The sequence below is a fragment of the Numenius arquata genome, chromosome 26 (assembly GCF_964106895.1).
Source record: "Numenius arquata chromosome 26, bNumArq3.hap1.1, whole genome shotgun sequence".
NCBI classification, from domain to species: Eukaryota; Metazoa; Chordata; class Aves; order Charadriiformes; family Scolopacidae; genus Numenius; species Numenius arquata.
In genome coordinates this window covers 6016847-6151675 of record NC_133601.1, presented here as the reverse complement: position 1 = coordinate 6151675, position 134829 = coordinate 6016847, and the positions used below count along the sequence as shown (strand labels likewise).

At 60.1% G+C, this 134829-nt stretch overlaps 9 protein-coding genes across 16 annotated transcripts; 5 read left to right on the top strand and 4 right to left on the bottom strand.

The window, feature by feature from the left end:
- The first annotated feature begins 17812 nt into the window (after nucleotides 1–17812).
- NUDCD3 (NudC domain containing 3) lies at nucleotides 17813–48318 on the top strand. 2 transcript variants are annotated; one of them, XM_074164236.1, is made up of 7 exons: nucleotides 17847–18044; nucleotides 20384–20676; nucleotides 29782–29805; nucleotides 35948–36077; nucleotides 40652–40795; nucleotides 46784–46972; nucleotides 47467–48318. In XM_074164236.1, exons 1-7 carry the CDS (start codon nucleotides 17847–17849, stop codon nucleotides 47575–47577), a joined length of 1089 nt encoding a protein of 362 aa, XP_074020337.1. In that variant the 3' UTR covers nucleotides 47578–48318. The 2 variants fall into 2 exon arrangements, with proteins under 2 accessions (XP_074020338.1, XP_074020337.1); XM_074164237.1 differs by lacking the exon at nucleotides 29782–29805 and having other exon boundaries at nucleotides 17813–18044; nucleotides 35945–36077.
- A 1460-nt stretch (nucleotides 48319–49778) lies between these two features.
- CAMK2B (calcium/calmodulin dependent protein kinase II beta) lies at nucleotides 49779–66976 on the top strand. Of its 3 annotated transcripts, none has more exons than XM_074164329.1 (21): nucleotides 49779–49904; nucleotides 52412–52506; nucleotides 54191–54250; nucleotides 54787–54841; nucleotides 54927–54992; nucleotides 56970–57042; nucleotides 57513–57615; nucleotides 58054–58137; nucleotides 58682–58776; nucleotides 59012–59134; nucleotides 59231–59314; nucleotides 59691–59733; nucleotides 60250–60324; nucleotides 62195–62235; nucleotides 62326–62397; nucleotides 63402–63446; nucleotides 63774–63822; nucleotides 65917–65992; nucleotides 66117–66211; nucleotides 66508–66742; nucleotides 66818–66976. In XM_074164329.1, the coding sequence occupies exons 1-20, from the start codon at nucleotides 49840–49842 to the stop codon at nucleotides 66738–66740; spliced, it is 1632 nt and encodes a 543-aa protein (XP_074020430.1). In that variant the 5' UTR covers nucleotides 49779–49839; the 3' UTR covers nucleotides 66741–66742; nucleotides 66818–66976. The 3 variants fall into 3 exon arrangements, with proteins under 3 accessions (XP_074020430.1, XP_074020431.1, XP_074020433.1); XM_074164330.1 differs by having other exon boundaries at nucleotides 49789–49904; nucleotides 62198–62235; XM_074164332.1 differs by lacking the exon at nucleotides 63402–63446 and having other exon boundaries at nucleotides 49789–49904; nucleotides 62198–62235.
- A 1397-nt stretch (nucleotides 66977–68373) lies between these two features.
- YKT6 (YKT6 v-SNARE homolog) lies at nucleotides 68374–74923 on the bottom strand. 2 transcript variants are annotated; one of them, XM_074164230.1, is made up of 7 exons: nucleotides 74808–74923; nucleotides 71945–72027; nucleotides 70998–71098; nucleotides 70305–70409; nucleotides 70120–70185; nucleotides 69823–69924; nucleotides 68374–69387 (listed from the first exon to the last, which is right to left on the bottom strand). In XM_074164230.1, exons 1-7 carry the CDS (start codon nucleotides 74909–74911, stop codon nucleotides 69352–69354), a joined length of 597 nt encoding a protein of 198 aa, XP_074020331.1. In that variant the 5' UTR covers nucleotides 74912–74923; the 3' UTR covers nucleotides 68374–69351. The 2 variants fall into 2 exon arrangements, with proteins under 2 accessions (XP_074020331.1, XP_074020332.1); XM_074164231.1 differs by lacking the exon at nucleotides 69823–69924 and having other exon boundaries at nucleotides 69352–69387; nucleotides 74808–74911.
- A 2135-nt stretch (nucleotides 74924–77058) lies between these two features.
- On the top strand, nucleotides 77059–83221 carry GCK (glucokinase). The gene is made up of 10 exons (XM_074164298.1): nucleotides 77059–77103; nucleotides 79707–79869; nucleotides 80013–80167; nucleotides 80412–80531; nucleotides 80623–80718; nucleotides 80957–81056; nucleotides 81852–82035; nucleotides 82339–82494; nucleotides 82748–82981; nucleotides 83077–83221. The coding sequence occupies exons 1-10, from the start codon at nucleotides 77059–77061 to the stop codon at nucleotides 83219–83221; spliced, it is 1398 nt and encodes a 465-aa protein (XP_074020399.1).
- Nucleotides 83222–88194: 4973 nt separating this feature from the next.
- GNLY (granulysin) lies at nucleotides 88195–89570 on the bottom strand. The gene is made up of 4 exons (XM_074164317.1): nucleotides 89531–89570; nucleotides 88676–88800; nucleotides 88454–88579; nucleotides 88195–88362 (listed from the first exon to the last, which is right to left on the bottom strand). Exons 1-4 carry the CDS (start codon nucleotides 89568–89570, stop codon nucleotides 88195–88197), a joined length of 459 nt encoding a protein of 152 aa, XP_074020418.1.
- A 924-nt stretch (nucleotides 89571–90494) lies between these two features.
- Nucleotides 90495–98008, top strand: POLD2 (DNA polymerase delta 2, accessory subunit). Its single transcript, XM_074164297.1, has 11 exons — nucleotides 90495–90603; nucleotides 91730–92009; nucleotides 94107–94228; nucleotides 95068–95191; nucleotides 95271–95385; nucleotides 96203–96401; nucleotides 96535–96615; nucleotides 96999–97156; nucleotides 97273–97400; nucleotides 97491–97592; nucleotides 97687–98008. The coding sequence occupies exons 2-11, from the start codon at nucleotides 91790–91792 to the stop codon at nucleotides 97842–97844; spliced, it is 1407 nt and encodes a 468-aa protein (XP_074020398.1). The 5' UTR covers nucleotides 90495–90603; nucleotides 91730–91789; the 3' UTR covers nucleotides 97845–98008.
- Nucleotides 97983–104691, bottom strand: AEBP1 (AE binding protein 1). The gene is made up of 21 exons (XM_074164282.1): nucleotides 104442–104691; nucleotides 103869–104255; nucleotides 103534–103605; nucleotides 103191–103262; nucleotides 102958–103059; nucleotides 102403–102501; nucleotides 102159–102248; nucleotides 101872–101949; nucleotides 101719–101793; nucleotides 101522–101631; nucleotides 101306–101445; nucleotides 101124–101208; nucleotides 100885–101029; nucleotides 100717–100805; nucleotides 100498–100621; nucleotides 100207–100403; nucleotides 99940–100119; nucleotides 99522–99861; nucleotides 99276–99415; nucleotides 99094–99193; nucleotides 97983–99005 (listed from the first exon to the last, which is right to left on the bottom strand). Exons 1-21 carry the CDS (start codon nucleotides 104689–104691, stop codon nucleotides 98455–98457), a joined length of 3426 nt encoding a protein of 1141 aa, XP_074020383.1. The 3' UTR covers nucleotides 97983–98454.
- Nucleotides 104692–107541: 2850 nt separating this feature from the next.
- On the top strand, nucleotides 107542–111000 carry CAPG (capping actin protein, gelsolin like). Of its 3 annotated transcripts, none has more exons than XM_074164304.1 (9): nucleotides 107542–107603; nucleotides 107675–107847; nucleotides 107926–108080; nucleotides 108499–108660; nucleotides 109339–109488; nucleotides 109584–109676; nucleotides 109808–109940; nucleotides 110018–110106; nucleotides 110198–111000. In XM_074164304.1, the coding sequence occupies exons 1-9, from the start codon at nucleotides 107581–107583 to the stop codon at nucleotides 110261–110263; spliced, it is 1044 nt and encodes a 347-aa protein (XP_074020405.1). In that variant the 5' UTR covers nucleotides 107542–107580; the 3' UTR covers nucleotides 110264–111000. The 3 variants fall into 3 exon arrangements, with proteins under 3 accessions (XP_074020405.1, XP_074020406.1, XP_074020407.1); XM_074164305.1 differs by having other exon boundaries at nucleotides 107581–107603; nucleotides 109339–109452; XM_074164306.1 differs by lacking the exon at nucleotides 109584–109676 and having other exon boundaries at nucleotides 107581–107603.
- Nucleotides 111001–111922: 922 nt separating this feature from the next.
- On the bottom strand, nucleotides 111923–130607 carry DBNL (drebrin like). 2 transcript variants are annotated; one of them, XM_074164295.1, is made up of 14 exons: nucleotides 130510–130607; nucleotides 129379–129434; nucleotides 127867–127979; nucleotides 126712–126786; nucleotides 125506–125652; nucleotides 123302–123379; nucleotides 122627–122778; nucleotides 121846–121900; nucleotides 121134–121208; nucleotides 120943–121045; nucleotides 118471–118620; nucleotides 115968–116074; nucleotides 114074–114179; nucleotides 111923–112998 (listed from the first exon to the last, which is right to left on the bottom strand). In XM_074164295.1, the coding sequence occupies exons 1-14, from the start codon at nucleotides 130590–130592 to the stop codon at nucleotides 112859–112861; spliced, it is 1440 nt and encodes a 479-aa protein (XP_074020396.1). In that variant the 5' UTR covers nucleotides 130593–130607; the 3' UTR covers nucleotides 111923–112858. The 2 variants fall into 2 exon arrangements, with proteins under 2 accessions (XP_074020396.1, XP_074020397.1); XM_074164296.1 differs by lacking the exon at nucleotides 118471–118620.
- Nucleotides 130608–134829: the final 4222 nt, after the last annotated feature.

Genomic DNA, 134829 nt, shown 5'->3' with positions numbered 1-134829 from the left:
AGCACATGGAGACACACAGGGCAGGAGGGGTCTGTCCCATGTCACCTGCACCATGAAGAGGTGGTTCATCCTCCCCATCACGGCACTCATAGGCTTCTCCTGGAGAGACTCTGAGCCGGTTCATCCCTTCGCCCTGTCTGGTACCTTCAATGGGCCCTGTGACCCCACACCCTGCTCAGACACCTGCTGGTGAGGGCATGGCCAGCGCTGTGGCCACCCTCAGCTCCAGGCTCATCCTCCCCTGTAGGGCAGCCCCACACTTGCTGCTCCTTGCATTGACCCACTTGGTTTGGAAAACCCATGTCCTGGAAGCATCACTCATCCCATGAGAACAAGCTGGAGTGACTAAGGAGACAGTGTTGGCTTCACAAGGCCTGCAGATGCTGGCGACAGGAGATCCATGTTTGGGTGCTCCTTGAGGAGCAGCGTGCACGGGGGTGAGAAGCTCCCTGCTCTTCCTATCCAGGAGTAGTGGGTCCAACAGAAGGGTTTGCCAATCCTTGCAAGCTTTGACTTGCCTGTTGCCTGTGGCCACTACAGTTAGGGTGACACTGCCAACGCCTGCACTTGGACACGTGTCCCATGAGCTGTTCCCACTCTGGGACCATCAAGGGGATCTCACTCACCCAGGGCTATCTCCAGGGTCACCTTCTCCAGCTTCCCTAGCTATGCTAGGGGGTCCAACAGGCACGTGAACAGCAAGAAATGCCCGATCATTTCCAGGTCTGTCCTCTGGGATGGGGTGACTCTGTTCCAGCAGGGCATGGGTCTTCTTAGGGCAGACCTACCAAGCCCAAAGTAGGGCTTGGTACATCTCCAAGGTGTTCCAGAGCTCTCATTCCAGAACGCTGAGGTTCAGGACTGACCACCTTCCCTTCGACTGGTCTCTCCCGTGAGCTGAAGAGCCGGCTTCCCATGCGGGCTTTCATTCAGACGTCTGCACTCAGGTATCTCAGTACTGTTGTGACCGGGTGATTCAGATCACTTGAAGAACATCTGCCAAAGGTGTTAGCAAAGCCATTTTAATGGGATGTTGTCAAAGTGCAGCTTAACGAAGTTCGATGGCAAGGTTCACTCTATTAAATACTGCACGGAAAACATACAAAGGAAAATTGACTTACGCTGGATTTGGAATGATTCACAGAGAGATGGGGGACACAGAGAGGAAGGGAGGCCCTCCCCTTGAGTCACAGGGTTCAAAGGGTTCAAAGGGTTCAAAACAGACCCCCTTGGTTTTCTAAACTCCTTCTCAGAGAGGAGTCCCAGTGCGGCTGGGTCCAGACTTAGTCCTGGACTTGGCCAATGGTTTATGTCCAAAGCATTGTATATGTTCCATTAGCATCGGTTCAGCATGCAATCAAATTACCAAGGCAAAATCAAAGTTATCATACTACGGGGTTATGGGCGATATCAGTCACTTACCAAAGATCTGCCACTAGTGAAAGGTCTCTCTGCCTCAAGAAGTACCCTTGAGAGGCAGCCGAGCTGGAGGGGAGATCAGTGCTGTGCAGCCAGGCTGCCCGGCAGGGAGAGCTCAAAGACGGCTCACTTCAGCTGTCAGATTTATGGGATAAAGCTCATAGTCAAATCACGTGAGATGGAAAGATAGGCATGAGACTCTTCATACCCAGACCTTTCCTGGTTCCTTGATAAATGAGTCTTGAAAAGCCACCTTCTATACCAATGTAGCAGGAGAATAATTTGATAACACAGATTGTTTATGTTGTTGCTAAATGACATTTACATTAGTCAAGGACTTTTTCAGCTTCCCACAGAAGCTGAGCGGGAGCACAGACAGGACAAGCTGCCATAGGAATATTCCATACCATAGACACACGCTCAGTGTATAAACGAGGGCTGGCCAGGCCAGGGATCTGTGATCGCTGCTCAGGATGGGCTGGGCCACCAATCATTGGGTGGTGAGAGCGACTTGCATTGTATATTATTATTATTGTATATTCTTCTACCATTATTATTAATATTATTGTTATTTTTTCTCGTCTGTTACTGTTCTATTAGACTGTCTTTATCTCAACCCACAGGGTTTTTTTTTCCCTTTTGCCTCCTTTTCTCCCTCTTCTTCCTCCCCAGCAAGAGTGAGCGAGTGGCTGCGTGGTCCTAGTTGCTGGCTGGGGTTAAACTACAATGGGGCTGGGTACAGAGGGAACGGGCTGGCTTTGAATGCTGATAATACCTGCACTAAACCAGAGCGGTGGGTCCCGAGTCCTTTAGGTAACACAGAGAGGGGACAGACCCACCAGCCGGTCTCCTCTTGTGCTTCTGCACAGACACTGTTTAGATGGGAAGAACAGAGAGCATGGGGGCCCTGGAGGAGGAAGGTGAACATCTGGGCTGGAGGGAGGTCTTGAAAATGGGAGTTTCCAAGACTCATTTATAAAGTGGACAAGTGCCAGGGGATGATGATCAAATACCTTGGCAGGTCTGACTCCAGACGATGAGCAGCCACGCAGTACAAAAAATGACCATAACTGTCTGCCCAGTCCCAGGAGCAGTTGGTGCCAGGACCCTGCCCCTACAAAGCTGGGATCACACTGGGGGTTTGCAGCAGCACCTCCCTTTGTGATCAGAGCAGATAAATCCGTTCCAGGTACAGGCTGGTTGCTCCCACCGCGAACAGCCATGGCCAGGCTCTGAGGTGCCGTGTGTCCTTTGGGGCTGCCCCAGCTGTTGGGGCTGGCGGTCCCCCACACCATGGAGGTGTCATTCTCGTCTCCTCCAGGCAGCAGCAGCTCCTGCACCTTCCCAGCCAGTGCCTGAGGTGAATCTTGTCCCTGTGCCTGGCTGAGGAGAGCAGGTTAGCCAGAAGGTCACAGACCAGCCCTGCTCAGAAAGGCGTTCCTAAAGAACCTGATATGCTCTTGCCACCAGCCCTGCAGGGGCTTTGCTCTTCCCCCATCCTTCTGCTCTTCTTGCTGGGCTCCGTCTACCTCTAACACCTTGTCTGGACTGCTGGCAGGGCTGTGTGGCTGCAACAGTGTGGACAAAGTTGCTCTCATGACCCGAGACCCATCCTGCCCCAGCCCCACACACCCGTGGTCCCATCCCTGTCCTCAGCTCAGGAGAAGCCCTAAGCAGTCACTTGGAGCTGTGGAGAGGTACCTAGAGGCAGAGGCTGACCAAGGACATTCCCAGGCCAGAAGAAATTGGAGGATGCTGTACTCAGTCCCATGGCTCAGCCTCAGGATCCTTGACCCATTGCCGACTCACTGCCGAGAAACCATGCCAGGATACGGCAGGAACTGTGCACACTTACCACTGCAGATCTTCACGGGCAGGTACTTTGGTTCCACCTCCACGCCTCCCATCTCTCCTGGAGCTCAATGTAATAGTCCTATCTCCTGAGGCAGGCTGGAGGAGTGGGGCAATAGGATTTCTGAAAAGCAGGAAAGGCTCCTCAAACAGCAGGCAAACGCAGGGCTCTGTTGCCCAAAAGCACTAGCCCCAGAGGGGGCTGCAGCAGGGACACTGCAGACGTAGCGGAGGCATTAGAAGAATCACTGCCCCAAGTCCCCATGGGGATGCAGGGGCTTGACCAGGGCCTCACCGCTCCTCCCAAGTGGCACAGCTGAGACGCAGCAGGCACCTGCTGGGGAACTCTGGGTTTCCTTTTTTATTAACTTCTTAACAGGTAACCACGGCTCTCTTCCAGATCCTCCTTTGTCTCCCTTTTGTCAGTTGCCAACTTCAAGACAACACATGCTCTCCTCTGTCATGCGAGTGGGAAAAGAGAGTGCATTTTGGCTTGAGAGGCCACCAGAGGAAATGTCCCTGCACAGCCCAGCCCAGCCCATTGCCCCATGGAATCACGGAATTGTCAGAGTTGGAAGGGACCTCTAGAGATCATCTAGTCCAGCTCCCCTGCTAAAGCAGGATTTCCTATAGCACATTACTCCGGACTGCATCAAGGCGGGTCTTGAAAATCTCCAGAGAAGGGGACTCCACGACCTCCCTGGGCAGCCTGTTCCAGGGCTCTGTCACCCTCACCGGAAAGAAGTTTCTCCTCAAATTTGAATGGAACTTCCCATGTTCCAGCTTGTGCCCGTTGCCCCTCGTCCTATCGCTAGGAACCACTGAAAAGAGTCCAGCTCCATCATCCTTCAACCCACCTTTTAGGTAATTGTAAGCATAGACAAGGTCTCCCCTCAGCCTTCTCTTCTCCAGGCTAAAGAGCCCCAGCTCTCTCAGCCTTTCCTCATAAGGGAGATGCTCCAATCCCTTAATCATCTTTGTTGCCCTACGTTGGACTCTCTCCAGTAGTCCCCTGTCTCTCTTGAACTGGGGAGCCCAGAACTGGACGCAGTATTCCAGTTGTGGCCTCACCAGTGCAGAGTAGAGGGGGAGAATGACCTCCCTCGACCTACTGGCCACACTCTTCCCTATGCAGCCCAGGATCCCGTTGGCCCTCTTGGCAACAAGGGCACATTGCTGGCTCATGGAAAGTTTGCTATCCACCAGGACTCCCAGATCCCTCTCCTCAGTAGTGCTTTCCAGAAGATCCACCCCTAACCTATATTGGTGCCTGGGGTTCTTCCTCCCCAGGTGCAGGACCCTACACTTGCCCCCGCAATTTGGGGGAAACAACACAGCCGTGCTGTGCAGACCTCCACACCCCCAGCCCTGCCTGGGGGAGAGAAACGCTGTTCCTCTGCCTGGCTGAAAGAGTTGCCAGTACCTGGCAATCCAGGGCAACAGCGCTGGCTGGCCAGGCCTGCTGTTCTGCTCGCTCGGCCCTTGATTGCTTCTCCTTCTCTTCCAGCAAGACTGCCTGGAGATTTTATTCCTCTTGCTGCATGCATAGGAAGCGTACCTCCTGCAAGGAGCACAGACACACATGCAGAGAGGGTTGTTATCGGGAATTGGGGGGTTTCTGTGCCTTGTCCTGAGTCATCCTGGCTGAAGCATCCTGCCCCTACTGCTCTAACAGCACTTCTCCACTGTTCACTACAGCATGGTGGTGACATGTGGCAAGATCATGGGTCAGCAAGCCTTGGGAGTCAGGCCCACAGAAAGGTGAACAACTTGGAGAAACACACCAGGGCAGGGCTATGCTTTTGTCCTTTTGGGAGCAAGATATCTGTGGTGGACACATGGCCTTTATCAGCTCTGGAAGGCTCTTTGGTTGGGTCCTCAGGGTGGGTATTTTCTTGCTGGAGGACAAGCATGCAGTGGGGTTTGGTGAGACTCTCGTGTTGACTTCTTAGTTCCAGGACTTTAGGATCTTCTTATTCCCTTTAGATGGAAGTGAACCCATCCCTGGTTTTGGGAGGCAAAATAGTCTTCTGGGAAAAGGAGATGGAGGTTTTCCTGCAGGTGATAACTTTTCTTCTTACATCCCTGTCTCCTTTTTTTGCACTGTGCCCCAGCAACAAAGCCCCCTGCAGCCCCAAGCCCAGCAAAGTGACCAGCAGACAGTCCTTTGAGTCATTGTCAGCTGGGGGCTCTGCAGGGTCCTTTCAGGTGATGCAAAGAGGGCCCAGTCCTGAGCACCCCGAGTGCCTCTTTCCCTTCTAGGAGAAGGCAAGGAGCCAGTGACGCAGTTCTGCTGCACAATCTCCTTCTGCTGCAGAGGCAGGTGCCCAACTCAACAGCCTGTGCCCACCAAGGAGATGCCAGTATCTCTGGTGGGGTCCAAACTCTGCCCGCTCTGTATCTCTGGTGTGGTACCAGCGACTGGGGGGAGCTCCGTGCAGGAGAGCAAGAGCAAAAGGACTTGTCAAGGCAGATGGAAAACTGAAATCCCTGCTTGCACAGGCCATCAAAGAGCAGGACAGGCACATGATCTTGCCCCGTGTCACCACCGTGTTGTAGTGAACAGCCAAAGGAGATGACAGAGATGGAGATGTGGCAGAGAAAAGACTGCGGATGATTCAGACCGGGCTGTGGTGCAGCCAGAGTCAGGCACAGCTCAGTGCTGCTTACACGAGGACTGAAGGCCCCAGCCCAGGAGTCAATGAAAACTCCTGAGCCTGTGTGGGGCTGGGGGGTGGCCGTAGGCAAGGCTGGCCAGGGCCATCAAGGCCTGTGGGCACCCTCTGGGCCTTGACAGGGAGGATGAACCACCTCTTCGTGGTGCAGGTGACGTGAGACAGACCCTTCCTGCCCCATGTGTCTCCACAGGGATTCAGAGGCCTCTTCAAGGCTCCACACGTGTTCCTGGGCATGTCCACAAAGATGAGTCCCTTAACACTGCCAGTGATGGGGAGGGACGGCCATCAGTAGGAGGTGACATGGGTGACGTGTTTCCTGCAGTCTGGCCCTGATGGACCACAATGCTCACTCCAGCTGTAGTATCTCCCAGAGACAACTCTGCACGTGGAGCCCAGAGAGGCAGGTGCTGCAGGTGCAACTTGTCCAAGCATCCCCCTCAACCTCAAGAAAGAATCCGAAATACCAGGCTGCTGACAAGGCAAGCCCTTTCTCCAAAGAGCTTCAGCCCATGGGACCGCACGTTCTCCCTGCTGTTTGCCTCCCAACTTTCAATAAACTCAACCCAGGCAGATTTTTTCTGGATGAACCCTTTGCACCTCCTCTTTGGAGGTTTCTGCAGAAATACAGTTGTTTCTCAGGTCACTGCATGAACTTTCTTCCACACCAGACACGCAGGTGAACGCCGCTCCAGAACAGAAACAGGTCTCCATCCCCGCATACCCAAGCCGTGGGGTGCCAGCGGTGGGCCAAGCCCCCCAAGGGGAACCTGAGGCAGGATGCTGTGAGGGTGATGCAGCCCCTCGAGAGCTTCCCTGACACCAGGATGTCAAGGCGAGGGGAGCGACACCCAGTGCCCAGACACCGAGGGGGAAAGGGAGAACCTGGACACAGGTTCCTGAGGTATCCTGAGGTCTTTGTGTACTGAGACCTCTGCGCGGGCAGGAGACACAGCATGGGCACAGTCCCTCTCACTGGCAGAGAGGAGCAGGCAGAAGCTGCCCCGGCAGCAGAAAGCAGAGCAGACCCGGCCTGCCATGGCTGTCCCCGTCGCAGCTCTCAGGGATGCTGAGGCCTCCCTTCACCTCCCCGGTGCAAGGCTGAGGGCCAGGAGTGGGGGCAGGAGTGCGATCCCCGGTGCTGAGGGGTTCAGCACTCACTCATCCCGGCGGGCGGAAGAAAGACCAACGAGCGCCCCAACACCACGGTGAAGGCCCCTCGCAGCAGCCTCCGCCCGACATGGCGCCAGCCCGAGCCGGCCCCGCGCTGCTTCTGCCTCCGCCGCGGGGATCCTGCGCCCCTGCCGGACCCGGTCCCTGCGCGGCGCCACCTGGCGGCTGGGAGAAGGCACTGCCGCCCTTGCACCACAATTGCGCAGGGATGGGGGGCACTGAACGCAAGGAGAGACCCACAGAGGGGGGAACGGACCCAAAAATGTCATCGGGGGCGGGAAGACGGGAGAAGGAAAACGTTGCGATGGAAAATGGAGGTGGGGAATAATCACTGGGATAGGAAACCGTTGGAAATAGAAACCATCACTGGGATGAGAAACCATCATGAGGATGGGAAAACCATCACTGGGATAAGAAACCATTATGGGGACGAGGAACCATCACTGGGATGGGAATAACTCACGGGGATTAGGAACCATCAAAGGGATGGAAAGCTATCATGGGGATAGGAAACCATCACTGGGATGGGAAAACATCAGGCGGACAGGAAAACATCACTGGTATGGGAAAGCATCATGGGGATGGGAAACTATCATGGGCAAAATGAACATCACTGGTATGGGAAAGCATCATGGGGATGGGAAACTATCATGGGCAAAATGAACATCACTGGGATGGGAAGCCAACACAGGAAGGGGAAACCATCACTGGGATGGGAAACCTTTGGGATGGGAAACAATCATTGGATGGGAAACCATCATGAAGAAGGGAAAATATCACTGGGCTCAGAAGCCATCACTGGAATGGTAAACCATAATTGGGATGGGAAACCATGATGGCGACGGGAAACCATCATCAGATGGAAACCATCACTGCAAAGGCAAACCATCATGGGGAGGTGAAACCATCACTGGGATGGGAAACCATTTGGACTGGAAAACATCACTGGGATGGGAAACCATGATGGGGACGGGAAACCATCACTGGGATGGGAAGCCATCATGGGGATGGGAAACCATCACTGGGATGGGAAAAAATCATGCGGCCGAGGAACCATCACTGGGAGAGGAAACCAACACGGGCACGGGAAACCATCACTTGGATGAGAAAGCTTAGGAACAGAAAACAATCATTGGATGGGAAGCGATCATGAGGAAGGGAAACTATGACTGGGATCAGAAGCCATCACTGGGATGAGAAACCATCATTGAGAAGGTAAACCATCATGGGGATGGGAAACCATCACGGGGACAAGGAACCATCACTGGGGTGGGAAGCCATCATGGGGATACGAAACCATCACTGGGATGGGAAGCCATCACTGGGACTGGAAACCATCACTGGGATGGGAAAGCGTCTGGACTGGAAACCATCACTGGGATGGGAAACCATGATGGGGACGAGGAACCATCACTGGGATGGGAAGCCATCATGGGGATGGGAAACCATTACTGGGATGAGAAAGCGTCTGGACTGGAAACCATCACTGGGGTGGGGAAACATCACAGGGACTGGAAACCATTACTGGGATGGGAAACCATCATGGGGATGGGAAACCATCATTGGATGGGCAACCATCATTGGTTGGAAACCACTACTGCAAAGGGAAACCATCATGTGGAGATGAAAACATCACTGGGATGGGAAACCATGATGGGGACAGGCAACCATCACTGGTATGGGAAGCCATCATGGGGATGGGAAACCATCACTGGGATGGGAAACCATCACTGGTATGGGAAGCCATCACGGGGACTGGAAACCATCACTGGGATGGGAAAGCGTCTGGACTGGAAACAATTGCTGGGATGGGAAACCATCACTGGGATGGGAAGCCATCATGGGGATACAAAACAATCACTGGGATGGGAAGACCTCACTGGGACTGGAAAACATCACTGGGATGGAAAAGCGTCTGGACTGGAAAACATCACTGGGATGGGAAACAATGGCAACTGGAAACCATCACTGAGATGAATAAACATCATGGGGATAGGAAACCATCACTGGGATGGGAAAGCTTTGGGACAGGAAACCATCACTTGCCTGGGAAACCATCATGAGGACGGGAAACCATCATTGGATGGAAAACAATCATTGGATGGAAACCATCACTGGGATGGGAAGCCATCATGGGGATAGGAAACCATCACTGGGATGGGAAGCCATCACGGGGACTGGAAACCATCACTGGGATGGGAAAGCGTCTGGACTGGAAACAATCACTGGGATGGGAAACCATCACTGGGATGGGAAAACATCATGGGGACTGGAAACCATCACTGGGATGGGAAGCCATCACTGGGATGGGAAACCATCACTGGGATGGGAAAACATCATGGGGACTGGAAACCATCACTGGGATGGGAAGCCATCACGGGGACTAGAAACCATCACTGGGATGGGAAAGCGTCTGGACTGGAAACAATCACTGGGATGGGAAACCATCACTGGGATGGGAAAACATCATGGGGACTGGAAACCATCCCTGGAATGGGAAACCATTATGGGGATGAGTAACCATAGCTGGGATGGGAAACCATCATGGGGACGGGAAACCATCATTGGATGGGCAACCATCATTGGTTGGAAACCACTACTGCGAAGGGAAACCATCATGGGGAGATGAAACCATCACTGGGATGGGAAACCATGATGGGGACAGGAAACCATAACTGAGATGGGAAACCATCATGGGGATGGGAAACCATTACTGGGATGGGAAGCCATCATGGGGATAGGAAACCATCACTGGGAAGGGAAACCATTGGGACTGGAAACCACTGGGATGGGAAGCCATTATGGAGACAGGAAACAATCACTGGGATGGGAATCCGTCATGGAGACAGGAAACAATCACTGGGATGGGAAGCCATCATGGAGACAGGAAACAATCACTGGGGTGGGAAAGCGTCTGGACTGGAAACAATCGCTGGGATGGGAAACCATCACTGGGATGGGAAGCCATCATGGGGATACAAAACAATCACTGGGATGGGAAGACCTCACTGGGACTGGAAAACATCACTGGGATGGAAAAGCATCTGGACTGGAAAAAATCACTGGCATGGGAAACAATGGCAACTGGAAACCATCACTGAGATGAATAAACATCATGGGGACAGGAAGCCATCACAGAGATGGGAAATGTTTGGGACAGGAAACCATCACTTGCCTGGGAAATCATCATGAGGACGGGAAGCCATCACTGGGATGAGAAACCACCATTGAGATGGTAAACCATTATGGGGACTGGGAAACCATTATGGGGACTGGGAAACCATCATTGGATGGGAAAGAATCATTGGATGGAAACCATCACTGGGATGGGAAACCATCACGGGAACTGGAAACCATCACTGGGATGGGAAAGCGTCTGGACTGGAAACCATCACTGGGATGGGAAACCATCATGGGGATGAGGAACCATAGCTGGGATGGGAAACCATCACGGGGAATGGAAACCGTTACTGGGATGGGAAGCCATCATGGGGATAGGAAACGATCACTGGGATAGGCAACCATCATTGGTTGTAAACCATAACTGGGATGGGAAACCATCATGGGGAGATGAAACCATCACTAGGATGGGAAACCGTTTGGACTGGACACCATCAGTGGTATGGGAAGCCATCATGGGGATGGTAAACCATCACTGGGAAGGGAAAGCATTGGGACTGGAAACCATGACTGAGATGGGAAACCATCATGGGGATGGGAAACCATCACTGGTATGGGAAACATTCATGGGGATAAGGAACCATCACTGGGATGGGAAACCATTGGGACTGGAAACCACTGGGATGGGAAGCCATTATGGAGACAGGAAACAATCACTGGGATGGGAATCCGTCATGGAGACAGGAAACAATCACTGAGATGGGAAACCATCATGGAGACAGGAAACCCTCCCTGGAATGGGAAACTGTCATGGGGATGGTAAGCCATCACTGGGATGGGAAACCATTGGGACTGGAAACCATCACTGGGATGGGAAACCATCATTTGGAATAGGAAGCCATCTCTGGTATGGGAAACAATCATGGGGACATGGAACCATCACTGGGACGGGAAACCATCGGGCCTGGAAACGATCAGTGGGATGGGAAGCCATCATGGAGATTGGAAACCACCACTGGGATTGGAAACCATCATGGGAATAATGAACCATCACTGGGATGGGAAAAAATCATGCGGCCGAGGAACCATCACTGGGATAGGAAACCAAAACGGGGACAGGAAACAATCACTGAGATGGGAAACCATGGCGACTGGAAACCATCACTGAGATGAATAAACATCATGGGGACAGGAAACCATCACTGGGATGGGAAACTGTTATGGGCACAATTAACCATCACTGGGATGGGAAAAAATCATGCGGCCGAGGAACCATCACTGGGAGAGGAAACCAACACTGGGACGGGAAACCATCACTTGGATGAGAAAGCTTTGGGATAGAAAACGATCATTGGATGGGAAAAGATCATGAGGAAGGGAAACTATGACTGGGATCAGAAGCCATCACTGGGATGAGAAACCATCATTGAGAAGGGAAACCATCATTGGATGGGAAAGAATCATTGGATGGAAACCATCACTGGGATGGGAAGGCCTCATGGGACTGGGAAAACATCGCTGGGATGGGAGCTGGAGGCCATTGTACATCAGGAAAACTATGATATAGGTGCCATCACAGAAACGTGGTGGGAAGACTTACACAACTGGAGCACTGCAATCGATGGCTACCAAGTCTTCAGAAGGTATAGACAAGGAAGGAGAGGTGGCGGGGTGGCCCTATATGTTAAAGACACATTTGAATGCCTAGAACTTAATAATGGGAATGACAGTGTAGAGTGTTTATGGGTTAGAATCAAGGGGAAAGTCAACAAGGCAGATATCGTGGTGGGAGTTTATTACAGACCCCCAAACCAGGATGTAGAAATCGATCAAATATTCTATCAGCAACTGGCAGAGCTCTCGCAATCACCCACCCTTGCTCTCATGGGGGATTTCAACTTGCCAGATATCTCCTGGGAATACAACACGGCAGAGAGGGAACAATGCAGGAGGTTCCTAGAGTGTGTGGAGGATAACTTCCTCACGCAGCTGTTAAGTGGGCCGATCAGGGGAAGTGCCCTCCTGGACCTGCTCCTTGAGAACAGGGAAGAACTTGTGGGGGAAGTAAAGGCTGGAGGCTGTCTAGGGCACAGTGATCATGAGATGATTGAGTTCTCGATCCTTGGAGAAGCAAGGAGAGGGGTTACTAAAACTGCCACCATAGACTTCCAGAGGGCAAACTTTGACCTGTTCAGAAGACTGCTAGACAAAGTCCCTTGGGAGGCTGCCCTGAAGGATATAGGAGTCCAGGAAGGATGGACATACTTCAAGAAAGAAGTCTTAAAGGCACAGGAGCAGGCTGTCCCCGTGTGCCGAAAAACAAGTAGGCGGGGTAGGAGGCCAGCCTGGCTAAATAGGGATCTTTTGCTGGATCTCAGAAACAAAAGGAGAGTCTACAACCTTTGGAAGAGGGGACAGGCCTCTCATGAAAACTATAAACAGGTAGTGACTCTATGCAGGGAGAAAATTAGGAGAGCCAAAGCGCAGCTAGAGCTCAACCTAGCTACAGCTGTTAAGGATAATAAAAAATGTTTCTATAAATTCATTAACAACAAAAGGAGGATTAGGGAAAATCTCCCTCCTTTATCGGATACAGAGGGAAACATAATCACCAAGGACGAGGAAAAGGCTGAGGTGTTCAACGCCTACTTTGCCTCAGTCTTCAGCAGTGGAACTAGCTGTTCCCTGGACACCCAGCCTCATGAGCTAGGAGACAGGGAGGGGAAGCAGAACGAGGGCATCACAATTAAAGAGGAAGAGATCAGTGACCTGCTACGCCGTTTGGATGCACACAAGTCTATGGGACCGGATGGGCTACACCCAAGAGTGCTGAAAGAGTTGGCAGACGTGCTCGCCAAACCACTTTCCATTATTTATATGAAGTCATGGCTAACTGGGGAGGTCCCAATGGACTCGAGGGTGGTAAATGTAACACCCATCTACAAGAAAGGCAAAAAGGAGGATCCAGGAAACTATAGACCTGTCAGCCTGACCTCAATACCAGGGAAGGTCATGGAGCAGGTCATCTTGAGTGCCGTCACAAACCATATAATGGGCAACCAGTGGATCAGGCCTAGTCAGCATGGGTTTATGAAAGGCAGGTCCTGCCAGATGAACTTGATCTCCTTCTATGACAAGATGACCCGATTATTGGATGAAGGAAAGGCTGTGGATATTATCTACCTGGACTTTCAAAAAGCATTTGACACTGTTCCCCATAGAATTCTAGTGGAAAAACTAGCTGCACATGGCCTGGGCGAGCATATTATCTGCTGGATCAAGCATTGGCTGTCTGGACAGTCCCAAAGAGTGGTGCTCAATGGAGTTAAATCCAGCTGGCGACCGTTCACAAGTGGTGTTCCCCAGGGCTCAGTGTTGGGACTGTTTCTGTTTAACATCTTTATCGATGATCTTGATAATGATGTAGAGTGCATCTGCAAGTTCGCAGATGACACCAAGTTAAGCGGGAGCATTGATCTGCACATGGACAGGGAGGCTCTACAGAGAGACCTAGATAGGTTGGATTGATGGGCAAACCTTAATGGTATGAAATTGAACAAGACCAAGTGCCAGGTCCTGCACTTGGGCCACAACAACCCCATGCATCGGTACAGGCTTGGGGAAGTGTGGCTGGGAAGCTGCCTGGCAGAAAAGGACTTGAGGGTTCTAATTGACAAGTGGCTGCATATGAGCCGGCAGTGTGCCCAGGTGGCCAAGAAAGCCAATGGCATCCTGGCTTGTATTAGAAATAGTGTGACCAGCAGAAGTAGGGAGGTGATTGTGCCCCTGTACTCAGCACTGGTGAGGCCACACCTGGAGTATTGTGTCCAGTTTTGGGCACCTCAATACAAGAGAGATATCGAGGTGCTGGAGCGAGTGCAGAGGAGGGCAACGAAGCTGGTGAAGGGCCTGGAGCATAAATCATATGAAAAACGATTGAGGGAGCTGGGACTGTTTAGTTTGAGGAAGAGGAGACTGAGGGCTGACCTCATCACTCTCTATAACTACTTGAAAGGACATTGTAGAGAGGTTGGTGCTGGTCTCTTTTCACAAGCAAATAGCGATAGAACAAGAGGGAATGGCTTCAAGTTGCAACAAGGTAGGTTTAGACTGGACATTAGGAAGAAGTTCTTCACAGTAAGAGTGATCAGACACTGGAACAGACTGCCCAGGGAGGTGGTTGAGTCACCATCCCTAAATGTGTTTAAGAGTTGTTTAGATGTGGCATTGGGGGATATGGTGTAGGGAAAAACTTTGTAGAGTAGGGAAGATGGTTGGACTCGATGATCCCAAGGGTCTTTTCCAACCTGAATGATTCTATGATTCTATGGGAAAAGATCATGGGGACGAGGAACCACCACTGGGATGGGAAACCATCATGAGGACAAGGAACCATCAGTGGGAATGGAAAACATCATGGGGATGGGAAAGCATAACCGGGATGGGAAACCATCATGGGGACTGGAAACCATCACTGGGATGGGAAACCATCATGGGGACAAGGAACCATCTCTGGGATGGGAAATCATCATGGGGATGGTAAGCATCACTTGGATGGGAAACCATCATGGGGATGGGGAACCATCACTGGGATGGGAAACCATCATGGGGATGGTAAGCATCACTTGGATGGGAAACCACATGGGGACGGGAAACTGTCACTGGGATGGGAAATCATTGGGACTGGAAAGCATCACTGGGATGGGAAACCATCATGGGGATGGGGAACCATCACTTGGATGTAAACCATCACTGAGGTGCTAAACCATCACGGGGATGGGAAACAACTACTGGGATGGGAAACCACCATTGGGATGGGAAACCAGTACCTTGCTGGGAAACCTCCGTTGGCCTGGGAAACCATTGGGATGTGTCCTGGTTTGAGTGGACTAATTTCTCTTCTTTTTCTTGGGAAAACTGCATTTTTAGAAAACTCTGGTGTCTGAATTGGTGAAAATATTTACTTTACTGTGTGTGTTTCAAGGTCTCAGTGTTTTCGAGTTCAGCCAGGTGCCGCAATGAGGAGGAGCAAGACCTGGGCACTTGACCCAGGCTGCCAATAGGATTATTTCATACCACAAACATCACATTCAACAGAAATTGAATGTTTTCTGCAAAGCTCTCTCTTCTATGGTGGCTGCCATCCTGAGAACTCCTTGCCCCCGTGCCGGAGCCCTGAGCCCTTCCCTTCCTCCTGGAGCCGCAGCACTCGCAGGAGCCCATGTTGGCTGTGGGAATGCACGGCTTCTGCTGGGGAATGGGCTGGGGACAGTCCTGCTGTATTTTATGTTGGCATCAGGATCAATACTGGTTCCTTAGTGTTATTAATGTTAATTATCTCATTTTATTCTATTAAATCTGCTTATATTACAGCCTTCGGGTTTCCTTGTTTTTTCCCAATTCCCCTTCCCGGGTGGGAAGAGATCATCAGGTGATGGAATAATTGTCTAGACAACAATAAATTGCCAGGGGTTCCTCAAACCATGACAAATGGGGAACCATCATGGGGACGGGAAATCATAGTTGGGGAGGGGAAACCATTCCTTGGATGGGAAATTGTGGAGACAGGAACTCATTGTGGGATGAAAAATCCAGCCATCGTGGTGGCCACAGGGATGGACCCCCTGCGTGCTGTTTGTCCCCAACAGACTCTCCCCTGCCCCCCACCATGGCAGGAGCAGCAGCAGCTCCCGCTCCTCCTGGTGCTCCTGTCCCCCCAGCCACCCCACGCCAGCTCTGCCCCCCATGATCTCACCAGACACCCCCTTTCACTCACCCCAACAGGGAGGGCCCCTCTCTAGCTGCCGATGGCCTCAGAGGTGCGCGGCAGGGACCCCCGTGCCCCACACCCTGCCCGGCAGCACCCAGAGCCCAGTGGAGCTGATCCTGAGCCAGCAGGGGACGACCTGCCAGTGCAGGACCAGACGTTGTTCACCAGGGACATCAGCGACATCCAAAGTATGCTCGCTTTTGTGGACATTGCAGACGGCCAGGACACTGTCCCCAACATCCCTCATGTCCCCAACAGCCCTGTCTTCCTCAACCAGGTCCCCAAATTCTCAGAGCATGGGGTGGAAGGTGACTGCTTTGAGGAGTGAGTGGCGGCAGTGATGCTGGAGGATGCCAACCACTCCTGGGGGTAGTGTCATCCCCCTTGCTGGACCCAAGAGGACACAGGGCAGGGTGGTGGCAGTCCTCCCCACTGGGCTGCCAGAGAGTCCCAGGGAGCCTCAGGTTTTGGAGGAGAGTCCCCCACAGAGTCCCCTGAAGGACTGCCCAGAGGGTCCTCTGAAGGGTCCTCCAGGGAGTCCCACAGGGAGTTAATAGAAGACTCCAAGAGAGACCCCAAAGAGAGTCTCCCGAAGAGTCCCCTGAAGGGTCACCTGAAGGTTGTCCAGAGGGTCCCCTGAAGGGTCACATAGAGGGTCCCCTGAAGGGTCCTCAGCAGAGACCCTGAGGCTCCCCTGAAGCTCTCCCGCAGCCAGCGTCCTTCCAGCCGACTGTCTAGCAGGTTCTGCAGGCCTCACACTCTCTGGGCAGCTCCGAGACTGACCATCCAAGCTGGACGGTGTGAGCATGTCAGCTCAGCCCAAAAGCCTTGGAAGGGGCTCCAGCAGCAGCCGGATGGCTGAGCTCTCCTACTTCCCGGGGTCACACAGGAGACTGGTGCTGGTGGAGGAGGAGGAAGAGGAGGAGGAGGAGGAGGAAGAGGAGGAAGAGAAGGAGAAGGAGGGATGGGTGCTCTCAACCTCTCCCACCTCATCTGAGGAGGAGCTACAAGTTGCAAGTTATGAAGTAGAGAACTTGCAGGTGAGAAACTCATGACACAAGTGATGGATGGGTGAGTTCAGGAGTTGGACGAGTCTGTGCAGAGGGGATGGAGCCCTTCATTCGTTTCCTAACGAGCTCGGAAATTAAAGTTTAATTTACAGAGTATGTTGTCCTGTAAATTGGAGAGATGCAAATGGACCATGAAAAGGGACGTGGGGGCACGGGAGCGGGGAGGGGGTCGCCAGGGACACGGGGGAAAGAGGAGGAGGTGGCTGGGGACATGGGGCGCACAAGGACACGGGAGTGGGGCCACAGGGAGTGGGGGGCCGGGCAGGGACAGGGCGGTGACAGGGGGCCGACGTCGGGGCGGGGACTCCCACCGGGGGAGCTGCCCCACGCGAGGCCTGAAGGCCCCGTTGCCCCCAGGCCGGGGGGAAGCTGGGGGTGCTGCCACCCCCGCGGCCACCTCCTCCCCCGGGGCAGGACCCCAGCCCAACTCACGGTGACCCGCCCTCCCCGGGACCCGGGGCCGGGGCAGCCCGGGGCCAGGCCGAGAGGGACCCCGTGTCTCCGCGGGGGCCCGGGGCTGCGCTGGGAGCCGCGGCGGGGCAGATTCCCCCCGCCACTGCTAGGGGGGAGATGGGGTGTCCTCGGGGCGCTGGGGGAGGTCGGAGGGTCCCCGGGGAGCCTGCGTGGGGCGGGGGGCCCGTCGGGCAGTCGGAACGTGGCGGCGCGGGGCGGGTTCCGGGCAGGCCGGAAGAGCAGCGGACCGGAAGCGCGCGGCGGACCGGAAGCGCGGTCGGGCGGCGTTGCCGTAAGAGCGGGCCCGGAACTGCCATGGAGGCCGCGGCCGCGCTCACCGACATGTATGACCAGGCGCTGCTGGGGATCCTGCAGCACGTCGGGAACGTGGAGGAGTTCCTGCGCATCCTCTTCGGCTTCCTCTACCGCAAGACGGATTTCTACCGTCTCCTGTTGCGGCCCGGGGATCGGCTGGGCTTCCCGCCCGGCGCCGCGCAGGCCATGGCCCTCCAGGTACCGGCAGGCGCCCGCGGCTGCCGCGCGCTCCGGCCTTGAGGGCGTCCCGGGGCCGGTGGGCCGCGGCGGGCGGGGCCGAGTGTGGCCGTGGGGCGAGAGGCCCTAGCAGCCGGCATTGTCGCCGTGGACGGGCCGTGTTGGTCCCCTCCGGGCCGGGCGTGGGTCCGGTGGAGATGCGGGCGGGGAGGCAGGAGCTGTCACCCGTATCACAGGACGGGGAGCCCCGAGGGTGCTGAGGCCCGCGAGAGCCGGTCGGGAAGAGCTGGGGGCAATTCCGCTCCGGGAGCTCGGCCCCGGCGAAGGTGGCTGGGGCGGGGTCGTGGTGAGGCTGGCGGGGAGCTGCCGGGGGGGCCGTGCAGGAGTTGGGCTGGGCTCTGCTCAGCAGGGGCTCAGGGCGAGCATTGGGCTCTCCACCATCATGGGGAAGAGACGGTGAAAGCCTACTGCTGTCACCACCTGTCTGGGCTGGGCTCGGTGCTGGATGTCTCTGCCTCAGGGCTGTTGCAGGCTGTTATTAATCTTTATTAACAGGGAGGAAATGAGCTCATAAAACTTGGAGTCAGGCTGGATTTGGGGTGTTCATCTGCTCAGCCCGGGCAAGTTTTCTGTCACAGGCCTGGCAGGCTGATGGGAGGTCCCTGCCCCTCTCCCTGCTGGGGCCTGCAGCATGAGGGGGTCCTCGTCAACCCTGTCCCCAGGTTAGCCCCTGCAGTGGGAGTACCCTGAGCTCTGGGACTGAGCAAGGAGCCCATGGGGGTCTTAGGCTGCAGAGGGGAGAGCGCAGAGCCCAAACTACTCTTCAGCGGGGCAGTGGTGGTGGGAGACCTCTCTCGTGTGCCTCCCAGGGACTGTTTTGGGCCTGGGCACAAGGAGGGGGGGACATAGCTGTGGCTGCAGCATTCATTCCCCAGAAAGGTATTGGCCAGGGTGGCCTCATGGCTGCAGCCATAGGGACCCGGAATGTGGGGGATAGTTTGGAAGGGACCTGTCCTGGCTTGGCCATAGCCCAGGGGAAGGAGATGGTTTCAAGGTGTCACTCCACATGATCTGCAGGAGGCTGGCTTGAGCTCAGGCTTTGGCTGGAGAGAAGGAGCCAGGGATGGGCACTGTGGGTTTGTGTGGGGTAAAAGCGATTGTAAAGAAAGAAGCAAACAGAGCAGGGATGATGCCCAGCACTCATCTCTCCCATGTGCTTGTCCCATGGGCTGGTCCTCGTGTGGGGAAGAAGCCTGGGGTGCGGGGCATGAGCACGCACCACAATAAAGCTGCTCCTCTCTTGCTGTGGCTGCACCGGTGGGAGCCCTCCCGGTGCTGCGTCCTTTTGCCTTACACGTCCTGTGCCCAGAGAAAGACTTGGTGCGAGTGGTGCCACAGGCCAGTGTGTGGCTTAAGGTCGGTCACTTTCCGGAGCTGGCTCTGAAATATTCCTGGGAAGCGAGGGAGGGCACCCCTCACTTTTGAGGGTCGCCCACCTTCTGGCATGTGTTTACAGTGACAAATGGCCTGGCAGTTGGCTGGGAGAAGCTTCAGCTCCTTTGAGGTACCAGTACAGGTCCTGGAAGGCCGTGCCTCCCTCATCTGTGTCAAACAGTTGTGGCTTTAACTTTTAACCTCCAGCCTGCGCTAGATGGGCACAGCTGGACACAAACTGCAGGGTGGGATTATGCTGCTGTTGCCAGTGGTTGGGCAATGACCTTCTCACCTGCCGCAGCTCTGGGAGTGGGGAGGGATGGCTTTTCTTTGAACATGTTTTTGGCCTGAACCAGTCAGTTCTGGCTCAAAATCCCACATAAGGTCACTCTGCTCCTTCTCCTGTGCCAGCAAAGAGAGCTCTGAGTCCATTCAGGCTCAGCCAGCACCAGGTAAGCCGTCCTCCAGCTTCTTTTGAGGCAACTCATCCCGTTTGCACCTCAGAGGTTTGGTCTGAGCTCCAGGCTCAAACGGCCCCTGGGTGAGCACTGGAACACAGGGCAAGGGGCGGCTGGAGGGGCGAGGGCTCCTTCAGAGCCCCTTCCCAGCCAGGAGTTGGAGCTCATTGCTTTTCTCTGGAGTAGCCAGCCGTTTTCCCTTTGGAGGGATTTCAGTGATTTCAAAGTGGCTCCCAGGAGCTCAGGCTTTCTTCTGAGGTGTGTTTAACATGGGCATGTGAGTTTTGAAATAGCTGGCAGCTGTTTTTGTCGGCAATTGAAGCAACTTGGTGTAGGGAGTGGGGGGCATGGAGCATCCAGAGAGGGAGGGACAGTAATAAGTGCCCTAATTGTGCAATGCTTCTTCTCTCCTTCTCCCCCAGCTTCTTGGCAGTTTGACTGCCACTTGGTTTGCTTTTTGTCTTTCAGGCATTCAAAGTCTTTGAGCGGATGGCCCGGCAGGATGATGAGAAGAGGCACCGAGAGCTGGAGGCGAAGCTAAGGAAGAAGGAGGAGGAGGAGGCGGCTGCCGAGAGGGTGCAACTGTCCCCTGCAGCTCAGGAGGTTGAGGTTGAGACAACAACAGAGCACATCCCAGATGTTGGGGAAGCTGCGGGGACACAGGAGTCGACCATAGCCCAGGACGCAGCCCCCAGCCCTGTGTCGGCGGAGCCCCCGGGGGCCGCTGCCCCAGCAGAGCCCCAGCCAGCAGAACTGCCCACGTAAGGGTCTCTTACTTTCTTCATGCTCCTGGCAGGGGGGAGGCAAAAACACAGAGGTGGTGTTTGCTGTCCTGCCCTACAGCCCTTTCGGGGGGGGCGGCCCACTTCTGCAGGCACTCAGCCTGTTGGGAGGCTGTGAGGATTTCCCTTGTGGGCTCCTGTGGCCAGAGATACTGTGTAGTTCCCCACTGGAGGGCTGGGGTTTGTTCTCCTGCAGATGGTTTGGTGTCTCCCCCTCTGCTCTGAGCAGGGAAGATGGCAGGTCACTGTACACAGCCCTGCAGCGCTGGGCTGGTCCCTGCGGCTTCTCCTTGCACTGGCTCTAGTGCCCTTTTCCAGCACTTACTGTAGCACAGCTGGGCTGATGGTCTTGTCTGTTGCAGCGCTGGGAAACCCTGGCACCATCCTGTAACCATTTTCTCATGGAAATTCAGTGTTGGGCTCCCCTGGTGTGCTGTGAGAGGTCCTGGCAGCCAGCTTGGAGCTTGCACAGATACCCGCAGTACCTGCTATCCTGCACAGATGCCTGCAGGCCTGGCTGCATAGCAGGCAGTGGGGCCAGCTGCGGAACCAGATACATGTGGCCAAAAATGGATTCAGAGACCTCCAGAGGTCTCTGGCCTAGGCCTTTGCTCAGATCAGGGCCAACTTTGAAGATCAGTCAAGCATTGCAGAGAGTTTTCCCTTTAGTGTGTTCTTTCACCAGAGTCTATCGCTTTCAAGCAGGGCTAAGCAGCCTTGGTTCTTCCAAAAATGTCCTTGTTTCAAAGTCCTTCCAGTGTGTCTGTGACTCTTCCAGCTCGACTCTGTCCGCGGAGCAGTGGGAGGCAAGCTCCAGCGGGCCAGCTTGTTTTTTAAGAAATGCTCACCTGAGCGTGGGGTCCTGTGCAGGTTCCACTTGTCCTTCCCTGGGCGCCACCTTGACCCCGAGCCCAGGCAAGGGGCTCACCGTCACTGGGGGCCTCATGCTCCATTAAGTTTTGAGCTCCTGTGTCTACTCGCTGCCTGAGTCAGAGCTTAGCCTCGCCTTGGGGAGGGATGCTGCGAGCAGACTGTGGCAGATCCCCGTCTCCTCCTTCCTTCCCTGCTGTCTCTCATGGTCAGAGCCCCATGTGATGGCCATGCCACCCCCCACCCGCTCACTGTTGCTCTCCTGGTTGTACACGGGGCTTTGCTGTGGTCTGTCCCTGCTGTCCCAGTGGTGCTTGGGGAAGAGGACAGCTTGGGCCAGTGATCCCTGTCCTCTGGGTCAGCTTTAGACACATTGACAGTGGGAGCAAGCTGCTGGAGGGAAGTGGCTTTGCTGGGAGAGCCCCAAGACCTGGAAGCAATGGGGTGGCTGATGCCCCGAGGGGCAGAGAGACTTCAGAGCCCAGACTTTGGGGGCTGTCAGCCCCCAACGTGTGGAAGAGATGATCTGAGGACCAAAATCTTGGGGGCAGAGGAATGATAAGTGGCAGGATGTGGTGGAGTGTGAGCCTGCGGCCTGGCTCCGGGCTGCGGTAGAGAGGGGCCCCAAGTGTGGCAGCCATCAGGGCAAAGGGGAAGGGTGCGCCCGGGAAACATCCCTGCCGAGTGACTTGATCCGGTGGGGAGGAGGAAAGGACTCGTACTTGGCTTGACCGGTCTGACACACATCCCGCAGGATAAAAATAAGCCAGAAGCCAAAAATGAACTTGCCTGAAAAGCCACATTCTGCTGCCTGTGCCAGAGCTGTCCTGCAAAAGAGATTGTCCCCAGGGCTGTCAGTCTGACACCTCTCCCAGCACAAAATTAATGAGCCAAAAAAAGTCCTGTTAGAACTGGCAGGACTGGCAGGTCTCCGCGGCTGGGCTGCATGGCCACAGTGCTGATCCATGTGTTTGCAGCCTGGCTTTATCCTAAAGGGAAAGGGGGAGAGTTGCAAGGCCATGAGCAGGAAGGAGCTGGGGCCACCTGAGTGCAGGTTGCTTGGGCTCCTTTGAGTCCATGGTCATTGTGTTCTGCCACATGAAATTTTGACTCGGGCCTTTTGTTGTGGGGGCAGCAGCTGTTGCCAGTGGTATTTAGCTGCCTGAAAACAGATGTCAAGGCTGCGGGAAGGAAGCTGAGGGCCGGTGCAAGGGCGGGATGTGTCTGACAGGGACAGCTTCTGCTGCGGGTGGGGAGAGCCCACCCCTTGAGTGTCCGTCCTGGGGCACTAGAGAGCAGCCCCTGACAGACTTCAGACACGTGGATGCTTCTTTGCAGCCTGCAAATGTGGCATCAAGCACAAATCCCTGTGTGGCAGCTCTTGTGCTGGTCTATCTGTGAAAAGAAGGTGCTTTCAGCTGAACGCAGGTGCCCCTGTGGCTTCTGCCCTGCCTGACAGGCTTCTCTGCGTTTCCTCTTCTGCATGTGCCTGCTCCCGCTGCCCCAGGCACGCTGGTGGGGTGAAACACTTGCGGCCCCCTTGGCGCTGCCCAGTCTGGGTGTGTGTGGGGTGAAACCAGCACAGGAGGGACGTCCAGTGGGGCTTTGCAGCCTGGTAGTTTCCAGGCCAGGAGACCAGGGTGTCTGCGGGCTCCAAGTAGGGCAGAGCAGCCACCAGGTTTTTCAAAGGGCTGTAGTTGGTTTCTGTGCCTCTGGGGGGCACTGGAGCCCCCCAAAAGGCGGTGGGGACTGGGAGCAGGCATCCTGGGCACCCCCAAGAGACTGTTAATAATTTAACCGGCTGCTTAATTCTGCACAGCCCCTTCTGAGCAAAACTGAGAGCCACCAGCCTGGTTACGAGGGGCGCATGAATAATGTGTGACTCTGGCGGCAAGAATGCAGAAAAGAGCTTAAACAAAAATATTCTCCATCTCCCTCCCCCCCCCCCCCCCCCCTTCCATCCACCACCAGTGAAGAAAACCGCTGCCACCAAAATCTATATAAAAACTCGCTCATTCTGTCAACCTGCCTGCTCGGTAAATGTAGGGCAGGTACCATCCCAGATCTGCCAGCTCCCATCAGAGCCTTGCTGTGCGCCTGGCTGCTGGGCGCTGCCGCTGAGCATCTCGCAAAGCGCAGCGAGATGGCGGCAGCTTTTTTGGGGTCGATCCAGAAGGGGAGAGTGGAATGGAGGGTGCAGAGGATTGCCTGTGGGTGAGGAGGGCAGCAGGGCTTGGTTCCTCGCTCTGCCAGGGGCTTGGCCAGGTCTCCCTGCATCCCTCGCAATTCCTCTTGGCTAGAAGGGCTGCCCCATAAACACTGAGGACTGGAGTGTCTTTGGGGTGACCCATGTGCTAGGAGCTGTGCCAAGGGGAACTAGAGGTCTCCTCTGTGCCACTGAGGAAGCTGGCTCCTCAGCCTGGCTTGCAGCTGCCCTGGGTGTCCTTGCCATCCTTCTCCGGCCATTGTGGCTTGTGTGCTCTCCCCATCTCGCTGGGAGGGTGGAGGGGAGCGTGTCCCCCTTGTACCCCCACCATGGGGCTGCTCGCCCCCGGGGCTGGTGTTGCAGCTGCACATCTCACACAGGCCCCGGCTCTTCCCCCATCTGCTCCCAGAAGCCATCCTCGCCTGAGCTCAGCTCCTAATTTTGAACACCTCCGCCGCCCAGCACCCTCCCCTTCCCCCAGCTTGGATTTCATCCTGCATATATTTGCCACACAGCATTTAAAATAGAGCCCGGCAGCCCACGTGTGGCACTGCACAGCACGGCCTGGGTGCTTGGCTTGTGCTTTCCAACTCCAGTCCTGCCTCTCCTCTGCTCCTTTCTCTTTCTGAGTATGAGCCGGGTCCATGCTCTCCTCCCTCTGTCCTGTGAGCCCCATCCTGGGGTTATTCTGTGCAAGAGGTGGTGGCTGGAGGTCAGGAGCTGCAGCTCTGGAAGCCTGTGCATGATGGTGAATGTCTCACCTTCATATATTTCTCTCTCCAGCCTTTGCGTCTTGCCCTTGCATCTCCCCTGGGTGCTCTGGCCAGGCATGCTCAGGACAGGCCAGCTCTGGGCTGTATCTTAGAGACCATTTTGGACCTTGGGAGAACGACCCAGCAGGGCCTTGGATTGTCGGGCAGGGGAGGTCTCCCAGAGCAGGATCTTTAGGGGTGGAGAGATGTTGAAGGGTTCCCCCAAAAGATGATGGGTTGACTCCAGGTGACTCCAGCCTGGCCCCTGCCTCCCCCTGGGCAGCAGGGAGTTGAGGGAGGTGCTGGTCCCCCCTGGTCCTGGGCTGGCATGGAGCCGTGGCACCCACACACCCAGGGCAGGCGTGCACAGTGTGCCCAGGGCTGGGAACGGCACCAATGGGACACGGAGCACCCGTGAGCACCTCATCTCTGGGGAAGGTCTGTGGCTGCTGCCCGGGACCTGGCACAATGGTCACACTGCTGAGCCAGAGCAGAATGAAACTCTGGAACCTCCGTCAGTCAACTGTTCACCTCCTTCAGCGTGGAGAGGGAAGACGGGGCAGTGGGAAGGGAGTGTGGTGAAAAGGGGGCTGTTGGCTGCTCCACCACTACCTTGCTTGGGCCTTGAAGGAGACCCTGCAGGTCTTTTGCTATGCATGAGCTGGGAAAGGGACTGCCCCCAGTGCGTGCAGTGCAGTTGTGCCAGGGAAGGGGGCACAGACAGACAGGCAGCAGCAGCCAGCAGAGCCCCAGCCACCCTGACCACCCTGTACAGGGGAGCTCTGCGGCAGGGCCGGCCACCCACTGCTCTGCCATCCCCAAAAGTGGGTGGCAGGGCTCGGCAGCGACCTACAAAAATCACTTGTGTACTTTCCAGCTTGCTGTCCCTAGCGAGAGGCAGAGAAAAATTGAACTGAAATGTGTTAATCTGGTGAGCTGATGCTCCAGCTCTCTCCTCTCCCCAGAGCGGCCACTTCCATTCCCAAAGACCCTGTGACCTGGGGTTAACCCTTTGCAGGGCTCACTGGGGAGCATCCCCAAGATGACACAGCAGCGCTCTGGGAAATTTCCATGAGGCTCCTGTGTGAATCTAATTTGACTTAGTAACGGCTTGGCTTTGCCGGAAGCCTTGATGGATTTTTTTTCATTGCGAGGTGCTTGCAGGATCGGCTTTCTGGCGTGGCTTCATTCTCCTCGGGGTGCAGGGGAGGGGAATTTTGCTGCTGATTGCCCTCAACAGAGGAGCAGGGCTGTGGAGAGGAGACATCACTGCATGTTGCCAGCTTTGAGGCCAGATTTGTTTTACTTGGAGGCAGCATTATCCCAAGCTTTCTTCTCTTAAGCCTTTTCCTGGAGAACAGGCAGGGGAAGGGAGTGGAGCCCGTGATACTCGACTCTGTCTGGGACGATCCACACCAGAAGCCAGTTAAACTGGTTTCCTTCCCTGATGTCCCTGTGGGCTTTCCTGGTGAGCTCACCATTGAGTCCGTGCTGTTCTTCCAGCCTGACCCAGAAAGACGGGGCTGATCCTGATCCATATTTAAGGGAGAGTCTGTCCTGGTTCCGATTCCTTCCGCATGCACGAGCTGCGCAGAGGTGCCACAAGGCACCCGGGACTGCGCCCAGGGAATTCCCCCGGCGCAGCCAGGGCCCGTCGTGAGCAGGAGCCAGACAGACCTCCAGAGAACGGCCTGACCTGGTACAGCCGAGCTCCATCTGGCCCCGTATCCTGTCTCCAACATCGGCAGACGCTTGGGGAAGAGGAGAAGAACAGAATGAGTGTGCGGTGATACTTCCTCTGTCTTTTCCCCCTGCCACTGGCAAATTGCAGCTCAGCAGCTTTCTGAGCCAGAGCGAGTGCTTGGTCTTTTGTGTCTCTTGGTGGATTGTTTCCTTTTGTCTCTGAATTTCAGCCTTGGAGTGCTTGGGGTGTCCGTGGCAGCGTCCTGCAGCAGGTCCCTCACTGTGCAGCAGCTCCATGCCACTGTGTGTGGCTTTTGAACCCCTTTGTGCAGGAAAGGCAGCAAGTGCTTCCCCATTTCCCTTCCCCAGCCTGTGTGGGGTTTTCCCATCATGTTCTGGTTTTAGGCTGAAGACTCCTCATTTGCTCAGTTGTTTCTCACAAGCATACTCGTGCTTCTCGTGGTCCGACATGATCCTCCGTTGTTCCTTGCCAGTGATGGGGTGGCAAGGGCCGTCCCTGTACTCTGCGTGTGTCTGAACCCATCAGGGTTCTCCACTTCCTACACCATTTCTTTGCTCCTGGACCGTCCTGCTGTCCCAATGAGGCCAAGAAGCCTTCTTCCACCCACTTGGTTCCCCGCCTCAGTCAAAGGGCATCACTTAAACCTTTTTCCTTCCCTCCCAGAGCCCCCCAGCGCTGGTGACCAGATTTCCTGGTGGGAGCTGCAGCCCATGCCGGCTGGAAACACGAGCCTCACGAAAGCCTCACCACTCAAAAGCCCCGTGTTGGCCAGACCTCCCTCCTCCGACGTGCCCAGCAGAGGAAAGGCAGTGCATCCTCCCCTCGTCCTGCAACACAGAGGCTGTTTTGCTCTTGGGAGCTGCAGTGCTGGCCTTGTGGTGCCATCAAGTTTGGTTTCTAGGAGGGATGTGTCCAGGTTATACTGGGGGAAGTGGGGAAACTTCTCTTTAAGTTAAGTCCTCCCTGCCAAGTGGAATCTTTCTTCTTGCAATGGAGGGAGGCCATGGCATCCTGCTGGGAGAATTATTTTAATACATAAGCCTTCTCCCATAGCAGTGGAAACTCAACTGTTCAGGAAGCATCTTTTCAAAAGGCTGAAGTGCTTGAGCCAAGGATGAGATCTTCCAGCCCTCTGTCTGGTGCAGCCCTCGACTGTAACGAGCCTTTTGCACCTTTTGCAACTGATGAGGAATCAGTTGGGGCCCAATTTTCCAGCGCTTTCATGGGGAATCGGACTCCTCCAGTCGGGTTGCTGAGATCAGCAGTGGAGTGCCAGTTCCCCTGTCACGCACTGAATTGCTCAGGGCTTTAGTTGCCCTACCAAGGTACTGAGCTCCAAAATTAGGTCCTGGGACCAAAAATAACTAAATTAAAACCTATAAATTTTTCTCTTAACAAGCAGAAAATCCCAGGGCTGGAGGCCGAGGGACAGCGTGTGCCTGATTCTTATTTAAAAAAGCAATGTGTGTTTGCTTGTTTTAATATCGCATTGTTCACCGAAGGAAGCAGCGTAACGTGGAAAATTACCCCAAGTGTGCGGGTCTGGCATGTCCCTGTTGTGTCGTCAGGTGTCAGGAGAGATTGGGCCGCGTGGTGTCGGTGGCGCGGGGGACTGAGAGGCTGCCTTGTCCTGCCCTTCCACAGTTCAATCCTGTTGGATTTCTTTGGCCTTATCCCCTTTTTCCAGGGGAGCTATAATTGAATCCAGCCCCGTTTGGCTGCACATAGGACTCTCGGAGGAGACCTCTGAAATCCAAGGTTGTATAAGCTCTGTGCAAACAATAAAGATCCCGGGGGACTTCTCCGAACAGAAGTGTGTCCTGCTGTCCTTGACCTAAATATCCCAGCAGTAGTGAAATCTAGCCCTCTGGTGCCGACGCTCTGAAGCTCTCCTGCGAGCTGGCGGTGGCATTTAAACTTGCCTAATGTCAGTAAGTTGGCTCTGTCTAACGGCTCCGTAAATAACTCGGAAACTGAAAGGAAAGGCTAAAAGCTCCCCTGAAGAGTGCGAGCTTGGAAAAGAGCAAGGCTCTCACCGGGCAGGGAGAGGGGCAGAGCCTTGGTCCTGCATGGTGGGACTGGTGGGACTCCAGCTGCTGTGGGTTGGGTGGATTTGCTGTTCGGCTGCTGGGTCGGGCATCGTCTCATGGGTGGTTTATTGGGCAGCTCTCCCCACAGCGTCGTTCGGACTTGACACGATGCAATACAGGGGGAAAGTGTCTTGATGCGCTCTATTTTTGGTTATTGGTCCCATCCTGGTGATGAGTTGAAGCTCTGAGGCTTCCTGAAGGTGAGGAGACCTTTATGGAGAGCTGATGGTGGGTACCACAGGCCTGAGCCTGGACTGCACGGCCCAGCTCGGATGTGCCTGAATTTTAGGGGTGCAGGGGAAGGCATTAGCTTCCATTTTTCAGAGGTTATTTTTTGAGAGCAGGACCACTGAGGCTGCACAGCCGTGGAGGTGTGTGCTCAGGAGCCCTGAGGCTGGTGTAGCAGGCCATTGGGGAACCACCGAGGAACTTCTGTTCTCAGTGGTGAAGGAGACCTTCCAAAACTGGATTTGCAGTGTTCTCCTCCAGCAACCCAAACATGCCTGGGCTGGAAGAAACCCTGAGGGTTGGGAGGGCTCCGGGACCCCCTGGGCCACTGCCATGCTTGGGGCTGAAGCTCGCTGACAGCCGGCGGAGCGGATGGGAGTGGGTCCTGAGGCTTGTTGAGGGTGGGTGTGAATTGAGCTGTAAGAGGGAAGGGTTTGGTATTCAGCTTGCTTAACGCTTTGCTGGAGACCTAATTAACTGAAGTGTTCTGTACAAAGGGAGCCCTTGTGAAATACTGGGTGCCTCCAGGACCTCAGCGAAGGTGCCAAGAGCCTGCAGGAAGCGCTCCTCCTGCCTCGGCGCTTCTCGGACAAAAGCAGGAGAGACAAAGTGCAATGGTCCTGATGTTTTGATGCCAAAAGATGTTAAATCTGGAGGTGGGGGGGAGGCTCCTTTGCTGCTTGCTTGCAGAAGGAGCCCAAACCTGGTATTTTCCATGAACACAATCCTGGAAATGCAGCTTTCCAAAGAGATTAAACTTTTGGCTTCTCTACCTGTTGCTCAGCTGCTCCGCCACCCGCATTGGGACCTCAAGGAGCAAGTTTGACCCTCTTCAGATTCATCTTAAAAGCTGTTTTTTTTCCCTCTGGCTGTAGTCCAGCTTGAGCTGGGGCTGGTGCAGCTTGAGCTGTACAGGGTGCACAGACCTTCCCGTGGCTCAAGGTGGCTTTGAGTTTTCATCTGGACACACTGGCAAGCAGGGGGCTGGGAGCCCGGAGTTCTGGAAATCTGTGTTCTGCTGAGCGTGCTGGTGCCGTCAGGCGAAGGTGGCCTTTGCATCGCGATGTGGACAGGGCTCTGCCATCTGGCCACTGCCAGCTCAGCTTGGGCGGCCCTCGAACCACCCCGCTTCTCCTGCAGTGGTTTCCAGCCCCGTTAGCACTGGGAAGGCTGGATGCAGGTGTGGTCCAGGGGTCTTCCCCAGCAGGGAGAGGGGATTTAAGATCGCGTGAGGGGACCACCAGGGCTCCCGCGAGAGCTGGAGCCTGGGTGGGTGACCCCACTGTTGCCAGGGCACAAGGATGGTGGCTGCTGACACAGCACTGGGTCCCAGCAGCCCTGTGCTACCTGCAGCAGCAGAGCTGAGCCTATTGCAGTGGTTTTGGGGGACAGACTGCAAACGCTCCTCTCACGCTCCTCTACATCGTCCTCCCTGCTTGCTGGGAAGCCCATCAAGACACTTTGGGCCAAGCAATGCCAGCTGTGAGTTACAGGAAGATCTGGACACTGCCACCTTGGTCAGGGCAGGGGTGGCGGGGCCACGGTGTGCAGGAGGTAGGGCCCTTCTTCCACCTCCCCTCACATCCTATGGCGCTGGCACTAGGAGCTGCAGCGGAGGCATCTGGCTCATCTGAAACCCACCACAGGGCAGGCATTTCCAACACAGTCAGAGGGGAAAAGCCCTCACCTACAGCCCCACTGCGGTGCTGGGTGTCTTGCAGCATGGCAGCCTGCCCCAGGCGCTTGCGTGTCAGCAGCAGCTTCTCTTCCTGAATTTGCCGGTGCCTCCTTGAGTCATCACAGTGCCGGGGATGAGGGATTAATTATGTTGATGGACGTCACTCGCTCTAGGCTGCTGTCATGGAGCAACAGCCTTGATCCAAACATCTGATCATTGCAATAAATGCTGGCTGGATTGATGGCGTGCGGTGCATCTCCCTGGAATGCCCCGCTCGCTGCATGCTTATTTGGGTTAGGCACGCGAACGCGTTGTGCCTGATTTTCTCTTTTCCTACTTGCTCGGAACTTCATTATTACTTAATGAGATCTTTCCATTCTTGGCAACCTCTGGAGCTTGAAGGAAGGTTTCATGCATCGCACAGGGTTTCTGTTAGTGGTTAAAACACAGAGCTGGGATGTTTTTTCTCTGCTGTTTGCTGGCAGGGTGACTCCATACAACAGCAATCCGCTCTCTTTTCACCACTTTAAACACAGGAAGGTCCCGCAGAGGGGAGAGGCTTGCTTTTGCGGATGGGCCTGTGGGACCTGGAGAGGTGTGTTGTTGATGGCAGAGCACAGGAAGGGTCAGACTGTTATAAATACCTTCTTTGGGAGCAGTTTGCGGAAGGGAGTGGGTCTAGGTCTCCCTTTTCTGAATGCTCTGGGGTGGTTGTCACGCAGCACCAGCCCGGCTTTCTCCCCACATCATCCTTCTCGGCCTCGGCCAGTCCTGCTTGCCCACCTTCAGCTATTGAGGTTGTTTCTCTTCTCCACCCACCTCCACATCTGCATCGCTTAACTGGCTTGACACATTTTCCTTAAAGCTGCCTAAATAATTCACCTTGACTAAGAGCAGACAGCAGTGCCGGCCCCAGAGGAAGCTTTCTGTGAATGCCAAGTGATTGAGGGTACTTGCCGTACCAGCCCACAGTGGGGTGCAGACCCCCACCCTCGGCTCAGTGTCTGCTCAGCCCAAGAGCCAGCACCAGCTGAGGCGGGCCCCAGTCCCAGCAGCAGTGGACGTGGAGCCATTGGGATGGCATCCCTGACTCCTCAAAACCCAGGTGTCCTGCGCTTCCATCGTCCTGCGTCCTGAGCGAGAGAGATCCTGGGCCGGAAAGCTGAGGTGCTCCAGGCTAAGAGGATCGGTTTTCTTGAGTAGTTCTGAAAAAGGCATTTTTTTCTTCTTTTTATGGAGAAAACGAGTCCATTGGGATTAGGCCCATATTAGCTCCTTCCCATGAAGCTCGCCCACCTCTGCTCCCCCCTCAGCCTGCAGCATCAGGCTGAAGGACGGCTGCTCCCATGCTGCTGTTTCTGTTCCTTAACTTTTGCGTTCTTGCACCAAAAATCCCCAGTAAAGAGGAACTCGGTGAGCTGCCCTACTTCTCCTCGTATAAAACATTAAATCAAATCCTTCGGCGTTTGGTTCCTGCTCTTGGTTTGTGTCTGGCGGTGCTTTTACAGAGCTGGTGCTGGAGCCATTGTGCTCTGAGGATGGAAATGGGGTCAGCCGAGTGTCCGCTCTGTCGCCATTTCCACATCGCTTGGCTCATCGTGCATCACCAGCCCATGAAACTGGAAATCCCGGAATAAGAAATGCTCAGAAATCTGTATAGGGGGCCCGGCATGTGGCTCAGCCCTTGGGCATCCAGACTGCACGCCGGGGCCAGCCTCACTCGAGCGGCACCTCCTGGTGACACCACCACTGCCCCTTGGGTCCCAGCCACCTCTCGCTGCCGCTGGGGTCTGACCCGGCGCGAGGGGAATGGCTCCAGTCCCGGCGACAGCGCAGTCGTGCGGTGCCACTCCTAGGAACGGAAAACAGATCGGCTGCTTCTTGACGGTGCATTGTTAAAGGTTTCACCTCCCCCAAAATGACACATTGTGAGCAAAAATAGAACAAGACAGAACACACAGACCCACCCACACCATCCCCACCACCCGGCAGCCAAGTGCACGCGATGCCAAACCCTTGGGTTTAAAAGCTGATGCTTTTTCACCTTCCCTCTCCTCTGCACTGCCACCACCTGCCTGGGCCCAGTGAGTGGCTTGGCACCCGGCAAGCATGGCACCGCCAGGCTCTCGCAGGGCTGCTGGCAGGATCGCCGCCTGACCCGCACTGCACTCTGCACCCAGCCTCCATCTTCACCGGGTGGGTCTGGGGACAAGGATGTCTCCTGGCCATAGTGTTCCTCTAGGAAATTCTCTCGCCTGGTGCACGGTGGTGCTGTTGAAGCAGCTTGAAGGATGGTGTTGGCCAGGAGAGCCAGCTCCGGCACGGCACAGCTCGGCCCAGCTCACCAGGAGCTGGGGCTGTCCCCTGCAGACGGCAAGGGAAGCTGCCTCCAACCAAGGAGCTGGGTCCAATTTCTTGAGTGCCGCCGGCATGAAGGGTGGCATGTGCTAAGCACAGTTGGACCAGGCAAGGATCTGGCTGGAAAACCTCCAGGAAAGGAAGAGTTGCTCCAGGAGATGGTAGAGCTGTCAGCTGTTTGTCAGAGATGCCTAACAAGGCTGAGGCCTGTGTTCGTCACCCCGAATCCTCATTTGCTCAAGAGCAGGCAGTTAAACTTGCAGGGGAATTACCGAGGCCTTCATGAGTTCCCTTTGTAATCCAGTTTTGGGGCACAAAGTCACCCCATTAGTTTCACATCCGAGGATTTTGAGCGCCAGGAGCAGAGCTGGTGACTTGCAGGAAGGGCTGGAGGGATGGAGCTGGCTGTTGGGGGAAGGAGAGGAGGGAGAAGTGACGGCATCAGTCCCCATGGCCCTGGGAGGGCTGGAGGCAGGTTTAGGCACAAGGGGAAACTTCTCGCCACTGAAGTTGGCTGAGGATGGGGATGGTTTGTCTGGGGCACATGTTGTCCAGCCAGCCCAAGAGGGCGGTGAGGATGAGGCAGCTGTGCAGGGCAGCAGAGGCGGCTGTGAAACGTCCCCCTGTCCCCCGGTGCACTGCTTTCCTTATGACGCAGAGGGAGCGAGGACAGAGCTGTCCTGCAGGGGATGGTCAGGGCTGGAAGGAAGACTGCTCTCCCTCGTTCAGTAGTGATGCCATGCAAAGAGAAGCTCGGCAGAGTCATTGCAGAGCAAGTTCTGCCTCACTTCCCTGTGGAAGTAACCCAATTAACAGTCATGTCTCCTGTGGCTGCCATGAAGCCACTCGTGCCCTCACGGGACAATGAAGTCATGCTCAGTGACCTCTTGGGAGGGCTAAAATGTCCAGGATGCGCTTGGCCAGGGTCTGCTCAGCCCCAGCCTTTTCCTCCCAAGGAAGAGACACAAGGACAGGCATGGTGGCTTTGTGGCAGTGAGCAGCTGCTCCAGGACCATATTTGTCTGCTGTGGCTGTTAGGCGTTTGCAGCTGGTGTCACCCACACTTGCCTTTGCGCTGATGGGTTTTCTCCCATTTCTGATGCTCTGCATCTGCTCTAACCTCCGTGGCCTGGGCACGGGCTTGCTGCCTCCCCCTTCAAGCTTTTCCCGGGAAAGGCCGAGGGGGAGGACGACCTGGAAGTAAATAGCCATTTCCTGATTCTTGTCTGGTTCTTCACTTGCTCTGAGGGAGATGACAATGCTTGGGATGGTGACTGCCACCCAACATGCCTTCCCTATGGTGTCTTGCTGGCAAGGAGCATGGTGAGCTCTGCCACACAGCTCAGGTCCACACTGATTAGAAGGAAATGCTCTCTTAGGAAGGAAAAACCCAGCAGTTTTTAAACCCTGCTCAGGTTTGTGCTCCGGTCCACTGTGCGGCCACGTACACTTTTGCTACAGCCCGAGGGCAGGAGCCTCATAGACCTGTGCTGTGCCCAGGCAGACCCCGACACATCCTGCGAGGGCACTTAACCAGTCAGAGCATGGATCCTCACCCGGGAGAGAAATGTCCCTCCTCTCTGGCAGGGCTTGTGCAGGATAGGCACTGGAATGATCCTGCCCAGCTGCCACCGCTGGGCCGGCTCTGGGGGAGGACCTGGGGACACACACAAGACGATGCTCGGGGATACGCCACCTTGTTTCAACCCCTTTGCTTCCCTCGGGGCGTGAGAGGGGCCCCGCAGACCGCGGTTGCCTGCACCATTCCCCCTCTCGCCCTCCAGCCTGTTCGACTCCTTCAGACCGAGGGCGGTTGGGAAACCGACAGCTGGAGCCAACCCGCGCCAGCACCAGTTCGGTGCTGCCATGCCAACCCTGTTTCCATGGCAATGGGCACCCAATGGGCGACCGCCAGGCAAGGCCAAGATGCCCAAAAAAAGTGATGCAGTGCCCCCTGAAATCGCTGGCCCAAGTCTGGGAGCCCACGGCTGCTGCCAGCCGCTGGTGCTGCCTGTGCTGCCCAGGAAACCGGATCAAAACTGCCCCAGGGTGCGGGTGGTTGCAACAGGGCAGGAAAACCCCCATGAAACCATCAAGAAAAAAAAAAGTGGGGGGAGGATATACACACAGCCCCTTCCACAACACCCAATGTTCGTCTTAGAGCTTAATTTAATTAAAATCAATGGATCTTACATAATTCTCAGGGCACGGCACGGCAGGGAGCCACCCCTGCCCGGCACTGGTGAGGGCCCCTCGGTGTGGGGGTGTCGGGAAGGCAGCAGGGCACAAGGGGACGTGGTACCCAGGGCTGGCTGCCCTCCGGGGCCACTCTCACTGGCCCCCCCTTTATGTAACTCGCTGCAGCCTGATGTTTATACAGCTCCAGATTGAGGACTAGGTGCGTATCAAAACATTTTAAAATAACTCTGCCTTTTGTTAGCACCACAGCTATCTTTAGAAAGAGATTTTATTTAATTTGAAAGGCCTCTCTGGGAGGTTTCGATGGAATAGATCCTCCACCTGCCAGCACTTTAAAGGGACACGGGTGTGGTGGAGATCTCCTTTCTTGGCTGGAAATGCTGTATTGATTATTGCTTATCGTTCTGATAAATCCTATCACAACCACCTCCTCATCCTTCTGAGATTTCTGCAGCTGGAAGTGGTTGTGTTTTGCTTAAGGTGTTGCTTGTGACCCACTTGTCCAGTTGCCCCCTTCCAGTGCCGTGCTGAGCTGGCTCTGCAGCTCCATCACCTCTGTGTCAGCAGCTGCCCTGGTCATCACGGCTGGTGGTTTTCCCAAACATGCTAAAATCAGGAGGACGACCAGTTCTGTTTTTTCTTGGTGAACCCAGATCACAGTGATGGGCCACCACCTCTGCAGCCACAGCAGTGACCCAGGAGACAGCACACACCCTCTGGTGAGCGGTGATGTCCCCTGCTCCAGCTGCGACAGGAGGTGGAGGGGAAGAGGAGCTCTGCACTCGAGCGGAGTTAGCCTGAAAGGTGCCCCAAGCCAGCCAGGGGCCAGCTCTGCACCTTTTGGGCAGCCAAATTATCATGTGTCTCACTGGTTGTCCCACTAGCAGCCTGACTTCCCTTGCGGCACACTGGGAGAGGGGTGTGCAGGTCACCCACAAGAGGCAGGGTGGCTGGGGTCGCTCTGAGGCTGCCACCCTCAGCCTTAGCCCTTCCTCGAGAGGGCCAGCAGCAAGGGAAAGACCGGGCATCCAGCCTGAAGGGTGGCTGAGCAGAGGCTCTGCCCTCCCTTTCTGCTTCTTACGCCCTGCTCTCAAGTTTCCTTCTCTCTCCAGACTCTGATCTCGCTGACACTGAGCATGTCACCGCTTTCTTCTCCCCCAGGAGACAGGAGCAGTTCCAGACAAACCCCGACAGCTACAATGGGGCTGTGCGAGAGAATTACGCCTGGTCCCAAGACTTCAGTGACCTGGAGATTAAAGTGCCTGTGCCCAAGCACATCGTAAAAGGCAAACAGGTAAAGTGGTGTTAATGGTGTGTCTTTTAGCGTTTCCCTTTCCCTCGGGGTGCTTAGCTTTCCTGGGAAGCTCTGTTTGAAGCAGGAAGGCTCCTTGTCTTTTGTACTCAAGGAGCAGGATGCAAATGTGCTTTTTTCTCCGGTGTTGGGTGTGTGGCTGGTGGGGACCGATGGTCCCAGCCTGGCCACGTTCCCATTGTGACTGCAGTGTCCTGTTGCTCCAGCCCTAGCGGGGTTCCCTGGCACCGCATGGCACTTTCTGCACTTTTTCTCTCCAATTCCACTGACTGCAAACTCGCATGCGGGTTTCTGAGCCTGCCTGGGAATGGATGCTCCTTCCTTGTTGCTCCCTCTGGCTTGGAGTGTCTCCTGCAAGCGGGAGCTGCTGGAACGACTCCTTTGGCACTCGGGAACTGGAGCAGGCACAGCCTGCATGAGACCTGACCTGCTCTGCGGGCAAGGGAGCTGGTGCTGGGGTGCAGGTGAGCGGCTCCCTCTCCCTGACTGCCTGTGTGGGCAGGGGGCGGTCTCACCTCCCTCCTTGGCTCAGGGAGGAACTTTTCTTCTCTGCTCTTGGCCACAAGCGGTCATGTCGTTTTTCCTTCGGCACTTCCGTTCCCTCCCGGTGAGGGACTTGAGAGGAGTGTGCCCATGGCTGGCATTAGTTGGACCCAGAAGTGTGAGTTCTCCTGGCTTTCCCAAGTGCTGCCCTCCCCACGGCTGGTTCTGTATTTTTCCATTTGGGAAGTCTGCGCTCCCCCACCTCCCGTTCTCCTCTGCTTCCAGGGTGGCTGAAATGAGCACGCTTGGGTTTGTTCACTGGCTCCAGCCTACACAGCTCCTGATCATGCCAGAAGAGTGTAATTGGCAGCAGCAACCCAAACCGGAGGGGTGAGGGAGCAAATGGCTGCCACAGGGACAGCAGGAGGACCAGGAGATGAATCTCTCCCAGTGGGTCTCTGAAACAAACCCAGGCTGTTTCTTGGAATGATTCGGGGGCATCCAGACGGATGTTCCATCCCTCTGCATCATATTGCGGTCACGATGCCTCTCCCTGCCCAGGGAAGTGCCCTTTGTGCCAGTGGAGTTGTGTCCTTGCCAAAAAAGAAAAGAGCATCAGGCTTTGTCCACCCCAACTTTGCCACCCAGAGGTGTGGGGGTCTTGCAGGTGCCTGTAGGAGCTGGGACGGGACCTTTCCTCGACTCAAGACCGTGCTGTCGCTGGCAGAGGAGCCCCTGCCTGGCTGTGGGGTGATTATTGGGGTGATTATCAGGGCAGCTCCTTCCCGCGCTGTTGCCTGTGGTGTGGCTCTCCCTGCCCTAGACCCAGTTCCCGCCTGCGCTGCCCTCTCGGGGCAATCGATTGTTGAGATGTTGGACTTATCCTTATCCTTGTGAGACGTCTCCTGGTATTTGGTTCGTACATCCCTCCTGGGGCTACTCTTGGCAGCCGAGTGCTCACTTTGAAGTGATTCTTTAAATCCCTTCCAGCCTTGGGGGGTTAGAAGCAGATAGGCTGGGTGACAGGCCAAAGCAGGATGGTTCAGAGCCGTTTTAAAGCTTGATGGACTTTGGATGCGTTGTTGATGGGTTCCTGCAAAAGAGCAGCGTTCTCCTACATTCACCATACAGCTTCATCTTTTTGAAAAATGATCAGGTTTTTGGCTTCTGCCTGCCAAGGTGAGATTAAAAATCTCCCCCGTTTGGTCCCCGGGCTCAGCGCGCACCCAGCTCTAATGCTGCTCAAAATCTTCCTTATGACACTTTTTTGGATTCAAGCTGTTGCTATGGCACATTTTCACTCAGGCGAGCTTAAGGTTTCCTTGTATGGAGCTCCAAAAAAGTGTCCGTGGAGCAGGGATGGGCGATGGGGTAGGTGGGAGCATCTTCCTCTGCGGTCTCCACCTCTCTGATCTACTTACAGGCGCAACAGGGGCCCATGGATCCGAGCGCTTCCCAAGCACTTAAATAGAGATAATGACAAGAAGCCTCTCTTTTTGCCTGGCTCAGAGGAGATGAGCTAGATTCCTTCATAGGTTTGTGTTTGCTTGTTTGATTTGCGTGGGCGGGCGTGGGTGTTTTAGTGTGCACAGAAATTACTGTGGTGGAAAGCCACGGCAGAGAGCTGAGATCTGGGTTTCCCTGGGAGTGCTGGCAAAGCCAGGTGTTCTGGGGAGCAGAGGTGCTCGTGGGGCGCACGTGGTGGGGGACAAGCAGCCTCGGAGCCTCCAGCGTGCCCCTGCTGGTGGCTGCGCTGCCAGGACAGCATGTTTCCCAGGGGATCACTCGGCTCCCCCGAGCTGCTCTCCGTGCCCGGTTCTGTCAAACCCCAGTTGTGCCGGCGCTGTGTGCCCCGAGTGCAGCGTGGTGGGAGAGGGTGGGTGGCAGGGGGTGGGGGGACGAAGGGCAGCTCCCTGGAGAGCCTGGCTGCCCTCCCTGGCGGAGTGGGGGTGCCAAGTGGAGGCGGTTTTTCCACCAAGGCCCAAGAAGAAGCTGCTGCCCACATGCACCAAACCCTGTGTTTTCCGGGCACCATCACACGCATAGATGAGTCCTCCTGGACATTTCTCTCCATGCAAGGGGCATCAGGGCTCTCCGGCAGGCATGCTTTGCTCCTGTCCCCTGTCACCGCTCCCGGTGGGATGCCATGCCAAGAGGGGCCTTTTTGTTGGCTGGAGGTAGAAGCTTGTGTTGTGATGGCCTCTTGTGCTGGCTGGTTGCGCAGCGAAGTGGCTGGGATAAGGCTGCCAGGTTTGGATCTCTTCTTCCATTTGGGTTTCTCCACTCCCTCTCCTAATGCTCTCCTGGTCCCAGAGCCACCTTGAGCACGTCCCTCAGCCACCTTGGAATAAAAGCCCTCTCACATTTGACTGCGGATCCTACAGCCGTGATGCTGCGTCTGTGCCTTCCATATGTCCAACCTTCCTGTCCTTCCGTGCCCCAAAGAGGCCGCCCCAGAAGATGACTTGGGGGTCACCTTGCTTTCTTCCCTTTGACCCTTTCTGGGCAGGCCCTGTGCCACACTGGGAGCATGGCACTAGCAGCCCTGTCCTTGCGCTCGGGGACTAGGGCAGTCGGTGGTGGTGGAGAGGCCTCAGCCCAGGCTGGAGGAAGCTGCTCCGTGCTCAGCCTCTCTGGAGATGTTTCCCATCCAGGAGGAGCTGCTTTCGCAGAGGCTGCCCGCAGCCACATGCCGGGTGAAAGCCAGGCATCCTCTCCCGTCCAGCAGAGCCAGAGCTCACGTCCCTTTCCTGATCCCCTGTGACCATGGTTCTGCTGCCAGCCAGAGCATTGGAACTCGGTCCCAGTGTCCCCTGTGCTGTGTCTGCTGGGCCTCTGCTCCTGTCAAAGCCCTGGCAGCTCCATATCACGCCCAGCAGGTCTGGGGGCTTTATCTGGGTGGCACTGATCAGACACAGCCGCGGTGCCCTCCCCGGCTGGAGCAGCTTTGCCTGTCTCTTGCCTGCGTGGAGCTAGTGAGCCACTGGAAATCTCCTAGGTAATGGATAATGTAATAACATTTCAAATGAGATCTGCAGAGCGGGAGGAAGATCTGGGGGAACTCTGGGAGAGAATGCAGGCAAATCTCACCGCAGTCTCCTCCTCTCGGGCCAGAGACGGGGCTGCACAGGGGCCACAAACCTGCCCCTTCCTGTCCAGGTCCTCCCTTAGTCCCCTGGCCTGACTCGTGCTCTGCTGGCAGCAGCTCGGGGCCGAAGGGGAAAGCAGAGAGCATATGGTCTCTCCGGAGACTGAGGTACTGCATGCAGCGCAGCGAAGTCGCAGTCTGCCTCTGTCTCCCCAGGGGAGAGCCATGTCACCTCCGCGGCAGGTCGGAACAGGGTTTCCCATATGGCTGCTGTGGGCGGGAGCTGGCCCCGTTCCTGGGGACGGAGCTGCATCGTCCCCTGTCCCCATGGCGGGGAGCAGGGCAGCCGTGCTGCAGTGGCCCTCCCGCACGCGGCCCCTCCTCGCACAGGCGACGAGAGGTCTGGGCTGGGCCCAACGCTGGCTCTGGCGGCAGAAGTGAAGCCAAGGAATGTGCTTTTGGTGCGGTACAAACCGGGGACAAGCTGCTGCAGCCCTTCCTGGCGTAGAAATCCCCGAATCACTCCTGCTCAGTAGGGGAGCACTCAGCTCCCAAGAACAGCCCCCCATTCCCAACTCATCACAGTGATGGCCAGTTCGCTGTGCTCCGAACAGCTTGGTCACAGCAAGTGGGCGTCCAGCCTTTGAGCACTGTATGGAGGAGAATTGTGGCGTTGCTGGTTTTCTCTGTGGGGAAACTGAGGCACGGGGCAGTCATAGTGGCAGAACCAGCTGCCTCAAATCTTTCCTAGGGCTCCGTCTGCTGGGCCCTGCTGCCTTCTCTTCCCCAGAGAGGTTTCCCTTCTCCTCTGAGCTGTTGCTGTTTGCTCTGAAATGACAGTGGGATTCCCACCCTCCTGCTACATGCAAGTCTGAAAGCTCTTCTCTCATCCCCAGCGAGTGCACTTGACCCCACACCTCAACTAACACAGCAAGAGGGCAAGCAGGAACTTCCCTGATTATTTTCTCTCTCTCTGTGTTTCCAGGTGTCTGTGGATATCAGCAACAGCACAATTCGTGTGGCTGTGCTGGAGGGGAGCAGCCAACGTGTCCTCATGGAAGGGAAACTCACCCACAAAATCAACACTGAGAGTTCCCTCTGGAGCCTGGAGCCAGGGAAGTGTGTTTTGGTAAGGGTGATCCGCACTGGCCATGTCTCCGCACCTTGGCTTGCAGCTCCACTGGGCTTGACCTGGAAAACTGGAGCAGCTGGGAGTTTGAGCCAGATCTGGACATGTCCAGCTTTTCCCATCCAGCATCCAGCTTACTCTGCCCTTGCCCGTGTGCCATGCCCTGCCTTCAGCTCCTGCTGCCTCTCTGAGGTGCTAGCAAAGCAACACATCCATCGGGTTGGGCAAGAAGGGTCCGTGTGTTACTGGGAGGTTTCCAGCCTCGTGACTGGTTTCTGGTGTGCTCCAGATGTCCAGGCTGAGGGTGCGAGTTGTGCTCTCTCGGGGCTGTGTCCACAGCTGGAGCTGTCCTGGGGGTTGTGTTGCTGCCTGTCAGCCTGGGCTCTCGAGTGTCAAACAGTTGCCAAACTCCCGTGCAAATTTTGAGGCCAGGATTGTGCTGGGAATGGGGTTTTGCCACATGTGGCCATCTTTGCCCTCTACTTCTCCAGCCACGGGCTTTCCCAGAAGGTTCATGGTCAGTCGAGGCTGCCGTGAGCCCTGGGAGGGGATGCCGGCTGCCCAGCTCTGGTGGCGGTTCCTGACCCTGGGCAGGCAGCACTGTCCCTGCAAGGGCTTCGAGCCTTGTGCCCGTGTCACGAGAGTGGCAGCAGAACGGCACCCGAAGCCAAGCCCCCACAGCGGGAAATCAAGTGGGAATGTGCTGCCAGAGGCAGAAGTGCTGGAGGTGGTGCGTGGGGAGGCTGCACGGGCACTGCCTGGCCACTGCAGATCCCTGTGGATGTGCCCTGGGATGACAGACCCAAAAGGGTGAGGTCCCTGCAAGAGAGAGGAGCTTCTCTGACTCCATTAGGCTGTTGCAAGGATGTGAAAAAGGAGGTGGAGGCATCATTAACCTGCATTTTTTAAACGTTCTTAAGCTTCTTGAAAATGAGCTGATCTGGGAAGAGAAACAATCCTGGGAAGGAGTAAACCCATTCAAGAGGAGCTGGCCCAACGGGTGGCTACTCCACGGCGTGGATGGGAGTCCCTGGTGGGTGTTCCCAGGATCAGCAAGGGAGGCAATGTCTGTTAAATACCTGGCGCCGGAGGAGGATGGGAACAGCGCGCGGGTGGAGCGAGACTCAGGGCCTCTGGAGCGTTCGCGGGCAGTGCAGGGAGTGGTCCCATTGCCTCCAACCCAGAGCTGGGTCTTGCCTTGAGTTAGCAGGAGCACAGGGTTGTGAGGATCTCCAGCTGGCTGCCGACATATTGATGGTGGGATGAAATTTCGCTTGAAGAATGAATTGTAAGGTAACTGGAGCAGAGTGAGTAATTCTCGCCCGAGAGCATCTCCTTTTTCCATGCGCAGAGTAGCCAAAAGTGGTTTGCGATTCCTCCCGATTCATTCATCAGGAGACACCCAGTGTGTGATAATGAATTGCTTCATTCAGCACCTGGGAGGGGACAGGACAGGAGCCGTTTGGGCTGGGTTGGAGAGCTGATGGGGCACACGGACCCTTTCTGTACCTGAGTTTGCACAGCTCTGAGTGAACTCCGAATGCGGCAGTCAGGAGTGTCTTCATCCCATGAGATGCCGCAAGGCGCCACCTGGCTCCCCTCCTTGGCACCCGCGTGGGGATGAGGATGCAGCTGAAACCCCACTCACCCAGTGCCAGTGGTGGAGTCGTTGAGGAGATCCTGGCTGCCTCGGTTGCTGCTTGGGGCACCTTGGTGGCTCTGTCCAGAGGAAAACCTGTGCGTGCTCATGTTTTCGTGCTCTGTGAATTGAATCCCTGTGGGCAGAGCTTGATCCCTGCGCCGGGGAGGTGAAATCTCTTCTGCTTGGTCTTGTACATCTGGGAGAGTCTTAGTTCTGTGCAGAGAGGCTGTTGAGTCCTGTGCGCTCTTGCAGGACAAGTCAAGGATTGTCGAGATCCCTGCACTACCCAGGCTGCTGTTACAGCCACCTCTCATGTCCTCGGCTTCCCCTGCTCCCTGCTTGGCTCCTGTCTGGGACGGCCATTCATAGGCTTTCACTGACTGACTGCCTTCTCCCCCCAGCTCCTATCATAAGAAGGTTAATTTGCCTTATAACCCCTCCCAGCTCTGCCTTCCCCATCTTATCTGGTGTTCTTATGAACAGATATGGTGTTCTTATCATCATCACACATCTGGTCACTCTCCAGCAGCCTCAGAGACCGCTCTGCCTTTCCCCTCCTGCTCTGCGAGGTTCTCCTTGCCGGAGCCTGGGCTGAGCACTGATGTGTTTCCCATCCCGTCCTTTGGCACACCAGGGTTTGCACCATGGCCTGACCACAGCAGGAACCCCGCAGGCTTCATTTCGAAGGGCAGCACTCTGGCGATGCCCACGGTGCATGGTGAGGGCTCTCTCCACACCTCCTCCTGCTCAGGATCGTGTCCCGGGATCGTGCTGCTGCCTGCGGCGCCGCACCAAGGCCCCAGTCCCGGGTATAATCCCTGTGCGCTCCCTTCTCTGTCACACCCGCTCACTTGTCAAAAGTGAGATTAAAATAACTTTGCACAAGCTGTTTTTAGAAATCTCCACTGGGTGTTGTGCACAACACGTTTTGGGATTATTTTTGTTGTTGAGAATTTTTTCCCCCTGTTCCTTCTCTTTTTCTCCTCCTCTCCGGCATTTGTTATCCACGCTTGGGCTTTTGTCACCAAGTCCTGCCTTGAACAGCTATTACAGTCTTCAGCTTGTCATCTCGTGAGCCGTGAGGCCAAGTTAATAATAATCTGTGGTGCTCTCCCTCCGCCCTGCCCTCCACACACTGCTGGAAATGTCGCCTGCTGCCTCCTCTGTACCCCCTAAACGTCTCACGCTGACTTTGGGGGCGACGACTACCTATTGTCCCAGAAGGAAAGCAGGTAGCAAGAGGTTGTTTTTCCAAGACCTACTTATATCCCTTGGCAGCATCTCTCCAGCTCCGACAAGGTATTTAGGATTAGGGAAGAAACCTCAATGATGAAGGCCAGCACTGGCAACAAAGGGTTCTGACCTTCCCGGCAGGGCATGAAGATGTGATGTGACACCGTGTCCGTGCCGATGATGCCTGTCACCCTCTTCACACACCACAGGAGGACCTTCCTGGCCACAGCTGTGCCTGCCGAGTGTCCCATCTCTCCCATGCCCATCTCCGCCTGCAGCAATGCTCCTTGCCATCCATCCTTGCCTGGCCCCTGTGCTTTGCCCGGCGACCAGCATGGGAACAGCCCCTTTCCCATGAGCTGATAGCTCATGTCACTGGCTTTGGGGACACAGGCGCTACAGCACAAGGATGCTGCCAGCTTTGGATACAGCAGGAGGGGTGTCCCCCTGCAAGCCTCCCTCTCCTGTGGCTGCTGTTGCAGAGGCTGTTCCTGCCTCCCCTCAGCCTCAAAAGACTCAGCTGGGCTTTTACCCCTCTCGGCCATGGGCGAAGGCTGTCCCTACAGCCCAGGAGGCACTTTGGGACCCACCAGCCTAAAAAGCAGAGCCAAAGTCTGACTGAGAGCCCGGGCACACTGCAGGGACCCCATCCTTCCTCCAGCAAACAGCCATTGTCATTTCTAGGACCCTGGAGGGTTTGGCTGGGGAACTTGTAATGGCAACTTCAAGTGCAGGCAAAGCTTTTGCCGTGTCTCAAAGTGAGTAGTGTAACCAGGTCGCAATTTGTCCTTGCAGAAAAAATCCCTGCTCCCCCCTGGAGCTCCCCCTGGTCCCGAGGGAGCATGGTGCTGTCAGTCGAGTGCCAGATCCTTCTTCCGTGGGTGGGTGAGGGATGGTGCTCGCAGGGCATCACCCTGCCCTGGCTGAGCCCAGAGATCTGCCATGGCCTCTCGGCTCTCCTTTCCCTTCCCCTTCTTGCGCCCGAGTGCTCGGTGAGGCTCCAGCTGCCTCTCCATCACCACAGGCTCTCATAGCCCAGTTGCCCAGCCGAGCTCTGGGCTGAATGAACAGAGACCGTTGGCAGAAGCGTGTCCGAGGACCAACCTGAGCCTGTGCTCCCCATCCTGGAGGTCGGGCCTGTCCGCAGCGAGCTCTTAGAACACTGAGCACCGCTTCGAACCGCGAAACCCCAAGCTCAAGGTGATAGAGATAGCTGAGCCCTGGCCCATGGGCATTTCGGAGGCTCACATTGGAAAGCGGGGCTACCACCTCAGAGCGAGTCCCATTTTAGCATCTCTCCCCCTGGAATGAAGGGGATGAGCAAATTCCCCTGAGCGCACAAAGTGGGCTGCGGAGGTTAATTATTGTTTGCAAAGCACTCAGTGCTGTGGTGATGTGCACCGCAGAAAAGCTGGTGAGGAAATGAATAATTCTGTCTTCCCAACAGGGTGGGAAACAGTATGCGGTAAATAAAACACGGGCCACGCATGGGGCGGGGAGGAGGAGAGGATCCCCGGGCTGGCGCTCACGGTGGCAGCTCCCTTGGCTTTCACCAGGGTGGTCTGTGGATGAGGGGCATTTGGATCTTGTGGGGGTTCCCCACCTGCTCTGGTGCTCCATGGGGGTCCCCTGGGGTCTGCTGGTGGGGGGGGACAGCGGTAGAGTGCCAGGGGAGGAGGGGGATTTGGTAGGGAAGGGAGAAGGGATGGCTTTTCCTTCCCCTGGTGCTCTGGGATGGAGGTGAGGGGATGCCACGCAGTCCTCCATCATCTGTCCGTCCTTCTGCTGCCGGCCCGGCACCAAGCAGGGCCTCGCCGTGCCGTGAGAGCATGGCTCACACCGAAGCCATCACCGGGGAAGCTCCCACTGCACCAGTGGCACCATGGGGACATTCTTCTTGTTTCAAACCCAGAGGAGCAGCAGCGAGCCGGGAGGGTGCTCCGGCATGGCACAGGCTTGGGCTGGCTGGGCCAGCTGGCCTGCAGCTCGTCTTGCCTGCTTGAAGGGCTGACGTTCCCGGGGGAGCTTGCTGTTTCTGCCCTGCCCACCCAGGGCTGGGAAGCCCCTGAGAAAACCCTCAGTGTCTCTTCCTCCCCTGGAAAATGGAACTGTGCAATTAAGAGGAGAACAAGCACACCTGTCTAGCTGGAAAAACTAACGCCTTCCCTGAGCTGGAATATTTTACTGACTCTGCTCTCCCAGAAGGATTAAGCCCCAGCCGCCCCCTCCCATATTAATTGGTTCCTTTTCTTTGCACCGCAGAGAGGCACCCGGCTCTGTAACTTTAATGGCTGCCGGTGTTTTCCCCTCCAGAGCTGTTGAGCTTCCAGGGAGGTTTGAGTAAATTGTATTGTCTGCCTTTATTGATGATTTTGCGGAGAGGCCGATGAACACCATAAATCTTTCTTGCTGCTGGGATTATTGCTAAAATAATACAGGAGAAAGGAGCCCACCCCTCCAGCCAAAAAAAGCAAAAGTGAGTTGGGGTTCCCGGTGTGGGATACCCCACGGACACGCAGGCACCCAGCACAGCCCCTGCAGCCGCCTGGCTCCACGGAAGGAGCTGGCTCCATGCCTGGCTGGCGGGCTTTGCTGGTGAGGATGGCGGTGGGAGGCAAGAGGATGTCCCCCCTCCTGGGGCCACTCCTCCGTGGCCGCCCCACAAGCCACAGTGCCACGGGAGGCAGGTGCCACTGGTGAGCAGGGGCGTCACAGAGCAGCGGGTGACATTTTCACCTCCTTTGTCACCCACGCTGCCACCTGTGGAGCGAGCCCCATGGGGAGCCAAGGGGAGGGCTCCTTCTGGGTTAGCGAAACGCGAAATCGCAGCAGGGCCGTGCTGGGAGCCCTGGCCCCATGCTCTGTGGGACGGGGCCCCTGCATCTGACAGGTCCCAGGGCTCTCGGCTCTGGGGTGGCCACAGATGAGCCATCTCAGCTCCCCGGGCCTGGTACCATGTTGCTGCCACAGCATTGGCCGTGTGCCCCTGGGGTGGCATGGCTGAGCTCACAGCATTGCTGCCTGGAAGGTGTGGGGCAGGCGGGGGGTAACATCCCAGGGGCAGGATGGGGGCTCCTCTCCCCACTCTCCTCTCACCCGCACCTTGTCCCCAGATCAACCTGAACAAAGGGGATGAGTACTGGTGGAACGCCATCCTGGAGGGCGAAGAGCAGATTGACATAGACAAGATCAACAAGGAGCGCTCCATGGCCACGGTGGATGAGGAGGAGCACGCCATGCTGGACCGCCTTACCTTCGACTACCACCAGAAGCTGCAGGGCAAGCCCCAGAGCCACGAGCTGGTAGGTACTGGCCATCCGGAGCCCACAGCCCAGCTATGTGCCCTCCGTCTCCTCCCTGGGTCCCATCTCCAGTAAAAGGGTGCAGTGTGGGGCAGCTCCATGTCTCTGCTCCATCTCCAAGCTCCACCTCACACAGCATCCCCCCACATCTCCATCCTGGGGGCACGAGGTTCTGCTGGTCCCTGGCTTTTGCCCACATGCTCCCATCTTCCCCTTCCCGGAACCTCAGGAAAGGCCTGTGAGCCGATTCCCTGGCACGACCCCACTGTCCCCCAGCTCCCTCCGCGCTGGGACGAGCCCACGTGGGTCCAGATTCAGGCCCAGCGTGGAGCCGCCGTTCGCTGCCCGTGGCTGCTTCCCGGCCCCGTGCGCCTCCCGCCCTCTCCCACATGTGGGGGGGCTGCGTGCCCTTGGGAACAGGCGCTGCCCTTGCCCAGGGCAGGCGAAGGTGTGGGGTTGGCCCCAGCCTGACAGGAGCATGTGGCCTCTTGCAGAAGGTGCACGAGATGCTGAAGAAGGGCTGGGACACCGAGGGCTCCCCCTTCCGTGGCCAGAAGTTCGACCCCTCCATGTTCAACATCTCCCCTGGCGCTGTGCAGTTTTGACGGCGGCGAAAAACCACCAGAAACGAAGTGGGGAGAGGAGAAACCCACCCGGGCGCCCACTCGGGACCCTCGCACCCAGCACCTGGCGCCCGTAACCCTCTCGCCAATGGGATGCGGTGCCGGCATCCTTCACTGCCCTCACCACCCGGCACCGGCACCGCAGCGGGCTTGGCGGTTTGATGTACGTGTGGGGAAACCTGGCGAATGCAGATTTACGTCCCATCACCAAGGCAACCCGAGCGGCTGGGACCCTTCTCCTCTCCTTGCCTCGCGCTGGTGACGGCGCGGTTGTTTTTCAGGAACAGACGGAGATCGTTGGGTGACATAATTGTTATTTCTGGTGGCTGAGGATGCTTCTTTGCAGGCTTCTGGGGGTGCACATCCCTCCCCGCCCTGGCACCGGGCAGCTTTGCCCCTCGCAGGTGGCAGGGAGCAGAGGGGCTGTTACCCACCACACCGCGGCAGGGGGCGGGGGGGTCCCTAGGCAGGGGGTTATGGGCCCAGCCCTCATGGCCACCTGCCCCCCAGTTGCCCCAGAAATGTCTGGGCTTCTGTGGCACAGCACCTCGGGGTCTGGGAGGGAGGACGTATGAGCCCTGCCTCCCTCCCAGGCCCAGCCCGGCCTTTGCAGCTTCCCAGCAGCCCCCACCCTGGGGCAGTGGGCTGGGGGTCCCCGGCCATCACCACTTGCCCCCCCGCCCCCGCCTTTATCTTGGTTTGCAATAAACATGTTTCTGGAGCACAGGGCCTGCGAGTGATTCAGTGCCACTGCCCATGGAGGGGGGGGGGACACGTGCACCCGGATCCCCGCCCCCCAACATCACCCCGATTGACGGTCGGGGATGGGGACATGTGTGGGTGGCCCCCATGTCCCCCACCGCGGGCCCCTGGAGACAGGGTCCCACCCATGTGGTGGTGGGGGCTGGATTTTGGGGCCCTTGGGGGCATGGGTATGGGATCCTGGGGTGGGGCTGGGTTTGGTGGGGTGGGCACTGGGTTCCTGACGGCTTTGGGGGTGCCGACCTTGGGGGTCTCACCCCACTGCTCTCCACCTCCCTGTCCTTGTGTCGTGTGTGTGTCCCCCCATCTCCCCCATGCCAGGCACCGAAATCTCTCTGGTGGCGATGCACAAATATAAAACCGGGCTCGGCGCAGTCCCCCACGACCGCCCACGGTCCCCATGGCAACGGCAGCGCCAGCCGCCAGCCGCCCACCCGCTCGCCCCGCGCCCCGGGGTGGCACCCGCACCCCACGCCGCCCACCCAGCCGCTCGCCCCCGCAGGCTACTGGGGTGGGGGGGGACCCCGGTGTCCCCACAGAGCAGCCAGGCCTTGGGGCTGCTGGTGGCCTCTTGTGCCCCCCCCCCATAAAAATTGTCCCCCCACAAGCGTTGGGGGGCTTCAAGGTGCCTTTAGGGGAGGTGGGGGGAGATTTTTGCCCCCCCCGATTCCTCCTGGGGTTTTGCTTAGGGGGGAGGTTGGAGCCTGGAGGGGTTGTTTGGGGTGACATGAGGGGGGGGCATAGGGACATGTCCGGGGGGCGGATGCAGGGGGAGGGTGGAGGGGGTGGATGTGGGTTCCTCGAGGGGGGTGTCTGAATACTGGGGTCTTTGGGGGGCAGAAGGGGGATGCTGCGGGGAGGGCAGTAGATTTGGGGTCCTTTGGGGAGGATGTGAGATCCCAGGGAGGGGGTCTGGGTCTGGGGCCTTTTGTGGGGATGGATGTGGGTCCTCAGGGTGGGGTGTCGGGGGGATGGATTTGAGGTCCTTTGTGGGGGGACATGTGGGATACGAGGGAGGGGGCCTGGATACGGGGATATTTGGGGAGGGGAATCCCGGGGGGGAGGTGTCTGGATATGGGGCCTTTTGGGGGGATGGATGTGGGTCCCCCCCAACCTGGGGGGCTTTGGGATAAAGGTGTCCCGGGCGGATGGAATCTTGGGGAGACCCGGGGGCGGGGAAATGGGGATCCCCGCGGGGTCCGGGGAGGGTCCAGCCCCGGGCGGGGGTGGAATGCGGCTGGGGACCGGCGTGCGGGGGCGATCCGGGGGGTGCCCCGGGGTGGGTGTGGAGGGGTGGGATCCCATCTCGGGGCGGGGGGGGGTGCGGGGGGGCGGCGGGGGCTGTCCCGGGCTGGTGCCTCCCCCGGCCGGTGCCTCCCCCGGCCCGGCAGCGCCTCCTCCCGCCCCCCCGCGCCAGGCGGAGCCGGAGCCGGAGCGGAGCGGAGCCGGTGGCGGCTCATTGCGGCGCGGCGCGGCGGCAGCATGGCCACCACCGTGCCCTGCACCCGCTTCACCGACGAGTACCAGCTCTACGAGGAGATCGGCAAGTAAGAGCCGCCGGCACCGGGCACCGGGCACCGGGCGGGGGGCGGCGGGGGATTGGACTCCGGCCGCCGCTCGGTGCAGACGTGACGCATCTTCCCCCCCCCCCCCCCCCCCCATCGCGGGACGGGGCAACCGGGACTGGCCCCCCACCCCCACCCCCCCCAGGGACCGGCCCTGCCCAGGCCCCCCCCCACCCCCCCTACTGCCCTCCCCCCGGTACTGGCCCTGCCCAGCATCCCCCCCTCATACCGCCCCCCATCTCCGGGCCGGTACCTGCCCCCCCAGCATCCCCCCCTCCCCCCCCCCCCGGCCCCGGACGCGGGACCCCCGGGCTTTACAGCCCCCTCTGGGCCTTACAGCCCCCCTCCCCCCGGCGGCTCGGACCCCCCTGGTTCCTCCGGGTCCCCACCCGTCCCCATAGACCCCCCCAGTCCCTGCAGCCCCCTTGTTCCCCAAGGACCCCCCCCATCCTTACAGACCCCCCTCATCTTTCCTGACCCCCCCGATCCCCCTGGATCCCCCACACTCCCCAATCACCCAGCCCTATAGGCCCCTCCCAGCCCTTATAGCCGCCCTTGACCCTATGGACCCCCCATCCTTATAGACCACCCCCCCACCCCGTCTCTCCAGATCCTCTGGTCCTTAGAACTGCCCTGGTTCCTATAGACCCCCATCGCCCAGACCCCCCCAAGCCCTTAGAGCCACAGGGGTCCTTATAGACCTCCCAAACCCCCTCAGTCCCGATAGACACCCCACCCCGCCAGAGTCCTTATAGCCCCCCCTGTCCCTATAGGCATCCCTCATCCTCCAGCCCTTCCTGAGTCCTTATGGGCATCCTTTTAGACCCACCCCCATCCTCCAGACTGCCCTTGCCCCCCTCCCCTATAGTTTCCCCAATCTCTCCAGACCCGCCCCCCTCCCCCCGTCTCTATAGACACCCCCCATCCCTATCTCTCCTCTGGTCCTTATAGACCCTCCTTGTCCTCCACCCCCCCCACCCCCATTAAACCCCTTTGGACCTTATATAACTCCCCAAATCCACTGTCGTCCCCCCACTCTGGTCCATATAGATGCCCCAGCCCTTCTGGACCCCTTGAGTCCTTAAAGACCCCCATCTCCCCCCGACCCCCCCCCAGGGTCCTTCCACTCCCCCAGCGCCCCCCACGTCCATTACACCCCCCAGCAGGTGGTAGGGGGAGCTGAGGAGGACCTTGGGTTTGGGGGGGCTCATTTGCCCTGAAGGCCATGGTGCGTGCAGATTTTACCCCCCCCAACCCACGTGCAGGGTTGGGGGAGGTAAAACTAGGGGGGGGTGTTAGGTGGGGGCAGACCTCATTGGGGGAGGGGGGACAGCACCCTCCCCCATACTGGAGGAACATTTTGCAGGGGTAGACATGGTCCCTTTGGGGGCTACCGGGGCGGGAGACGTGGTGCCATCGGGGGCTATTCTCTCGCTTTCCCCAAAATCCAGCCCATCCTGGTTGCCATGGCAACGTGGTTCCCCCCCTCATCTCTCCATGTCACCCACCAGCCACTGCATGTGTCCCCCCCCATCCTGGGATTTCTGGGGACATCTGCCCCTGGCCAGTGGGGAAACTGAGGCACAGCTCCACGCCTCCCACTCCCACAGGGGGGGATCCATGACAGCCGTCCCTCCCGCAGGAGCTGGCATCCACCGTGTCCCCTCTCCCTCGGGCCACGTGGGGAGGGGATGGGGGGTGCCAGGCGCTGGAGGCGTTTCCCCTTGTCCCCCGGTGGTGGCAGGGTCCCCACCATCCCGGTCAGTGCGGGGCTCTCAGTGTCCCGGGATGTGGGGACCCAGCCTGGCCACCACCCTCCCGGGCCCACGTGTCCCCCATGGGACATGGCGTGGTGGGGCCAGGGTGCTGCCAGGCTCTGCCGAGTCCCCAACCCAGCTTGGGGGTCCCCCCTGCACTCCCCCAGGCAGAGCAGGGGCACCCGCTGCCCCTGGGGACCCTCCAGGCAGGGGATGGGCAGGGACGTCTGTCCTGGCAAGGGGACAGGTGGTGGTGGCATTTGGAGGGGCTGCGGGTGAGCGGGTGCCACTGCCCAGCATGGGCATGGCTACCCTGTCCCTGTCCCTGGGGGTGCTGTGTCCCCCCGTGCCTGCAGCCATCACCGTTGCCACCATGGCCACAGCCGCCACCATCACCACTGCCGCCATCCGGGCCACCCGCCATCCCCATGGCAACGGGCTGCCAGTGCCGGATTCTTCCCGCGACCCCCCCCCCCCCCCCCCCCCGTGATGCTGCCCCCTCCCACCGTGACACTTACCCTACCGACACCCCCTCCCAGCTCGGCACCCCTCACCCCCCCCCGACTCCGGCACCATCGGAGCCCCCCCAGTGTTGGGGTTCACCCCCCATTGCTGAGTCACTGCCAGCGGCAGGCACTGAGTCACAGGTGGGACCCCCCATTTGGGGGAGGGGGGGGGAGGCAGGGCTGAGACAGGCGGGGGGCACTGAGCCTGTCCCCCTCCCCTCCCCAGGGGGGCTTTCTCAGTGGTCCGGCGCTGCGTCAAGCTCTGCACTGGCCATGAGTACGCCGCCAAGATCATCAACACCAAAAAGCTCTCGGCCAGAGGTAGGACCCCCCTGGGACCTCCCCCCGGGGCCACCCCAGCCCAGCCAACCCCTGCCCACGGTGACACCCTGGTGCCCATGACGCCCATGCAACTGCGACACCCGTGGTGCCTATGATGCCCGTGGCAATGGGTGACAGGTCAGGTGGGGGGTGCTCGGTGGGGGCTGGACCTGGCCCGTCCCGCTGCCCCGCGGGGTCTCACCCCTGGGGTGCCCCTCAGTGCTCCACAGTGTCCCCCGTGGTGTCCCCTGGGGGGTGTGCACATGTTTGAGCAGGCTGTGTGTGCGTGTGTGTGTACACGCATGCATGTGTATGTGCATATGCTCTGTGCAAAGGTGCGTGTGCAAAGATGTGTGCAGTGTGTGTGTGCTTGGTGTGTGTGTGCATGCACACGTGTGTGTTCATAGAGGAGGTGTGCGTGTGTGTCATGAGTGTGTGCGCGCACACGTGAGCGGTGGGAGGTGTGTGCATGCACAGGAGTGTGCGTGTGCTTTTGTCTGGGTTTGTGGCACGCAGCAGTGTGTACACAGGGTGTGTGTGCTTGCACATGTGTGAGCAGGGCATGTGTGTGTCACTGGGTGTGCGCACACCCCAGCAATGTTTGTGTACAGTGTGTGGGGGGGTAGGGGGTGCACACCTGAGTAGTTTGTGCAGAGTGTGTGCGGGTGTAGGTGTGGGGGGTGAGCAGGCAGAGCTTGCACTGAGCACGTGGGGTGCCCTGGGTGTGTAAATGCATGTGTGTACCTTGGCCATGGATGTGTGTGTATGAACACAGGTGTGAGCAGCATGTGTTTGCTCTGTGTGAATCCAATGTGAGGGGGGGGTGCACACACGTGTGCACATTGTGCCTGTGCTGTACATGGGTGTGTGTACACACATGTGCAGGCCAGGTATGTGTGTGTGTGTACTGTGTGTGAGCTGTCTGTGTGTGATCGTGACTATACATGTGTGTACACACGTGTGCAGGGGTGCCTGCCACAGGTACAGCCACACATTCCTAGAGTGGCACACCTGTATTGGCACACACAGGTACAGCCACACACCTGCAGGTGCAGCCACATGAATGTGCAGCCGTACACATGTGCACAGGTGTCCAGCCACACACAGGTACACCAACACACACAGGTACATGTGTGCACATATGTGCAGCTGCACACAGGTACAGTCACACTTGCACACATGTGCACAACTATGGGCACATGTACCACCATATGTACATGATTGAACACACATGCATCCACACCCACACACCTTGCAACACGTACACAACCACACACACGTGCACAGCCACACACACGTACAGCCACACATGCTTGCACACCCCCACACATACATCAATACCTGTACAACCACACACGTGTACATGCACACGTATAAACATGCACACCCACACATGTGTGCGTACACGTGCACACTTGTACACCTGCACATGTACACACCCATATGCACACACATGCACACCCCCACCCATGTGCACACCTGCACACACATGCACACCTACACACACATGTGTGCACACTCACCCAGAGCCATGTGTGCTCACATGTGGGCACCTGTGGGCTCCTCCGGACAGGGTCGGGGCCAGGGTCAGGGTCAGGGACAGGGACGGGTGATCCCCATGGGGTGAGGTGCGCCCCCTCAGGGTGGGGACGGGGGTGGCCCTGGCTGAGCTCTGTCCCCCCAGACCACCAGAAGCTGGAGCGGGAGGCCCGCATCTGCCGGCTGCTGAAGCACTCCAACATCGGTGAGTGGCACCTGGCACGGGACAGGCTGGGGACACGACACCACGGGGGAGTGTGGGGTGCCCCCATCGTGGGGACAGGCTGGGTGCTATCCTGGGATATGCTGGGTGCCCACCTGGGGACATGTGGGGTCTCATCCCTGGTTTCCTGCTGAGTGCCACCCCAGGGACGTGCTGGATGCCACCTTGGGGACGCACTGGGTGCCACCATGGGGATATGCCACCCTGGGAACAGGTGGGGTCCTGCTGGGTGCCATCCCAGCGACATGCTGGGTATCAGCCCTGGGACACACTGGGTGCCACCTGGAGATGTGCTGGGTGCCCTGCTGGGGACGTAGAGGGTCCCACCCTTAGGGTCCTGCTTGGTGCTGCCATTGGGATGTGCTAGGTGCCCCCCGGGGACAGCCTGGGCGCAGGTGTGAGGGCTGTGTGTGACACAGACGTGTGTGCCACACGTGGCTGCCTGGGGGCCATGGGCTCCCAGGGCTGAGGCTGTCCCCTGTCCATCCCTGTCCCCGTCCTTCACCCTGTCCCCGCAGTGCGGCTCCACGACAGCATCTCGGAGGAGGGTTTCCATTACCTCGTCTTCGACCTGTGAGTCGGGGGGGGGGGGGGGGCGGGGGATCAGGGGTGTCCGGACGGGGTCCCAGGGTGACACGGTGCCCTGGCTGCGTTGCAGGGTGACCGGCGGGGAGCTCTTCGAGGACATTGTGGCACGGGAGTACTACAGTGAAGCTGATGCCAGGTGAGCCCCCGTGCCCCCCCCAAGCCCTCCTGGACCCCTCCAGTGCCCCCTATCCCCCCCAGGGGCTGCAGGGATGGGGCAGTTCCAACAAGGCAGGCGGGGGGCACCCAGTGGGTGGGGGGTGCCCCCCCACTACTGTGACCCCCCTCCCACCGGCTCCATCCTGCTGCCGGGTGCTCGGTGGGTCACCCTCTTGTCCCATCCTCCCCACCCCATACTCCCCCCCCCCACCGCTGAGGCCTGGTGCTGTCATGACATGTGCTGGAGGGGGGGTGCTGGTGGCCGGTGGGGGGCCCCCAGGGCCCCCCCTGTGCCGGTGCCAAGCCCCCAGTGCCTTGTGTGCCCACCGTGTGCCCGTCCCTGTGGTCTCTGGGCTTTCACAACATTGTTTCTCCCCCTCTCTCGTTCCCCCCAACTCTGCCCCCCACCCCGGTCCCTCCCCTCCGTGCTCCCCCACCTCCCCCTCCGTCTGTCCCCATCCCCCACCCTGTCCCTCCCTGTCTCCCATTACGCGTCGCTTGGGCTCTGTGCGTGTCCGTGTGTCCATCCGTCTGTCCATCTGTCCCACCGCTGCCCCTCTGCTCGCTGTCCCCCCCGGCATCCCCTTCCCTGTGTTTTGCCTCCTGCCCCCCTTACCTGCCTTCCTGCCCCCCCCCTCCCATTCTGCCTCCCACCTGCCCCTCTGTCCTGCCCCCTCCTGCCCCTGTACCCTCCCACTCCCTCTCCTGCCCCCCCATCCCATTCCTCTCCCTCCTGCCCCCTCTCTACCCCCATCCTGCCCCCCACTCCCACCCCTTTCCCACCAACCAATCCCCCATCCCTCCATTGTGCCCCTGCACCCCTTTACCCCCAACCTGCCCCTGCATCCTGCCCCCACTCCCAATCCTTTACTCCCATCCTGCCCCCCCTCCCCTCCATCTTGCCCCCCCATCCTTTTATCCCCACCCTTCCCCCTTCTCACCCCCTGCCTCCCCATTCTGCCCCCACTCCCACCTCCTCTGCCCATCCTGCCCACCCATCCTGCCCCCCTCCCAACCCTCGCCCCTCCATCCTGCCCCCCCACCTCTCCACATCCTGCTCCCCTCCCTCCCCCTTTACCCCATCCTGACCCCCCCACCCCCTGCCCCCCGCCCCCGCCCCCCGTTTTGTTTTGCAGTCACTGTGTCCATGAGCTATTAGCACGCGTTTCTCCCACCCATCACTTTGCCCCTGTGCAGAGGGAGCCGCAGGTCAGTATAATGGGGGGGGGGGCCGGGGGGGCCGTGCCCCATGCACTGCCCCACCTGCCAGAGCATCCCGCTTCCTGGCCCCCCACTCCCCTTGATGTGACCCCGCTTTGGGGCTCTCTCTTCCCTCCTTTTTCTGCCCCCCACCTCACATTTTTTGCCCCCCCCACCTTGCAGGGAGGTTGTCCCCCCCACCCCCGCCATGCCCCAGCACCCCCAGCCAGGCGGGAGCCCCCCCTTCACCTCCATTTCAGCCTCTCATCCCCCCTGCTCCTTCCCTCTTTCTTTCTTGTCTCGTCTCCATCCGCCCTCCCCGCACCCCCGTCCCTCCCCTGTGAGTCCTGTCTGGGGGACCCCGGTGTCTGGGCAGCAGCAGAGCTGGAGGGGGGGGCACAGCAGCACCATTAGGGTGACACCCCCCCCACCATGGCTCCGTGCGAAGATGGGAGCACCTCCTGATGGGCACCCAGGGGTGACCCCCAAGGCAGTGACACCCCCCCAGGGGTGACTCCCCCCAGAGGTGACACCCCCCCCCCCAGGCAGGGCCACAGGGGGGTGCCAGGCTTAGCACCTCCCCCCCCAGTACGAGGTCATCCCTTGTTTTTGCAGGGCCCCCCCAGGGGTGCCGGCAGAGGGGCGGGGGGCTCGTTCTGGGGGGCGCAGGTCCTGGGTGCCCCCGGGTGGAGGGGTGCGAGTGGGGGGGGGGGGCAGAGTGCCCCTGACCCTGCCCCCCCCCAACGTTTGCATGCAGCCACTGCATCCAGCAGATCCTGGAGGCTGTCCTCCACTGCCACCAAATGGGGGTTGTCCACAGGGACCTCAAGGTGAGTGTCCCTTCTGTCCGTCTGTCCGTCCCTCTGCACAGGGTGTTCCCCCCCTCCCCAGGTCTGGGGGTCCCTGGGCCCCGCAGCTTGGAGTGGGGGGGGAGGGGGCTGGCTCAGTGGGTCCCCAAGCACCAGGGTCCTGGTGGGGGGGTCATTCTCTTCCCCTGACTGGTGTTCCTCTCTGCTCTGAGGACCCCCAACTGCCACCTCTCCTTTCTGGGGATGCGTGTGACGCACACCCCCCCAGTCACAGCACCCTCCTGTGCCACATTGGGTGTTCACTGTCCCCCCCCCAGCCCCATCGCCCCCATGTCCCCCCATGGGGCCGGAGGGGACGCGGGGGGACGCTGAGCTGGGGCTGGACATGGGGCTGTGCCACGGGGCGCACGCAGACCTTGCGGCGGGACCCCCTGGGTGGCATCCCCTCTGTGTCACACTGCCCCGGTCCCCCCTGTCCCTGCCCGCACCAGCCCGAGAACCTGCTCCTGGCCAGCAAGTGCAAGGGGGCAGCAGTGAAACTGGCCGACTTCGGCCTCGCCATCGAGGTGCAGGGGGACCAGCAGGCCTGGTTCGGTGAGTGCCACCACCTCCCGGCGCCCCTCACATCACTGTCCCCTGCCCACCGGGGTCTGCCCCCTCCCCACCACCACCCTGCTCCGTGCCCACAGCATCCTGCCCATCGCGTCCCCCTCCGCCCACCGCGTCCCACTCCGCCCACCGCGTCCCTACCCTGTGCCCACCGTGTCCCTGCCCACCATGTCCCTACCCTGTCCCTGTCCCATGCCCGCCGCGTCCTTGCAGTATGTCCACGCTGTTGTCCCATGCCCACCGTGTCCCAGCCCTGTGCCTACCCTGTCCCGTGCCCACCAGGTCCCTGCCCGATGCCCAGCACACCCGTGTCCCGTCCCTGTGCCCCAGTCCCACGCCCACCGCGTTGTGTCCCCTGCCTGTCCTGTCCCTCTCCCTGCCCCGTGCCCACGCTCAGCCGGCTCCTGCCCATCTCGGTCGCAGGCTTCGCAGGCACACCCGGCTACCTCTCCCCCGAAGTCCTGCGCAAAGAGGCCTATGGCAAACCCGTGGACATCTGGGCATGTGGTGAGTCCAGCCCACTTGGTCCCCTTAGTCCCTTCCTGATCCCCGTCCCAGTCCCTTCCGGTCCCATCCTGGTCCCCATCCCACTCCCATCTGTCCCCTTCCTGGGCTCCATCCTAGTCCCATCCCATTCCCATCCTGAATCCCCACCACAGTTCCATGTCAGTCCCATCCCAGTTCCTGTCCCAGTCCTATCCCAGTCCTCACCTGGGTCCCATCCCTGTCCCCATCCTGGTCCTGTCCACTTCATCCTGGTTTCATCCCTGTCCCCATCCCGGTCCCATCCTGGTCCCACCCTGTCTCTATCCTGTCCCCACCCTGTCCCCATCCCGTGGCCATCCCAGGCTTCCTGCCCAGGTCCTGCCACGCTCTCCCAGGTGGGAGGGTGCTGCCGTGGGGGACAGTGCCATCTGGCAGCACTGGGGAGGCTGGAGCGGGGACAGGCCATCTTGGGGACCCTGCTGTCCCTGGGCAGGGCTGGAGGGAGCCACGGGGAGGCCGGGTGTCCCTGTCCCCCCTGACCCTGACCTGGCTCTCCCTCGCCCAGGCGTCATCCTGTACATCTTGCTGGTGGGCTACCCGCCGTTTTGGGATGAGGACCAGCACAAACTCTACCAACAGATCAAGGCCGGTGCCTACGATGTAAGTCCCTGGCACTAAGCACCCCACCCCGTGCTGCGGCTGGCCGGTCTGTTCACTCTGGAACCTACTGAGGGACACCACAGCTAATCACCACCAGGCAAAGCCTGGGGTGTGGCTTTGGGCCACATCTGTGGTGGCTGGCTGGGGACACGTGGGGAAGTGGAAGGACATAGGCTCCACGGGGGCTGCCCCAGCCATCACCCTGCCGTGTCCCCGTGTGTGTCTCCCCCCGCAGTTCCCTTCGCCCGAGTGGGACACAGTCACCCCCGAAGCAAAAAACCTCATCAACCAGATGTTGACCATCAACCCCGCCAAGCGCATCACAGCCCACGAAGCCCTTAAGCACCCGTGGGTCTGCGTAAGTGCTATCCCCCCCACCCCACTGTGTCCCCAGTGTGTCTCCCCCGGGCTCGGTGGCCACTGGCGCCTGTGCTGACCCTCCTGTCCCCCGCAGCAACGCTCCACCGTAGCCTCCATGATGCACAGGCAGGAGACGGTAGAGTGTCTGAAAAAGTTCAACGCCCGGAGGAAGCTCAAGGTGAGATCTGCTCGAGGTGGGGTGTGGGCTGGGTCCGGCCCTGGCCATGCCCGGTGTCTCCCCCTGGGCTCAGCACCACCCTGCCCGCCCCCAGGGCTCTCCCCGGGGCATAGTCCCGTGTTGGCCATGCCCAGCGTGACACGGTGTTATCCTGGCAGCGCCAGTGCTTTGCCATGGCCCACGGTCCCATCCCAGTGGTACCCAGGGCAACACGGTCCCATCCTGCCCCTCCCCGGAGGGTTACCGTGTGCCACAGCCCCATCCTGCACCCCCTCCGCCCCATCCCAGGGCCCGATCCTGCACCCCCTGTCCCACTTCCCACCCCATCCTACCCTCCCTGCCCCAGGACCTCACCCTGCCCCCCCCTCCCTTGCAGGGCGCCATCCTCACCACCATGTTGGCCACCAGGAACTTCTCAGGTAAGGGGGGGCTCCTGCTGGCTGGGGGGGGCCGGGGGCCACAGCCCCCCCGCCCACAGCCCCCGCCGAGGCCAGTGCCCCCTTTGCCCTCTCTCTGTCGCTGTCTTTCTCTCTTTCTCCCCCCCACCCCCCCATCTCCCTTAAACAACCGCCCCTGTTTTTTCCCTGTCGGCGAGGACGGGGGCGTGCATTAGCCAAGAGGGGGGCAGGACCCGGCCCCCCCTGCCCCACGCACACAGCAGCAGGTAGCGCCCGGTCCCTGTGTCCATTCCCCCCCCAGCCCCACTCTGGTGGGGGGGGAGGCACGGGGGTGGGGGGGACGACAACGGAGCAGCGCCAGCCCCCTCCAGGCCTGAGGCCAGCGATGGGCACTCCAGGATTTGTTGGGGGGGGGACTCGAGAGGGGGTGGGAAGGTGGGGGTCCCGGCTGCAGCACCCCCCCCACACCTGCCCCCCCCCTCCCCTAACAGGAGCTCTGCTCCCTCTCTCTCCTCTCTCTCTCTCTCCTGCCCGCAGTGGGCAGACAGACCACCGCTCCTCCGACCATGTCGGCGGCCGCCGCCGGGGCCCCCCTGGGGCTGGTGGAACAAGGTAGACGCGTCCGCAAAGGGCCCCCCCCGGGGCCTCCCCTCCCCTGGCCCCGCTTGGTTTCTGTGTGTCCCCCCCCCCACCCCCCACCTCCAGTCCCCATGTTCCCCGTTCCCCCCAACCATCGTCTTCCTCCCCCCAACGGGTTTCGGGTGCCCTCCTCGGAAATCGGAGCACATGCATGGCCCCCCCGCATTGCCTCCCACCCACCCTGCCTCTCCCCCTCCCCACGGGGACTGAGAGATGCCACTGTCCACCCCCTTCACGGCTGACCCCGGGGGGTGTCTGTGTTCCCCCCCACTGCCTCCCACAGCGCTTGTCCCCCCCGATCCCGGGGAGGGGGGGGCGCTGCTTGGGTGCTTGTGCCCTGCTCTGGGCTTGTGGTCCCTGGGGAGGGACACACAGTGGTGGCACCCTGAGGGGACCCCCGCCTGGGTCAGCAATGGGGAGCTGGGGGGAGGCAGTGATAATTTCAAGGTGGACCCCCCCCCCCCTCCCCATTGCTCCCACCCCACAGTACTGCCCCCCCCGCACACAGGGGGGACACACCAGTGCATGCAGGGGGGCAAACTGGCTGCATGCCCCACGTCCCCTCCGTGTCCCCCCCTGTGTGCCCCCCCCATGCACGCCCCCTCCCCCCCCCCAGCATGTGCCCTGCTCCCACGCATGTGCCCCCCTGCCCCTGCATGGCTTCCAGAGAGCTGCAGCCGGTGTTCGTGGCGCCGCGAAACACTCGGCGGGTCTTAAACCATGCCCCCCTGCCAAAGGGCTACAGCTGCCCCCCCGCTCACACCGGGGGCCCTCCCTCTGCTCCCCCCCCCCCAAATTCGGCTCTGGTTTAAACCCCCACCTCTCAGCACCCGCCTGCTTTCAGAGGAGGGACCGGGACCCTTGGGGACACCTTGTCAGGGACCCCCATGGGGACATGGGTCTGCTGGGGGGGGGGGCAGGGGTGTCCCCTCCCCCCCCCCCGCCTCCACCCTCCCCTCCATCCCCTATTGGGTGCTGCTCCATGCCACCCTGCTGTCACTGGACTTGTCACCACACAGATACCCCCCTGCCCTGTGATGCTGGTGGGGGGGGGTCCTCAATCTCGTAGGATGTTCGAAGTGACACTCCCTCAACTCCCCCCCCCAGCCACTTGCCCCTCCATGTTCCTGGCCCCCCTGCCCCTGCCCCCACCCCAACTTGCCAGAAATCTCAATAGCAGTGACAGATTTCCCCCGTCCTCGTCCCCCTGCAGGGTGACACTGGGGGGGCACAGGGGCCCATCCCCCCCACCCCCGACTCAACTCATCTTCTTTATGTTTTTTTTTTTTTTTATGTTTTCCCCTTTTTCCTCCTTTTTTGCCTGTTTCTCTCTCGCCCCCCCTCCTTTCTCTCTCGCTTTCCTCTCTGCATTTCTCCAAGGTAAGCCAGCCCTGCCCCCACCTTGTGGGGGCCACCAGGATGGGGACCCCCGTCAGCTCATGTGTGTGTGTCTTGGGATGGGGACACCCCCCCCAGGATGGGAACATCCCCAGGTTGGGGACATCCCTCCCAGGCTGGGGACCCAGGATGGGGCCCCCTCCCCTTTCAGGATGGGGACAGCCACCAGGATGGGGACACCCCCAGCTTGGGAATAACTCCCCCCCCCAGGACGGGGACACCCCCCTAGGATGGGGACACCCTCCTTCCAGTGCGTGTCTCTCCCCGACACCGGGGTGGCAGGTGCTGCCAGCACCCGGGGGGGGGGGGGTCATCAGTGTTGCGGGGCTGGGGCTGGGCGTTGGGCGGCGACACAACACCTGGTGTCCCTTGTCCCCAGGGGAGGGGACAGCTGCTGACACTCTCTCTCTCTCCCCCTCTCCCCCCCCCCCACCCCGCCCTGCAGCAGCTAAGAGCTTACTGAACAAGAAGGCGGATGGTGTGAAGGTGAGGGGCTGTGGGGGGTGCTGCTGGGGGGCCACCCCCCCCCCACCCTCCTTCCGTGTCGCTGAGCCCCCCCTCCTCTGTCCTCCCCAGCCTCAGACCAACAGCACCAAAGGCAGCGCCGGCGTCACCAGCCCCAAGGGGACGCTCCCACCCGCTGCACTGGTAGGTGTGTCCCCCGCCCCTACCCTGCACCTCCCCTGCACACACAACCCACCCCCCACCCCCCCCGCCGGATCCATCCCACCAGCCCATCCCATCCATTGCCATGCACCACCCCCCCCCCGCATCCAGCTGTCTGTCCGTCCCTCGGTCCCTGGTGTTGCTGGGCATGGAGGGGGTGTCACGGGGACAGGGATGGGAGGGGTGCAGAACACGGGCACAGAGATGCTCCTGTCATGGGGACAGCGAGGCGGGTGCAGGATACGACCATGGGGTGCCCCCCACCACGGGGACAGTGAGGTGGGTGCAGGACACGGGCACAGGGACAGGGATGCTGAGCGTGACCCTGCGGGTGAGGTGAGTGCAGGACGCAGGCAGGGGGCTACAGGGGCACCGCCAGCACACAATGTGGGGACGCCGCAGCAATGCAGACAGCAAGGTGGGTGCAGGATGCAGGCACGAGCATGTCCAGCATCCCACGAGTGCGGGATACAGGCACAGGGATGCCCGGCCAGCACGGCGAGGGCAGGAGATGGCTGTGGGGACTCCTCGCCGGTGCGGTAAGTGCAGGGCGCGGGCAGGATGGTGCACAGCCAGCGCAGGAGACGGCCGTGGGGACGCCCGGCTGGTACCGTGAGTGCAGGATACGGGCATGAGGATGCCCGGCCGGTACAATCAGTGCAGGATACGGGCACTGGTCTGCCCTCTGCAACCCAGCTGGCTTTTCCTCGGCCGTCTTGCTGCGTCTCTCCCCCAACACCCCCCCGCTCTCTCCCTTCTTTCCCCTCCTCACCTCTGTCTTTCTGTGAATTAAACCATTTGGCTTTCGCTGGACTAATGACTCTCTGCTTCTCTCCTCCCTCTGCCCCTCCCCGAATCCGGTCTGGGTCTCTCTTCGCCCCTGTCCGCGTGCCGCTCGCTCCGTCATCCCCCCACTCCGTTGTCGTGTCCCCCCCGGGCTCTCGCTTTCTCCCCCCCCGCCTCTGTCTCTCTCCCTTCTCCTGTAGGAGCCTCAAACTACTGTAATTCATAACCCCGCGGACGGCATAAAGGTATTGCTGCCTCTCTTCCCTTCTCGCCTCGCCCGCGTTCGTTAGCCCCCGGGGTCGTTTGGGGCCCCGCTTTCCACCTCCATCCTCCCCCCAGCATCAGCCATGGCACGGGGTGGGGAGGGGGCTGACGTGGCGCTGGAGCGGATGAGGAGCGCGCACGGGGCACGGTGACGGCGGGAGGTCCCGTCCCCCCACCACGGCATCCAACATCGCCGCGGTCCTGCCGAGCCCCAGACGGGCTCTTTCCCCCCCCATTCCCAGCTGGGCCAGATTCTGACCCCCTCTGTTTGTGTCTCTCCCCCTGCACCACCGCCATCCCACTGGCAGGAGTCGTCCGATAGCACCAACACCACCATCGAGGACGAGGACACAAAAGGTGATGGGGGTGCAGGAGGGCTGTGGGGCGGGGTGGCACTGGGATGCACTGGGAGGGTGCTGGAATGCACTAGGATGGCGCTGGGGTGCACTGGGATGACGCTGGGATGCAATTTGACAGCACTGGGATGCACTGGGGTGGTATCAGGATGCATTGGGCTGCACTGGGATGCACTGAGGTGGCATTGGGATGCAATTTGACAGCACTGGGATGCACTGGAGTGGTATCAGGATGCATTGGGCTGCACTGGGATGCACTGGGGTGGAGCTGGGATGCAATTTGAAGGCACTGGGAGGATGATGGAATGCACTGGGATGAAGCTGGGATGCCGCGGGGATAGCACGGGGATGGCATCAGGGTGCATTGCAGTGCACTGGGATGGAGCTGGGGTGCACTGGGGTGGCATAAGGAAGTATCGGGTTGCACTGGAATGCACTGGGGTGGAGCTGGGATGCACTGGGATGGAGGCAGAATGGCATCAGGATGCATTGGGGTGCACTGAGATGGCACTGGGATGCACTAAGGTGTAGGATGGAGTTGGAATGCACTGGGAGGGCGCTGGGATGCTGTTAGGATGGCACTGGGATGCACTGAGATGGCACTGGAATGCACTGGCATGGAGCTGGGATGTGCTGAGGTGGAGCTGGGATGCGCTGAGGTGGAGCTGGGATGCACTGGGAGGGTGCTGGAATGCACTGGGATGTATTGACATGCCCTGTGTCACACTGGGATGCAGTAAGATGGTACTGGGATGCACTGGAATGACACTGAGACACACTGGGATGGCAGCAAGATGAATTGGGATGTACTGGAACGGCAGTGGGATGCACTGGGTAGAACTAGGCTGTACTGACATGTATGTATTGGGATACACTGGAATGACACTGGGACAAAGCAGGATGGCATTGAGACGCAGTGAGATGTCACTGGGATGCACCGGGACAAACTGAAGTGTAATGATATGGTCTGGAATAGCACTGGGACATACTGGGATGGAACTGGGCTGTATTGGAATGTGCTGGGGTGGCATCAGTATGAAATGAAGCATTGGGATATAGTGGAGTGGGCCCATTGGAATGGCACTGGAACACACTGGGATTGCACTGAGGTTCACTGGGACACACTGGAATTCAACAGCATGACAGTGGGATGGAACTGGGGTGAACTGGAATGCTTGGAATAGCATTGGGACAGAGTAGGCTGCCACTGGGTTGCACTGAAATGCACTGGGATGGCACTGAGATATACTGGTGTAAACTGAGGTGTAGTGGGATGCACTGGAATGGTACTGGAATGTACTGAGGTGTCACTGGGATGCAGTGGGATTGCACTGGAATGGCACTGGAATGTACTGAGGTGTCACTGGGATGCAGTGGGATTGCACTGGAATGGCACTGGAATGTACTGGGATGTCCCTGGGACACAGTAGGATTGCAGTGGGATGGAACTGGGATGCATCAGAGTGCACTGGAGAGCACTGGGATGCAATAGGATCATACTGGGATGTGTTGTGATGCACTTGCATGGAACTGGGATCTGTTGTGATATGCTGGGATGCAGTCGAATGGCACTGAGCCACAGTGGGATGGCACTGGTAGACACAGTATGGAACTGGATGCATTGGGATGCACTGGAATGGCACTGGGATGTACTAGGACATGCTGGGGTAACATTGAGATGCACTGGCCAGCAGTAGGCCATGCTGAGCTGTCACTGGGATGTCACTGGGTAGCACTGGGATGTGCTGGGAGGGCACAGGACCCCTGGGACGTAGGGATGCTGATAGTGGTGTGGCAGAGTCCCTGTGTCTGTCCCCAAGGTCTGTGTGTCTGTCCCCATGGTCTGCCTGTCCCCATGGGCCACGTGTCTGGGCCCCTCCTCCCACGTGTCCCTTCTCCATGTCCCCACATCCATCCCAACAGCCCGTCCACCCGTCCCCCCGGCATGTATCCATCCCTCTCTCACCTGCCCGCCGCCACCACCACCACCTCCAGCGTGTCCCCCGCACCCCCTCCTTCTGTCCCAGGGACCCTGGCGTGGGGATGGGGATGGGGACAGGACGGTGACGCTGGCCTTTCCCCCCCGCACCCCCAGCCCGCAAGCAGGAGATCATCAAGATCACGGAGCAGCTCATCGAGGCCGTCAACAATGGGGACTTCGAGGCTTATGCGTGAGTGGGGCCTGGAGGGGCGGGGCCGGGCCTGGAGGGGCGGGGCCGGGGGCGGGGTCTGGAGGGGCGGGGCCGGGGGCGGGGCCTGGAGGGGCGGGGCCGGTGCTGACCCACTGCCCTGCAGGAAGATCTGCGACCCGGGACTTACCTCCTTCGAGCCTGAGGCCCTGGGCAACCTGGTGGAGGGCATGGACTTCCACCGCTTCTACTTCGAGAACTGTGAGTGCCCACCCCCGCCCGCCCTCTCCCGCCGTCCCACCGGCCTCCCTGCCTGTCTGTGCCCCCTCTCTGCCCCTGCTTGATCCCTCTGTCTGTCCATCCTCCGTCCTGCCTGCCCCCATCCTGCCTTCCCCTCCACGCCTCCCTGCCTGCATCCCTTCCCCGCCTGCATCCCTTCCCCGCCTGCATCCCTTCCCTGCCTGCATCCCTTCCCTGCCTGCATCCCTTCCCCGCCTGCCCGTCGTGGTCCCCGCTGGGCTGCCCACCCCACCCCGCTGACAGCCACCCCCCTGCAGTGCTCTCCAAGAACAACAAGCCGATCCACACGACCATCCTGAACCCCCACGTTCATGTCATTGGGGAGGACGCCGCCTGCATCGCCTACATCCGCCTCACCCAGTACATCGACGCCCAGGGCCGGCCCCGCACCAGCCAGTCCGAGGAGACCCGCGTCTGGCACCGCCGCGATGGCAAGTGGCAGAACGTCCACTTCCACGGCTCGGGGGCTCCCGTCGCCCCGCTCCAGTGAAGGTGAGGGTGGAATGGGGGTGCCGGGGGTGGTGGGGTGCCCCGGTTCTGCCTCACCGGCATCCCCCGTCCCCGCAGAGCTCGCGGTGGCTGTCCTGGTTCCAGCCCGACGGAGACAGCGATGGGAGCCGAGCCGGCAGCCGGAGCTGCGGCCCCAAAGCACGAGTCCGCATGCCTGTCCCCCCCCCTTCCGCCCCGGCCCCTGCTCCTCCCCCCCTCCAGTGCCTGTGTTTGCAGAAAACAAAAAGACAAAAAAAAAAACCCAACAAAAAAGCCAAAACTATGACAGGAAAAAAAAAAAAAAAAAAAGAAAAAAACCCACCCAAAACACAACCCAACCCACAACCCAAAACCAACTCAGCCGCTCAGCCACAGGCAGGGGGGCCCCTGCGGCCAGACCCCCCCCACCCATCTCTGCCTGAGGGGGGGGGGGGGGGGGGTGTGTCTCCCGGCTGGCAGGGGGGGTCCCGTCCCCCCTCCCCGGCTGTGCTTGTGGCGTTTCGCTGTTGCTGGTGGTGGATATTGTTCTTTGGACTCCGCTTTCGCTCTTTCCCTCCCCGGGCCCTGTACATAGAGAGAGCTCTTTATTTTTGAATTCCCACGAGGGGTCCCCAGCCACGGGGCGCTCCAAGCTGGGGGGCTGGCAGCTGGGAAGCAAGGTCAGGGAGCAGACACACAAACAGTGGGGTTCATTAGGGAGGGTCCCCTAGCAGGCACCCCCATGTCCCCGTGCCGGTGACACAGACCGGGCACCCAGCACCTCCGATTCCCCCTCCCTGGGCAGGGGTGGGGCTGGGTGCCAGTGGGTTTGGGCTGGGGACAGGGAATGGGGACAACACAGGGTGGGGGGTGGCCGGAGGGGGGGCGGCTGTGGGCCAGGTGGTGGGGCTCGGGGCGGGGGGCGATCCAGCCAGCACTGACGCAGCATCGAAAGCACTTTAGACTAAGAGAACGGGTCTCTTAGGGGGCACAGGCTGCTCCGCCAGGTGCCGGGGTCCCTCACCCCCCCATCTGCTCCCCCCCCGACTCCCCTTCCCCAGGGGAGGCACCTCACCGCTCCAGGTGCTCTCCAGCTCGGCCACGCGTGTTCCCCGGGGTTTCCCTTCCTCCATCTCCATGTCTGGAGGCGTCGTGTGTTGCTGGGGGCTGGTTTTGGCTGGGGGTGGGAGGGTGCGGGGCGGGAGGACGGGGGGATAGTTTTTGGTTTTTTAATTATTATTAATTTTTTTTCTGCATGCCCTTTGCGCGGGAGCAAACCTCGGGCGCTAACGCTGTATGTCGAGGAGCTGAGCTGAGCTGTTACTGTCCCATGAATGCTGGTGGATTGTTGCCAAATTTTTCTCTTCTCCTCCCCTTTTCTCTCATTCTTTTTCCGTACCCCCCCCCCCGGCATATCCCCCCTCACCCCCTCCGTCTTTTCTTTCTGAGCCTTGTAAGTGTAAAAGATGACTCTGATTTCGTTTTTGTCTCGGGAAAACTGCAAATAAATTATGAGGAAAAACAATTGACCAAAAAAAACCAAATAGCTGGAGGGAGAAGGCTGAGTGAATCTGGGCCACTGGGTGCCCACTGGGTTGCCCCGTGGCCATGCCCAGGCCACCCCAGGAAGCCACAGAGAGAGTCAGAGCCAGGCTACAACCGCCAAAGACAACTTTATCCTCCCCAGGCTGGTGCAGCCAGCAGCAGGAAAACGATAGGCAACACCAATCACAATACAACCTCAAGCAACAGTTTTTTCCCCTTCTGAAGGAGGACGAGGAGGTAGCAAGGGCTGCTGAGCCCCCGCCCAGCTGACAGGAGCAGGGGAGGGGGTCTCTGTACCCACGCCCCCGGCCCTGCTCCCCTCCCAGCACAGAGACCCGAGCACTGGGGCTGGTTTCCAGCTGGCCCTGTGCTGCCCCAGCTTCCCTCTCCCCCCTTGGCAAAGTGGGTGGTGCTCAGACACGGCCCCAGCCAGCACAACGGAGCATAGACCCCCCCCGAGCCAGCCATGGGGACAGCATGGCCACAGGGGGCAAGGGCTGCCTGAGCCCCCCCCATCCCAGCTCTCCCCCACACCCCACCACCCAAGGAAGGGAAAGGGCCCAGAGGTGACCCCCTCCCTGGGGCACTGGGGGCTACCACTTTCAGTTCACTGCCCAGGGAGGCAACAACCCAGCAGCAAGCACCCCCACCAGAGGAACGCACCTCTTCCTCCCTCCCCACCCCTCTCCCACCCCTGCCCAGGCTCACTCTTAGAACACAAATACATAAACCCCCACCCCGCCTCCCCCCAGGCAGCCCCAGCTCCTCTCCCCGGGGGTCACAGTGCCGGGACGCCACAGTGCTGGCTGGTGTCATGGGTGTGAAGGCAGGGGAGGGCGCATGGCTGGGCGCCCCATGGTCCGAGCTGCCCTCGGGAAAAGCGAGGGCAGGGGGGCTCCGGCGCTCCCCCCACCCCGTGGGTTGCTGGCCTGATGCCGGCCTTGGCAGCCCCTCCAGATGAAAAAGAGAGTCACATAAGCCCACGGGGCTGAGAACGCCCAGCCCTGGGCTTCTGCTTTCTGTCTGGGGCGAGGGCAGAAGGAGAGCAAAGGCCTGGTGGTCCAGAGCAGGAGCCCCCGGGCTCCGCGTCACATGATTTCACAGCAGGAATTCTGTTTTCGGGCCTGGGAAGAGGAGGAAAAGCAGGACTGATCCTGGCTGCAGCTCCCCAAGGGCCACGGAGACCCAGAGCTGCCTGCTCAGCCCTCCTCCCGCCAGCACCATCCCAGCCCTCACGGTTCCCCACGAAGCCCCCATGCCAATGGCTCGTGGCACAAATCTGACCCCCTCAGCCATTGCCTCCGCCGGTGCCAGGAGCTGGTATCGGCATCACCCTCCACCAGCCACAGGGCCTGAGGGAGGGCTTGGGGAGCTTCACAGCCAGAGTCTGGGCAACCGAGCTCCCTCCAGGCTGAAAGCAGCCGGGCCAAGGGATAGTGGTCCTTGCCCGGCACCCACATCCACTGCCCCAGGGGGGTCACTCCGCCCTTCCCCAGCCCCAGGCCAGCCCTGGCTCCTCCGGGAGGGGTGACCCTCCCTCAGATGACCTCTGCACTCACAGTTTTGTAGAAGGCTTTGGACTGCGCCCCAAGCACCTCCGATTTGGAGACCAAGTCATCCAGCTTCTCCCCTCGCTCCAACAGGGACTCCATGGTGTTGTGCTGACAAAAGAAACCAGCGCTGACCCACAGCCCTGGCACCCCATGCCCCCCCCAGCTCCCTCCCCAGCCCTAAGCAGAAGACGGAGGTGCCACCATGTCCCATCTGGGGAAAAGCCTTCAGGCCCCCCTACACCCCAGCCCCCAGCAGACATGCCCACTGGAGCGTCCCGGCCGTGGGCACAGCGTCCTCCTCACCAGGATGATTTTGGTCTCATCCAGCTCCGCCTGCACTCTGGTCATCGGGTCAGCGTCACGGGGGTTCTTGGAGAAACAACATGGTGTCAGCACCGCAGCCACAGGGACACCAGTGTCACCCAGGCCACAGTCCCAACAGCACCACTGTCCCGGCAGGCACTGGGTGTCACCCGCAGGGGCCATACCTGGTATTTACTGAGGTACCCGTCCAAGGCGGTGTAGCTGATGGTGGCCGGGGAGCCCGAAGGCCAGTCCATTTTGCTGACTTGCCTGGAGAATTCATCCAGCACCTGCAGTGCAGGGAGCAGGCAGTTACTGCCGGGCGGTTCTGCCTGCAGGGCCGCGGCTGGCAGAAGGGATTTTCCCCTCAAAAAAAGGAGACTTTTCTCCTCCTCCTTGTTCCCTTGTGAACCAGTCAAGGGAAGAGACAGAAACCAACTTCCTCGGCAAACAAATGACAGAGCGGTGCCCATGTAGGGGTGGCCATATCCAACTGTACCCAAAGCCCTGTGCCTGGCCAGGGCAGCCAGACACATTAACACCGGTTTTTGGCAAGGCCAGGAGTGCGGCTGCGCTGTGTTTTCCCCACATAAAACCCAAGGCAGACAGGGAGGATGGGGTGTTTGCGAGGCCAACACCTGGGCTGGCAGCAGAACAGAGCTGGGACTAAGTCCTGGCCGGCAAAGCCAAGTCACCGCACGGCTTGGAAGTCTTTGGGCTGGCCGGATCCTGCTCGGCTCAGCTCTGATGTCCCCCAGCTGATGAGCAGGAGAGTCATTTCCTTGCCAGAATGTGAAAGGGAGATTTGGAGAAGCTCCTGGGATCAGCCTCACCGAAGACTGTCACCTCCAGAGCCGTTCCCAGCCCCGTGCACTCACCTTGTCCAGCAAGGTGAAGCAAACCCGCTGGGGATACTCGTTATCTGCGATCACCACACCTGCCAGCCCATCGTTCCGGACGTACACATGGCAGAGGTACTCTGGGCAGAGAATTCATGTCAGAGAGGCATCGGGAAGATCCAGAGCCTCCCTCAGCACCCGCTGCCTCCAACCCAGTCCCAGCAGCTCTTCCACGACCCATGAATTGCCCTGGAAAGTTTCATTCAGCGACCACACCTCACATGATTTCATTAGGAGAGCGGGAAGGGCTCAAGGGAGGATCAAAATCAGCCCCAAATTGTGCTTCAGCGGGTTACTGCAGCCTGGCCACATGGTGTGGGACACGATGCTGCCTTTCCAGGGCAGCAGGTACTGCCAGAGTTAAACAAAAACCAGAGGGGAAGTGCTCAGCCTGATTTTAATAAATAACAACTTGTCACAAGCCTGGAGTGTCATTAAAGAGGCTGTGGTGGCCAGCTCCAGGCCGCACCCCGCGTGTCTCAGGAGGCACGTGGAGCGGCGCAGGGAGGCTGCAGAGGAGGCCAGAGATTGGGGTGCAGAGCCTGGACTTGCACGGCAGAGCTCAAGGGAGAGGGGACGGAGGCTGTGCTGGCACAGCCACCCCGTGGGGGACAGGGACCACGGCTGCCACACGGGCCGGGAATGGGACAAACCAGACAAGCTGTAGGGCAGCAGGAGGACAGCTCAGAGCGTCCCAAGGGCAGCAAGGAGGGTAATGAAGCTGGAAGGTGGCAGCCAGCTGCCAGGCAGGTCCCTGCTCCTCCCGTAACCTCTCAGAGGCAGGCTGGGCTCTCGCCTGGCTCTGCAGCCTCATGCCTTTAGTGTTACTTGCCCAGGTGCTGCTGTGAGCTCTCATTTTTTATCATAAATGGATAAGGAGCGAAACACTTGAGGCTGCGTGTGCTGACCCCAGGTTATCCTCCTACCTTGTTCCTTGACGGAGGCTCTGCTGCCCAGCTCTGAGCGCTCCACGATCAGCTGGCTTGTGAAGGTCATGAATTCCTGCACACTGCAAACACAAAGCGTCGGCACTCGAGCCTGCGAGGGGACCCAGGTCTGCGGGAGGGGCGCTGGCACTGTGACCGCTGGGGAGATCATCTGTCCCAGAGGTCTCTGGCGTTTTAGGTGGACTGAGACCCTTCCCCACGACCCCACCACCACAAGTGGGCAGCAGGGACGTGGCTGAGCCATGGGTTTTCCTCAGGGAAGAGGCCGGACCCTACACAGAGCTGCAAACACCCAAACACCTTTGCCGGGCCCAGGGGAGCGCCCACACCTCTCCAGTCACAGTGAGGGACTCACATCCTCAGACGGAACTTGCTTTTTGGAGATTTAGCAGAAAGTAAAGTGCTGCTGAACCATGGATCCCCCATGACGAGCGCCTGCACACTCACAGCAAGGGGCTGCAGGAGCACTCCGGCCCCTTCCCTCCCCTCAACTTTTATCCCATCCTTGGGGACTTTACCTAAATCCCATGCAAGGCACCTGCATCCCAGGGAGGCCGCTCAACCTGCAAACACCCCTCAGCTGCCTACCACTTTGGGTCAAAATTAAGGAACAGCCTTCAGCCAGACTCGCTCTAAGTCTGGGAAACATTCCTGAGCCCAGAGGTGAGTCCTGCCAAACAGGCTACTTGTGTAAACCCTCCTCTTCACCCCACAGGACAAGAGAGGCCAAGTGCAAAATAAATCCGTTCCCAACACACACCATCCTGGGCACACCGGGATTAAGGAAGACGAGGCAAGAGATTCCCCACTTCAGCTGGGAAGTCCCAGGAACGGAAACCTGTCAAAGCTCAGACGGCAGTTTGCTCGAACACCCCCACACCAACAGCTCCCACTCTGGAGCTTCACATGACACAGCACTGACAAAACATCAGCGGACACCGGTGCAGCAACAACCCCAGTTCCCTCACTGCCTTCCACCACTGGACACAGCTCCAGATGGGGATTTGCCCCTCACAGTTTAACATATTCCTTCGGAGTCTTGCATTTCTCCCAGCCCAGACACCACGCGATCAGACACCGGCTCCACCACGACTCTGAACTGTTTCCAGGCGCTGCAGAGGAAAGACTGGCCCAAAGATTTCTTAACATCCATCGGCAGAAACAGAGGACTGACATATTCCTCCTGGTTTGGGGATCTGCTGGCAGCCATCGTAGTTCCAGTTTTTCACAGTATTCCCAGGAGAATCTCTCACTGAAGACTTCATTTCCTCACACTGCATTCCCGACCCTCCCAAATGACCTGGCGGAGGTTGGAGGGCAGACACCGGCCCTGTCCTCCTGCCCAGCAGCTTCTCACAGCTCCCCGGAGACACAACTGTCTTTATCCCAGATTCAAACCCCAAACCCAACTCTCCAGTAACTCCACAGCCTCAGAAAATGTACGTGTTGCACTTTTAACACAAACTTAAATTAATCACATCTTAAATATCACACATAGGCTGCACTCTCACAGGCGCTGAGGTACAAGAAGCCGTTCTAAGCACAACCAGGCAATCAGCTCGGGACAAGAATTAGCCACCAGAAAAAAAGCTGCGAGACTAATGAGCACAGTCATCCCCTTGCCCTCCGCAAAAGGCATTGCTGTTCCTAAAAACCCAAGACTTTTTTCAAGCAAAGAAATAACCAGCTGCCGGGAAGTGGCTCTTTTAGCCATAGCTGATGGCAAAACCAGGCAGGGAACGTTCTCGTCATTTGGAAAACTGAACACCATAACTACAAAGCGATTTGGGTTTTTAGGAGATTACTTCACTCGTCGCAATCCATCTTCAAGCACATGTGTTGGCAGCACTGGCACAGCTCTTCTATCCCTCTCACATATTTGGCTAAAAGAGTATTTTTTAAGACAATCTTACTTCAATATTTTCCCTTTATCACTGGAACTGCAGAACCAAATGTGCTTGAGGCTCTGTAGAATCTTGGCAGGGACGAGGCATGGAAAATTTGAGTCCTGTAGGTGAGTATTTCCTAAAGTCTTTATCATCTGGAGCCAGGGGATGGGAAACAAGCCGTTTCACAACAGGCACCCACTTTATTTTACTGCTTTTAGAGGCTTTTGGGAGCTCCTCTCAGCTGCAAGTGCAAGGGCAGCTGCTGAGAGCTTGGTGACCCCTCCGTGTCCATGGAGCAGGACGCCCGGGAGCCCAGATGGATTTTCAGGGCTAAACCGGTCACCCAAAGCTATCAGAATAACCCAAGCAGAGGTTTGTGGACTGGGAAAAGTTTAAGATTAGACCAAACACCTAAATAAAAAGATACCAGAGGTGTCAGGTGAGCCTTGTTGGCCTGACACAAAGACAAGCCTCCTCCCACTCACCTCTCACACCCCAGGAGCTGCCGTGACTACTGAGTTGAGGCACTCGCCAGAGGGAGAAGAGCTGACCCGAGCACTTGGGATGTTTCCCCCACACCCAGATTTTATCCTTCAGTGGCCAATTTACTGAGTCGAACCCAACCTCCTGCTGCTGGGCCTGGGTGGCTCATGGGGAAAAATGGGTTTTTGCTCTGTTCCTGAGGCTGAAGGATGGCTCAAAGTGGATTTTGCAGTGCTGAACTGCACACACAGGGTCCCAGCTCCCCAGGAGAGCACCTCTCAGAGGGAGGGGGTTATCCCTTAGGAGAATCCTGTTACCGTCACCACTGCATCCCTGGGGGCACAGGAGCAGAATAAGGAGGAAACCCCCCCAAAAAACAGGGGGTGGTTCTACTCTGCAAGGTCCTGCCTGAGCCATGTGCCAGCCCTGCAGCACCCAGGGGAGATCTCCCCATCCCCCCAGACACCCACCTGGACCTCTGGAAGAAGTTGAAGGTGGACACATCATAGGCGGCTTTCAGTAAATGCACTTTGGGGTCTCCTTTGTAAAGGACACTTAGGCTATAGAGCCTCATCGCGGTGGCTCGGCTGCCCTAGGTCGGGGAAAGAACGTCGAGGGTGAGACAGGGCCCGAGAGCCACCGGCCAGACCCCCCTGCACCTGGGGCCTCGCCAGTAACCCTCCTCCCCACACTGCCCCCAGCACTACCCAGTCCCTCACCCCAGTACAACCCAGCTAACCCAACTTCCATCCCAGTACAACCCAGCTAACCCAATCCCTTCCTCTCCAGCGTAAGCCAGCCAGTACAACCCAGTTAACCCAGTCCCCGGCACCCAGTATAAGCCAGCTAACCTCTCTCCAGCCAGCTAACCCTCCTCTCCAGTATAACCCAGACCCCTCCCCCAGTACAACCCAGTCACCCTCAGTCCCACTCAGCCCTCCATCCCGCGCCCCGCCTCGCCTCGCCCCGTCCCGGCGGTACCGGGGCTCCGGCACCGGCTGTGAGGAGGCGGCGGCCGACGGGGAAATGAACTCAACCCGGAAGCAGAACCGCGGCAGCCGGAAGTGACACCGCCCCCTGGCAATTGCCACGGCGCCTCACTCACCCTGCGCACGCGCCAAGACCGCCCCCTCCCCCCCAGCCTCTTGACCAATAAGCGCCTGGTCCTCCCTCTGGTCTCTCCCACTGCCACTGAGCGACCAATCAGCGCTGCTTCTGGCGCTATGGGGCGGGGCTTCTCCCGCAGGACCTCCAGCAGGGGGCGCTCTGTCCCGGCGTCCTTTGCGCGGCGCGGGGCCATAGGGTCGGGAGCGGCTGTGGTGTCTTGGTGGGGTGGGCCCGGCCCCGTGGGGCGGGCACGGCCGTGCGGCTGGTCTCCCCCGTCGCGTGGGGACTCACCTGTGGGGCGGGGACCTCTCTGTGGGGTGAGGACCCCTCTGTGGGGCTGTTCTGCCCGTGGGTGGGGACCCCTCTGTGGGGCTGTTCTGCCTATGGGTTGCTCTGTGGGGCGGGGACCCCTCCATGGGGCTGGCTCCCCCCCTCAGGATGGGCAACCGTTGCTGAGGCAGGGACACTTGAGCCATCAGGGTGGGGATGAGGTGCTGTGGGGTGACCCAAAACCCTTTGCCCTCCCCACAGCCTCCTCATCCACCCATGAGGCTCACAGCACCCCCCACCCTGGCCCCCATCCAGCCTGCCTGGGGGACCCATCCTGCTCCCTCCCCGGCTCCGTCGCCGAGAGGATGCGACCACTGACTGACACTAGGAAGTTTGGGGTCTTCCCATGGCCAGGAGCCACTGGGGTCCCCCACGCCTTGGGGTCTTCCCCTTTGCCCATCGGGGACCCCCATGAGCCGGTGTTTCCCCAACACTTGGCTGATGGCAGCCATAAGGGGTCACGGCTGTGTCCCCATCCCCCAAAACCAGCCCCAAATCTGCCATCGGTCCCGCCATCACCAGAGTGTTTCCCATCCTGGGGACACAGAGCACTTCCCAGTCACCCTCGCCCCCAGCCGGGTGGCCGTCACCTTTGTCATGGAGCCACTGGCTGCTCCGGCCACCGCCGTCGCCATGGGAGCGTGCCGGGTTGCTAAGCCGTCCGGTGGAGTGCTTGCCACCACCGCCAGCACATCGAGCCGTTGATATGACAACTGGAGCAGGGACACGGATGGCCCGGGGCGTGGTGCTTCGCATGACGGGGCCAGCGGCCCCCGGCGGGGAGGGGTCCCAGCCAAGCCTTGCCACCACACTGGGACTTCCCCGCCGGCTGTGGAAACCCACCGGGGTGGGCTTGCCACCCCTCGCCCCCCTGAAAATAATCCTGCAGCCCGGTAAATAGATTTACCGCTGGTAGGAAGCGAGTGGGGAGAACGTGACCCGCATCCCCCCCGGCGCGAAGGATGTGGGGCGAGAGGGCTGAGCCTGCCGGGGCACCAGGCCCCTCTCCCTGCCCCTCCGCTTGAGGGTCTGGAGGCCTGGGGGGAGAGGGGGTAGAAGATCGGGACCCCCCCTCTCAGCAGGTGCTGAAGAGGAGGCAGCCGCCGTTGGCTGAGAAAAAGCAGCGAAAGTGGAGCATCCTCTGGCAGAGCGAGAGACGGAGCAGCCCAGCGCCAGGACGGGGAAGGGGGCTCAGTGCCCCGGGCAGGCACGGCAGCGGGGAGCCCAGGGTCTGCGGGGGGGACGGCTCGGCCCGCAGCCCACCCCGCCCCGACGGCTGCCCCCATGCTGGATCACCGAGCCAGGATGGAGAGTGGCAGGAAGGAGAAGGTGAGGCTGCTGCCAGGGCGATCCCAGGGGGGTGGCGGGGAGACGTGGTGGGGGGCACCCGGTGGGTGTGGGGAGCAGCATGGATCCTCCCCGAGCTGCCCGCCATCCCTGTGGCGAGCTGCTGGGCACTGCGGGCATCTCCCGCTGGGATGGAGGTCGCTGGAAGGGGAGGACGGCTGGCAGGGGGAACAGCAGCTCCCAGGGCAAAGCCGTGCAGCCTGGGGTCAGCCCCGATGTGCCCAGGGGGGTCCCTGTCCCTGAGGTCACCCCTCGGCACGCTCCATGGAGGGGGCCCAGCGCCGTAAGCCCAGGGTGCTGTGTTTTGGTGCACCGGCTGTCGGCATGGCACAGGCCATGCCCCGTCCCCAGGGTGCCGAGGACTTGGATGGAGCTGGGACCACCTACAGGACCACACCACCTGGCTGGGGGGCTCCGCCACCTGGGCATCACCATTGGCATTGTGCTGCCAGCCAAGCGGCTGCCAGCCCCGGGATGAGATGGGGCCCATCACCTCCTTTGGCTGGTCGTCATTGTTGTCACCGAGGCACCCAGGAGAATGGCACCTGGCTCGTGCCCAGCCAAACATCGGTTGGGGGCAGCTGTTCCCGTCTCCTCTTCCAGATGGGTTGAGCTCATGGGGCCAGGCCATGGGGGAGGACACACGGGCTTCCCCACTGCGGACTGGGACATCCAAGGGAACGCTGAGGGGACACAACATGTGCCAGGGGCAGGAGCATGTGGCTGGCAGAATTGGGCATCACTAGCCACGGCAGCCTTCAGCCACGCGGTCTCCAGCTTTGTCCCCTCTGTGGGATATGTCAGAGGAAGCAGTTTCCTCGGGAAGCCAAGAGCCGGTTTCCGTCGCATGGGAAGAGCTGAATCCCACTGAGGAAGAGCCAAACCATCATTTTGGAGGCGAAATGAGGGGATGAGTCAGGGCACGCAGTGCCTGAGATGGAAAAACTGCCGGAGGAATAAAACTCAGACCTTCTGCTGCCATCCTCGGGTGCCAGCCCCAGGGACGGGGACCCTCCAGCTGCAGCAAATTTGGCGTTGATGTGCCAAACGGCGCCGCAGGCTGGCTTCTGCGTTGTGGAGCACCGGATGCCTTCAGCCACCAGCTCCAGCAAGACGGTCGAATCCAGCCCCACTCTTTTCCTGTCAGGATTTTTCTAGCCATCCCAGCCTGAACACCCTCGGTGTCATGGCCAACCTTACTGCGGTGCTGCCTTGGGCTACCCCGCCCCCTTTCCGTGATGCCGGTGGCCTGCCCCGATACAGTGGTGTCCCCCATGATGCAGCCGCGTCTTGTCTAATGGGTTAATGGAGCCCCTGGGCTTTGGCATTGGGACAGAGTGGGGACAATTGCTGGAGAGGTGCCGGGGTGCAGGGATGGGAATAGGGGCTGAGGCCCCCCCCCGGACACGAGGGCTCTGCGGGGCAGGTGCTTTGGGGGCAAGGAGATGTTTGGGATGAGCCCCTGCTTGGGGACTGGAGGCTGAGGGATGGTGTTTGGGGCTGGGTGATTTATCAGGACGGTCTTGGGGAGCGGCCGAGCGGGCGCAGGTTTGGCTGAGCTGAGGCAGCGGGTGCTCTCCCTGTGCCGGGATGCTCCAAACCACATCCCAAAGCCCTACCCCGAAACACAGCGGGAAGCAGCAGCAGCCTTGAGGAAAACATCCATCCACCGGCGAAAGTGCCAGCGGGAGCATTTTAAGCTTGCCCGGATCCCGGTGACTAATGAGCCCTCTAATGCCGCCGGCTGCATCTGGCCAAGCAGCGAGCGCTCGCTCCCCCCGGCTCCATCTGACAGCCCAGGGCTGCCTGCCCCCGATTACGTGCCGTGGCTAATGGAGGCTGCGCCGGCGGCGGAGCCCCGGGTTGCTACGTAAAGGGTAAATACAGGTCCTGCCTGCCAGGCGCTTCCCTCGAGTGGGCCCTGCGATTCTCCCTGGTAGCGAGGCAAGGGAGCATTTCCCGATAATACTTTCTATATCCTGCCCACAGTCCTGCCTGCCCTTGGCCCCCACTCACGCCAAGTTTGATGGGCCAAAAATGGTATCTGTGGCTCTTGGGGGGATACAGGGAGAGGGATGCTCCCGGGGGACCGAGGAGGACGCAGCATCGTCATTGCAGACACAGAGGGGTCCCGTGTCCTCAGTAGGAGCTGCTGAGCCCCTAAATGGCATCACTGGAAGTGCTTCTCACTGGGAAAGACCCTGGGATTTGGCAGAATGGGATGTCCCAGGTCACCGGTCCAAGCCCTGCTGGAACAGCACCAGCTTCAAAGCAACCATCCGAGCTCGTGGAATATGAACTGGCTAAAGGTGATGGCACAGGGACCCCTGTGCCAACCGCAGATGTCTTGCAGGTAGAGCCAGGAGAGGATTTGGGGCCAGCAGTGGGTCGTGCTGGCCCTGCAGATTCACCAGCATGTCCAATAAGTTGGAGGCAGGATAGTGGAGAGTTGGGATAAGGTGGTCCGGGGTGTCTGTGTGCTTATGAGGAAAACCAGGGTGAAGAGAAGGAAAATTTGGATTATTTATAGCAGTTCAGGCCACCCGGGTCCCCGTCCCCAGCTGATGCTGTCCATCCCGCCGCAGGTGGAGCAGATCCTGTCGGAGTTTCGGCTGAAGGAGGAGGATCTGAAGAAGGTGATGTACCGGATGCAAAAGGAGATGGACAGAGGGCTAAAGCTGGAGACGCACGAGGAAGCCTCTGTCAAAATGCTGCCCACCTACGTCCGCTCCACACCCGAGGGCTCAGGTACAGCGCTGCTGGGCTGGGCGGGCATCGCTCCCGGTCCTTTACAGTGTCACCGCTTACCCGGACCTCACCGAGCTCAGTGCAGGAGTTCGAGACATCACCCCGAACTGGTCACCTTGTGTCCCCCCTCTCCGGCTTTGCAGAGGTTGGAGATTTCCTGTCGCTGGACCTCGGTGGCACCAATTTCCGCGTGATGCTGGTGAAAGTGGGCGAGGGGGAGGAAGGACAGTGGAAGGTGAAGACAAAGCACCAGATGTACTCCATCCCGGAGGATGCCATGACGGGGACGGCCGAGATGGTGAGCTGGGCAGAGGGGCCATTGTGTCCCTTCCCGTGTGGCCCTGTCACTAGGCAGGGGCACACCATGCTGCGTTTCAGTGGGGATGGCGGGGCGTACATCCCCCATCCCTCCAGCTGGCAGAAGCCAGGGGGTGGCAGGGAGGTGGCCACACTCAGGGGACCCATGGTGGGGACGGTGATGGCCATGGGCAGTGGGAGGATGGGGATAGCCCCCAGCGAAGGCTCCACCTCCTCTCTTCCAGCTCTTTGACTACATCTCCGAGTGCATCTCCGATTTCCTGGACAAGCACCAGATGAAACACAAAAAGCTGCCCCTGGGCTTCACCTTCTCCTTCCCCGTGCGGCACGAGGACATCGACAAGGTGAGGAGGTGGCTGGGCAGCATGAGGACCTGGGGGTCCCCATGAGCCAGCTACACCCGCAGCCTTCTTTCGGTCTTTCCCCTCACTCCAGGGCATCCTTCTGAACTGGACTAAGGGCTTCAAAGCCTCTGGCGCGGAAGGGAACAACGTGGTCGGGCTCCTGAGAGATGCCATCAAACGGCGAGGGGTGAGATGATCATATGGTTTGTGCTGGTACCGTAGTTGGGGTGAGACCCCAGCACCCCTGGCTGTCCCCATGATGGGGCCGCCAGAGCCCTTTGTGTCCCTGGGAAGGGTCGTTCCATATGTGTGCACACACGTGTGTGTGATATGTGTGTGTAAACTCGCCCTCGGGGACCCCCAGCCCTGCTGCGGCACAGCCTGGAGCCCCGGCAAGACCCCAACGGTCACTCTTCCCTCCCCAGGACTTTGAGATGGACGTGGTGGCAATGGTGAACGACACAGTGGCCACGATGATCTCCTGCTACTACGAAGATCACCGGTGCGAGGTTGGGATGATTGTGGGTAAGATGGCCCCTTCCTGCTGGGACGGGCAGGCAGCGGGGGGGACTGTTCCCACTGCCCCGCTCACGCTCCCCTACTGTGAGCAGGCGCTTGTCCTTTTTGGGGGGACACACCAAGGAGCAGGGGAGTGGCAGCAGCAGCCTGCTGAGGTCTCCTGAGGTTGGGACGCCAAACAGCATCACCTGGCCCCGGCACAGTGGTGGGAGCACCTTCCAGGTGGATGGGGGGTGGTCACCGCAACGGGTCTGGTGACCCATGGCATGGGTCTGTCCCAAGGGATGTCCTCTCTCTGGCTGTTGGTGGCTCCAGCATCTCACCGTATGGGTGAGGACCCACTGGAGGTAGCTGGTGCCAGCCGTGCCAGGAAGCCTGGGAGGTGGGTTTGAACCCCTCAGGCTCCTTCGCTGCCCCAGGGGAGCAGCCCCCCGCCGCCCCCCAGATCCCCGCTGTCCTTAGTGCCATCAACCACGCAGCCATCTGGGCTTTCCGTGCCGGCTCTCGGCCTGGGTAAACACCGCGCTGGGCTGTTTATCAGCTCCTCCAGGAGCCGGGCTGCCATTGCCAAGAGGCAGACGGAGACCCTGGAACACTGCGGTGGCCGTCCCCAACACCCACTGGTGACAAGCAGCTGCCGAGGCTGCAGGGAAGGAGCTGGGGGGGGAGCAGGAGGGCTGAGCTTCCCGATCCGTGTCGGGATGGGGCCGTACAGCTCCGAGTGCAGCCCCCCGGCCACGGTACCGTAGGGATGGGAGAGATGTGGGTGTTGGGGATCCTATCCCTGGTTCCTGCTGGCAGGGACGGGCTGCAATGCCTGCTACATGGAGGAGATGCAGAACGTGGAGCTGGTGGAGGGCGATGAGGGGCGGATGTGCGTCAACACGGAGTGGGGGGCCTTCGGCGCCTCGGGGGAGCTGGACGAGTTCCTCCTGGAGTACGACCGCGTGGTGGACGAGACCTCACTTAACCCCGGTCAGCAACTGTAAGGAATAGGACAGATCCAGTTCCTCTGGGTGTCCCCACCCGGCCCCGGCCCTGGCCGCGTCCCCTCCGCCCACCCTTTTCCTTCCCCCTGCCCACCCGCACCACACTGGGCTCAGTTGAGACCGGAGCAACTCATCACAGGTACCCCCAAGGTGGGGGTCCTTCACCCTGGCTGCTGTGCCCGCATGCAGGGATGCGTCCGGCAAGGAGAGGGGGGAGGAAAGAGGGGGTGCCACGGTACGTGGCCCCCCCTCCCCAGGTCCTGGCTCTGACAGCCTCTCCTTGCCTGTATCCCCCCCAGCTACGAGAAGATCATCGGGGGGAAGTACATGGGGGAGATCGTCCGGCTGGTACTGCTGAAGCTGGTGGACGAGAACCTGCTCTTCAATGGGGAGGCCTCCGAGAAGCTCAAGACTCGTGGGACGTTCGAGACCCGCTTCGTGTCGCAGATCGAGAGGTACGGGGCTGGCAGGACCAGCACCCCCAAACCAGCCCGCTGCGCTGCCCCACAGGGGGTCCTCTGTTCCCTCACCCTACAGCGGGGTGTCCCACTGCAGGGTCCCTATGGCCCATCACCCCACACTAGCCTGTTCTGTACCACTTTGGGGTCCCCTGTCCCCTCACCCCACACCAGCCCTCTGCAAGCGCCGCACACAGATCCCTGTGTCCCCCCCTCCCCTGATCGACGCACCGGTCTCTCCCTGTCCCAGTGACTCCGGTGACCGCAAGCAGATCTACAACATCCTGACGGCCTTTGAGCTGCTGCCCTCGGGGACGGACTGTGACATCGTGCGGATGGTCTGCGAGAGCGTCTCCACCCGTGCTGCCCAGATGTGCTCGGCCGGGCTGGCCGGCGTCATCAACCGCATGCGGGAAAGCCGGAGTCAAGAGACCCTCAAAATCACCGTGGGTGTCGACGGCTCCGTCTACAAGCTCCATCCCAGGTGAGGATCCCCAGGAGCCTTCCTCCCACAGCCATCCCCTTCCTCCTCCTCCTGCATCCTCTAAGTCTTGACACTGTTTATTTCCCCTCCGGCAGCTTCAAGGACCGCTTCCATGCCACGGTTCGGCAGCTGACACCCGGCTGCGACATCACCTTCATCCAGTCGGAGGAAGGCAGCGGGCGTGGGGCCGCGCTCATCTCAGCCGTCGCCTGCAAAATGGCCTGCATGATGGGGCAGTGAGAGAGGACTCAGGGGAGGATGAGGATGATGATGGCGGGGGGGACCGGGAGGACAGTGGTCCCGCTCAGAGCTCTGCAAGGAGCAGAGATGGACGCGGGATGGGATTTGCCGCCGGCAGAGGCAGCTCCCGGCTCCCCAATAAATGGGGTTTGTGTGGACTTCTCCTCTGGGGCCACTTGAGTGAGAGCTCCTCGTCTTCCGCCTGCTCACACGGAGACTCCCCCCATGGTGGGGGAGTCTTCCCGGAGTCGTCCCGGGCCTCCCCGGCCCCCTGCATCCTCACCCAGCTGCAGGGAGTGGAGCTTCCAGGCACCCCCCAGCCCCTTCTCTGGGGGTGAGCCTCCCCCAGGGGAGTTGGCTGAGAAATAAGGGTCTGGTCGGGGGGTACTTGAGGGCTGGGGGTGGCCGGGCAAGCCCCCACCAGTGAGCCCTGGGGTGCAGGAACCAACGGGTGCACCAGAGCTGTCCTGGATGTGACGGGGATTTTCGGGGATCACCTCCAGCCTTGTCCCCATACCAGGGACAGGGAAGGAGGGGGTAGAGCCTGAGGGCACCCCGCCCTCCCCTTCCCAGTGCTGATCCCCCCAGAAAGGGGGCACAGACCCCCGCCAAGGGCTAAACCCCACTCCCACCAGCAGCAGCACCCCAAAACCCAGCGGGTCCCAGCCTGCCCCAAACAGGGGGTACAGGAGTGCCCCACCTGGGCTGTTTCATGCGCTGGGTTGGCACAGCTCCGCCACCTTCCCCAGCAGCCAAAAATAGTGTCCCCTGCCTCTGGTGACACCCGGGGGGTCCCCAGCCTGGCTTGTGTCCGGCACAGCCCAGCAGTGTCAGCACTGAGTTCGGCTCAGCTGCCCGCGTCCGCTGCCGGATTTAGCTCAAGGAGGTAAGGCAGGGCAGGGGGGGAGGATAAAAAACATGGCACCCCGGGGACCCCCAGCCCAGGCCCGCAGTAGGGATGGTGACTGCAACCAGGGACCCACCCAGGAGCCAGGGATGGGGCATCCCAGGGTATGTGGATGCTGCAGAGAAGACTGGGGGTGCCCCACCGTGTTGGGGTGCTTCTGGAGGTCTGGGGACAGCCCAGGGATTTTGATCACCCTGAAGGTTTGGGGCACCCCAGGGTGTCAGCGTCCCTCCGGGGTGCTGGGTTTCCCAGAGGGTCCAGGGCAGGGTTTTGAAGTTCCCCAGGGGAATCTGGGATCACCCCTCAGTGTTGGGGTCTTCCTGGAGCTCTCCAGTGTATTGGGGTCCCTTTGTGGGTTGAGGCACCCCAGGGTGCTGGGGTCCTCATGAAATTCTGGGGCACCCCAGGGATTTGAGTCTCTCAGAGGGTCTGGGGCAGGGTGTTGGGGTTCCATGGAGGGTCTGGGGCACCCAGAGGTATTGGGGTCCTCTGCAGAGTCTGGAGTGTTGGAGTCCATCTGGGTACCTGAGGGTACCCCAGGGTTTTGGGTCCCTCTGCGGGTCTGGGGCACCTCAGGATGTTGGAGTCCTCTGGGGGTCTGGAGCACTCGATGGTCTTGAGGTCCTCCTGGGGCACCCCAGGGTGTTGGGGTCCTCTGGGTGTGTGGGAGCACCCCTGGAAGCTGGTGTCCTGGAGCACCCCAAGACGTGTTCCCTCTGAGGGTCTGAGGCACCCCAGGGTGCTGGGGTCACCCTGGTAGTGTGGGTGCACCCCAAGGTCTGGGACCCACTCAGGCTGTTGGAGTCATTCCCAGTGCTGGGGGGGGACCCCATGGTATGGGCCATCTTGGGGGTCCGGGGACACCCTTGGACATCTGGGGCCACCATATGGGTCTGGACCAACTCAGAGGGTCTGGGCCCACCCTGGGACATGGGGTGTCCCAGAATCCAGGAACATCTCAGGGTATTGGGTGACCCTGGGGCTACCATGGGGTTTTGGGGCCACCCCAAAGTGTGGGGTGACCCCTGGGCTGAGGGGCTGGGGACACTGGGGAGGGGTAGCCCCAGGGTCTGGGTCATCCCAAGGGATGGGGACATCTCAGCGGTGCCGCCATGAAGGCCCCGGCAGCCTCAGGATCCCCCCAGCTTATTGGAGATGGGGAAGGGGATCCCCTCTGCTCTGATTGGCTACAGTCAGTAGGGTTCCCTGTGCTCTGATTGGCCACAGCCCTCAGCCAGCTAAATTCCCTGTTCTGATTGGTTGCTACCAGAAAGACATCCCTGAGCTCTGATTGGTGGCAGCCCTCAGCTAGTAGGAATCTGTTCCAATTGGCCAGGGCCAAACAAAAGGGATTCCCTTTGATCTGATTGGCTGGGACCATAAAAAAAGAGGATTCCTTGCTCTCTGATTGGCCGTAGCCAAACAAAAGGGATTTCCTGTCCTCTGACTGGCTGGGACTAAAATGGGATTCCCTGCATTCTGATTGGCTGGGGCCAAAAAAGTGGATTCCCTGTGCTCTGATTGGCTGGAGCTGAACCCAGAGCAGGGGGGTCCCAGGGTGTGGGGTCCTAAGGCTCATACCCCCCTGTGCCCCCCGCCCGCTCTGCTCCAGGCCTTCAGCTGCACCGACCAGAGCCAGGACAGGGCCATCACGGTGGCAGAGCTGAGGGAGAGCTGCTGGGTCAGCGGGGCATCGCCTGGGGACAGGAACAGCTGCAGAGCCAAGTCGGTACAGGGACGGGGGACAGGGGACAGTGACAGTGCCAAGTGTGGGACTGTGACAATGACAAGTGTGGGGACAGTGATGATGTCAAGTGTAGGGACAGCAACTGTCCAAAGCGTGGGATGTGGTGATGCCAATTGCAGGGACAGTGATGATGTCAAGTTGGGGACAGTGACATTGCCAAGTGTGGGACAGTTGGTGATGCCACATGTGGGACAGTGACAGTGCCAAGCTGGGGACAGCGATGATGATCCCAAGCATGGGGAGTGACAGTGCCAAGGGTGGGAACAGTGACGGTGCCAAGATCAGAGCACCGATGGTGCCAGTGACGGTGCCAAGTGGGTGATGGTGACAGTGCCAAGTGTGGGGACAGATGTGATGCCAGGCATGGGGAAGTGACGATGCCAAGTGAGGGGCAGTGACAGCCAGGGCCACCTGGGTGTGTGGAGGGAACCACTCAGTTTATCTCCAGAGGCACACACCCCCATGCTCCAGCTGGCACCTCCGGTGGCACCTCTCCCTCCTAGGCCAGGCTGTCCCCGGTGCCATGTGGCCTTGTCACCGCATCTCCCTCAGGGAAGACAAACACGAGCAATGAGGAGCAGGAGGAGATGCTGTGGCAGAGCGTAAGGGGCCCATTAACTTCAACATCTTCCTGATGCCCTTCGGCGAGAAGCTGAACGGTGAGTGGCCCCAGGTTCCCCCCTGACACCCCATGACACCCCCCGACACCCCAGAGGTCAGTCCTGGGTCAAACCCCACCTAATGCTCCCCCCAGGCGCCGACCCCAAGGAGTCCATCCTCAACGCCTTCAAGCTCTTGGACCCTGCTGGCACTGTGAAGAAGGACAAGTGAGCGGGGGGTGACAGGGACCCTCAGGGGGCCCGGCCGGATCCTGTGTCCCCCGGGATGGGGACAGGAGCTGACCCCCGGCTCAGCCGGTCCCTCTCCCTGCAGGTAAATTCTCCCCAGGCAGGTAAGTTCTCCCTGGAAGGAGGTGAGGTGGCTCCCCTGGCTGTCACTGTCACCATGATGGTCCCCTGCCCATCTTCTCCCCTCGCACATCCCTGCACGATGTGGAGCAACAGGACCCTCAGGTGAAGCGGGTGCCCAGGACACCCAGCTCTGCCTGCCCCCGGGGAGAGGGATACAGCTCCTGGCCCCAGATGCCTGTGTGTCCCCCAAAGACTCTATCCCCAAGGTCTCTGTGTGCCCATCCCCGTAATCCCAAACCCCATCCCTGAGATCCCCGTGTGCACCACATGGACCGTGTCCCCAAGATTGCCATGTGTCCCCCGCAATTCCCGATCCCAAGATCCTGGACCCAATGTCCCTGTGTGTCCCCCAAGGTCCCTGTCCCCACAGTCCCCACAGGGACCCAGCCCAGCCCACTGGGTACGTGTCCCCACACGGGTGCAGCAGATACTCTCGGTGATGCCCATTGACGTGTCGGGGAACATCGACTACAACTCCCTGCATCATCACCCACGGGGACAAGAAGGACTGAGGGGACAGTGGGTCCCCTGCACTCCGCTGCTCACTCCGGCCAAAGAAACCACCCAATGAGGGGATCTCGTACATCCGTCCATCCGCAGCACCCCCAGAGAGGGAGGTGCCTCTGTTCAGCCTGGGCTTTGCGCCGGTGTCCCCGTGGACCTGGCATGTCCCCAACATAAGGGACACCTGTCCTCCCCAAAAGGACAGGCTCATGGGGGATGGCAGGGCCACTGTCCTCAGGAGATGTGGAGGCCTGGGGCGAGATGCTTTATTGCACAGTGAGGGGAATCCAGGGTTCAGGGTGGCAAGTGGGGCTGGGAGAGGGTTGGAGGTTCAGGAGGTGGCACTCAGTGCTGAGCCCTGCAGAGACAAGGAAGGAGCGGTGAGTCGGGGGCCGCTGTCACCACGTCACCCCCATCTCAGGTGCCAGCAATAGTAGCTCCTCCAACATTCCCCCCCTCTTCAGGATGCATTTTGGGGTCCCTGTCTCACCCCCACCCTGCAGGGCTGCAGGCAGGTTCCTTCCTAGAGACCAAGGACCCCCAAGTGGCTTCTCACTCCTGGGGCAGGCGTGGGACGTGAGATGAGGGGTGCAGGGTGTGGGATACGGGGATGCAGGATGTGGGGTGGGGGGTGCAGGATGCAGAGTTCAGGATGTGGGGTGTGGGATGTGGGGGGCAGGAGACAGCGTGTGGGGTGTAGGATGCAGAGTACCAGTTGCAGAGTGTGGGATGCGCGATGTGTGGTGTGGGATGCAGGATGCGGGGTGTGGGGTGCAGGATGCGGGGTGCAGAGTGTGGGGTGCAGGATGCGGGGTGTGGGACGCAGCGTGGGCGCTCACCGGGCTCAGGCCTTGCAGAAGCCGATGGCGGCGCAGGTGTCCTGGGGCTGGTCACCGTTCTGCAGCGCCTCGCTGATCTCCTCCCGGTACTTCTTCACCAGCCGCTTGCAGACCCGGCCCAGCTGCTTGCCCAGCGCCTGGCAGGCTTTGCCCAGCGCCGCCTCCACCGTCGCCTGCCGTGACCAGCACAGCGGCATCAGTGAGGCCACCCATGGTATGCCAGACCCCCGCCCCACTCCTCCAGGCCCCCCAGCAACCGCTCACCTCGTCAGGGTCATCGCCCACCATTGCCTTGATCTGCTTCAGGATTTTGGTGCACAGGCTGCACTTCTTCCCTCTGCCCGGCGCCAACGTGTCCCCTTCAGCCACATCCCCTTTGGCCATGTCCCCCTGTGGGGGAAAACACAGACTGTGCCCCAGCGTGGCCCCAACACAAGTGTGGGGCTGCCCCACGGCCAGCATCGAGGCAGTGGGGCTGGTGCTCACCATGGCCAGGCTGTCCCAGAGGTCACGGCAGTACTGCTCCTGGCCGCACTGGATGGCAGTGGCCATGTCCTGGCACCAGGACACGGGGCCACCCCGGCAGGGATCGGAGACGGTGGCCTGGGCTGCTGAGCGGGGATGGGGACGGTGAACGCGGCCATGGGAGCACGTGTCTGTCCCTGTGTGCCCAGAACCCGTCCCCACCACCCCTGGGTGCTCGACCTCGCTCAGCCTCATCCGCGCCATCTCTCCTGCCTGTCCCCATGTCCTCCTGTCCCCCACCACCCTCAGGTCCCCACAAGGATACTTTCCCCACTATCCCCAGGTCCCCACGTGTACCCCACGCACCCCTGCCATCTCCAGGTGCCTGTCCCCATAAGGACCCCATCCCAATCATCCCCACATGGACCCTGTCCCCCCCATCCCTCCTACCCGTCCTCATGTCGTCCTGTCCCCCCATCCCCAGGTGCCGGTCCCCACAATGATCCCATCCCCACAATCCCCAGGTCCCCATGTGGACCTTCTCACTGCCATCTCCCTGTGCTTGTCCCCACATGGAACCTGTCCCCACAAGGACCTCATCATCCCCACGTCCCCAGGCGGACCTTGTCCCCGCCATCCTTCCTGCCCCCTGCCTTCCTGTCCCCATGTTCTCCTGCCCCCCCATACTTGCATGTACGTCCCCATGAAGACCCCATCGCTTCCATCCCCAGGTCCCCACAAAGACCCCGTCCCCAGCTGCTGTTCCCAAGCACACTGCCACCCCCCGCTGTCCCCATGTCCATCTCCACGTGTCCCCCTCCACCCCAGGGTGCCAATCCCCCCGCCGGGACATGGGGCTGCAGGGACCCCCGTTACCTCCCACCACCACCAGCACCAAGAGGAAGGCGGCAGCCATGGCGAGCCCACTCGAGAGGGTGACAGCAGGTAACAGCCGGCGTGTCCCACCCCAGCAGCTTTTATAGCCTGCTGAGCGGGCTGTGGGGACGGCTGCACCACTCAGCACCGCCGAAACCCAAAAAGGCCTTAAAATGGAGCGTGTGGGCTCGCCACCCCCCTTCCTCCCTCACACCTCCGCCCCCGCGGCAGGAAGGGGGGATGGGGGGCCCCAACCCTGCAGCCCCCAGGCCCGTTTGGGGCCGAGCGCAGGGGCCACCATGGGGGGAGGTGGGTGCGGGGCCAGGCCAGCCTGGGCTCTGCAGGGTCCTGGGAGTCTGTCCTGGTGCCCCCCATCCCCTTCCAGGCTCTGTGGGGTCTCAGGGCTTGGGCCCAGTGCCCCCCTGGGGGTGGGTCCCGATGTCCCCACCAGGGGTCAGTCCCCTCTTGGCCTCCCTGAGGTCTCAGGGATCAGCCCTGGTGTCCCCTGTCCCCCCACGAGTAATGTGGGGTCCCGGGGGGACTGGTCCCAGTGTCCCCCCAGGGGACAGTCCCGGTGTCTCCTGTCCTTCCGTGGGCTCCGTAGGGTTCCACGGGTCAGTCCCAGCGTCCCCCCGGGGACCGGTCCCGGTGATCCCTGCCCTCCCATGGGCTCCGTGGAGTCCTGGGGATCGGTCCCGGTGCCCCCCGGTGTCTCCCCATCCCCTCCCGGGCTCCCTGAGGAGTCAATCCCGGTGTCCCCCCGGGGGTCAGTCCCGGTGTCCTCCGTCCCCCCGTGGGCTCCGTGGTGTCTCGGGGTCCGTCCCAGTGTCCCCGATCCCTCCCGGTGAGTCCCGCTACCGCCCGTCCCCTCACGGTCGTCCCCCCACGTCCCCACAGTAACGGCCCCGCCACCAGCGGTTGCCACGGCGACACGCCGCCTTGACGTCACTTCCGCCCCGCGGCCACACGACTTCCGGCCTTTGCGGCGTTCGCGCCTTTTCCCCCCCCGGCCCCCCAATGGCGGGTCCGCGGTGCCGGGCTGGCGGCCTCCCCGGCCTCTGACCCCGGACGCCGTACGTGACCTGCGGCCGGGGGAGGGCTGGGGGAGCCCCGCTGGGGGGCGGCTGAGGGACCCCGCCGGGGGAAGAGAGGGGTCGGGGGGGCTGTTGGGGCCCTTTGGGGGTGCGGGGGGGGGGCGGGCTTAGGGGCACTTTGGCCTTCGCCATCGGTCTTGAGGGGACCGTGGTGCCGGGGAGGCCCTATGGGGTCCTGCTGACTGGAGGGGGTCTGGTGGGGGGTCTTGGGCCGGGGTGTTTGTGGGGGTGGCGATGGGGATCTGGTGCCATGGGGTGTTTTAGAGGGGGGATCCCAGTGCCCATGGGGGACTCTGGTGCCAGGGGGTGGTTTTTGGTGGGGTCCTGGTGCCCTGGGGGCAGTTTTTGTGCCAGGGGGTGTGTTTAGGGCATGTTCTGGGGCGGGGGGGGGGTGTGTCTGGTGCCAGAGGGTGGTTTTGGGGGGGTCCCGGTGCCCTGGGGGGTTCTTTATGCCACGGGATGGGTCCTGATGCCAGGAGGTGGTTTTGGGGGTATCCTGAAGGGTTCTTTGTGCCAGGGGGTGTATTTAGAGGGTGTCCTGGGGTGGGGTTCTGGTGGCAGGAAGTGTTTTTGGGGGGATCCCAGTGATCGGGGGGGGTGTGTGTTTTTAAGCCGGGGGTGTGTTTAGGGAGTGTCCTGGAGGTGTCCTGGTGCCGGGGCATGTTTTTGGGGGCATCGCAGTGCCCTGGGGGGAGCCTTTATGACAAGGGATGTGTTTAGGGGGTGTCCAGGGGGCTGTGCGGGGCTCCTGGTGCCAGGGAGTGTTGGGGGGGTCCATGGCTGGTCCAGTGGCCAGGGTGTATTTGGGGGCTGCTTTGGGTGTCCTGCTGCCAAGGTGTGATTTTGGGGGGAGTGCTCCTGCTGTTTTCCTGGCACCAGGATGAATTTGGGGGTGCCCTGGTGTTGGAGGGGAGGGAAAGGAGGGGGGATGCGGTGTTTGGGGGGGTTAGACCTAGGTCTGGTTCGTGTTTTGGGGGGTGAGGGAGTCAGTTTGGGGGTGGGGGCCGCCTCCAGGGAGGGATTCATGGCACCTTGGGAGTGATGGTGATGGCTGGGGGGTACCAGGTGTTTGCCGACATTCTTAATTTTCCCGTTTGCCTTCTAGCCCCACCGTTAAAACCCTCTGTCTGGTGCCCAGCCCCGCTGCTCCAGCCCAGGGCCCACCATGTTCTCGGAGCAGACAGCCTCCACAGCGCAGGGTTTGCTGGCCCCCCCCTCCACCGAGGCCTCCACCTTCGCCCGGGTGCCAGTCTTGGCGTACACCGACTGCTCCCAGCCCTTCCTGCTGGGCGAGCGCAGCTTCAGCCGTCAGTATGCCCATATCTACGCCGCCCGCCTCATCCAGATGCGGCCCATCCTGGAGGAGCGGGCGCGACAGAAGTGGGGTGAGTCCCTTTGGGGAAACCCCCCCTGCTTTGGGAACGGAGGGCAAAGCCACGCAGCCGACAGGCTGGAAGCTTTTTGGAGATTCTTCAGCACGTGTAGGCTATCAGTTCTGAAGCTCACACACACGTTCAGGCATCGAATAACCCACAGGTGTTTTTTGGGGGATGGTTTCTCCACCGGACGGTGTCTCGATGTTTCTAAAATCACATTTAAACATCAACTGTGCGGAGAAAAGCCTTTTTTTTTTCTGCTCACCAGGCCAGCTCAAAGCTTCCACTGGCTGTCACCAGCACGAGTTAAGCGTGAGGTTTGTCAGGGGGTGGGAGAGGCGCCGGTTGTGCCGGGGGGGCCATTTCCTTGCCTGCGGGGCCACCTGAGCAGTTGGCGGGTGGGATCCTCACACTCGAGACTTTCCGAAGGTGTCATGGCAGCGCTGGATGAAGCCGCTGCCAGGGCGCGGTGGCTGAGCTTTCTGGCCGCCTTGGTGCGCACATGGCTCCCTCAGCGCGGTAAAAGCCTGTTATCGAATTTCACCCCTCTCAGGCCAGCCGAGTTTTTTGGCTTTGCCCTTCTATGGAGATTTTTGGGCTGGCTGCTTGTTTTTCTTTCTCTCCCTGGCCCCGGGGGCTGCACATGGAAGCGAGGCCTGCGCTGGGCTGTGCCGGTTCCACAGTGGATGTTGTTCCTTGGCCGGCCGCCCCTGCGCTGTAACCCTGGATTTTGCCAAGGGTGACGGGAACCAGTGGTTTTGTAAAGCTCCACTTCCCGGAGACATGTGATGGGACGCAATTTCTGGGGTTTGTCTCACAGCAAGAAGAGCCTGCAGGCAAAATCTGGGAGAGAGCACCTCCCCTCCCCCTAAACACACACATTTGGGGGGTTAGAGCCAAGAATAAGAAACTAAAATGGGATTGTTTTTTCTGACTCTGTTTGCATTCCTGGGATGGATGGATCTGTGTTTCCAGCTCCACTGAGCCCAGGGTGCCTGTGATCACAGTGGGGTGCTCTCCACTGGACAGCAGTCACGTTCAGCAGGCGCGTGATTAGCAAAGGGAGAGTTTGAGGGGGAAACATCACCCCACTGCCGGCAGCCAGAAGGGATGACCTGACCGAGGGGCCGGCGTGGCAGCAGGCTCTGGCAGTGTTGTTCTGGGAGAACAACAGCCAGCGCAGCCCGGCAGCCAGTCCTCCTCCCTGCCGGGCTTGAGGCTCGGGATGGATGGGCTTCACGGGTTGATTTAAACAGGGGGAAATAAAAGTCCTGCGGATGAGTAAAGGGTGGGGCTGAAGCACCTCTGTGTCCTCGTGAGTGAGGTGAGAACTCTTGGGCTCAGCTTGTGGTGAGGGAGATGCATTTTTTTTGCTGTCTGCAAATGCTCTCCCACCCACAAAGATGATGAAGCACTGGGGCTGTGACGCTCTTGGCACCTCCTGAGTGTTGGTTCCCCCAGCCCATATCTCCCTGTGGATCCCTGACTAAAGCCCAGGGACCTGTTTGTGCCTTTCAGACAGAGGAAACTGTTCCTTTCCAACAGCCTGTCTTCATGCCGGGATCTTCCCAATTGCCCGGCTGTGATGGGGATCCTGGCTTCCAGCAGGGATCCTGGGCAGAGGATTAGACTTGGGGGTGGTGAATGATCTCTCCTGCCTGTCAAATCTGAGTGAGATGTTTGGGTCGTCTCCTGGATGGGGAACAGGAAAGCCGGCTCAGGGTCCAGGATCCCAGAGCTGTGCACCCTCCCTTCCCGGGCAGAGCTGGACCCATGGGTCCAGCGAGAGCTCTGCACGCTGTCCTGGGTGGTGGCTGGGAGCTGCGGGTCCCCCAGACCCCGCCATGACCCGGCTTTCCTCCCCCTCCACACAGAGGAAATGCCTGCAGGCAGTGTTGGCTCTCTGGTACGATCCGTTGGCCCCATCTGGCCTGCACATGTGCATTCGGCTCTGAGCCTCTAGGAAAAAACAGAGGCTTCACATTCCCCCACTGCCTCTTGCTGGCCCCAGCGTTCGGGCCCTTTCAGCTGGTCCCGGCCTGCCCTGAGCCTTGACTGCCCTCGCGGCTGTCCCCAAGGCTGGCTGAGCCCCATTTCTCCCCTCAGGGAACAGCGTGGCACTGAGGAAGCTCTGCGAGCTGCGGGCGGGTGAGAAGTGCTGCGTGGTGGGGACGCTCTTCAAGGCAATGCAGCTGCAGCCCTCCATCCTGCAGGAGATCAGCGAGGAGGTAATGGTGGGGACGTTCCCTCCCTCCTTCTCTGCACAGCTCTGGGGGATGTGCCAACACACATTGGGATCTCAGCTGGCTTCCCATCGCTTCCCTTGTGCTCACTGTGACCGAGCAAGTGGGAACTGCCAGGGCTTTGACCTGGGGAGCAGGGGTATAATCTTTTCCGTGCCCATCCCATCCCTAGCCACTGCTGCTCTTGGTGCCACCCCTCTGTGCCAGCATGGATCCTGTATGCGCCTGCATGGGGTTGCTTTTCCTGCTCTTGGAGGGTTTGGATCCAGCGGGGCTGGCAGAGCAAACCCCCTTTCCCTGCTGCAGAGGAGAAGGATGAGGGGGGGGGCATCATGGAAGCTCTGCTATCCCCTCTGCCAGGGGCCCATCTGGGATATCCCCATATTGGGATGTGTGGAGCCTGCTCCTCATGGCATGAAGCCAGCACCGTGACTGCTGGGCAGGGTTCAAAGGCAGCAAAGAGCTTGCCCCGGTGGTGATTGCAAACACGTTTCCCAAGGCGAGCCAGAGTTCCGTCCCCCGCCGCCTGGCTGGGCCGCTTCCTGCCCGGCTGGGGAGCTGTGCTCGGCTCGGCTTTGTTGCGGGGAAACATTAAGTGAAACCAGCTCGCCCGGGTGCTGAGCAGCGCCCAGAGCTGCTGGGGCCACTGAAGCAACAGCGGAGGCAGTAGCCGGACTGGTGGTGGGGGCCATGGCAGCAGCTCTCATGAGTCACCCGCCCACACTCTTGTTTCCACCAGCAAGGTTTGGCTGGGGGGGAAGGGCCCTTTGGGGCAGCTTGGCCTCACTGAGGCTGTCACAGCCTGCCCTGTTCTGCCCCCCCAGCACAACCTGGTGCCTCAGCCTCCCCTGCCCAAGTACATCCACCCCACCGATGAGCTGATCCTGGAGGATGAGCTGCAGCGGATCAAGCTGGAAGGAGCCGTCGAGGTGCAGAGGCTGGTGACAGGTAAGGTGACAGTGGCTCCTCGCTGGGAGCCACCTCGCGGGCTCTGGCTGGGGGCTTGACTGCCTGCTCTCTGCCATAGGGACCATCTTCGCTGTGTACGGCTCCGAGCAGGACAATGGCAAGTTCCTGGTGGAGGATCACTGCTTTGCCAACCTACCCCAGCCACTGCCCTGGAAAGGCCCCGACTCAGACCGGTGAGTCTTCACAGTGACAGGAGCGGGGCTGGCGCTGTGTCCCCGGGCCCTGGGGACCATTTCATGGAATCACAGAATGGTTTGGGTTGGAAGAGACCTCAAAGATCATCTTTCCTGCCCTGGGCAGGGACACCTCCCACCAGACCAGGTTGCTTCGAACCCTGTCCAGTCTGCCCTTGAACCCCTCCAGGGATGGGGCAGCTTCTCTGGGCAACCTGGGCCAGGGTCTCACCACCCTCGCAGCAAAGAATTTCTTCCCCAGATCCCATCTAAATCAGTTTAAAACAGTTCCCCCTCATCCTATGGCTCCCCTCCCTCATCAAGAGTCACTCCCCAGCTTTCCTGGAGCGCCTTTAGGGACCGGAATGGGCTTGAAGGTCTCCCCGGAGCCTTCTCTTCTCCAGGCTGAACCCCCCCAACTCTCTCAGCCTGTTCTCACAGCAGACGGGCTCCAGCCCTCCCAGCATCTCCGTGGCCTCCTCTGGACCCTCCCCATCTGCCCCATGAGTCCCTGATGCCTCTCTCATCCTCCTCCCAAGGGGAGGGGAGGAAGGTTTGCTTTGCCAGGTTTGCTTTGCCAGCCTCGCTGGATCCAAACTCTCCAAGGGCAGGAAAAACAACACTGTGACTCCCTGGGGTGGTCCATCCCCACCTCTGCCGTTTTCCCCGTGTGCCCATCAGAGTTGGTGCCTCGTGCTTAGAGAGATGGCGGATGGGGGCTGGTGTCCCTCACTCCTCTTGGTGTGGGCAGCTTTGGCATGGCCGCCTGGCAGGGATGGGGCAGGGAGCACGGTTGCAGCCCTCCCCTCTCGCCCAGGTTCGTCCTGCTGGTGTCGGGGCTGGGGCTGGGCAGCGGGAGTGGTGAGGCCCTGCTGAGCACCCAGCTGATGGTGGATGTGGTGACCGGGCAGCTGGGCGCTGAGGGACAGCAGAGCCGTGCTGCACGCATCTCCCGCGTCATCCTGGCTGGGAACCTGCTGAGCCAGAACACCCAGGGCCGGGACACCATCAACAAGGTACAGTGGGGAAGGGGTCTTCAGCCTTGGCGATGATCCCTGCAGCCTGAGCTGGCATGGGAAGTCCTGGGGAGGTGAAGGAGGGATCAGAGGTGGCAGGGGCTGTTCCCTCACTGTCTCCTCTCTGGCCCAGGCCAAGTACTTGACCAAGAAGACCCAGGCAGCGAGTGTGGAGGCCGTGAAGATGCTGGATGAGATCCTGTTGCAGCTTTGCGTGAGTGCTTGGAGTGGGATAGGGTTGGCTGGGGAATTGGATACCTTCTGAGGGAGGGAGCCTGGCTCCTAAACCGGGGAAGCAATGCTCTGCCAGCAGCCTGGGGGTGTGGAGTGGGTAACGCTCTGGCCCACCTTTAAGCACTGCATATGGTGCCGTAGGGGAATGCAGCAAGCTGTGGAGGCAGCGCACAGCCCAGCTTCAGATCTCTCTCCCGGCATTTGGTCTCTGTGGTGAAGCCAAACTGGGCTTCCTGCAGGGAAGTGGCAGGAGCCAAATCGGGGAGCAAGGCAGAGTCTGGCAGCTCTGGCCAGGGCTTTACTCTGAGCCCCTTCAGAGGAGGGTGGCCTGGCCATCCCCAGTAGTCCTCGCTCTGCCCACAGACCTCCGTACCCGTGGACGTGATGCCTGGTGAGTTTGACCCCACCAACTACACGCTGCCCCAGCAGCCGCTGCATCACTGCATGCTGCCCCTCGCCAGTGCCTACTCCACACTCCGGCTGGTCACCAACCCCTACCAGGCCGACGTGGATGGAATCAGGTAAAAAAGCCTGGGATGCCACCAGCTCTGTGACAATTGCTGGTGGCGTAGGATCGTGGAGCAAGTCCTGGCAAGTACAGCCATCCGAATCTGTCCTTCCTTCCCCGAAAATGTAGGTTTTTGGGAACATCAGGGCAAAACGTCAGTGACATCTTCAAATACAGCAGCATGGACGACTACCTGGAGATCCTGGAGTGGACGCTGCTGGCGGGACACATCAGCCCCACAGCCCCAGACACCCTAGGTAAGGCAAGAGCTGGGTGGGCACCAAGGTTGGGGGGCATTTACCCTCCAAAGGGGTGCAGGTTCCCCTCCTCATTTCCATCCTTCCCAGGCTGCTACCCCTTTTACAAATCGGACCCTTTCATCCTCACCGACTGCCCTCATGTCTACTTCTGCGGCAACACTCCCCGCTTCCAGTCCAAGCTGCTCAAAGGTGAGTCCCACAGCCTGCGGCACCCCTGATCCTCGCTTGGGGCTGGGACCCCGCACTGCGGTGCCAACCACCCGACACCTGCCTGTCTTTGCAGGGGAGGACGGGCAGCAGGTCCTGCTGGTGACGGTGCCCGCCTTCTGCACCACGCAGACTGCCTGCCTTGTCAACCTGCGCGACCTCAGCTGCCAGCCCATCAGCTTCTCCGGCTTCGGGGCCGAGGATGATGATGGGGGCATGGAGGTTGGGCACTGACTGGGCAGGCAGGGCATGGACTCCATAAACCCCTGGCCATTCAGAGGGTCTTGGCACCTGCAGCCTTCCTGCCATCCCCATCTGTCCTGGGAGGGCTGGCTTGGAGCTGCCAGGGCATGGGAGAGAGGAGATGCTCATACCAATATAACTTGATTTATTTGTGTAACAAAAAACTGTGTGGAGGGGACAGGGGCTGTGCCTGCCTCCGTGTGGGCCCTGCCTGGGAGTGCGGGCCCACCCCTGCCACCCCCGCTGCGCTGGGAGACGGGGATGGGGCGACGGCTGGGTCCTTCGTCACCCCCTCCCAGGCCAGGCAGGGGCTGGCACTGCCCAGCCCTGAGGGACGGGGCAGCACGTCCTTTCCTGCTCGGCTCTGCGGCCCAGCAAGGGGGACACTCAGCAACCGCCCAGCCGTGGGGGTGAGCGTTGGCACAGCGTGCCCTGCAGTCCTAGGAAGCAGCGTGGTGAGGAGCTGGAGCCCACCTGAGGCAGGCTGCCCGGGGCTCGAGGAAGACTTCAGAAGTGGATGCCAGAGCCTGCGGCAGTGAAACCAAACTGGCCACGAGCGTCCAGCCTTGGCTCAAGGCAGAAGCGAGGGGACAAGCATCTCCTAGTCACCAAAGTTCACGGTGTAGGTCTCAGCCGTGGTGAAGGGCTGTGCCGTCCCTGTGCCCAGCTCCCAGGTCTCTGCCTCCGTCACCAGCTCGGTCACCACCTCTGTTTCGGTTTCCATCTCCCAGGTGCTGGCTGTGGGTGGCTCTTGGCTCCAGGGCGCGTAGGTGGTGCTGCTGAAGGGGAAGGGCAGGGCCGTGGTGGGTGGTGGGGCCGTGGGGCCGCTGGTGGCCGTGGTGGCATTGAGACGCCGCAGCCTCATCTGCTCCCGGAGCCGCATGCGGTGCCGGAGGCGCATTCGCAGGCGCATGCGTTCGCGGGGCGTCATGGGGCGGCCAGGCACGATGCGGCGGATGGGCCGGTTCCCGTTCATGGCCATGATCTCCCGGATGCGTTTCCAGTTGGAGCGCGACAGGACGAAGTTGCACTGGGTGGCCCCGATGTCATAGAAGACGCTGCAGGTCTTGACGCTGGGGTTGTAGCCCTCGGCCCGAGCCGAGACGCGGTACTCACCCGGGTTCAGGATGCGCCAGTAGTCCCCGCTGCTGGCTGCGGACAGTAAGGGGAGGCAGTGGAGGGTGCAGGAGGCAGCGCGGTGCTGCCGGCTCCCTGCCTCGCACCGTACCCCACACCCTACCTGTCTTGATGTTGTGGTTGATGCCCCCCACCACAATGGTGGCGTTGGCGATGGGTTCTCCCTGCTGGTCCGTCACCAAGCCCTTGATGCCCCGATGGACCTACGCGAGGAAGGGGGACGAGAGGAGCTGTGTGGGGCAGAGCAGCCACGCGGCTCCCTGCCCGGCACAGCCCAGCTCCTACCTGCTCCATGAAGGTGAGCAGTGACTCCTTGTTGTTCTCCCACTCCTGCTGCAGCTCGCTCTCGTGGGGGAACTTGTCACAGCCCAGGTAGATGGAAAGCTCCAGGCAGTTGGTGTGCAGGTAGCTGAAGTCATTCATGCCTGTAAGACAAACAACAAAGTGCCCACCCAGCCGCTCCCTCACACCTTCGCGTGGTGGGAGCGTGGAGCAGGCAAGCCCATGCTGTATGGCGTGGCACCCACTTACTTCCAGCCCGGGGGTGCCACTTGGCCCCCTGCACGATGCCCATGGCGTTGGTCATGTCCTGTGTGTGGCAGCCCCCACGGAAGGTCTCGGTCATGGTGAGGTGGGCTGAGGCGTAGGAGATGGCGAGCCAGCGGAAGATGGCGTGGTCAGGCGTCTCCTGCAGCTCAGGGTTGTCCTCGTAGTCATCTGGTGGGTGAGGGGCAGCTGCTGCCATCTCACTGATGGGCCGGGCCGTGTCAAAGGGATAGGACACCAGCTTCTCCCCGCCCTGCAGGTTGGCTCCCAGCACAAAGGGGTTCTTGTCCATCCACGCCATCATGGCCCGTGTCTCCACCGCCACCTGCCAGGGTGGACACGGCGGTGTGAGACACCATCTCCCCATCACCGCCCTGCTGCAGTGCCCCGTGCCGTGGCTCACCGTGGCATCCTCAGCCAGGTAGTGCTCCGGGATGGGGATGTGGTGGTTGGGGAACTTGTGGGGCACCAGCCTCCTCTCCTCGGCTGCCCACAGTGCCGAAGCCAAGTCAGGGAAGTTCTCAAAGAGGTCGTAGCCCTCCTCTGTCCAGTGGCCCAGCGCCCAGTTGCCCAGCTCAGAGCCCTGCAGGCAGCCCGGAGCAGCAGTGAGCCTGGGGGCTGCATCCCCCCCACCCCGCCGTCCCCTCCCACCGCCCCACTGTCCCCTTACCGCCTCACGGGCCAGCTCGTAGCCATCGGGGTTGAGGGAGGGCACGAGGTGGATGCGGGTTTCAGTCACCAGGCTCCGCACCCGGGGGTTGCCGTCCTGGTACTCCTTGCACAGGAACTGCATCAGCAGGAGCAGCAGCTCCCGGCCCAGCACCTCGTTCCCGTGCAGTCCCGCCGTGTACCTGAACTCGGGCTCGCCTGCGGGCAAGGTGCGGGCAGGCTCAGCGTGGTACCCATGCCCTGCCTGCCCCAGGGGACTGCAGCCTGGCCTCCCCCACCCTCCCCTACTCACCTGTTTCATGCTCGCCCGGGTTGTCGGAAATCTCCATGGCGTAGATCTTCAGCCCCCGCGAGCTCTTGCCAATGTTGTAGATACGGGTGATGGTGGGACACTCCTCATTCACCACCTTCATCAACTGTGGGCACAGAGGGGGCAGGCAATGGGGGGGGTGGCACTTGGGGGACTGAGCCCACCCCCCACGGAGGTGCCCACCACCAGGGAGGTGCTCACCTGCCTCATGTCCTTGTAGGTGTGGTGACGGAAATCCAGGTTGTCGGTGGAGGTCACCTCATTCTGCTGGGCGTAGTAGCTGCTGATGGCTGTGAAGGGGACAAAGGCACAGTGGTGGGGAGCTGTGACCCCCTCCATGAGTGGGGGTCACTTTGGGGTGGCTCTTACTGGAGAGGGGGCAGCCCAGGACCTCGAGGCGCAGGCAGAGGCTGCCGTTCCATGTCTGGGGGTAGATGCGAATGTAACGGGCCACCATGGGCTCAGGGAACTCAGTCAGCACTGGCGTGTCCTTGTCCACGTTGCCATAAAACATCTGCCGAGGGGGGCGAGATGTGGCCAAGGGCAGGCAGAGGGTCCCTATCGTACCCATCCCCCTCCCCCAACCAGCCTGTTCTGGGGTCCCGTACCATCTCCTCATAGCCATTGCTGTACATCACCCAGTTCTGGCTGTCGTTGCTGAAGCCCACGTAGAAGCTAGTGACGAAGTCCTCGCTGAAGGAAGAAGGGGAGAAGTTGTAGGGGGGGTTGTCCCTAAGCCACCCCCACACCCCGTGTCCCTGGATCCCTCCCCTTCTGCCCGTCCCCGTACTGGATCTGGGAGTCACGGCCCTGGGTGATGACGCCGGTGAACTTGGTGGTGCGGCGGGTGTCCACCTCGATCCAGTGTGCCCGGCTGTCGTCCTCAGCGCACCAAGCCCCGTCAAAGAAATCGTCCTCGTTGGTGCCTGCCTGGGGTGGAGACAGCGAGGGGTACGTGGCTGGGGGGCCCATGGGCACGGGTGGGTGTGGGGTGGGTGACCCTCACCTGCATATTGAGGCGCCCGCGCTGAGCGCCCAGCCCATGGCGCAGCATGGAGGAGGCCAGGATCTGGTCGTCATCGATGCGGTGGGACTCCAGGCCGATGGGGGGACACTCTGGGGACAATGGGGGTGGAGTGGGAAGGTGATGGGCACCCCCCAACACTGGGATGCCCACTTCCACCCATGAACAGGGACACTCACTTGTCTTCTCCTCCGGAGGGGCCCATTTGTCCTCATCTGGCTCCCACTTCTTCCCTCCTGTTTTTTTGGGTTTTCCTGGAAAAGGGGTGCATGAGGGGGGCAGAGCCTGGGGGGACGGCGGCGAGGGGATGGGGATGGGGGGCTGGCACCCACCTTTGCGATCTCGGCCCTTCTCTTCCACCCAGGGGTCCTCCTCCTCTTCCTTGCTGCTGGCACCTTTCTTGGGCTTCCCTGGGAGAGGAGAGCAGCTGTTGGGCATGTGACACCCACCCCAGGGAGATGCCACCCACGCCATGAACGTGGCACTGACCTTGGGCATGTGCCACCCATCCCAGGGATGTGCCTCCTACCCTGAGGACGTGCCACCTGCCCCGTGGATGTGCCACCCACCCCAGGGACACGCCACCCGTCCCAGCACCCAGTCCCTGCTGGTGTCTCACAGGGTTTGAGTTTCTCCTCGTCTGTCTCCATCTCGTCCTCTTTGTCCGGGTGTTTCCTGGGTTTCGGCGGGGGGGGCAGCCCATATGCCACTGTGGGGGCAGACGGGGAGGGGCTGGGACACCCCCTTAGGGTGGGGGGGGGCAGGAGTGGGTTGCCACCCATGGGGCTGGGCAGAGCTCCCCAGGGATGGGGGGCCTGGGGTGCCCCGTCCCCCTCCCCACCCCTCCCTGGCTCATCACTCACGGTCATCATAGTCAGGTGGCTCGAAGCCCTCCTCGTAGTCCCCTTCGGTCACCAGGACAGGTGGGGGGGGTGGCTGCGGGGGTGGCACCTCTGGCTTTGCTGGGGAGGGCGAAAGGGTCCCTGCTGGGGATGGGGGAGGGAATTGGGGTACCCTGTGTCCCTATGGAGTTCCCACACCTCTGCTGCACCCCCAAGGGTTCCCCATGGGGCCAGCGTACCCCTATGGTACCCCTGCATCCCTATGGGGTCCCCATGCCTCTACTGTGCCCCTGTGGGGACCACCGTGCCCCCACGTCCCTGCAAGGTCCCCTGTGTCCCCACAGGGTCAGCATGCTCCTATGGGGTTCCCTATGCCCCTCCAAGATCCCTGTGCCCCTGTGGGGCCCCCATGTCCCTACAGGACCCCTCTATGTCCCCACAGGGGATCCCCATGGCACCCCTAATGAAATTCACGTGTCCATCCCAGCTCCAGGCTGCCCCAAAATGATGATTCTCTGGGTCCCTAAGGCTGGGGACTGCCCCACCCCAAGTGGTGCCACCTCCCCCTTGTCCCACTGTCCCCCCACTTACGTGGCTCCTCGGGCCGAGGCCAGACTCTCTCGGGTTTCTTCCTGCTGGGGGGCTTGCGGGGTTTCTGCTGCCGGCGGATGTACTCGACTGGGGACAGAAAGAGGGGGTGGCACTGATTTTGGGGGTGCAAGGAGGGGGAACAAAGGGGAACCCTCCATCTCTCCCTGCAGGCCAGGGGACCCCAGTGCCCCCCCCACACCCATGCCCTGGCACCGTACAGTCCTCGTAGTCTTCCCGCTCCAGCTGCTCGTTGTAGTCCAACGTCGGTGGCTCCGTCTCCTCGGGGACATCTGTGGGGAGGGGGCATGTGGGGAAAGGGCACAGGGGTGGCCCTGGGGTGCAGGGAGGTGGCATTTGGGATTAGGGAGGAGGCACCAGGGTGCAATGAGGTGGCCCTGGAACTCAGGGAGGTGGCACTGGGGTGAAGGGTGGTGGCCCTGGGAGTCAGGGAGGTGACACCAGGCAGCACGGAGATGACATCAGGGTGCAGGGAGGTGGCATTTGGGCACAGGGAGATGGCCCTGGGCTGCAGGGATGTGGCCCCGGGAACAGGGCACTCACCAGGCTCGGGCTCAGGGCGCCAGTCCTCCCGGCCCAGCCCCCAGGGCTCGCTCAGTGGCTCCTCCAGCTCCTCTGGGGAACAGGGACACAAAATGAGGGGCTGGCAGTGCCCCACAGCCCCCCAGGTTGGTCCCCGCAAAAGCCCCATGCCGAAAGAAAATCCCATTGAGGAAACCTATTGTGTTCCCCCGCAGTGGGGACTCCTACAGAGGACAAAGCCCAGCCAGCCATGGGGTGCCACCAGGGAGCCGAGCGGGACACGGGGTGACACTGTGGAGTGCCAAGACCCTCCGCCCCACCCCGGCTGGTGGTAAGACAGGATCCCCAAGACTCACCTCGGCCACCTCCATCCTCTTCCTCTTCATAGGGCAAAGGCTGCTCCGGGGGCAGGGGTGTCCCCACATCGTCCTCACCCCATGAGGGCTGCGGGACAGCAGAGGGCTCCGGGGGCCTGGTCGGTGGCTCTGGTGGCTTCTTGCCGGAAGATGTTTTGGTGGCCTTGGGTGGCTTCTCCTTGGACTTTTTGGAGCCTTTTGGGGGTTTTTCGGAGCCTTTGGGGGGCTTTTCCTTGGGCTTCTTGGGGGGCTTGTCCTTGCCTCTGTCCCTGTCCTTGTCCTTCTTGGAGCCCCGGGGTCTCTCTTTGGGCTTCTTGGTGGGTTTGGGAGGTTTTTCCTTCTTCCCCTTCTTGGGTTTCTTGGGCTCCGTCAGCTGTCCCGGGGAACCTAGGGAAGCGGGGAGCGGGGGGAAGGGGGAGGGTAGCCGCCCCACCGTGGGGTGAGGGGCGGACGGGGGCGTCCCCACCTCCCGCTGCCCCCCCCCCCCCCCCCCCCCAGCCCTGTGGGACCCCGGCGGGGACCGGGACCGGGACCGGGCAGCCCCGACCCGCCGTGCCGGTGCCGCTCGCTCACCGGGGCCGGTGCCCAGGTCGGTCCCGATGCTCCCGTCGGTGCCGAAGCCCAGCTCGGTGCCATCCCCGTCCCCGTCGCTGTCGCCGTCCCCGCGCTCCCCGGGGCCGAGGAAACCGCGCAGAAACTCTTCGATCTCGGCGTCCGTGAGCGCGGGCGGCGCGGCGGGGCCCGGGACGGCCCCGGGCAGCAGCAGCGGCAGCAGCGCGGCCGTCAGCAGGAGGCAGGAGCGGGGCGGCCCCGCCAGCCCCATCGCCGCGTCCCCCGCACCGGCCCCGGCACCGGAGAGCCCGGGCGGGCGAGCGGGCGGGGGGCGGGCGCAGGAGCCGGGGGCGGCACCGAACTGCAGCGGCGCCGCGCGGGACCGGCACTGCACCGGCACCGGCACTGCACTGCAACTGCACCGCAACGGCACCGGCACTGCACTGCAACTGCACCGGCACTGCACTGCACTGCAACTGCACTGCAACTGGCACTGCAACGGCACCGGCACCGGCACTGCACTGCAACTGCACCGGCACCGGCACTGCACTGCAACTGCACTGCAACTGGCACTGCAACGGCACCGGCACTGCAACTGCACTGCAACTGCACCGGCACTGGCACCGCAACTGCACCGGCACTGGCACCGGCACCGCAACTGCACTGCAACTGCACCGGCACCGGCACCGCAACTGCACTGCAACTGCACCGGCACCGCAACTGCACTGGCACAGCAACTGCACTGCAACTGCAACTGCACTGCAACTGCACCGGCACCGGCACTGCAACTGCAACTGCACTGCAGCTGCACTGCAACTGCACCGGTACTGCAACTGCACCAGCACTGGCACCGCAACTGCACTGCAACTGCACCGGCACCACAACTGCACTGCACCGGCACCACAACTGCACTGCACCGGCACTGCAACTGCCCCAGCACTGCATCAGGCGTGCACTGGTTGTTTGGGAACCACCACAGACCCAGAGCTGGTGCTGCACTGGCCCCAGCACTGTGTGCACTGCATCAGCACTGCATGGGCACCTGGTGGGCAGCGGCACCGGGTGAGGGCACTGGCCGGGCACCCACACTGCGCTGTAACGGGCACCGGCACCGCAGCCCTTTGCACGCTCAGGGTGGGCACTGGACATGGAGACGCTGCGACTGCACACCAGCACTGCAGCCCTGCATGGACACCATGTGTGTACGCACACACACACGCTACCCTGGCACTGCAGCCTTGCACACTCACATAGTGCATGCAGACACCTCTGTGGCACACGCAGCACTGCACACATGACACTACACACAGAGCACACAGGAACCCCGCCATCACACAGAGCAGCATGCTGACATGCTGCACACGCACTGCACACATGAAGACACTGCACACGGGGCACGCACTGTGCATGTGAGGCCCTGCACACGCGTGGGGGACAAGAGCCCACGGGCTCCCTGCACATGGGGTGCACTGGACACACTGCATGTAAGGCGGTACCACACACGTGGCCTGTGCACTGCATATGGGACGCAGCGCACATGCACCACACATGCAGTAGACATACAGTGGACATGCATGACCCCCTTCCCACCCCATGCATGACATCTCTGGCCCCCCCAGCTGCCACCCTAAGCACCTGGGGGGTGCAGTGGGTGCCCCCTGGCCCCGCAGGCTCCCCAGGCCCACGTGGCTGGCTCAGGCCGCCCGCACTCGTCACATGCGTGCCCCCCCCCAGCCGTGAGTCACTTCCCAGCAATGCTGCGGATGGGGCCTGCGGGGAGCTGTTGGGGAGGCCCCTGCCATGTGCCTCTCAGTGCTTCCCAGTGAGCCTCGCTGCAGCCCCTCCCTCCCAGTGCAGATCCCAGTACAGCCTCCCCCACCCGTTTTGGCTCCCCCAGTACGATGGTCTCCCAGTGTAGCCTCCCCCCAGTCCTCCCTACCCAGTACAGCTTTCCCTTCCCAGTACAGCATTCCAGTACAAGCCCATCCCAGTGCAGCTTCCCCCCAACACAGCCCCCAGTACAGTGCTGCTCCCCCGCCCCTCCCAGTACAGTCCCCCCATCCAGTATAGCCCTTCCAGTACAGGTCCCAGTACAGTCCCCCCCACAGTACAGCCTCCCCCCAGTATGCCCCCCCCCCCCCCCTTCCCCAGTACAGCCTCCCCCAGACCTGCCCCAGCCTCTGGCAGGGCAGAGGGCTGGGACCCCCCCCCCCTTGGTGGCACTTGATCCCCTGGGTGACAGCGGGTCCCAGTGGGGTGGGATGGTCCCAGAGTGGGGACACCCAGAGGGGAGGGGCAGCCCCCCGAGGAAGGGTGTTCCAGTGGAGGAGGTCCCAGAGCTCGGTGTCCCCCATCCCTAGTGCGAGGGACCCCACACGAGGCCACGAGCCCTCCCCAGTGCCCCCCCCCCCCCTCCCCCCAGCGGGGCCCACGCGTGGCCCGGCCCCCCCATCCCCCAGTCCCCACCCTTTCCTGCCGCCTGAGTCACCACCGCCACCTTCCGGGTGTCCCACGGCTGTTGGGGCGTCTGCGAAGGCTGGCTGGGTGTCCCTCAGAGTGTCCGTCTGTCCACCGGGGTGTACGTCTGTCCATCCAGGTATCCTTCGGGGTGTCCATCTGTCCATCCAGGTGTCTGTGTGTCTCTCGAGGTGTCCTTCAGGGTGTCTGCCTGTCTGTCACAGGGTGAGTGCCTCTATGGGTGTCCGTCAGTCTGTCCCAGTGGCTTCCCACCCATTGGGCTGTCTGTCTGTCCTTCCAGGTGTGCACCTATCCATTGGGGGTGCCCATCTGTTTGTAGGGGTGTCCACCTGTCCTTCCAAGTGTCGAGCTGTACATCGGGGTACATCTGGACATTGGGGTGTTTGTCTGTCTTCCTGGGTGTTCATTTGTTGGTGTGTTTGTCTGTCCATGGGGGTGTCCACCTATATGTAGGGGTATCCATGTGTATGGAGGCGTCTGTCCATCCTTAGATGTCCATCTGTCCATTGGGGTGTTCATCTACCTGTCAGGGTGTCATTCTGTCCATTGGGGCACCCATCTCCCTGTTGGGGTGTCCTTGAGCTCCCAGTTCTCCATCCCTTGTGCTGTCCATGTCATGGTGTCCCTCCATCTGCAGGTCCATCCATCTACCCACCCCACCCATCATCACCTCCCTGACGCCATGTACACTGCGCTCCCCAAAAGGTACCAAGCCCCTCCCCACCCACTTCCCACCCCACCTTGCCCCCCAGCTCATGTTGCCCCTCGCCCCACAGTGGTTCCCCCTTCAGCCCTGCTGCCACCCACCCGGGGCTGCACATCTGGCGAGTGGAGAAGCTGAAGCCAGTGGAGGTCCCCAAGGCGACGTGGGGTGTCTTCTTCTCGGGGGATGCCTACCTGGTGCTGCACAATGGGCCAGACGAGCGAGCCCACCTCCACCTCTGGATGGGTGAGCCCTGGCGTGGCGGGTGGGGGCACGGGGGGGCGGTGGTGGGACCAGGGGGCTCAGCGCTGGCTGCCGCCGCAGGCCGGGATTCCTCGCGGGATGAGCAGGGTGCCTGCGCCCTCCTCTCCACCCAGCTGAATGCGCTGCTGGGAGAACACCCTGTGACACACCGCGAGGTACAGGGCAACGAGTCCGATGTCTTCATGGAGTACTTCCCCCGCGGCGTCACCTACCAGGTATGGGGGCTGGGCACCCCTGAAGGGTGCTCGGGGTGCTCAGAATCCCCACTGAGCGCTCAGCATCCCAACCAGGCTCTCAGCATCCTGGATGGGTGCTCAGCATCCCCATGGTGCGCTCAGCACCACCACTGAGCTCTCAGCACCCTCACCACCCTGCCTATACCCCACTGAGTGTGTGGGACCCCCTCTGGGTGCTGGGTTTCCCCAGAGGGTGCTCAGCCTCCCTGGTGGGTTCTCAGCATCCCCTCTGGGTGTTCAGCATCTCTGATAGGTGCCTGTCACCCCCCCTTGGTGCTGGGCATCCCACCAAATGCTCAGCACCCCCGTTGGGTGCTCATCATCACCTCTGGGTGCTTGTCATCCCCCTTGGGTGCTGGGCACCCCCACAGGGTGCTCAGCACCCCCCTGCCGGCAGGAGGGCGGCGTGGACTCAGCGTTCAAGCCCACCCACCCCAGCGCCAGCCCCATGCATAAGCTCTATCAAGTGAAGGGCAAGAAGAACATCCGGGCGAGTGAGCGGGATCTGAGCTGGGCCAGCTTCAACACCGGCGACTGCTTCATTCTCGACCTGGGCGAGGTGAGCGGGGGCCGCTGGGTGGCCCTGTCACCACTGTCCCTCTCCCTGCCCCCCCAGAGCCTTCTCGCCTGGTGTGGGGGTGCAATGAGTTCTTCTTGGTGTCCATCAGCTCATTGGGGTGTCCCTTTTCATCGGGGCATCTGTCCATCCGTAGGGCTGGCTATTTGTTCTTCTGGTGTCCATCTGTTGAGGTGTCCATCTGTCTGTCAAAGTCTGTGTCCATCCATAGGGGTGTCTACCTGGTTTTCTGGGTGTCTTATCTGCTGGGATGTCTGTTTGTCCTCTGAGTACTAGTCTGTTGGGTTGTTCATCTGTCTTTCCAAGTGGCCATCTGTCCATTGGGCCATCTGTCTATCCATAGGGGTGTCTATCTGTCCTTGTCTGTCTCTTGGAGTGCCCATCAATCAGTTGGGGTGCCCCACTATCCATAGGCATGTTTGATTGTTGAGGTATCAGGCTGTCCATCGGGGCATCCATTTGTCCATCTGGGTGTCTGTCTGTCTGTTGGGGCATCCATCTGTCAGGGTGTCCATTTGTCCATCAGAGCATCTCCCTGGGCCAGCTTCAACCTCAGTGATTGCTTCATCCTCAACCTGGGTGCTGTGGGTTGGAGGCCACCATGGTAGCCCAGGGGAGGTGGGATGGCTCCATCACCACTGTCCCTCTCCCTGTTCCCAGACCCTCTTCGTCTGGTGCGGAGCCAGATGCAATATGCTGGAGCGCAGCCGGGCGCAGGAGCTGGCTGCAGCCATCCGGGACGGCGAGCGGGGTGGCAAGGCTCGCCTGGAGATTGTGGTGGATGGCGAGGAGCCACCCGAGATGCTCAAGGTATGATGGAGCCCCAACATTCCTCCTGGGAGGAGAAGGGGACCCGAGTGTCCCTGGGGGGTGGCTCTGTGATACCCCATCTCTTTACCTGGCAGGTGCTGGGCCCCAAGCCCACCTTGCAGGAGGGCAGCCCCGAGGAGGATGTTGTGGCCGATCAGAGAAACGCGCGGGCAGCCATCCTCTACAAGGCAAGGTCATCTTGGGACACCACAGTGGCCCCAGGGATGGGCATAGCTCAGTGTCCCCGTGGTGGTCTCAGGGCTGGGCATGGCCAAGGGACACCATGGCGGCCCCGCAGTGATGGCCTGTCTGCGGGCAGGTCTCAGATGCGACAGGGCGCATGGACCTGAGCCAGGTGGCCACCAGCAGCCCCTTCAGCCAGAGCCTGCTCTGCCCTGACGACTGCTTCGTGCTGGACAATGGCGCTGGTGGGAAGGTCTATGTCTGGAAAGGTGCCCAGGGAGAGGGACGGTGGGGAACCCGGGGGTAGGGGCCAGCCCCTGTGTGGCTCTGACGTCCCCATCTGCAGGGCACAAGGCCAATGAGCAGGAGCGCCAGGCTGCCCTGAAAGTGGCCGAGGAGGTCATCACCCGCATGGGCTACTCGCCCCAGACACAGGTGGGTGCAGGTGGCCAGGGGTGCCCAGGGGCTGGCATGGGCAATGTCACCCATCCTGGTCCCCGTCCCCTTCCTGTCCCTGTCCTGGCAGGTGGAAATCCTGCCCCAGGGTCGCGAGACAACCCTCTTCAAGCAGTTCTTCGCCAGCTGGAAGTGAGGGAGCAGGTGCCCATGGGGTCAGTGCCCAGCCCAAGGCGTCACTGGGCTTGTGCCGGCTGTGCCAGCTCCCTGCCAACACTTGTGCCCTGCTCCACTGTCCCCATGACCATGCCATTCCCACCCTCTGACATCCCTGTGTCTGCCCGCCCCCATGCCATCCTCAGGCCCATGCCAACCTTGTACCATCCCCATGCCACCTCTCTGCCTTTCTCCACCCCATGCCAATGTTATACCCATCCCTTTGCCATCTCCATTCCCATGCTCATGCCACCCTCAAGCCCATACCATCCCCATTCCTGTGCCATCCCTGAGCCATCGCCATCCCCCATGCCTTTGCCCACCCCATGCCCCTTTCATTCCCATCTTGTCATCCTCATGTCCATGCCATCCTGACCCCCATCCCTATGGCTGTACCATCCCCATCCCAGTGCCATCCCGTGCCTTTGCCCACCCCATGCCCATTTCATTCCCATCCCCATGCCATCCCCAAGCCCCTGCCATGCCCACACTCTGTGCCAACACTGTCTCCCCACCCTCACTGCTGCACCTCTGCTATCTCCATGCCCTCACCACCTTTCTGCTTATGCCCACTCCATGCCATCTCCATGCCCATGCCACCCTGTGCCCATGCTGTGCCACTGCTGTGCCCTGTGCCATCTCCATGCCCATGCCACCCCGTGCCCACGCGTTCCCCCACCCTGCACCCAGGCCCTGGTGAATAAAGGGACGATGACGAGTCCCGCCTCTCGCTGCTCTGGATGCGGTGCCAGCCCTGGGGACAGGGGACACGGCAGGAAGACACAGGTGGGGCAGGGCTATGGCAGCGCGGGGGCCATGGCGGTGGCAGGAAGATGTTCCCACCACCCTGGCAAGATGCCACCCCACATGGCATCCTGCAGGGCCAGCTGTGTCACGAGTGCACCAGGCCTCTGCCCCACAGGGTGATGCCCACTGCTGTACGATGTCCCCAGGGGCTGGCAGCACCCCTGGGCACCGAGGTGACCAGGAAGCCCTGATCCTTGCGCGAGCACCCACCTCCAGCACAGCTGGGAGACAGCCCTGAGTCTGCAGTGTCTCTGTGTCCCTGGTGTCCCTACAACCCCAGTGTCCTCACATCCCCAAGTCCCTCACGTCCCCAAATCCAGTGTCCCTGCATCCCCAAGGACCCCTCATCCTGGTGTACCTGCAGTCTCGTTGTCCACGTATCCCCGGTGTCCCCACACCCCCGAGGTTACCTCCACGGTCCTCGACATCCCCAGTGTCCCCAAACCCATCCTACAGCCCCTCTACACACCCAGGGCCATCCAGACCCAGGACCCCTGGCGCTGCCAGCTCATTTCTGCCAGCTGCTGCCTCCAGCTGTTTTTCTGACTGACACTCCCTTCCTCATTAGACTCAAATAATTAGCACTGGGGCTAATTATTTATCTAATTCTCCCCCACCTTCGCATCCTGCTCTGGAGCATGAACCTGGGCACAATGACCTGTTGTACAAACACGTGGTGATTCCCACGCGCGGCTCAGCTTCACCTTATTAAAAGCCGTCTCGTTAGCGCTCGCAGCCGACCTTAGGAATAGGTGAGCTCTGCCTGACCCTGCACCAAAACACCGCCATTTCACCCCAGTTCCTGCCCAGGACCACATGGTCAGATCCTGCTGCATCCATCACCAAAGAAAAGCCCTTTTATTGTCACTGGGAGGGACAGGGACAGCAGCGGGGGAGCGCGGGGTGGGGAAGGAGCCCACGGGAGCCCGGGGCACGGGACCCCTGGCACCTCCTAATCCTAAAGCAACGCTGAGGGGAGAAACTCAACAAGGGGATAAAGGTGGGAGCTGGGCTGGGCTCTTCCTCGTTCACAGTGAATTTAGGGGGACGGGGCGGGGCAGGGGAGGGACCCCACGCTCACAGGTTTTGCTAAAAAATAAACCCAAACCACCCACTTTGGCCTCAGCGGATCTCCTCCCAGGGAGCTGGCTCACGCATGACTTCAATGCCCCAAGCACAGCTCGGGGAGAGGGGAGGGCAGAGAAAGCCCCTCTGTCGGGGACAGCAGAGAGGAAAACGCAGGTGGTGGCAGCCCTGGCGGGGAGCTCTGGGGGTGGCAAAGCCTTGGAGCCAGGTTTCGGCTCTCCTGATGATCTCAGACCCCAGGAGAGGCTCAAATCACACCGGTGAGCTTCGTCAGCGAGCCAAAATGGGGAAAGCGGTTTCTCTGTCACGGCCACGGGGTGGGAGGGAGTGTGGAGTGGGTGGGGGAGAGGCAACTTGTTCCCTGAAAATGCCCCGTAAGGGATTTGTCATCCCCTCCTTCAGCCCTGAAAAAGAATTCACGCTCTAAAGCAGAGGGAGGAGGAGGGGGGGTGGAGATGGGATGACCCCTCATCCCGACCAAGGGCCAGCTGCGGGGGACAGGCGAGGGTGGAAGAGAGCAGCACCAGGGTCAGCCCTGCCGCCGAGGGAGGAGGGCAATGGCACTTCTCTTGGAGAAAAAACAGAAAAATAGAAGAAATAAAAGCCACGTATCATTTGGAAGAATCAGGCAGGAGCCAAGTGGTCCCAGGGGACGGGGCGGCTCTGGTCCCCGCCAGCCCCCTCACTCTATCAGTTCCACATAATTAGCAGGGAACATGCCGAAGTGGCCATCGGGACCGTAGCCACGCCACCAGCCCTCGTCGATCATCTCGATGTTGGTGATGATGTTCTCTGGGTCAAACGAGATCTCGGTGTCATCAGCTGGAATGAGACAGAACGAGACAGGGGGTTAAAGTCAGTCAATTGGTCCAGACAGCTATAAGATGTGAATATCTGGGTAAAACAGGCTCCAAGGAGCGGGGAGAGAAACCACAGAACCACAGACTGGTTTGGGTTGGAAGGGACCTTAAAGCCCCCCCAGTGCCACCCCCTGCCCTGGGCAGGGACACCTCCCACCACACCAGCTTGCTCCAAGCCCCCTCCAACCTGGCCTTGAACCCCTCCAGGGATGGGGCAGCCACAGCTTCTCTGGGCAACCTGGGCCAGGCTCTCACCACCCTCACAGCAAAGAACTTCTTCCCCACATCTCAGCTCCATCTCCCCTCTTTCAGTGTCAAACCCTTCCCCCTCCTCCTAGGGCTCCCCTCCCTCATCAAGAGTCCCTCCCCAGCTTTCCTGGAGCCCCTTGAGGGACTGGAAGGGGCTCCAAGGTCTCCCCGGAGCCTTCTCTTCTCCAGGCTGAACCCCCCCAACTCTCTCAGCCTGTCCTCCCAGCAGAGGGGCTCCAGCCCTCCCAGCATCTCCGTGGCCTCCTCTGGCCCCGCTCCAACAGCTCCGTGTCCTTCTGATGTTGGTGGCCCCAGAGCTGGAGGCAGCACTGGGGGGTGTCTCCCCAGAGCGGAGCAGAGGGGCAGAATCCCCCCCTCGCCCTGCTGGCCACGCTGCTGGGGATGCAGCCCAGGGTGCGGGGGGTTTCTGGGCTGCCAGCGCACGTTGATGGGGCGTGTGGAGCTTCTCACCCACCAATACCCCCAAGTCCTTGTCCTCAGGGCTGCTCTCCATCCCTTCATCCCCAGCCCGTACTGGTACCAGGGGTCACCCCCACCCAGGAGCAGGACCCTGCACGGGGAGGCGAGTGAGAAACATGTTAGGGAAAAATAAAGAGAAGCCATCAGCTGCCTCTGCTTGCTTTTCCAGCTCCAATTTGGGTGGAAAACGCTCTGTCTAGCACCCTGCCATGGGATCACCCGATGCAATGGGCGATGTCTCTGGTCCAGCTCTCTGGGAACAGACTGGGCCCAGCAACCCCCCCTCCCAGTTGCTCTGCTGGTCTCACCAGCCTGGTAGTCGTAGAGCGCCCGCGCACACAGCCCCTTCCCCGACAGGTCCGGCGCCTGCTGGTACTCCACCGGGTACCCGTATTTGGCATCGTCGACTTGGTCCTTCAGGAAAGAGAGAGGCAGAGGAGGAGTTACTGGCGCGAAGGACGCCCCGCGGGCAGCTGAGGCTTCGTTAGCGCCGTGATGGCATTGCGGTCGGGGCTGGACTGTCACAAAACCAAACGAGAGATGCTCTCTTTTAACTCCCCTCCCCAGAAGGAGAGAGAGAAAATTAAAGCCAGACTTAGGAGTTGTAAAGAAACAACTACTTTTAAGGAAATGTTAATAATAAAATAGTAAAAAGAAAATATAATAATAATCATAAGAAAATAGTGAAATACGTACAATATGGGCTGGACTGGCCACTAAAACAAAGGATAGATCCTCCCTTTTAACTTCCCTCCCCAGAAGGAGGGAGAGAAAATTAAAGAGAGACTTATGAGTTGTAAAGAAACTACACTAATGAAAAGTGAATAATGTAATGAAATACTAATCATAAAATAATAATAAGAAAAGATAATAAGAAAATAGTTAAATAGCTCCACTATATTATCTGTGCTCAAGGGTCTGCCCCCCCCAGCACACTCTGTTTCTCGCAGCCCTGCTCGGTTTCCCGGCTGCCCCCCGGGGAATCACAGGGGGAAACAGTGGGAGGGAGGAACAAACACCGGGATCAGATCAGCCCCTCCGAGCCTCGGCAAAACATGAGTTTCCCCCCAGAATAAAAATGCGGGTTCTGGGGGCTCCAGGTGTCTCTGGCAGGACACAAAGGAGCCGAGGGTGCGACCCAGAGCGGTGCGGACAGGTCTGCAGGGGGGCTCCCACACCGGCACCAATCCGGCCGTGCCTCTGGCAGCCGGCACAGCCAGGAATGCCGAGACCGGTGGCAGAGAACCCGTCCAGCAGCTGATCCCTCGGGATCTCAGTGGGTCAGCACCCCCGTGTTTAAGCCTGTTGAATCTGGATGAGCTCCAGCTCCAGTTTTCCAAGCATTTCTCTCTCGCCACTATTCCGAGCCTTGAGCTGGAGCTTTGCACCCTTCTGTCGTACGAAGGGCTGGGGCGAGTGCTCAGCCCATCTCCCGCTCCCTTTGAACCAGCTGGCCGTTGCCAGACAAATTTGGGAATGAGAAAATGAAGTATGTTTGAAATGCTTATGGTTTTAGGGCCGGGGGGGACGACAAGATGGATGAATAGAGGAGAGGAAACCAAACAGCCACCGCATCTCCAAGGGAAACACAACCCCACTATTAGACACCGGAGAATCTGATGGAGCCTGCCAAAAATAGCTGGGCTTTGTCAGCTCCACTGGTTTGGGACATGCAAAGAAACAGAAGAAGGAGGAGGAATCACTTTGGCAAAGAGGCTGATGAGAGGGATGGGAACAGGGACAGCAGCTGGATGTCCCACTGTGCAGGATTGGGGACCAGCGCTCAGCACCAGCATCTGCCGCATCCGCTCACGTGCAGACGTGGGGAAGGGAGGCAGCAGCATCCCCTCGCTCCACACACACGGGGAAGGGAGGCAGCAGCATCCCCTCGCTCCACACACACGGGGAAGGGAGGCAGCAGCATCCCCTCGCTCCACACACACGGGGAAGGGAGGCAGCAGCATCTCCTCACCGTGCGGGCATGGCCCGAGCATGTGTGAGCTCCAGGGTTTCTCACTTTCCCACTGACTTCAGCCCAGGCAGCCAGGCTCCGAGCACAACAGAGACCCAAAGAGAAGAGACGCTGGTTCCAGACTCATCCCAACAGATGAGCCAGAGCCCTGCTCTCTCCCATGAGGATCCTGGCCGGCTCTCGGGTGCCCTATTCTCCCCGGGGGTCCTCCATCCTCCCCACACACCAACCTGAGGGGGTTCTTCATAGATGGCCGAGGGGTCCGGCGGCTCCTCGTACAGATTTGCCTCATCCGCGTGGGAAGCTGGGACACTTGAATTGTACCCAGAGTCTCGTCCTGCAAAAGAAACACCATGATATCCATCACCAAAACCTTCCTCTGTCCCCTCTCTTGCCCAACTCCTGCTTCAGGCTGAAGTGCCACCAAGGCTCTGGTATGAGCTGGACATCCCCTAGGTCTCCTGTCCTGCAGAGGGCACGGGTCCAGCAAGCAGGAACCCAGGCGCGGGGTAAGCAGGGGTTTAAGGAATAACAAAAAGGCTGAGGGAGAGATCCAGGATCTCCAATGGGGAAAGGAATAAACTTCCTCAAGATGAACCATTCCCAAGCTGCTCCTTGTGACGGGGAAGGGCTGGAGCAGAAATCCTGGCCAAGAGCAGCATCTAGTGGTGACTGCAGCCTGGGGACCGCTGCAGCTCGGCCCCGTGGCTGGGGTGGGCAGCAGAAAAAGGATAACCATGGTTTTGCTCCACCAAAGAAAATCTATTTCTGGCTGAACCCTCCAAGGGTTTGATTTGTAACCAGGTCCATTTTGACTTTTTCTTGGGAAAGGCAGCTTGGAGGTTGTCTCCCAGCTCCCACCTTCCTGAAGCAAAGCTGCGGAGCAGCCTCGGGACAGGGCAGTGAGGAGCCTGGCCAGCTGGGGACAAGTCAGCAGGGACGTGAAAGCACTCAGCCCTTCCAGGACAGGGCACCACCTCCGTGCCACAGCTGGGGAGACCCTCCAGAGAGCCAGCCCTCCTCCAGGCTTGCTCTTCCCACCCAAACCACCTGGAAGGGGACAGAGCATCTCCCCAGGGCCAGAACAAGCTCTTTGGAGCCTGGCTCCCTCTCCCTGCCTTGCCACCTCAGCCCTTGGAGCCCAGCATCAAGGACAGGCAGAGATCCTCTGGTCTTTACTGGGACGGTGAAACTCAGCCCTGTCACCTGTGAGAGCTGGCTGCTGTCCCCACGCTCAGAGGGACAGCACTGCCTGGGGGTGGGGAGCCTTTTGCTGGGTCTCAAAGGCATTTTGGAAAGGTCTGAGCTGGAGAGGGGTTCTGGGAGCTGAATTTCAGCTCAACAGCCAGAAAATGTCCTCCTGAACCTCCTGCTAAGGCTCAGGAGGAAACAAGGGAGCTTTGCAGCAGGGAGCGACAGCTCTCCCCCTTCCCCAGCCTCCCCCTGCCCTCCCCTGCGGCTGGGGGCAGACCCCGTGCCCCACACCACCACCTGGAACACCACCCCAGGCCTTGACATCGAGTTTTATGGCGACACAGCACCCCAGGGAGAACTGAGTCAGACAACGGGACTCATTTCCAAAACAGCCTCATTGACACCTGGGCCAAAGAGCACGGCATTGGGTGGGTCTATCACATCCCTCACCACGCACCAGCCTCTGGGAAGAGAGAACGGTACAACGGACTGTTAAAAACTGCACTGAGAGCATTGGGCGGTGGGACTTCAAAACTCTGGGACACACATGTGGCAAAGGCTACCTGGCTAGTTAACACCAGGGGATCTATCAGTCGAGCTGGTCCTGCCCAATCAAAACTTCTACGTACAGTGGAAGGGGATAAAGCACCTGTAGTGCACACGAAGAACACGTTGGGGGAGAGCCTCTGGGTTAGTCCTGCCTCGGGCAAAGGCAAACCCATCCCTGGGATTGGGGATTGCTTTTGCTCAAGGACCTGGGGGCACTTGGTGGGTGACGCAAGAGGATGGGGAATTCCAACGTGTGCCTCAAGGGGATTTGATTTTGGGTGAGAATAGCCAATGAATCGAATTGTATGATGTTAATTGCTAATTTCATAGAATCACAGAACGGTTAGAGTTGGAAGGGACCTTAAAGCCCCCCCAGTGCCACCCCCTGCCCTGGGCAGGGACACCTCCCACCACACCAGGTTGCTCCAAGCCCCCTCCAACCTGGCCTTGAACCCCTCCAGGGATGGGGCAGCCACAGCTTCTCTGGGCAACCTGGGCCAGGCTCTCACCACCCTCACAGCAAAGAACTTCTTCCCCACATCTCAGCTCCATCTCCCCTCTTCCAGTGTCAAGCCCTTCCCCCTCCTCCTAGGGCTCCCCTCCCTGATCCAGAGTCCCTCCCCAGCTTTCCTGGAGCCCCTTTAGGGACTGGAAGGGGCTCTAAGGTCTCCCTGGAGCCGTCTATAGTGGTATAATTTACCACTAGATGTCATCACTACTATGACTGCTGTATGTTCTATCAATATTATTACAGTAAGAATGGCCCAAATTACTGAAGAATGACGAAACTGGGTGAAGCACCGCAGTGACGGAACCAGAACTGGCTTCAGCAACAGGGTTTCTGGCTGAAAGATCTGCTCTCACTTTGCTGAGGCAGGGGAAAACGCAACAGAAACTCAGAGCCTGACCTCAAAATGCCCAATTTTGGGGATCCTATTTGGAAAGGTGAGGTGAAAAGCTCTAGTTAGGTGAGGAAGCAAAGCCACGCACCTGCAGCGGGTACCGGAGAGGCTGGAGGCATCTCCCAAGCATTGGAGGGGGTGAAGGATGCTGGGGGAGCCTCCCGGGCAGGAGAGACAGGGGAGGCAGGACTGGGCACAGAGTTGACCTCCTTCTGCAGGAAAGGGCTGCGAAGTTTGCCTAGAAAAGGGCAGAAGACGGTTGTGATCAGCAGCGCAGTGTCCACTTGGAGGCCTGTAGCTATCGGTGTTCCACAGGGGTCAGTACTGGATCAGGTCTTGTTGAACACTCATCAACGATCTGGATGAGGGGACAGAGTATACCCTCAGCAATTTGTGCGGTGACACAAAACTGACACAGCAGGAGGTGGTGCTGCCATTCAGCAAGAGCTGGACAGGCTGGAGAGTTGGGCAGAGAGGAACCTGATGAACTTCAACAAGGGCAAGTGTAGGGTGCTGCACCTGGGGAGGAATAACCCCCTGAACCAGGACGGGTTGGGGGTGACCTGCTGGAGAGCAGCTCTGCAGAGAGACATGTGGGAGGCCTTATGGACAAGTTGCCCATGAGCCAGCAATGGGCGCTGGTGGCCAAGAAGGCAAATGGTCTCCTGGGGAGCATCAAGAAGAGTGTGGCCAGCAGGTGGAGGGAAGTCAACTCCCTCTGCTCTGCCCTGGGGAGGCCCCATCTGGAGTCCTGGGTCCAGTTCTGGGCTCCCCAGTTCCAGAAGGACAGGGAACTGCTGGAGAGGGTACAGCAGAGGACCACAGAGATGCTGAGGGGCCTGGAGCATCTCTCTGCTGAGGAAAGGCTGAGGGACCTGGGGCTGTTCAGCTGGAGAAGAGCAGACTGAGAGGGGATCTCATCAATGCTGAGCAATAGCTAAAGGGCAGGGGGCAAGAGGATGGGGCCAGACTCTTCTCAGTGGTGCCCGAGGACAGGACAAGGGACAACGAGCACAAACTGGAACATGGGAAATGGCACCTCAACATGAGGAAAAACTTCTTTCCTGTGAGGGTGGCAGAGCCCTGGAAGAGGCTGCCCAGAGAAGGTGTGGAATCTCCTTCTCTGGAGATATTCAAACCCACATGGATGCGTCCTGGTGTCCAACCTGCTCTGGGTGACCCTGCTCTGGCAGGGGGTTGGACTGGGTGATCTCCAGAGGTCCCTTCCAACTCCATATCACCCTGTGATTCTGTGACAAGGCGTCAAACGTGCTGCAGGAGCCGGGCAGGCACGGAGGCTCCCAGATCCATGGCCACAGCTCCGGGACTCCCCAGAGCCAGTCACTGAAGGGTGTTGTCAGACGCTTTTTGCCACAGCAGCCCACTGTTGGGTTACCCTCCTAAGCAGGATTTTCAAGCTCTAATCCTAGTTGGGGAAAACAAGTTTGTCTGTTGGTTACAGCAGTAGCTGCAGCCAAGGGAAGAAAAAAAAAAAAAAGAAGACATAATTTTGGGGAGGAAGAGCAGCTGGAGGACACCACCACCTCTCCGGGCTCTCCACAGTGATTTTTGGAGCACCCTCAATTTCACTAACATTAGGACCGACGACTGGGAGGGGCTGGATTCAGACTGGTTGCTGCCAGCCTGCACTTCCCTTTGGCAGGAGGTAACTATTGCTGTTATCTGCCCCATCTCCGCCTCCCAGCGCAAACAAAGGCAGAGCAGGGGAGTTACGAGAGGAGCCCTACCCCAGCCCCGCGGTGAATAAGCACCGAGACTCGCCAGCCTGCCCTCAGCCCGCAGGTTTCATCCCTGCCGGGGTGCTTGTCTCCCTTTCCTCCATTGAAAAAACACCAAATGCTAACACAAACAAGGGAAATCCCAAGGGATTTCTCACCCTCAGAAATCAGCCTCTCCCCCCATGATGTTTAAACACAAAAAAGATGTTTTCCCAACCGTGGCATTTCACCCCATACCACCCATGGCTTCCCTACCTGAGAAAGCAAATTCACGCTCCTATCACAAAATAAAAGTGCTTATTCCAAATGAATTTAAGCTACTTTCAAGGAGGCTGAACTGAGGAGGAGACGTCCATGCAGGGACATCACGTGTTCTCAGCAACTTCCTCAGCTGTTTTCAGCTTTGGTTTTCACAGCTTCCTGGTTTCTATCTGACAGATCAGCTCAGTCTCTCCTAAAGGGAAGCACTCTGGCTTGGCTCAGTCACTGCGAAAAATGGGGTGGAATTTAGGGCAGTCAGGATAGATTGTGGCAGTGGTCCTTTTCTGGCACTAATATATTTAATTTTCATTTAAAAAATGAAATCTAAGCTTCACGTGTCAAGTCAAAGTATGGACAACCTCCATCTCAGCTGTTAAAATCGGGCGCAGCGAGAGCCCTACCATGAGAAACGTCGTGTCACCGGGTGTGATGAGCACCGAGTGTGATGAGAGCCACCCGTGCTCAGCAGGAGCCATGGCCCAACGGGTAACATCCCAAACACATTCCCCCCCATCGGGAGCACCAGGGACGGTCTCACGCTGCCCGACCCGCTGCCGTACCTGGCTGGGAAGCCGTCACCGCATCCGCTGGCACCGACTTCTCCCTCTGCTTGAAGATGTCTCGGGGGTTCACCGCCCTCTGCGCGACCAGCGAGGCCGCCTCCTGCGCAGGAGAAGACCCCACACTGATCTGGGCACCACGGCCGCGGGACAGGTATCGGAGCCCACGCAGCCCCCCCAGCAGAGCATACCTGGGCTTTCTCCACTGACTCGCTTCTCCTGAAGCCCTTCCGCTGCCTGGCCTCGTACTCCTCAGCTTGCTCCTTCTGCAGCACAAGAGAGGGGCTGCTACAGCCTCAGTGGGCACCAAGCCACCACCTCCCTCCCCATCCAGCCCCTTCCCTCCCCTATCCTTCCCTTCCCCATCCAGCCCCTTCCCTTCCCCATCCAGCCCCTTCCCTTCCCCATCCAGCTCCTGCTTCTGCATCCAGACCCCAGGACCAGAGAAACGGGGACAAGGAACAGACATGGTGATGGAGTGTGAACAGGGGCGAAACCCCCTGGATCTGTGAGGGAGATGCGGGAGGTTGGCTGGGATAAGGGCTCAGTTTCCTCCAGTGTCCCCAGGCTCTTCTCCAGGGAAAGTTTTAAACTCTGCTTTCCCCAGGGGCCATGGCTGGACTGTCCGTCAGCAGCACACACCCAGCGTGAGCAGAAGTGTAAAGCAAGATCCAACAAAATCAAGGATGAAAAAAAGAGACCTGGAGGATCAGCCCATGGCACATCTCCTGCCAGTGTGTCCCTGGGTCTTTCCACATCCCCCGCCTGCTGTGGCACTGTCTGAGGTGCTCCTCCATCACCCTCCTGCCTCTGCCCGCAGCCTGTGGGGCACCGCGCGCCCTGTCCTCTGTCCTGGGGGACGCACGAATAAGTCTGGCCATGGGGCACAACCCCAGAGCTCACCCATTGCTGCTGCTCCTTGTCCCTGTTCTCGGCCTCCTGCTGCTGCTGGAGTCTTCTGCGGTGACAGAACACAAATTGGGGTTAAACGGGGCTGTTCTGGGACCTCACCCTGCTGCAGCTACATGGGGAAGACCAGAGGGAGGACACTCCACCATGCTTCTGGGGCAAGATGAGGAGCCACAGGCCACCTGGGAGCCACGCAGGGGACAACAACAAGGAGCTGCTTCAAATAGTGGGACCAAACCGGGGAAATCTCTTCCTTCGGGGGCACAGAGAAGAGCTCCCAGCATGGAGGGGCCAGGCAGACTTCCCCATCTGAGCTGAAAACAGGAAGGCAGTGCCCCTGCCGCCAGCAGAAGTGAGCTCCACCACCAATGGGGCTCAGGCTGGGCTGGGAGGGGAAGGAAATCAGCACAATGCCGGTCCCCGCACATGCCGCCGCCTCTCTGCAGGGCTCACAGGCCTCCACCGGCCACCCCGGACTACCAGCACCCGATGAATGGTGGCCACAGGTTTCAGTGATGTGTTTCAGAAGCAGCCTGCCAGGGGAGGACTTGGTCCTGGGTAGGATCAGTGGGCAGGGAGCCCCACGGGTGATGCCGGACCAGCTTGTTGGAGGTTGAATGGGGGAAAAGATGCTCTCCGCACCCCAAGAGCTGGAGCGGTGACATCAGCTCGGAAAAGGTGCTGAGAAGGGCACACAGCACCACTGAGGGCAAAGCCGAGAGATCCCGGAGAGCGGGACAGGCTCCAGGCATCGCTATGAGTGTTCGGGACTCACTTCTGGGCTTCAATTTCGTTGGATCTCGCTTTATATCTCTGTTCTCGCCCCGCCGCCTCCTGCAGCTCCCGCTCCCGACGCTCCCTCTCCAGCTGCTGCCGTTCCTCCTCCGCCCTCCTCTTCTCCTCCAGCCGACGGTTTTCTTCATCTTTCTAATGGGAAATGGGCAACAAGTCGTGGGTTTCATCCTGCCGGCTCCGAGGACCCCCCAGGTCGCCGTGCCCCCCAGCCAGCATGGTGGCAGCACCCGTAACCTGTCCACAGCCAGAAAGCTTACGCGCTATTGCTAAACCGCTGTAAAACAACCCGAATGGGAAGGAAATACAGACCAGGCCTGCAGAGCTGCCTTCAGAAAGGTCAAAAAACAGCTTTCTTACCCAAACGGAGTTTGCCATCTGCCCGGAGCCAGGCTGCAGCACAGCCCTCTCCCCCCGCACGCACCCCAGCCAAATTAAACTGAGATAGAAGGCATCTTGCTCTTTAAGACTCATTTTCTTCTCCCCTTGGACTCCCACAGCCAGCCCAGCTCCGCACTGTCCGAGGTCTGGAGCCCCAGCTCCGGGCCGGAAAGCCCAGGTTAGAGAGGGGACAGGCAGACAGCAAGAAATCACCACCTCCATCCAAATGCCTCGTCCCACCCGTGCCTGGCTGCTGGGGAGAAGCGGCGGCACCCACCTCAGCTTTGGCCCAGAAATTATCTTTATTGACTCGCTTGATTTCGGACATTGCATTCGTCTTCTGGTAGACAGAGCCCTGGGGGGAGGCAGAAGGTGGCATGTGTGAGCGGTGGTCACTGAGCAATCACAATTTTTGCATTCTTCAGCAGAAACGTGTCCCTGTGGTTTTCTGGCAGCTCCCTCCCGCTGCTACGGGACGGGCAGCCATCTTTGCCTTCCCCTGGCCAAAGGCACACGGCCCCACACGGCCACGGGCCAGCAGGCTGGGTTGAGAGGGTCAACAGAAGATATTTAGCATCAAGAAGGAAAAATAGACACATTGTGATAGTATATTACAGCAAACCCAGCACGGTCTGGTGTTCAGCACAGTGTGTGACTTTTTAGAAGTCACTAGAACCTGATCACAGAATGAATCATAGAATCACAGAATGCTATGGGGTTGGAAGGGACCTCTGGAGATCATCCAGTCCAACCCCCTGCCAGAGCAGGTCCACCCAGAGCAGGTCCCACAGGAACGTGTCCAGGCGGGTTTTGAATGTCTCCAGAGATGGAGACTCCACCACCTCTCTGGGCAGCCTCTTCCAGGGCTCTGCCACCCTCAAAGTAAAGAAGTTCCTCCTCATGTTTAGATGGAACTTCTTATGTACAAGTCTGTGCCCGTTACCTCCTGTCCTGTTCCTGGGCACCACTGAAAAAAGACTGGCCCCATCCTCCTGACACCCACCCTTGAAGTATTTGTAGGCGTTGATCAGATCCCCCCTCAGTCTTCTCTTCTCCAGACTAAAAAGCCCCAAGTCCATCAGCCTTCCCTCGTGAGAGATGCTCCAGGCCCCTCAGCATCTTTGTAGCCCTCTGCTGTACCCTCTCCAGCAGTTCCCTGTCCTGGAACTGGGGAGCCCAGAACTGGACCCAGGACTCCAGATGTGGCCCCACCAGGGCAGAGCAGAGGGGCAGGATGACCTCCCTCCACCTGCTGGCCACACTCCTCCTGATGCCCCCCAGGATGCCATTGGCCTTCTTGGCCACAAGGGCACATTGTTGGCTCATGGGCATCCTGTTGTCCACCAAGACTCCCAGGTCTTTTTCCTCAGAGCTGCTCTCCAGCAGGTGACCCCCAACCTGTCCTGGTGCAGGGGGTTATTGCTCCCGAGGCACAGGACCCTACACTTGCCCTTGTTGAATTTAATGAGGATGCTTTGCCCCAGACTTTAAAGAAGGGCTGGCTGAAGCCCAATGATGTGACGTTGCCAAAAACAGGGACTTCCAGCCTGGTTTTCATCATGCCTCAAGCAAAAAAATCTAGTTGTTAAAGTGCTGCGGCGCCCAGGCTGGAGCAGCCAGCAAAGAAATGACCAGGACACGTGGGAACCTGGCATTGCCACGGCAAAGCAGGGCCAGGGGACAGCAAGGGTCTCGCCCAGCTCAGATTTGCTCTTCACCCACATCTCGGAGCAGGGTGAAGCCATGCAGTGTCGGAGAGGACACGCAGCCGAGCTTCTGCTTTGTACAGCTCAGAAACCTTATCGCTCGGGCTGTGTGTTAAGAAAAAAAAAAAACACCTTCCTACAGAACATGATCACGTAGAGAGAAAGGAAGTTGCTGAGACCTCCGGCCTTGACGCTTCCCAGCACAGGGGGAGCCTCAGCCGCTGCACCAACACGACTCGATCCCTGTCCCTTGGCTGCACCACAGCCTCGGAGAACCCCAGGCCTTACAGATCATGGAATCATGGAGCGGTTGGGTTGGAAGGGACCTTAAAGATCATCTAGTTCCAACTCAGGGACATCCTCTCCTAGACCAGGTTGCTCAAAGTCCCATCCAGCCCTGGCCTTGAACCCCTCAAGGGATGGGACAGCCACAGCTTCTCTGGAAATGTGCAAAGCAGGAGCTTGTGTGTCTCTTAAAAACCTGAATAGAACTGGGGGCAATCTGTCCTGCTTAAAAAAAAAAACAAACATTTGTGCCTATGGAGAAAAGAGCTCAGGCTTTCTGCAAGGACATCTCGACTCTGCCACCACCTCGTGCTCTTGCCCTGATTCACTACAACGAGCCGGAGAGAGGAATTGGCCCCTGGGCAAAATCATTGGTGCTTCCTCGGCCACATCAAAGCATGGGGAGCCCCTTCCACTGCAGGTGGAAGACTTTGTCCCTGCCCGACTGCGAGCCCAGAGGGACCAGAAAGCCCCCATGAAGCCAACTCACCACGGGAGCTTGAGGGCCCGAGTCCTGGAACTTGCTGCTCTCCTTGTGGAAGTTGTAGTTGGCCCCAGAGGCCTTGGCAACCTTCTCCATGATGAGTTCAGGCTCCACGTCCTCCTCTGCACGAGCATTGATGGTGACATGAGCCCCCTGAGCAGGGAGAAAGCCAGCACAGGAATGAGAGGTGACTCTAGAAGCCACTAAACCCACCAAGTTCCTTTGATAGGTCCTGTCTGAGCTCCCAGGGCTCCCAAGGGAAGAAAAAGGGCTCGGGTGAGAAAGGGAGGTCACCAGCCACTCTGAGATCACAGAATTACAGACTGGCAGGGGTTGGAAGGGACCTCTGGAGATCACCCAGTCCAACCCCCTGCCAGAGCAGGGTCACCCAGAGCAGGTTGGACACCAGGACGCATCCATGTGGGTTTGAATATCTCCAGAGAAGGAGATTCCACACCCTCTCTGGGCAGCCTCTTCCAGGGCTCTGCCACCCTCACAGGAAAGAAGTTTTTCCTCATGTTGAGGTGCCATTTCCCATGTTCCAGTTTGTGCTCGTAGTCCCTTGTCCTGTCCTCGGGCACCACTGAGAAGATCTGGCCCCATCCTCTTGCCCCCTGCCCTTTAGCTATTGCTCAGCATTGATGAGATCCCCTCTCAGTCTGCTCTTCTCCAGCTGAACAGCCCCAGGTCCCTCAGCCTTTCCTCAGCAGAGAGATGCTCCAGGCCCCTCAGCATCTCTGTGGTCCTCTGCTGTACGCTCTCCAGCAGTTCCCTGTCCTTCTGGAACTGGGGAGCCCAGAACTGGACCCAGGACTCCAGATGGGGCCTCCCCAGGGCAGAGCAGAGGGAGTTGACTTCCCTCCACCCGCTGGCCACACTCTTCTTGATGCTCCCCAGGAGACCATTTGCCTTCTTGGCCACCAGCGCCCATTGCTGGCTCATGGGCAACATGTTGTCCACCAGATAGATAAAGCAAATGTTCATTGTGGAAAAAGAGGCTTGTTTCACCCATTTGTGCTGCGAATCAGCATGCCTGGGCTATCCTACACCCCAAGAGTATCGAGTGCTGGGGCCACCCCCCAGCCTCTCCTGGCCACCATCCCACCTCCAAAGATGCCTCTGTGCCACCCCCGATGAGCAGGGTGAGCCACGCAGGTTCCCTTGCCCGGGACCCACCAATCTGGGGAGGACACAACGAGAAGAGGAGCAGACCTTTAGGAAGTTGGCCACAGTGCTGACGTGGTTGGCGCAGGCTCCTTTCCTCACGTCGTTCACGCCTTCGCCAGTCTGCAAAGAGAAACCATCACCCAACTCAGTCCAGAGTCCCACCACAGGTGGGCTTTGCAGCAGCAGCACCTTGGTCTAAGCCCGCAAATCATCCACGCTGGCCACGGCCAGGGCTTGGCCAGGGCTCACTGCATGGAAAAAGAGCCCACTCTGCAGCAGACACTGCTCAGGGGGACATGGCCACCCTCCTGCCCAGGGACAACAGCCACACCATGAGGGCTCCAGGCTCCTCAAGCACTTCATTCAATCCATCCTATCATAGAATCACAGACTGGTTTGGGTTGGAAGGGACCTTAAAGCCCACCCAGTGCCACCCCCTGCCCTGGGCAGGGACACCTCCCACCACACCAGGTTGCTCCAAGCCCCCTCCAACCTGGCCTTGAACCCCTCCAGGGATGGGGCAGCCACAGCTTCTCTGGGCAACCTGGGCCAGGCTCTCACCACCCTCACAGCAAAGAACTTCTTCCCCACATCTCAGCTCCATCTCCCCTCTTTCAGTGGCAAACCCTTCCCCCTCCTCCTAGGGCTCCCCTCCCTCATCCAGAGTCCCTCCCCAGCTTTCCTGGAGTCCAGTCCCTTCCAGTCCCTAAGGGGGCTCTAAGGTCTCCCCGGAGCCTTCTCTTCTCCAGGCTGAACCCCCCCAACTCTCTCAGCCTGTCCTCACAGCAGAGGGGCTCCAGCCCTCCCAGCATCTCCGTGGCCTCCTCCGGCCCCACTCCAACAGCTCCATGTCTTTCTGATGTTGGTGGCCCCAGTGTTGGAGGCAGCGCTGGGGGGGAGGTCTCACCATGGTAGAGCAGAGGGGCAAAAAAATGCCATCCGAGACGGCTTCAGAGCCATTTATCAGCAGTGTCACTGCCAGCCAAGCGAGCTACGCAGCCAAAGAGATGCAACGGGGCAGCGAATCCTCCAGCCTCTGTTTGCTTGTGGCAATGGAGTCTGGAACATGCAGCCATAGCAGTGGCCATGGCATGCCATCGGTGTCACACCTTGGTGGAGGGGCTTCCACACCAGCTGCCGACTGATCGGCAACTACGATTCCAGAGAGACTTGATTTATTTCCACCAGATCCCCACTCACCCAGTTGATGAGGACGTATTTGGGCAGGCCGGAGTTGGGATCTTTCACCCTACAGAAGGCATACATCACCTTCCCACTGTTGAGCTCCTCCACCATCTCCTCCAGGCCACCATCTGCCCCGGGAGAGAAAGGAGAGGGTGTAAGACAGGCAGATCACGTACATGTGGTGGGAACAGCGAAGCCGGCATCCTGCTGGCTCTGTATTTCCTGGAGATTATTCTGTTAGATCTGGAGTTGTTCTACATGGAGAGTATCTCGGATCCTTCGTCTTTGCCCCCGTCCCTCCATTACCTGCCCGTTTGCACCAGAGCCGAACCCCAGCCCGCTCTCACCCACACCCTGTCCCCACCAGCCTTCGCTCTTCTTCCTCAGAGCTTCACCGTGACACGCACAGCTCCACGTGGGGAGAGATCCTGGGTCCCTAACTCAAGTCAAGCGGCAACAGAGAAGAGAGAGGAGATGCCCATGTGCCCCAGACTAATTAAAGGCTTTAACCAAAGCAGGCAGCTACAAACCCTGCTCGCAGGTTCCTACACCAGGCACGGTGCTATCCTGCACCCCAGCGTCACTCCAGCTGAACGCGTAAGCCGAAAAAAATGACGAGAAAAGGAGGAAAAACGCAAAGAACCACGCATTCTCACATCAGAAATATTCTAACAGACCACAATTCCTCCTACTTTGGCTTGTCTGACCCCCAAAAAGCAGAAAACAAGCTACCAAAGGCTTACCAAACGCTGGCCGCCATGGCACAGCCCAGCCCTGCAGCAGGACCCCAGATCGTTTTCTTCTCCGTTATTAAATATTTATGCTTCAGCTCTAAATTTGCGCAGGGTGGCTTCCAAGTCTAAGGCTGGAAGGCTGAAGCCCTGGGGCTCTGGGGCCCCGGCGTTTGCCAGGTCGATGTTGAACGTGCTGGGTGTGGAAGGGCAGAAAGGGAAGTGCCAGGACGGGAAGCTTTGCTGAGGGGCTGGGGTTCTGCTGACAGAGTCACACCGTGCCTAATTCGGCATAAAAACCCCATCGGACTTTTAATTTACACACAATAAACCTCGTCGGCTGAACAAAAGGCTCCGACAGCAAACCGCCCGCAGCACGGACCCTGCAGAGCTGCCCAGAAATGTCTCACCCGACCACGGCTGCCGAGAGCCAAGAGCTGGGAGAAATACTTGCAGGTGAGAAGAGGAGCCGGCAAGGGAATACAGCAGAGAGATGCAAATCCAGAGAGTGGAGAAACCTGCCGGGATGCCTCGCTTTCTACCAGCTTGAGCTTTGCCTCAAGAAGCGTTTGTGTGGGAATTGGCAACCGGATAAAAAATATTAAAACAAAAATAAGTCCCACAAAGCAGGGAAGCAAAGAAAGAAGAGAGGGGGCTTTAGCCGGAATCGGCAGCCTGGAAAAGCTGCTCCATGGTCCCTCCTCCGTCCCCAGCCCCGCCGGGGCTCCCAGACCTGTGCTCTGGCCCTTGTCCCACCGCCAAGCCCCGCGGGGCACACAGTCCCCACCACGCTCACCTCCGGAGCCGGCCACTCGCAGGTCATTGCTGTTGCCTTCGTAGGTGAACAGAGCCCTAAAATAAAAGCAAAAGTGGAGGTTTTAGCCAACCCAGAGAGAAACACGGACCACTAACCTTACACTCCAGCAGCATCTCCCCTCCTGCTCCAACGCCTCTGGACCCTCTGCAGTGCACCCCAAAAACTCCCCCATGCCCACCCAGGATGTCCTGGTACCCTCCGTGCACACAGCTCCATAGGGTCCCCCACCTCACACACCTCCTGCCCCACATCCCAGACACCCCCTGATCCCTCCTGTACACCCCACATCCACCCAGACACCCCCTGATCCTCCACCATATACCCCACATCCCCCAGACACCCCCTGATGCCATATACACCCCACACTCCCCCAGACAACTCCTAACCCCCCCTATACACCCCCACCCATCCCCCAGACACCCCCTGATCTCTATACATCCCACCCCCACACCCCCAGCTTCCCCTACACACTCCACACCTCCGCTCCAGACACCTCCACACTCCTCATCCCTCCTATACACCCCACAGCCCCCCCTAGGCACCCCCACACCCTCTAATTGACCCTTCCCACCCCATATCCCCATCCAAGTGCCAGCCCAGCTCTGAATCTTCCCCTATACACCGTCGTCAGACCCCTCTAGGCCCCCCCAAGTCACCCCAGACACCTCTCCAGCTCTGACCTCCCCTATACACCCCCCAACCCTGACACCCCCACACATCCTGATTTCACTTTTACCCGCCCCACCCCCTCAGATCTTCCCTATACACCCCATACCTCCATCCCACATCCTCCCAGACATCCTGATGCTCCCTGCATCCCCCTCAAACATCCCCACATCCCCCCTATACGTCCCACACCCACCCTCCCTGGTACCCCTCACCCCTATATCCCCCACATCCCCTCAAACCGCCCTATACCCCCCACAGCACCCCTATATCCCCCACATCCCCTCCAAGCCCCCCACAGCCCCCCTGCACCCCGCACGTACCCCCCCAAACCGCCCTGCACCCCTCCCATCGCCCCAAACCCCCCCGCCCCACAATTCCCCCCCCAATCTTCCCCTGCAGACCCTCCCCTGCCCTCCCCGGTCCCCCCTCCCCGCCCCTCACCAGTCGGTGGGGCTCCCCGCCGCCACCACCCGCCCGTAGGCCTCCTGCAGCGCCCGCCCGTTCTTGCTGAGGTTCAGCGCCATGGCAGCGCCCGCTCCCGCCCCGCCCCGCGCCTGCACGGCCCGCGCCACGCCCCCCGCCGGCCACGCCCCCTGTCGGCCACGCCCACACGCGGCCCCGCCCCACATCCGGCCGACCACGCCCACTGATCGGGACCGCCCACCGCCTCGCCCATACGTGACCCCGCCCTCCATCCGGCCGACCACGCCCACTCAACGGGCCCGCCCACCGCTCCGCCCCGCCTCAACATAAGCCCCGCCCCCTGCGCCGCCGCGCCCCCCCGAGCGCCACGCCACGCCCCTAGGGGCCTCGCCACGCCCCCTCCCCCCTCCCCGTAAGGCCCCGCCCCTTCCTCGGCCCCGCCCCGCCCCGGGGCGGGCACTCACCCCTTCCACACCCCCCCCCGCTCACCCCGGAACCGGCACCCGCCGAGCCCAGGGACCCCACGGGGGGCGGATCTTGGGATCCCCCACCCCAGGGTGCTTCTGAGGGATCCCCTACCCCAGGGCGATTCTCGGGGTCGCCCTACCTCAGGGCAGTTTCAGGGGCCCCCCACTCCCTGGTGGCTCTAGGGCATCCCCACCCCCGTGCAGCTCTGGGGGTCCTCACGCCCCACCGTGGCCCCACAGCTCCGCACCCCGAGACACCCACACCTCCCCGAACATGCCCCCTCCCCACTTCCCGGGTGACCCACGCAGCCGCCCCAGGCAGCCCCGGGGGGAAAATCGGGATTTCAGTGAATTTTCCCCGTTTCTACACCCGGCGGGCGAGCGGTGGCCAGGGAGGGGGGAATTGGGGGGTCACCGGGCATTGCAGCAGCTTTGAGCTCGGAGCTTTTCGGGCTGCAAACCCCTGAATTTTATCCAAAATCGTCGTAATTCTGCTTTTTCAGGAAATGCCCGAGTTTGGGGTTCAGAATGGGGGGTGTTTTTGCGGGATAAAGATTTTCCCGTGCTGGCACGGGGCGGGGGGGGTGTGTCCCTCTCTGCCTCCTGAAGAGTCTCCCCAAAAATGAGGTGCCAAACCCGGGGGGGTGACCGTCCCCCAGGCACGGTGGCCTTGTCCCCGGGGGCTGTGGGGTGGCCTTCAATGGGATGCAGCTGCTGAGGGGGCGAGATGTGGGGGCGAGATGTGGGGGCGAGCTCTAACTGGGGGGGGGGGGTGTGAGAACCTCCGCAGCTGGCAGCGGCTGTGGGAGCTGGCTGGGGTGTGGGGGGAACGGCTGGGGGGGTGCCCATGTGGGGTGGGGGGGCATGGATGGGTGCTCGGTGTGGGGCAGGGGGCCCAGCTGGGGGGATGCCTGGCGCAGGGAAGGGGGCACAGCCAGATGAATGCCCAGTGTGGGGCAGAGGACATTCCTAGAGGGATGCCGACGCGTGGCAGGGGGGGCACAGCTAGAGGGATGCTCTGTGTCAGGCAGGGGGGGCACGGTTGGGGGGACGCCTGACGTGGGAAAGGGGGCACAGCTGGAGAGATGCCCCAGGCGAGGCAGGGGGCACGGCCAGATGGGTGATCAGCGTGGGGCAGGGGGGCACAGCAGGATGGATGCCCTGTGTGGGGCACAGGGACACAGCCAGAGGGGTGCCAGTGTGGGGCAGGGGGGTGCTGCTGTGGGGCCCTGGCACTTGCCCCACGCACGGGAGTCGCTCTGCCGGGGGGTGTGGAGGCCGATGCCCCGGGAGGGCATGGGGCCACCCCCTCAATGCCATCTCCAGCCCCCCCGTACCCCGCTCTGCCGCCGGGGTGTCCTGCGCCCCTCAGCCCCCCGTGCCTCAGTTTCCCTGCTCGGAGCAGGGCGCTGAGACCCTCCCATTTCGCCCTCAGAACCAGGGCGCTGTGTCCCCCCCAAATGCGGGACACACACACACCAGACAGAGCTGCCCCCCCCCCGCGAGCTGTGCCAGCTGCCCCTTGGGCACAAGAAATCCCGGGGGGGGGGGGGGGGCTCTTGTTGGGGGGGCAGAAGGTGGCCTGGGCGGGGGGAGGGGGGGGGGGACGACAAGAGGTGGCCTCGGGGGTGTGCAGCTGCCAGCCCCCGCCTGCGCCGTGTCCCCAGCATGTGCTAATCGGCCATTTGCAGATCGTCGTGTGTTCCCCTCCCCCCGCCCCTGCCCCCCGGGCCACCCCCGCCCCCCCTCCCGGAGCTCAGCCCCGAGCCAGCTGCCAACATCTGGCTGGGGCCGTGCTGCCCCCCAAACAGGGAGTGGGGCGCTAGGGGGGATTTTTGGGGTGGCCCTCCCAGTTGCAAATACACCCCCCCCCCCCCCCCCAATCTCCTTTCCTGCCCCATAGTGGCCTTCACTCCCAGCTCTTCCTCCACATTCGGGGTCACCCTACAGTGGGACAAATCGGGGGTACGTGGAGACAGGAGGGTCTCCCCAAAAAATCTGGCATCATCCCCATCCCACCGGCCTCGGGGGGCACTGGGGGGTGGGGAATCCCACCCATCAGCCACCATCATCACCCACCAGCAAAATAACGGGGGAGTCAAGCTTCCACGGCCCCGGCTGCCCCAGGAGGGTAAGGGTGGGTTTAATGAGCCCCCCTGGGGCCCCTCAATTGTCCCCAGCGCCAGTGACAGTGACAGTGGTGTGCTGGGATTTGTCTCCTTGGGGCTTCAGCTTCCCCCTGTGTCCCCATCCACCTGGGGGAAAGGGACTCTGGGGGGGAATGCAGACGTGGGATGGGGGTGGAAGATGGTGAACGGGGTGGTCGAGGGTCCTAGGGTGGCTGTAGGTCATTGGATTCCTGAGGGTTCTTGGGTGCCTGAGGGTCCCAGAGTGGCCAAGGGTCCTAGGGTGGTTTTGAAGGTCCTGGTGTGGTTGAGGGTCCCATGGGGGCTGTAGGTCATGGGACTGCTGAGGGTTCTGGCATACCTGAGGGTCCCATGGTGGGCAAGGGTCCCAGGATGGCTGAAGGTCCTGGGGTGGTCGAGGGTCCTGGGGCAGTTGCGGCTCCTGGTGTGGCTGAGGGTCCAAGGTGGCCAAGGGTTCCACGGTGGCTGAGGATCCCAGGATGTCTGACTGCCCCACCTTACACCCCCCAGCTGCAGCACCTTGCTGGCCAGACTCATCCAACCATTCCACCTGTGGCAGCGTCCCCCCAGCCTCCTCCCCGCTCTCCCCACCCCAGAGACTCATGTTTCCAACGTACCATCCCCAGGTCTCCCAACCTCCGCTCCCTTCTCCTTCCCCAACCCCAGGGCGCCTTTGGGACACCGCTGCCGGGATCTCAGCAGCTTTTAACACCAGGACGTGCTGGGGCAAAGGCTGGGTGACAGGATCTGACCTCGGGGCATGCGTAAGCTCTCATAATTGCTTTGCAGTTTGGGCTGCGCAATGGCAAAACATCGCAGAAGATGGTTTTGAAGGGCTCCCACCTTGCCACCTTGCCATCATCTCTTCCATCTCACAGACTTCCCATCCCACCACCATCTCCCCCATCTCATGAACCTCCCATCCCACCATCATCTCCTCCATCTCATGAACCTCCCATCCCACCTGCTCAGCCAGGATGCTTTCAATTACCGTTTAACAGGGCATGGGGGGGGTCTTGGGAACATCTTGGGAAATGAGTTGTGACGAGGTTTTGCCTCCAGAGCAGAGGTTGCCTTTTGACGCTTACTTTCAGCCCCACTGTAGAAGCTCTTCTGGGTTTGTAGGATGTGCGAAAAACGTTGGGAAAGCCTCCAAACTCGCAGCGCTGCAGCTCCCGTGTTTTCACTCCGGGTCCTGCAAAGCTGAGGGTCACCTGGGTGCTGTGGGACAGTCACTCTCCACGTGTCCCATGCCAGGAACCAGCCACCTCCTTGCTCCTTCGTGGACTCGTACCACACATTATTTATAATATCTCCTGGCCAGGAGAATGTTGGGAAAAATAACGCTTTAAGTGATTATTTATATTTTTTAGCAAGCCAGGGCTTGGCAGCCCCCCGGATACATCCGGACCCCACACAGGAGGTCTCTCCCCACAGCATCTACCACTGAGCACAGAACAAGGAGCTACTGGGGAAGGGGCAGATGTGACATCCCCCATTCAGCTCATGGATGGCAATGTTAATTAAAAGCAGGGTAATAAAACATCTGGAGGAGCGGGAGCTGGGGGGGAGCCCAGCACACCACCCTGCAGCTGCTCTCGCCGGGCCTTGAGAAACTTGGGCCAGGGGGAGTGGGGTCACCAGTGATTTAGATGTTACAAAAGCCTTTTCATGGAGTATTTCAGGCAAAGCCACTGAAGAACCTTTGTGGAGCGGAGCAAGGG

Coding starts and splice junctions, on each gene's coding strand:
- AEBP1 (XM_074164282.1), bottom strand. CDS start 104,691: ATGGGGCTGGCGGGGCCGCCCCGCTCCTGCCTCCTGCTGACGGCCGCG. Junction 103,263..103,533: donor GCGCCCTGAGCCCGAGCCTG/GTGAGTGCCCTG, acceptor CCCTCCCCACAG/ATGTCCCCGAGGAGACGGAG. Junction 100,622..100,716: donor CCTACAAGGACATGAGGCAG/GTGAGCACCTCC, acceptor CTGTGCCCACAG/TTGATGAAGGTGGTGAATGA.
- POLD2 (XM_074164297.1), top strand. CDS start 91,790: ATGTTCTCGGAGCAGACAGCCTCCACAGCGCAGGGTTTGCTGGCCCCC. Junction 97,401..97,490: donor CACAGCCCCAGACACCCTAG/GTAAGGCAAGAG, acceptor CATCCTTCCCAG/GCTGCTACCCCTTTTACAAA. Junction 97,593..97,686: donor CCAGTCCAAGCTGCTCAAAG/GTGAGTCCCACA, acceptor CTGTCTTTGCAG/GGGAGGACGGGCAGCAGGTC.
- GNLY (XM_074164317.1), bottom strand. CDS start 89,570: ATGGCTGCCGCCTTCCTCTTGGTGCTGGTGGTGGTGGGAG. Junction 88,580..88,675: donor TCTGGGACAGCCTGGCCATG/GTGAGCACCAGC, acceptor TTTCCCCCACAG/GGGGACATGGCCAAAGGGGA. Junction 88,363..88,453: donor TGGGCGATGACCCTGACGAG/GTGAGCGGTTGC, acceptor TGGTCACGGCAG/GCGACGGTGGAGGCGGCGCT.
- YKT6 (XM_074164230.1), bottom strand. CDS start 74,911: ATGAGGCTCTATAGCCTAAGTGTCCTTTACAAAGGAGACCCCAAAGTG. Junction 72,028..74,807: donor AACTTCTTCCAGAGGTCCAG/GTGGGTGTCTGG, acceptor TTGTGTTTGCAG/TGTGCAGGAATTCATGACCT. Junction 70,410..70,997: donor GCTTCACCTTGCTGGACAAG/GTGAGTGCACGG, acceptor CCTGCACTGCAG/GTGCTGGATGAATTCTCCAG.
- CAMK2B (XM_074164329.1), top strand. CDS start 49,840: ATGGCCACCACCGTGCCCTGCACCCGCTTCACCGACGAGTACCAGCTC. Junction 54,842..54,926: donor CATTACCTCGTCTTCGACCT/GTGAGTCGGGGG, acceptor GCTGCGTTGCAG/GGTGACCGGCGGGGAGCTCT. Junction 54,993..56,969: donor TACAGTGAAGCTGATGCCAG/GTGAGCCCCCGT, acceptor GTTTGCATGCAG/CCACTGCATCCAGCAGATCC.
- CAPG (XM_074164304.1), top strand. CDS start 107,581: ATGTACACTGCGCTCCCCAAAAG. Junction 109,489..109,583: donor AGCCACCCGAGATGCTCAAG/GTATGATGGAGC, acceptor TTTACCTGGCAG/GTGCTGGGCCCCAAGCCCAC. Junction 109,941..110,017: donor GAAGGTCTATGTCTGGAAAG/GTGCCCAGGGAG, acceptor CCCCATCTGCAG/GGCACAAGGCCAATGAGCAG.
- DBNL (XM_074164295.1), bottom strand. CDS start 130,592: ATGGCGCTGAACCTCAGCAAGAACGGGCGGGCGCTGCAGGAGGCCTAC. Junction 121,209..121,845: donor ACAAGGAGCAGCAGCAATGG/GTGAGCTCTGGG, acceptor CTTGTGCTGCAG/AAGGAGCAAGCTGAGGAGTA. Junction 116,075..118,470: donor CTCTCCGGTACCCGCTGCAG/GTGCGTGGCTTT, acceptor TTTCTTTTGCAG/GACGAGACTCTGGGTACAAT.
- NUDCD3 (XM_074164236.1), top strand. CDS start 17,847: ATGGAGGCCGCGGCCGCGCTCACCGACATGTATGACCAGGCGCTGCTG. Junction 20,677..29,781: donor CAGCCAGCAGAACTGCCCAC/GTAAGGGTCTCT, acceptor AGATCGCGTGAG/GGGACCACCAGGGCTCCCGC. Junction 29,806..35,947: donor CCACCAGGGCTCCCGCGAGA/GCTGGAGCCTGG, acceptor CTCCCCCAGGAG/ACAGGAGCAGTTCCAGACAA.
- GCK (XM_074164298.1), top strand. CDS start 77,059: ATGCTGGATCACCGAGCCAGGATGGAGAGTGGCAGGAAGGAGAAG. Junction 77,104..79,706: donor AGAGTGGCAGGAAGGAGAAG/GTGAGGCTGCTG, acceptor ATCCCGCCGCAG/GTGGAGCAGATCCTGTCGGA. Junction 80,532..80,622: donor GGCACGAGGACATCGACAAG/GTGAGGAGGTGG, acceptor CCCTCACTCCAG/GGCATCCTTCTGAACTGGAC.